The sequence below is a fragment of the Pseudoliparis swirei genome, chromosome 18 (assembly GCF_029220125.1).
Source record: "Pseudoliparis swirei isolate HS2019 ecotype Mariana Trench chromosome 18, NWPU_hadal_v1, whole genome shotgun sequence".
NCBI classification, from domain to species: domain Eukaryota; kingdom Metazoa; phylum Chordata; class Actinopteri; order Perciformes; family Liparidae; genus Pseudoliparis; species Pseudoliparis swirei.
In genome coordinates, this window is record NC_079405.1 from 26,671,572 (window position 1) to 26,777,489 (window position 105,918).

General features: G+C 43.9%; 7 protein-coding genes and 3 non-coding genes across 10 annotated transcripts; 2 read left to right on the plus strand and 8 right to left on the minus strand.

Annotated features, from left to right (window-relative positions):
• Positions 1-2,009: 2,009 nt before the first annotated feature.
• On the minus strand, positions 2,010-11,212 carry LOC130208090 (inter-alpha-trypsin inhibitor heavy chain H3-like). The gene is made up of 22 exons (XM_056437010.1): positions 11,084-11,212; positions 10,864-10,893; positions 10,582-10,605; positions 9,917-10,071; positions 9,715-9,819; positions 9,433-9,595; positions 9,185-9,295; positions 8,922-9,050; positions 8,716-8,832; positions 8,458-8,626; positions 7,616-7,741; positions 7,338-7,519; positions 6,728-6,913; positions 6,486-6,625; positions 5,712-5,872; positions 5,604-5,630; positions 5,408-5,497; positions 4,658-4,771; positions 4,358-4,559; positions 4,088-4,260; positions 2,322-2,433; positions 2,010-2,229 (listed from the first exon to the last, which is right to left on the minus strand). Exons 1-22 carry the CDS (start codon positions 11,195-11,197, stop codon positions 2,091-2,093), a joined length of 2,769 nt encoding a protein of 922 aa, XP_056292985.1. The 5' UTR covers positions 11,198-11,212; the 3' UTR covers positions 2,010-2,090.
• Positions 11,213-18,657: 7,445 nt separating this feature from the next.
• Positions 18,658-27,846, minus strand: LOC130208475 (inter-alpha-trypsin inhibitor heavy chain H3-like). The gene is made up of 22 exons (XM_056437628.1): positions 27,716-27,846; positions 27,481-27,510; positions 27,199-27,222; positions 26,536-26,690; positions 26,334-26,438; positions 26,052-26,214; positions 25,826-25,936; positions 25,563-25,691; positions 25,357-25,473; positions 25,098-25,266; positions 23,654-23,779; positions 23,376-23,557; positions 22,776-22,961; positions 22,534-22,673; positions 21,761-21,921; positions 21,649-21,675; positions 21,476-21,544; positions 20,727-20,840; positions 20,430-20,631; positions 20,160-20,332; positions 18,933-19,044; positions 18,658-18,852 (listed from the first exon to the last, which is right to left on the minus strand). Exons 1-22 carry the CDS (start codon positions 27,827-27,829, stop codon positions 18,684-18,686), a joined length of 2,778 nt encoding a protein of 925 aa, XP_056293603.1. The 5' UTR covers positions 27,830-27,846; the 3' UTR covers positions 18,658-18,683.
• Positions 27,847-31,580: 3,734 nt separating this feature from the next.
• LOC130207846 (inter-alpha-trypsin inhibitor heavy chain H3-like) lies at positions 31,581-38,616 on the minus strand. The gene is made up of 20 exons (XM_056436569.1): positions 38,601-38,616; positions 37,952-38,106; positions 37,756-37,860; positions 37,473-37,635; positions 37,179-37,289; positions 36,940-37,068; positions 36,692-36,808; positions 36,427-36,595; positions 36,178-36,303; positions 35,906-36,087; positions 35,369-35,554; positions 35,131-35,270; positions 34,829-34,989; positions 34,709-34,735; positions 34,534-34,590; positions 33,670-33,783; positions 33,373-33,574; positions 33,100-33,272; positions 32,079-32,190; positions 31,581-31,986 (listed from the first exon to the last, which is right to left on the minus strand). Coding segments are annotated over exons 2-20 (2,409 nt in total). The 5' UTR covers positions 37,954-38,106; positions 38,601-38,616; the 3' UTR covers positions 31,581-31,853.
• A 3,298-nt stretch (positions 38,617-41,914) lies between these two features.
• Positions 41,915-45,020, minus strand: mustn1b (musculoskeletal, embryonic nuclear protein 1b). The gene is made up of 3 exons (XM_056436571.1): positions 44,911-45,020; positions 44,695-44,818; positions 41,915-42,321 (listed from the first exon to the last, which is right to left on the minus strand). The coding sequence occupies exons 1-3, from the start codon at positions 44,917-44,919 to the stop codon at positions 42,206-42,208; spliced, it is 249 nt and encodes an 82-aa protein (XP_056292546.1). The 5' UTR covers positions 44,920-45,020; the 3' UTR covers positions 41,915-42,205.
• trnae-cuc (transfer RNA glutamic acid (anticodon CUC)) lies at positions 43,499-43,570 on the plus strand. Its single transcript has one exon. It is a non-coding gene; the product is annotated as a tRNA-Glu (tRNA).
• A 1,453-nt stretch (positions 45,021-46,473) lies between the features above and the next one.
• stimate (STIM activating enhance) lies at positions 46,474-59,755 on the minus strand. The gene is made up of 8 exons (XM_056436570.1): positions 58,643-59,755; positions 56,364-56,412; positions 56,168-56,263; positions 55,947-56,068; positions 53,233-53,345; positions 52,118-52,195; positions 51,845-51,988; positions 46,474-48,182 (listed from the first exon to the last, which is right to left on the minus strand). The coding sequence occupies exons 1-8, from the start codon at positions 58,842-58,844 to the stop codon at positions 48,069-48,071; spliced, it is 918 nt and encodes a 305-aa protein (XP_056292545.1). The 5' UTR covers positions 58,845-59,755; the 3' UTR covers positions 46,474-48,068.
• On the minus strand, positions 48,902-48,974 carry trnar-acg (transfer RNA arginine (anticodon ACG)). The gene has a single exon. It is a non-coding gene; the product is annotated as a tRNA-Arg (tRNA).
• Positions 59,756-59,903: 148 nt separating the features above from the next.
• Positions 59,904-77,399, minus strand: sfmbt1 (Scm like with four mbt domains 1). The gene is given in 22 exon segments (XM_056436568.1): positions 59,904-61,632; positions 61,801-61,886; positions 61,889-61,928; positions 62,312-62,533; positions 62,679-62,857; positions 63,470-63,645; positions 64,037-64,146; positions 65,049-65,188; positions 65,304-65,371; positions 65,459-65,501; positions 65,642-65,755; positions 67,025-67,151; positions 67,733-67,815; positions 68,030-68,189; positions 68,462-68,566; positions 68,699-68,796; positions 69,647-69,899; positions 70,534-70,622; positions 71,280-71,523; positions 73,380-73,474; positions 73,586-73,646; positions 77,326-77,399. Coding segments are annotated over 21 exon segments (2,598 nt in total). The 5' UTR covers positions 73,611-73,646; positions 77,326-77,399; the 3' UTR covers positions 59,904-61,491.
• A 2,171-nt stretch (positions 77,400-79,570) lies between these two features.
• LOC130208665 (protein kinase C delta type-like) lies at positions 79,571-100,943 on the minus strand. The gene is made up of 17 exons (XM_056437922.1): positions 100,818-100,943; positions 89,876-90,003; positions 89,405-89,677; positions 87,097-87,265; positions 85,511-85,542; positions 85,309-85,394; positions 84,613-84,742; positions 84,409-84,509; positions 84,202-84,286; positions 83,883-84,007; positions 82,430-82,603; positions 82,169-82,260; positions 81,988-82,050; positions 81,707-81,845; positions 80,895-81,083; positions 80,667-80,795; positions 79,571-80,538 (listed from the first exon to the last, which is right to left on the minus strand). Exons 2-17 carry the CDS (start codon positions 89,982-89,984, stop codon positions 80,380-80,382), a joined length of 2,055 nt encoding a protein of 684 aa, XP_056293897.1. The 5' UTR covers positions 89,985-90,003; positions 100,818-100,943; the 3' UTR covers positions 79,571-80,379.
• On the plus strand, positions 88,968-89,039 carry trnae-cuc (transfer RNA glutamic acid (anticodon CUC)). Its single transcript has one exon. It is a non-coding gene; the product is annotated as a tRNA-Glu (tRNA).
• Positions 100,944-105,918: the final 4,975 nt, after the last annotated feature.

Here is a 105,918-nt window from a genome sequence, read left to right on the forward strand (position 1 = left end):
GAAGATCGACGTCAGAAAAGATCTCCGCCTGATTTGAATGAACGCCTGTAAACGGGTTCTCTGACAGCCGTGTTGTCAGCTGTGCTCCTGAAAGAGGAACGTAGGACTACAGGTGAGGCGCAGGGGAAATGCAGAAAGACCTTTATTGATAACTTCACATATTACACACGGTCAAAGTACACCGACATAAAACTAAGTCATGAATAAATAAATGTTGAAATGCCTGTACCTTCGTGTAAATGTTTACGTTACGGCATTAACAGGTTACGCCTGCGCATGCGCGACAGCCAAGATTCTTGGCGACTTGCCAGGTCTTACCTCCGTGAGTTTGGCTTTTCTGCTGTTGCCCTTCAAAACAAAAGCTCAACATTGAGCTTTTTCTTGTCTGGTGGAGCAATCTGGTTTACTTGAAAGTGATTGCAATTGTATTTCTTCTATTATTTGAAAGAGCACAGATGCAGGAGTCACAAATGGGGATCTCATATTTATTATTATTATAATTATTTAAATCTTGTTGAAAAAAATCACCAAATCAAAGACCAGGAGCTGGATTACTGACAGCAGCTCACAGACGGCCTCAGACTGTCTGTCTGCTTATGAACTAACTACAAGCTCACAGACAGAGTTCAGTCACAGCCATCACACTGACGGAGTCACATGACTTGATGGCATTATGACGAAGCTACACATAGACAGCTGTCTGAAGTTCTGTGGTTTTGGGAGGGTTAATCATTATTTAAAAAATTGCCCCCCCTGAGAATTTTTTCAGGAGCCGCCACTGCATCTGACGATGAACCTGGTTCTTATCACGGACAACATGTTTATTCTTTCCCCCCTCCTTCTTCTTCTCCAGAGCAGCATGCGCATGGGCATAGTGGGGAAACGATTAAAAAAAGAGAAAATATTTGTGTTTTCTTTTTTATTATAAGAATTACAATGCCAATTTTTAATCCAAAAACAAATAAACACGCTCTCAAATATCTATTTTAAAGCCTCCAAACTTCTTTTTTTCCGTTTACAGAATTAAATTATTATTTTTTCCGGGATTTTGATCAACTCTTACAACTGAAAGTTACAGGGTTTTATAAACTGTGCCCGCTGGCCATATAGAAAATAACAGAACAGACATGTGTGTGTTTACATGTGAAAAAAAACAAAGAAAAACAGCAAATGCAAATACCTGCGTGAACGCATTTCTGCGAGAAACGACCAGAGCTCCACGCGCGTGAGCGGCAAGCCCGACGCACACGCACATCCACAGCAGCATGGCTCTCCACGGCGCGGGCACGGCTGGGAAAAACAATGTCTTCTCACGGGAAGGCTGCAAACCAGTGTGAAGGGAATTCGAGGCATGTGGGGGATCAAGTCTTCGCTCTCTTCCCGTTAGAGTTGTTACTCCACCCACGCCAGAGCCCCTAGTGGCCCCGTGCATCGTGCTGTGGTCAGAGTTTCCTGTTTATTTTATGTAGCCCAATATCACAAATTACACATTTACCTCAGACGGCTTTACAATCTGTACACATACGACCCCCCTGACCTATGACCTCACATCGGATCAGGAAAAACTGCCAAGAAATAGAACGTTTGTGTCATTGTTTTGAAAAGATATGCAGTGTAAAACTCAGAAAAACTCTTTATTGCCAAATAGTTAAACTTTTTGTTTAGTTTTCTTTACAGGATGCACTTATTGTTATTATCTTGAAAAATATATCCAGTGCAAAACATGTATTAACAGCCACAATAAGCTATTTGCCAAATATTAGTTCTTTTTTGCACACCTATATTTACATTGTTTTTGTCAGATGGAGTAATCTGGTTTAATTAAAAGTGAATGCAGTTTTCATTATTGTATGATTTGAAAAAACACAGATGGAGGAGTCACACAAAGTTGTTATTTCAATAAAAATTCAGCATGAACCATGCTGTTACAATTTTGTTCGTGCGGTGGGGCACAAACATTTTTCCTCCTCTAAAGTGGGTCGTGACAGAAAAAAGTTGAGAACCACTGGTGTAAGCACAGGCAGATTTTTAATATGTATTGAATGAATTTAGTTGATAATTGTATCCGTGGTAGACATGGAGGCTGTTTTTTAAACTATTTTAAAAAGGCCTGAAACAACGTAGTCGGCCGCGTCTCCGTCGATGAGGCCGGTTCCGTTGCTGTGAACGAACCAGCAGGGAACATTTACCCCCCTCTTCATGTCACTCATGAAGTCTCTCTGCCAGCCTCTGTGGACAGAAACGTCACATCTTTTATTAATATAGGAAACACATTGCACGCAAACTCCTCTTATTCATGTGTGTGTGTGTGTGTAGCGTACCTGGTCACATTGAGCTCATGTCCTTTCACATGCATGGTGGCGTCCGGTTTCTCGGGGTCTTCCCCTTGACGCACATCCGACACCTCGTATTCAATCCCGTGGTAGAACTGACCTGGAGGACGAGCCAGACATTTAAAGTAAATATTAATATCAAATCACATCGTTCTGGCCCTGCGATTCTTCACCAGTAATTGCCAACTGCATTACAATCATTTGAGCTTTATTATATACAGGACTGTCTCAGAAAATTAGAATATTGTGATGAAGTTCTTTATTTTCTGTAATGCAATTAAAAAAACAAAAATGTCATGCATTCTGGATTCATTACAAATCAACTGAAATATTGCAAGCCTTTTATTCTGATTTATTGCTGATTATGGCTTACAGCTTAAGAAAACTCAAATATCCTATCTCTAAATATTAGAATATCATGAAAAAGTATACTAGTAGGGTATTAAACAAATCACTTGAATTGTCTAATTAACTCGAAACACCTGCAAGGGTTTCCTGAGCCTTGACAAACACTCAGCTGTTATAAATCTTTTTTTTTACTTGGTCTGAGGAAATATTAAAATTTTATGAGATAGGATTTTAGAGTTTTCTTAAGCTGTAAGCCATAATCAGCAATATTAAAAGAATAAAAGGCTTGCAATATTTCAGTTGATTTGTAATGAATCCAGAATGTATGACATTTTTGTTTTTTTAATTGCATTACAGAAAATAAAGAACTTTATCACAATATTCTAATTTTCTGAGACAGTCCTGTATGTTATACTGTATGCTCTATATCTGTTGTGGTGTATAATTGTTTGGTGGCCGATACTAAATATTGTGCTTTTGGGAATGTACCTTGGAGGGTTCAATATATGAATGTGTCAGTAGCGGTTTTGGCATGACTGGCGCTTTAATTATTGTCTTAAGCAAGTTAGACCAGCATAACACAGTCAGTACGTGACGCAGCTATTAAAGTGCTATTAATTAATGAGACTGTCTTTGTGTGTTTACAAGTGAGAAAAGTACACAAGCGTCATATATATTCAAGTGCTATATTCTGATAGTTATTAAGTGTGTAGTAGTTAAAGAGAACACTATTAAGGATAGTGCCGTTAGCTAACATGTGCTAATCGCGCACAAGCATTTTAGTGCCATTGTAGCATCAGTAACCTGGCCTGAGAATTACATTGTTCCATGTAAGATTATATAGTTACATGTTGTGTCCCGTGACAGATATATGTATAGTTTTAGGTTGTCTACTCACAATGAATGAACTTATTGTCTTAAACATGCAGACCAGCATAACACAGACAGTCAATATGTGACGCAGCTATTAAAGTGAGACTGTCTTGGTGTGTTTACAGAGCACAATAAAACCATCTGCAATGCTGAACGGACATTGTTATCCTTCAGTGTGTAACAATAAGGAAAATAAAATGGGTCCAAGCACAGAACCTTGTGGAACTCCGTGATGAACGCCAGTGGTCATTGAGGCTTCATCGTTTACAGATACAAATTGAGATCGATCTGATAAATAGGATCTACACCAACTTAATGCGGTCCCTGAAATGCCAATCGACTGATCCAGTCTCTGCAATAGGATGTCATGGTCAATAGTGTTGAACGCAGTACTAAGGCCAGTGCAGAGATGAGTCCTTTATCTGATGCAATCAAGAGGTCATTTGTAATTTCACCAGTGCTATCTCTGTAATGTAGTGTTTCCGAAATCCAATTTTAAAACATGCAATATGTGTGTGTGTGTCGTGTTGTACCCAGCAGGCCGTGAACAGAGGGGGACATGAGGTGGCTGTCCAGGGTGTAGAAGCCCAGGTAGTCCCGGTGGAACGGGTGCCCCGACCACACTTTGTGCAGCAGGATGACGAACTTGACGGAATGCCTGAGAGTCACCGTGAGTCTGCGATCCTTAGTCAAGAGAAGGTGCATTCTGGAGGAGGAGACAGGAGAGGAAGGAGGTGACAACTCCTCTTCTTCAACTGGATTCTATGTTTTCATATGTAGAGCGGCGGCTCTCTTTGACTTACTTGGGTCCTTTGACGGAGGCCGTATCGGACCAGAGGTACGTGACCCGCTTGCCGTCCTGAGTCACTGAGATGTCGTGAGTGCTCACATCCAGCTTCAACCCCAGGGCCCGGTGTTCGATGCCGAAGCGGCAGAAGTAGGTGTTAAGTTTACCGTTGGGAGACACCTTCTTGTCTCCGAGGATTTCCCCGTTGACCAAAATACCTGAGGGGAAAACAAACAACGTGGGATTCACATGAGACGTGTCCACAATTGCAGTGAAAGGTCAAGAGAGGTCATGACGGTCGGGACTGGAGGCTGACCTTGGTCCGGGTCTCTGACCAGGTTGAAGATGGTTCCTGGTTTGTCGTCGAGGTTGAAACACAGGGCGTCCTCTCTGTTAGGGAGCTCGATCATGAAATGAGGATCTCCGTCCACTGAGTGGGAGAACGACGGAAACAAACACAGTTCAGCTCGTGGCAACAAGTCGACGAGACCGAGAGTCTTCAGGCTGCTCCGGGAGGTTTTATAGTCACAGTGGAGCGTCTAGCTAAAAAGATCCAGCATGTTCCGAAACATCAACATGCTGAAGAGGTCTAACGTCTATGACTGTACATATTAGCACCTTCTGTATTGTGTTTTCTTTTATATTTTGTATTTTTTTCTTTTTTCTTATGTGTTTTTTCTAAACTGTTGACTCGGAGAGACTGCACTCGATTTCCAATGTGTCTGGACTGTTGGTCTCGAGGCACAAATGGCAAATAAAACCTTGAAACTTGATCATCTTCCCCATTTTAGGTTAGCGTGTTAGCATGCGCTAAACATAAAATACACTTACATTTGACAGGAATATCATTAGTTTTGCAGGGGTTTGGTCATAAACTAAGGTATTGGAGCTAAATGGAAAGTCAGGGCTCACCAAAGGCATCAGGACTCATCCTCTGAGGACCATGAACTAAAATCTCTTGGCATGTTATCTAATATTTGTGGCGATGGACCAAATGAAAAACATGACAGGACATTTCCATCCCCAGGAGCCTACGCAGCGACCGTTGTTTGAAGAGCATGCTTACCTAAATATGTGGGTGTGTGTGCTAGATAACTCGTCCGAAAATAATGTGAAGGGCTTGCTGGAACATACGGCTGCCTTGCTTGGTGATATCCTAGAAAAAGGAACAACGAAATTAAAATTCAAAAGCAATGCAGCGAATGGACTTAATCCCAGAATTATATGTTAATGCTATATATATATATTTTTTAATGTTTTACCCATTTTTTCTGCCTCTTGTCTTTGGGCTGTCCAAAAAAAAATTTATATAAATATGTTGAATAAAATAGTCAGCACTGCCCAGTTAAACCCTTTCTCTCCTCCCTCACCCTCGGTCAGCTTATCAGCGATCAGAGTGCTGTCCGGTCCGTCCTCGATGTCGGGCTTGGTGACCACCATGGAGGTGAGAGGGGTGACGAAGCTGTAGCGCAGAGACATCTCCAAGGCCTTGGCGGTGGCGTTGGCTTTCTCTTCTGGGGTTCCACTCTTGCTGCAAGAAGGAAAAATGTACCAACGTTGTTATACACACGACACCGACGTTCAGAAGAAAAAGACCACCGCGAAATCTATAAATAAATAATCACGGGCCCTCAGATCAGAGGTGTCGTTAGGCCTATTTTAGGGGGGCTTCATGTAGTAGTTAACAATGGGTTGTTACATTTAGGTTTACTTAAGGCAAAGTGAAGGGAATAACAGAATAAAAGAAACTGTCTCCAGTCAGCGCGAGTGATTTATTATGGGAGAGGTACGTTTCTCGAGAAATCGTGGCTGTTTCCTGTTAGAGCTCTTATTCTGAAAAATCTAAAACCGGAAGTAGAACTCCGCGAACCGAAAGCGGTGAACAGCTGCTGTTTCTGGAGACGCGGAGGGTCAAGCATGACAACACAAGACTCATCTGGGACCAATCTATGAACTGTCAGAAACAATGGGTATCCGGGGCCCTAGGCTACTTTTTTTGTGCAAACATACCCTTACACCCCATTCCCCTTGGGACTTAGCCCCCCACTTTCTTTGAATCCTACACACACCCCTGCCTCAGATGACGCTCAAAAAGTATCATTAACAATGTCCAGTGAATCCAGGTATGAGCTTGAGTGACACACCTCTTCTCCATTAGTTGCTGGATGGTGAGGTACGCCCACAGACGCTCTGTGAAATCCCCAAAGATGTACTCCTCATTTGGATACATCACATCCAAGTCCAGAGCACTGGCCTGGCCCTGCACCAGGAAGTCCGTCTCAGACTATAACGAGAACGAATATTCATGAATAAACAGAGTAACACACTTTTTCTTTTCAATTCAGCATTGTCTCAAACAATTCTGTCATTGTTGTCCTCTCCTCACCCCTTGGCCGAACACCTCCACCATGAAGTTGTTCATGTAGCTGTCCGTCATCCGGCCGGCCACCACGATCTCTGAGCCGTTATACAGCTGGGTGAAGTGGTGGGTGGTCAGGGAGTCCACCACGTTGCCTGGGTAACGCAGATCCACCTCCGAAAGTAGAGGACTGGCCACCTCGTCATAGAAACCCTGCAACAAATGCATTACACTCATTGAATTACATGCATTTGTAAAAGAAAACTTGAATTTAGCATCGTACGACAAAAAGAAGTTGATGTGATCGTGGCTAGCGGCCCCGTTTTAGTAGGCTACAAATAAAATATCCTACGCTTTTTTTTGCCATTTACCAACCGCCCATAAAAAAAAGAATGTTCATCGAGATAAAGGAACAAGAAGTGCAAAGTGCGAACTACCTTTCAGGTTTCAGGACTCATTCCTATATACATTAGCCGGTATTATTTACATTTAACTTCAGCCCACTGCTCCTTAATAACTGAGGATAGGTCAAATGCGACTGTGGGATGAATAAAAGTGTACATTACTATATTCTTATTATTACAAAAAGTGTAAGTATTGGCTCTAAAAATATATTCCTCGCCGAAAAAGGCTCCACCTGAAGTTGAAGGGCTGCATCTGAACCCTGAAAGATTCTGCGGGCCACTCCCTTGTTCTGTTGGCTCATCACATCCAGGAAGGAGTAATCCACATCATTTCCAATTCCAAGGGAGAACAGAGACATTTTGCCTCCGATGGCAGATTTAACGTTCTCTTGGATGGCCGGGATGGAAGTCACTCCTTTAAAACGCACAGACACAACATGCAGAAAGTGAACGCTAAATAGAAAATGCATGAATCCAAAAGCTGGGTAGCGTGGACACTCTGCGTTCTTACCGCTATTTGGCATCCCATCAGTGAGTAAAATAACCATATCCACGCTTCTCTCCGGGAGCTTCTTGTCCTGCCTGTCTTTGATCAGCATTTCCACGCCTCTCAACACTCCACTGTTGATATCGGTGACTTGAAGGAAAACACACAGCGGATCATGAAACATGAGTGTATTTCTACCATTTTAGGAGTTACGGATAACATTTAACACAATATCAATGCATAGTATCATCAAAGTAGTATCGTATCTGCTCTGCCCCACATTGTAATGTTTTGCATTAGAGACGCCAAGTGGTGGAGAATGCAATTACCTTTTAGGTTCTTGGATTCATCCCTCCTCTCTGACCCGAATGTTAGTTCCTGTTTCATGATTTTACTGAAAGCTACGTTTCCCCATTACTGCTTGATAGCCTTTGAAGTGCTAAGTCTGTATAGTAGCTTATGTAGCCTATGTAGCTAACATGTAAATATCTGCTATCTGTGTAATTACTGTTATAGTATAATATTGTGCTGTAGCAATAGATGCTAACTAGCAACTAGCTAATCGCGATTAGCATTTCGTCATGTTAGGGTTAGCTTAGACTCTTAAGTAGTCAGGAGGTTCATGTTGATGGATAGGGGTAATTTCTGGCATGATGGCTTTGTGTTAATCATAGTTTAGTTAATGTATATGTGTGGAGAGTGTGTCAGGTTTTGTCATGTTATGTCTCCACAGTTTTACCATATCAACGATTCATACTTAAAACCCTGAACTCAACTCTAGATTCCTGGGTCTTCATTTTATGGATGTGCTGTTAGCCATCTGCTAAGCTAACTTAAAAAAGCAAGAGCAGAATAGCATCAATAACCTCCTTGTGGACGTATGGTCTTGATGTAGGCCATGCCTTCGGCCACGTTTTCCTTGCTCGCGTTGGAGAATGACTCCCTCCAACAGTCGATGGAATCATCAAACTGGATGAGGGCAAAGTGGTCGTCTTCGTGCAGGTCTTTGAGGATGGCCAGCATTGCCTCGTGTGTCTGCGAGGAGCCACGAGGTCAGAGGTCAAAACCTGTGCTCAATAAATCGTAAAAAAACCCATTAATTAAACGTCGGAACGGTCTCTCACCTGCTCCATCTTCAATCCCCACATCGATCCGCTCCTGTCGATCACAAACGCCACGTTCTTCGGGACTCTTTTCAGGTCGCTGGGAGCGAAGAAGTGCACAAAGTAGCCGTTCACGATCTGAAGGGATGGGAATGTTGTCGATTCATTTCAGCCCGATTCAAATGTGCATTCTTCAACAGATGCTCGAGTTTGTGTTGACGGCTGACCTGAACGTCCCCGAGGTTCTTCGTTCGCTTCACGTCGTACTTGATGATGAAATCTCCGTCGATGAGCGTTCCCTCACAATTTGGACACTTCCTCTGCTCATCCATGGTCGGCGAGAAAGAGATGCGCGCCTGACAAAGGGATGACGACGAGACTAGTTTAGCTCACTAGTGTTTCTTGGATCAATCGCTTCATTGGGATGTGGAGGAAAAGAAGTGAGGATCAGAGACGAGGTCTTTAAGGGGCCTGTTGTTGTAGCGCCTACCTTGTTTTCTGTGACAACTTTGTCCACCAGGGGGAGCAGCTCGTTGGAAAGGAAGGTTGCATGGGCATCCACAAAAGCAAGGCCCTGAGGCTCATAGATGTGTGTCACAATCTGTCACACACACACACAGAGAGAGAGAGAGAGAGAGAGAGAGAGAGAGAGAGAGAGGCAGAGATCATTTATAAATTACTCATTCAGAAAAATATCTGAAAGACAAAAGACAGATTTAAACACGAACATGGACTCACCTGAAACTCCTGCACCGGGTGTTTGGGTTTGACTCGAGTCAGGATCTCATACTGGCCCAGTTTCCTCTGAAGGAGCTCCTCGTAGGTCAGGATGAAAGTCACGTTGCTTTCGGCTGCGATGTTGACCGACACTGAAAACTTCTCCATCTTCCTTCCAGAGGCCCTGACATGAAATGACAGCCTCTCATGTTAAAATGATCTGCCCGAACTTGGTCGACATTTTTCAATAAAGTATGATTTTTTTTGACTGCATTATGTATTTTGTCATCTGGACCGACTCACTTGACCAGTCCCGCAGTCTGACCGGAGGAAACAGCCTTCTCGTACTGCTTCTTGGCTTTCTCTTTCTCCTTCACCACCCCGACATACACCTCGCCATTAATTTCCCTGTGAGGAACAAACATGGAGGAACTCATTCATTCCCACTGTATCATTGAGGAAAAACTCCCTGTCACACAGAAAAAGGTGGAAGAGGAAGACTGACATGCTGAAGTTGACGATGAAGGCCGTCTTGGGCAGGTCCACTTCGAAGAAGATCTCCTGTGGGGTCTTGGCCTTGTTCAGAGCCTTGGAGGTCGTGACGGTGTGGGCGAACCGAGACGTCACCGTGCACTCCACCTTCACGCTGTACACCTCCACCTGAGGCAGAATGACAGGGGAGAGATTGAGCCTCCACCCACCAGCGCTTCACATACAGCATGTATGAAGCCCATTAAGAGCTGCACCTGGGGCCAGTCCACAGGGCGCTGCCGCTGATTGCCGCCAAAGAAAACTATAACACATTATTTTAAAAAAATGTAAAAGACATTTTGTCACTGATTCCACGGTGACATCACACAGAGTGTTGTGTGAGAGCGGTGCGGTGACTCAACCTGGGTGCTGCGTCCTACAATTTGGAGACTAGACTCCTTTTTAGTGAATTGAGTTATTCTCAATGGCTTCATTGACACACTGAGCGACCCGTCTATCAACCTAGAGAAGGACCGGCATATGACTTAATAAAAAATAATACTTTCATTATCTTGTTCTGTTGTTGTTGCTGTGTATCACGACCCTGATATCAGGATGAATAAAGTTGCGTTGAACTGAATATTACTAACTTATCGTAAATAGATACAAATGATAAATACTGACGGATTATTTTCTTACCTCGGCCACATTTGTACTTCTTTTCTGTGACAAAGAAGGGAGAAAAAAAAGTTGGGAATTGGAAAATCAAGACTCCTCATATCACGGCAATTTTATCGGCCACTGTTGCATCATGCTACAGGCATGATGCTACATGCATCATGCTACATGCATCATGCTACATGCGTCATGCTACATGCTACATAAATACATTATATGTAATTTGCTGATAATATGAAGGATCAACATGGCCTCGTTAATTTTTTTGGAACAAAATGCCAAAGTAAATTGTTTCTCACGTACATGCAGGTGTCTGGCCTCTCCTCTTCTCTCCTGAAATACAAAAACCAGTATATGGATAACATGACCCAAATGCATTCAAAAACAACAACAACAACATTGCATTCTGTGTCGTAGAATAGATACACATAAAAAAGAGGAGACAGTAAAACCCAAATAAATAATTTTTTTGTTCTAAAACGATGTGCTTTCCAAATGAATATCAGAAGAAGTGTGACGTTACCTCCAGAGCGTCGTCGCCCCCGGAGACGACCATGGCCTCATGGGCCGAGCCGGGCAGCCAGAGGCAGGCGCAGCCCCACAGCAGCAGCAGTCCAACACCCTGCAGTCCAGACATGACCAAACTCACACTGAACAGACTCTGAATTCACTGCGTAAATATAGATGTTTGTCCAGGAGGAGGAGCGACCCCAGAAACAAATGTGTGTCTGTGTGTCCATTGGCCGAGAGTCTCGACCATCAGACCGGAGTTCAACGTGCAGAAAGCCCAGAGGTGTTCGACGTGAACTTAAACCAACATAACAGGCACCTCGAGCGTTAGTATATTAGTTATAATAGTTATATCATTCAGTTCAGATTGCATATTTTAGATAGACGCCTTATATTTTAAGATATTGGTTTAATACTCGTATCACGATGTATTTTGCTGTTTATGAACACTTTTGATGAGTCAGCGGATACGTACACGTTTACTGGACTCTCTCACTCAACTTTCCCTGCTTCACTTCATGAGTGTGTTTGTGTTTGTTTTCCACTCGCACAGAAAAGCAAATGTTTTTCTGAATTTGGCCGACAGAAGCCGTGCATAGTGCAGATGAACCCGACCACGGTGACGGGACACCGGGACGAATAACCTGGACCGCGGAACGCCTTGTGACCCCTGGTGACCTCACTGATTTCAGCTGAAAAGACGCCTTGTGGCTGACGTTGAACCTTTTGCACGGTCACTATTTAACTGCCTTTAACTATTGAACGCCTTGTGACCTCTGTTGACCTCACTGATTTCAGCTGAAAAGACGCCTTGTGGCTCAACGTTGAACCTTTTGCACGGTCACTATTTAACTGCGTGGGCGAGCTGCACTCTGCTCCTGCACGTCGTCATCGGCTTGCACCGATGTTCGAGACCAACACTGAGCAAATATGACCCACACGTGTTGTTGCCGTGGTCCTTGAACTTGATGCTCTGCAGCAGTGGATGTCATCATACAGTGTTGGAGATGCAGAGAAAGTTACAAATACAAATTGTTTGGCCAAACACAAGAAATACGATGAAGGTTTAAGCTTCCCCACATCAACCGTATAAGACTGAGCTAACTCTTCCGTTTCACTCAACTTGTGATTTTAATATTCTGCACGTGGGATGAGAAATTGTTTCACCAACTTAATGAAGAAAACCTTATTTGCACTTCTCTCATAACAGACGATGAACCTGGTTATTATCCCGGATAACATGTTTATAATTTGTTCTTCTTTGGAGCAGCATGTGCACAGTTGGGAAACCATAAAAGAACAGAAAAGTGTGTGTTTTCATTTTTTTATTATAAGTGCTGCAATGCCGATTTCAAGAGAAAATCAAATAAACACGCTCTCAATTTTCTATTTTAAAGCCTAAAAACCCCGAACAGACTTTTTTGGGGGGATTTTGATCAACTCTTACAACTGAAAGTTACACGGTTTTATAAACTGTGCCTGCTGGCCATACAGAAAATAACACAACAGACATGTGTGTGTTTACATGTGAAAAAACTAAAAGCTGCGTTTCCTGTTTGCTGCTTGCATCAAGGTCAAGTGTATCGTATGTTTTCTTCTTCTTTCATATATATGTATTCCATATAAATACGTTAGATTATAGCATCACACAGTGTCCATCCATACGATTAAGCGTTAGATAGTGATATATATCGAAGACATGTTTCATTAATATGTCACTGCTGAGGTGACATTTATTATTTGGTACCATGCAATAGACATCACATTCATCAGAGTTCTGGGTCCCGCTTTATATCTTTAATAACACTTTCACTGTCATCAATTTCATGTGCCTGTGTCATCATTCCATGATTTTTAAATAATCTATTAGATATTCTCTAAAGTGACACACATGAGCTATTGGATCTGTACTACGAGACCGTGTTGGGAACAATGAGGTGAAGTCCAGGCCGAGTCCATCTCAAAGAACCATCTCATATTTATTTTAGTACAAGTAATGACATATAAGTTAATGTGATGTACAAGTGATTCTGCTCACTCTCAGTTCTTCTCATTTAGAAACAGTGTTATTGTCATGACTTGGGACTTCTGTTTTCGCCACTGGGGTCATTGGCGACCTCTGGTGACCGAAAGACATTATTTCAGTCTTTCTGTTCCACACACCTGTTTTTCATTTGGTAATGTTCAATTAACTTTGTTTGACCAGGGTATAAATACCTGGCAGTGTGCTAGACACATCATCGCGGCGTTTGTTGATACTTAGTGATCCTCGTTACCCTCTCGTAACGTTTACTAGTCTTCTGTGCTTTGGACTGACCTCTTTGTTTGGATAACACCCTTTTTGGATTGAACTCTTTGTTTGGATTATACCCTTTTTGGATTCGAGAATTTCGTTTGGATTATACCCTTTTTGGACTTAACGAGTTTGTTTGGATCTACCTCTTGTGTTTGCATTTTTGAAACTCCGTTTTGACGGAGAGAAAATAAAACAATCTTTTGACTTTACTCTCTGCATCTGGGTCCTCAATCGCCCACCGGGTAAATCGTGGGTTACCACTCCAGCGACCCGGCTTTTCTTCCCGACTCCGGTGTCCTGACAGAACGTCGCGATCATTATGGACCTAGCAGAGCACATGTCCCAGTAATGGGAGAGAATGGAGCAGACCCTCCAGGCTATATCTCTTAGCCTACAGTCAAGCAACACCCGTCTTGACCAGCACGAACAAGCACTAGTTCACCACAAGGAAGCAGAAGATCGCCAGCAGAGGGAGGCTACTCGCCAGCAGGCAGAGCTGGGGGCGCAGCGGGAGCGTATGGTCCACCAGCAGGCGCTGCTTACTTCCCAGCGCGACAGCATGACTCTCCAGCAGGAGAACCTTGCCCGCCAACAGGTGGATATTGCTTGCCAGCAGGAAGACTTACTTTGCCACACCCAGCACCTGCAACAACTGGACTAGAGAGGCGCAGCACAGCATCTTCCTGAGGCTCCTGTCCCACACTCCTCTGTGGAACCCCGGGTCTCCCAGCCGCATCGCTATGATGGCAGCAAGGGGGGTTGTCGAGGTTTTCTTACACAGTGCGACCTGATCTTTGAGCTCCAACCCCGTGCCTTTTCCTTGGACCGCTTCCGCATAGCGTACATCATTACCCTTCTCACAGACAAGGCCTTGAAATGGGCTACTGCAGTCTGGGCGAAGCAGGGCTCAGTATGCTTTTCCAGGAAGAAATGTTACTGGTCTTTGACCAGTCCACGACCGGGCCAGACACTGCCAAGCTGCTAATGACCATTCGGCAGGACAAGCGTTCCGTTTCGGACTTTGCCATTGAGTTCCGCACTCTCGCAGAGGAAAGTGAATGGAACGACAAGGCTCTGGTAACGGCCTTCCACCACGGGCTGTCGGACGCCCTGAAGGACGGGTTGGCTTCGATCGGGTGCCCCATGGAGTTAGAACCTCTGATTGCCCACGCCGTGCGATTGGACAGCCGTATGAGGGAGCGTCGCGGGGACCAGGTGGTCTCCTGGCTACTACCAGCAGATTCTGGGAGGTCCAAGTGAAGATCCCGAGCCTATGCAGCTGGGCGGGGCCCGACTGTCTGCCAAAGAAAAGGAGCGGCGGAAGCGTCAGGGTCTTTGCCTTTACTGCGGCGAAACTGGTCACCGCATATCTTCTTGTCTCGAGCTCTCGGGAAAAGGGGTCATCCGTCCAACCAGGGAGGGGTTGTGACGGGCGCAACCCTTTCTACCCAGTCTCTGGACCAAGCGGTGTATCAACCTATTTCCATCTCCTGGGGTAAGAATGAACATTCATGCCAGGCTCTGGTAGACTCCGGGGCAGCGGGAAATTTCATAGACCGGGGTCTTGCACTAAGGCTCAAGATCCCTCTGGTCTCCCTTGAGACACCGCTTGCTGTCACTGCCCTTGATGGGCGAGCACTGGGAAATGGCAGCGTGACCCGAGTCACATCACGGGTGAGGTTGCAACTGGGAGATCATCGTGAGGAGATCTCCCTAAACCTGATCTGCTCTCCGGAGTTTCCGGTGGTCTTGGGGTTCCCGTGGCTCAACCGCCACAACCCCCATCTTGACTGGATAACGGGCCGCATCCTCGAATGGGGTCCTACCTGCCACGCCACCTGTCTCTTCATTGATTCTCCGCTTTGTTTTCCCAAGCCTCCTGAGCCTGCTGAACTGGTGCCGGCAGAGTACCTGGATCTGCAGGAGGTGTTCAGCAAGAGCCCGGCCGCTTCTCTTCCACCTCACCGGCCTTACGACTGCTCAGTCGAGCTACAACCAGGTACCAGTCCAACCAGAGGGCGGATTTTTTCCCTTTCCCGTCCAGAAAGGAGGGCCATGGACGATTACATCAGGGACGCTCTAGCGTCCGGGTTCATCCGTCCGTCCACGTCCCCTGCCGGAGCGGGGTTTTTCTTCGTGGGAAAGAAGGATGGTTCCCTGCGGCCCTGTATAGACTACCGGAGCCTTAACCAGATCACCATCCGTAATCGCCATCCCCTGCCACTGATGTCCACAGCATTTGACCTCCTCCAGGGTACAAGCATTTTTACCAAACTAGACCTGTGAAATGCGTACCACCTGGTCCGCATCCGGAAGGGGGACTAGTGGAAGACGGCCTTCAACACCCCGACGGGGCACTACGAATACCAGGTGATGCCTTTCGGCCTAACTAATGCTCCGGCCGTGTTCCAGGCCCTGATCAATGACTGTCTCCGTGACATGATTAATCACTTCGTTTATGTACCTGGACGATATTTTGATTTTCTCCAGTTCTCTGCAGGAACATCGCCGACACGTCCGACAAGTTCTCAAGAGACTCCTTAAGAACCATCTTTTTGTGAAACCCCAGAAGTGCGAATTCCACAGGCCTGAGGTTACCTTCCTGGAGTACATCCTCAGGGAGGCCCAGATTGAGATGGACCCAAAGAAGACGAAGGCAGTGAGGGACTGGGAGGCCCCTAAATCCGTTAAGGGGGTGCAGCAGTTCCTGGGCTTTGCACATTTTTAGAGGAGGTTCATCCAAGGCTTTAGTTCTATTGCAGAACCCATCTCCGCCCTTACCAAGAAGGGTCGGGGTCCCTTCGTCTGGTCCCCTAAGGCGGAGGAGACCTTTTGTGAACTGAAGAGAAGGTTCTCCTCAGCCCCCATTCTCGTCCTTCCGGACCCATCCCTGCCTTTCACGGTCGAGGTGGATGCCTCTGAGGTAGGGGTTGGGGCTATACTCTCACAGAGGACTCAGGATGACAAGAGCCACCCCTGCGCTTTCTTCTCCCACCGGCTGAGTCCTGCAGAATCCCGGTACGACGTGGGTGACCGGGAGTTGCTGGCCGTCAAGCTGGCGCTCGAGGAGTGGAGGCACTGGCTGGCGGGCGCTCAACATCCATTCCTGGTGTGGACGGACCATCGGAACCTTGAGTACCTCCAGGTCGCCGAGCACCTCAACCCCCGACAGTCTCGATGGTCCGTGTTTTTTAGTCGGTTCGACTTTACCCTTTCCTACCGCCCGGGGTCGAAGAACATCAAGCCCGACGCCTTGTCCCGGCAGTTTCCCTCGGATAGCCAAGATAAGGAAGAGAGGTCCGTGATTCCTCACTCCCGGATCGTGGCATCCATCCGCTGGGGGTTTGAGGCCAAGGTCAGAAGGGCGCAACGGGACGAACCCACCCCAGGTCCGGAGAGGCCTGGACTCCTCTTCGTTCCCCGAGGCGTACGATCACAGGTACTCCAGTGGGGCCACGCTTCTCTTATCATGCAGCACACCCTGGGGCTCGACACACGCTGGAGTTCTTGCAGAGACGGTTTTGGTGGCCTGGCATGGCCGAGGATGTTAAGTCTTTTGTCGGGGCCTGCTCTGTCTGTGTATGAAGCAAGAACTCCCACCAACGGCCTCAGGGGTTGCTACATCCCCTCTCCATTCCACACCGACCGTGGTCCCACATTTCCATGGATTTTGTGACCGGTCTCCCCGTATCGGAGGGGAACACTGTTATTCTTGTCATTGTAGACTGTCGCGTTGTAGCATTACCCAAGCTACCATACACAATTGAAACCGCGAAACTCACATTTAACTGTCTTTCGGCTGTTTGATCGTCCACTGGATATCGTGTCCGACCGTGGTCCCCAGTTTTCTTCCAGGGTGTGGCGGGCTTTCTGCAAAATCATTGGGGCGACGGTCAGCCTCTCCTCCGGCTTCCACCCTCAGTCGAACGGACAGACGGAGAGGATGAACCAGGAGCTCGAGACCACCCTGAGGGCACTGGTGGCAGACAACGCATCATCCTGGAGCTCCTGTCTTCCGTGGGCAGAATATGCACACAACACCCTCCAGTCTTCCGCTACTAATCTGTCTCCTTTTCAGTGTCAGTTTGGGTTCCAGCCTCCCTTGTTTGCAGAGCAGGAGGAAGAGGTCAGGGTGCCCTCTGTTCAACACTTCATGAGAAGGTGTAGGCGGACCTGGAAGAAGGCCCGGCAGAACCTGGTGCGCACCGCGAGGACCAACCAGTCCCAGGCCAACCGGCGCCGGCGACCTGCTCCATCCTTCCGTCCAGGGCAGAGGGTGTGGTTGTCCGCACGGGATATTCCCTTGAGAGTGGAGTCCCGCAAACTGGCGCCTCGGTTTATTGGCCCGTTCAGGGTCGTCCGGAGGACCAACCCGGTGACCTACCAGCTCCCTCGCACCCTGCGGATTAACCCCTCTTTCCATGTTTCCCTCCTGCGACCCCTTCTGTCCTCTCCTCTGGCTCATGGCTGCCAAGCCCCCTCCCAGCCCGCCTTCACAGTTCGCCGGTTGCTGGACTCCCATCGGGCGGGGCGTGGGTTACAGTACCTGGTTGACTGGGAGGGTTACAACGCAGAGGAGCGCTCATGGGTCCCAGCCCGGAACATTTTTGACGACTCCCTCATCAGTGACTTTCACCGCAAACATCCTGATCGCCCAGGGGTCGTCAGGAGACTCCCCTAAGAGGGGGGGGGGGGTACTGTCATGACTTGGGACTTCTGTTTTCGCCACTGGGGTCATAGGCGACCTCTGGTGACCGAAAGACATTATTTCAGTCTTTCTGTTCCACACACCTGTTTTTCATTTGGTAATGTTCAATTAACTTTGTTTGACCAGGGTATAAATACCTGGCAGTGTGCTAGACACATCATCGCGACGTTTGTTGATACTAAGTAATCCTCGTTACCCTCTCGTAATGTTTACTAGTCTTCTGTGCTTTGGACTGACCTCTTTGTTTGATTATACCCTTTTTGGATTTAACGATTTAGTTTGGATTATACCCTTTTTGGACTTAACGAGTTTGTTTGGATCTACCTCTTGTGTTTGCATTTTTGAAACTCCGTTTTGACGGAGAGAAAATAAAACAATCTTTTGACTTTACTCTCTGCATCTGGTTCCTCAATTGCCCACTGGGTAAATTGTGGGTTACCACTCCAGCGACCCGGGTTTTCTTCCAGACTCCGGTGTCCTGACAGTTACGGAGCATTTTGTTTAATAATTCCATCAAACATTGTGAATTTTAAGCCGGTTTGCCCTCACAGGTAAAAGATGTTCGAGCATGTAAGCACAAGCAGATGTTTTCATATTTATTGAATTAAATTAGGTGAACTTTTTTGGGCTGTTTTTTAAACTGTTTTCATTAAATAGGCCTGAAACAACGTAGTCGGCCGCGTCTCCGTCGATGAGGCCGGTTCCGTTGCTGTGAACGAACCAGCAGGGAACGTTTATCCCCCTCTCCATGTCACTCCTGAAGTCTCTCTGCCAGCCTCTGTGGACAGAAACGTCACATCTTTTATTAATATAGGAAACACATTGCACGCAAACTCCTCTTATTCGTGTGTAGCATACCTGGTCACATTGAGCTCATGTCCTTTCACATGCATGGTGGCGTCCGGTTTCTCGGGGTCTTCCCCTTGACGCACATCTGACACCTCGTATTCAATCCCGTGGTAGAACTGACCTGGAGGACGAGCCAGACATTTAAAGTAAATATTAATATCACATCGTTCTGGCCCTGCAATTCTTCACCAGTAATTGCCAACTGCATTAAAATAATTTGAGCTTTATTATATATGTTATACTGTATGCTCTATATCTGTTGTGGTGTATAATTGTTTGGTGGCCGATACTAAATATTGTGCTTTTGGGAATGCACCTTGGAGGGTTCTATATATGAATGTGTCAGTAGCGGGTTTTGGCATGACTGGCGCTTTAATTCTTGTCTTAAGCAAGTTAGACCAGCATAACACAGACAGTCAGTATGTGACGCAGCTATTAATGTGAGACTGTCTTTGTGTGTATACAAGTGAAAAAAGTACACAAGCGTCATATATATTAAAGTGCTATATTCTGATAGTTATTAAGTGTGTCGTAGTTAAAGACAACACTATTAAGGATAGCGCCGTTAGCTAACATGTGCTAATCGCGCACAAGCATTTGAGTGCCATTGTAGCGTCAGTAACCTGGCCTGAGAATTACATTGTTCCATGTAAGATTATATAGTTACATGTTGTGTCCCGTGACAGATATATGTACTGTATAGTTTTAGGTTGTCTACTCACAATGAATGAACTTATTGTCTTAAACATGCAGACCAGCATAACACAGACAGTCAATATGTGACGCAGCTATTAAAGTGAGACTGTCTTGGTGTGTTTACAGAGCACAATAAAACCATCTGCAATGCTGAACGGACATTGTTATCCTTCAGTGTGTAACAATAAGGAAAATAAAATGGGTCCAAGCACAGAACCTTGTGGAACTCTGTGATGAACGCCAGTGGTCATTGAGGCTTCATCGTTTACAGATACAAATTGAGATCGATCTGATAAATGCGATCTACACCAACTTAATGCGGTCCCTGAAATGCCAATCGACTGATCCAGTCTCTGTAATAGGATGTCATGGTCAATAGTGTTGAACGCAGTACTAAGGCCAGTGCAGAGATGAGTCCTTTATCTGATGCAATCAGGAGGTCATTTGTAATTTCACCAGTGCTATCTCTGTAATGTAGTGTTTCCGAAATCCAATTTTAAAACATGCAATATGTGTGTGTGTGTGTGTGTCGTGTTGTACCCAGCAGGCCGTGAACAGAGGGGGACATGAGGTGGCTGTCCAGGGTGTAGAAGCCCAGGTAGTCCCGGTGGAACGGGTGCCCCGACCACACTTTGTGCAGCAGGATGACGAACTTGACGGAATGCCTGAGAGTCACCGTGAGGCTGCGATCCTTAGTCAAGAGAAGGTGCATTCTGGAGGAGGAGACAGGAGAGGAAGGAGGTGACAACTCCTCTTCTTCGACGGGATTCTATGTTTTCATATGTAGAGCGGCGGCTCTCTTTGACTTACTTGGGTCCTTTGACGGAGGCCGTATCGGACCAGAGGTACGTGACCCGCTTGCCGTCCTGAGTCACTGAGATGTCGTGAGTGCTCACATCCAGCTTCAACCCCAGGGCCCGGTGTTCGATGCCGAAGCGGCAGAAGTAGGTGTTAAGTTTACCGTTGGGAGACACCTTCTTGTCTCCGAGGATTTCCCCGTTGACCAAAATACCTGAGGGGAAAACAAACAACGTGGGATTCACATGAGTGTCCACAATTGCAGTGAAAGGTCAAGAGAGGTCATGACGGTCGGGACTGGAGTCTGACCTTGATCTGGGTCTCTGACCAGGTTGAAGATGGTTCCGGGTTTGTCGTCGAGGTTGAAACACAGGGCGTCCTCTCTGTTAGGGAGCTCGATCATGAAATGAGGATCTCCGTCCACTGAGGGGGAAAACGACGGAAACAAACACAGTTCAGCTCGTGGCAACAAGTCGACGAGACCGAGAGTCTTCAGGCTGCTCCGGAAGGTTTTATAGTCACAGTGGAGCGTCGAGCTAAAAAGATCCAGCATGTTCCGAAACATCAACATGCTGAAGAGGTCTAACGTCTATGACTGTACATATTAGCACCTTCTGTATTGTGTTTTCTTTTATATTTTGTATTTTTTTCTTTTTTCTTATGTGTTTTTCTAAACTGTTGACTCGGAGAGACTGCACTCGATTTCCAATGTGTCTGGACTGTTGGTCTCGAGGCACAAATGGCAAATAAAACCTTGAAACTTGATCATCTTCCCCATTTTAGGTTAGCGTGTTAGCATGCGCTAAACATAAAATACAGTTACATTTGACAGGAATATCATTAGTTTTGCAGGGGTTTGGTCATAAACTAAGGTATTGGAGCTAAATGGAAAGTCAGGGCTCACCAAAGGCGTCAGGACTCATCCTCTGAGGACCATGAACTAAAGTCTCTTGGCATGTTATCTAATATTTGTGGCGATGGACCAAATGAAAAACATGACAGGACATTTCCATCCCCAGGAGCCTACGCAGCGACCGTTGTTTGAAGAGCATGCTTACCTAAATATGTGGGTGAGTGTGCTAGATAATTCGTCCGAAAATAATGTGAAGGGCTTGTTTGGTGATATCCTAGAAAAAGGAACAACGGAATTAAAATTCAAAAGCAATGCAGCGAATGGACTTAATCCCAGAATTATATGTTAATGCTATATATATATTTTTAAATGTCTTACCCATTTTTTCTGCCTCTTGTCTTTGGGCTGTCCAAAAAAAAAGAAGTTTATATAAATATGTTGAATAAAATAGTCAGCACTGCCCAGTTAAATCCTCTCTCTCCTCCCTCACCCTCGGTCAGCTTATCAGCGATCAGAGTGCTGTCCGGTCCGTCCTCGATGTCGGGCTTGGTGACCACCATGGAGGTGAGAGGGGTGACGAAGCTGTAGCGCAGAGACATCTCCAAGGCCTTGGCGGTGGCGTTGGCTTTCTCTTCTGGGGTTCCACTCTTGCTGCAAGAAGGAAAAATGTACCGACGTTGTTATACATACGACACCGACGTTCAGAAGAAAAAAACCACCGCGAAATCTATTAATAAATTATCACGGGCCCTCAGATCAGGGGTGTTGTTAGGCCTATTTTAGGGGGGCTTCATGTAGTAGTTAATGATGGGTTGTTACATTTAGGTTTACTTAAGGCAAAGTGAAGGGAATAACAGAATAAAAGAAACTGTCTCCAGTCAGCGCGAGTGATTTATTATGGGAGAGGTACGTTTCTCGAGAAATCGTGGCTGTTTCCTGTTAGAGCTCTTGTTCTGAAAAATCTAAAACCGGAAGTAGAACTCCGCGAACTGAAAGTGGTGAACAGCTGCTGTCTCTGGAGATGCGTAGGGTCAAGCAGGACAACACAAGACTCATCTGGGACCAATCTATGAACTGTCAGAAACAATGGGTATCCGGGGCCCTAGGCTACTTTTTTTGTGCAAACATACTCTAACACCCCATTCCCCTTGGGACTTAGCCCCCTCTTTCTTTGAATCCTACACACACCCCTGCCTCAGATGATGCTCAAAAAGTATCATTAACAATGTCCAGTGAATCCAGGTATGAGCTTGAGTGACACACCTCTTCTCCATTAGTTGCTGGATGGTGAGATACGCCCACAGACGCTCTGTGAAATCCCCAAAGATGTACTCCTCATTTGGATACATCACATCCAAGTCCAGAGCACTGGCCTGGCCCTGCACCAGGAAGTCCGTCTCAGACTATAACGAGAACGAATATTCATGAATAAACAGAGTAACACACTTTTTCTTTTCAATTCAGCATTGTCTCAAACAATTCTGTCATTGTTGTCCTCTCCTCACCCCTTGGCCGAACACCTCCACCATGAAGTTGTTCATGTAGCTGTCCGTCATCCGGCCGGCCACCACGATCTCTGAGCCGTTATACAGCTGGGTGAAGTGGTGGGTGGTCAGGGAGTCCACCACGTTGCCTGGGTAACGCAGATCCACCTCCGAAAGTAGAGGACTGGCCACCTCGTCATAGAAACCCTGCAACAAATGCATTACACTCATTGAATTACATGCATTTGTTTAAGAAAACTTGAATTTAGCATCGTACTACAAAAAGAAGTCGATGTGATCGTGGCAAGCGGCCACGTTTTAGGACAAATAAAATATCCTACGCTTTTTTTTGCCATTTACCAACCGCCCATAAAAAAAAGAATGTTCATCGAGATAAAGGAACAAGAAGTGCAAAGTACGAACTACCTTTCAGGTTTCAGGACTCATTCCTATATACATTAGCCGGTATTATTTACATTTCAGCCCACTGCTCCTTAATAACTGAGGATAGGTCAAATGCGACTGTGGGATGAATAAAAGTGTACGTTACTATATTCTTATTATTCCAAAAAGTGTAAGTATTGGCTCTAAAAATATATTCCTAGCCGAACAAGGCTCCACCTGAAGTTGAAGGGCTGCATCTGAACCCTGGAAGATTCTGCGGGCCACTCCCTTGTTCTGTTGGCTCATCACATCCAGGAAGGAGTAATCCACATCATTTCCAAATCCAAGGGAGAACAGAGACATTTGGCCTCCGATGGCAGATTTAACGTTCTCTTGGATGGCCGGGATGGAAGTCACTCCTTTAAAACGCACAGACACAACATGCAGAGAGTGAACACTAAATAGAAAATGCATGAATCCAAAAGCTGGGTAGCGTGGACACTCTGCGTTCTTACCGCTATTTGGCATCCCATCAGTCAGTAAAATAATCATATCCACGCTTCTCTCCGGGAGCTTCTTGTCCTGCCTGTCTTTGATCAGCATTTTCACGCCTCTCAACACTCCACTGTTAATATCGGTGACTTGAAGGAAAAGACACAGCGGATCATGAAACATGAGTGTATTTCTACCATTTTAGGAGTTACGGATAACATTTAACACAATATCAATGCATGGTATCATCAAAGTAGTATCGTATCTGTTCTGCCCCACATTGTAATGTTTTGCATTAGCGACGCCAAGTGGTGTAGAATGCAATTACCTTTTTACCTTCGCATTGAAAATGCCGGAAGGATATGTTTTGATCGCCGTGTATTTATTTATTTATTTATTTATTTATTTGTTATTCGCAAAACTCAAAAAGTATTGAACCGAATCGCATGAAATTTGGTGGGATGATTGTTTATTATCCGGGGACCAGTTGATTAGATTTTGGGATCGATCGGGTCAAAGGTCAAGGTCAAAGGTCATGAACAGGTCAAAATCTTTCGCAGAACTCAAAAAGTATTGAACCGAATCGCATGAAATTTGGTGGGATGATTGTTTATTATCCGGGGACCAGTTGATTAGATTTTGGGATCGATCGGGTCAAAGGTCAAGGTCAAAGGTCATGAACAGGTCAAATCTTCTTGAATCACATGGAATTTGGTGGGATGATTGGTTATTATCCGGGGACCATTTGATTCGATTTTGGGATCAATCGGGTCAAAGGTCAAGGTCAAGGTCATGGAAAGGTCAACAACATTTTTTACCATAGCACGATACATTTTTGTCCAATTGGCATGCAACTAATGCCAAAATGTTCATAATTCAATGCCCAATCTTGTGATATGCAAAGGTATGCGCTCTACCGAGTGCCCGTTCTAGTTGTTCTTGGATTCATCCCTCCTCTCTGACCCGAATGTTAGTTCCTGTTTCATGATTCTACTGAAAGCTACGTTTCCCCATTACTGCTTGATAGCCTTTGAAGTGCTACGTCTGTATAGTAGCTTATGTAGCCTATGTAGCTAACATGTAAATATCTGCTATCTGTGTAATTACTGTTATAGTATAATATTGTGCTGTAGCAATAGACGCTAACTAGCAACTAGCTAATCGCGATTAGCATTTCATCATGTTAGGGTTAGCTTAAACTCTTAAGTAGTCAGGAGGTTCATGTTGATGGATAGGGGTAATTTCTGGCATGATGGCTTTGTGTTAATCATAGTTTAGTTAATGTATATGTGTGTGGAGAGTGTGTTAGGTTATGTCATGTTATGTCTCCACAGTTTTACCATATCAACGATTCATACTTAAAACCCTGAACTCAACTCTAGATTCCTGGGTCTTCATTTTATGGATGTGCTGTTAGCCATCTGCTAAGCTAACTTAAAGAAGCAAGAGCAGAATAGTATCAATAACCTCCTTGTGGACGTATGGTCTTGATGTAGGCCATGCCTTCGGCCACGTTTTCCTTGCTCGCGTTGGAGAATGACTCCCTCCAACAGTCGATGGAATCATCAAACTGGATGAGGGCAAAGTGGTCGTCTTCGTGCAGGTCTTTGAGGATGGCCAGCATTGCCTCGTGTGTCTGCGAGGAGCCACGAGGTCAGAGGTCAAAACCTGTGCTCAATAAATCGTTAAAAAAACCCATTAATTAAACGTCGGAACGGTCTCTCACCTGCTCCATCTTCGATCCCGACATCGATCCGCTCCTGTCGATCACGAACGCCACGTTCTTCGGGACTCTTTGCAGGTCGCTGGGAGCGAAGAAGTGCACAAAGTAGCCGTTCACGATCTGAAGGGATGGGAATGTTGTCAATTCATTTCAGCTCGATTCAAATGTGCATTCTTCAGCAGATGCTAGAGTTTGTGTTGACGGCTGACCTGAACGTCCCCGAGGTTCTTCGTTCGCTTCACGTCGTACTTGATGATGAAATCTCCGTCGATGAGCGTTCCCTCACAATTTGGACACTTCCTCTGCTCATCCATGGTCGGCGAGAAAGAGATGCGTGCCTGACAAAGGGATGACGACGAGACTAGTTTAGCTTACAAGTGATTCTTGGATCAATCGCTTCATTGGGATGTGGAGGAAAAGAAGTGAGGATCAGAGACGAGGTCTTTAAGGGGCCTGTTGTTGTAGCACGTACCTTGTTTTCTGTGACAACTTTGTCCACCAGGGGGAGCAGCTCGTTGGAAAGGAAGGTTGCATGGGCATCCACAAAAGCAAGGCCCTGAGGCTCATAGATGTGTGTCACAATCTGTCACACACACACACACACAGAGAGAGAGAGAGGCAAAGATCATTTATAAATTACTCATTCAGAAAAATATCTGAAAGACAAAAGACAGATTTAAACACGAACATGGACTCACCTGAAACTCCTGCACCGGGTGATTGGGTTTGACTCGAGTCAGGATCTCATACTGGCCCAGTTTCCTCTGAAGGAGCTCCTCGTAGGTCAGGATGAAAGTCACGTTGCTTTCGGCTGCGATGTTGACCGACACTGAAAACGTCTCCATCTTCCTTCCAGAGGCCCTGACATGAAATGACAGCCTCTCATGTTAAAATGATCTGCCTGAACTTGGTCGACGTTTTTCAATAAAGTATGATTTTTTTTGACTGCAGTATGTATTTTGTCATCTGGACCGACTCACTTGACCAGTCCCGCAGTCTGACCGGAGGAAACAGCCTTCTCGTACTGCTTCTTGGCTTTCTCTTTCTCCTTCACCACCCCGACATACACCTCGCCATTAATTTCCCTGTGAGGAACAAACATGGAGGAACTCATTCATTCCCACTGTATCATTGAGGAAAAACTCCCTGTCACACAGAAAAAGGTGGAAGAGGAAGACTGACATGCTGAAGTTGACGATGAAGGCCGTCTTGGGCAGGTCCACTTCGAAGAAGATCTCCTGTGGGGTCTTGGCCTTGTTCAGAGCCTTGGAGGTCGTGACGGTGTGGGCGAACCGAGACGTCACCGTGCACTCCACCTTCACGCTGTACACCTCCACCTGAGGCAGAAGGACAGGGGAGAGATTGAGCCTCCACCCACCAGCGCTTCACATACAGCATGTATGAAGCCCGTTAAGAGCTGCACCTGGGGCCAGTCCACAGGGCGCTGCCGCTGATTGCCGCCAAAGAAAACTATAACACATTATTTACATTTTTTTGAAGACATTATGTCACTGATTCCACGGTGACATCACACAGAGTGTTGTGTGAGAGCGGTGCGGTGACTCAACCTGGGTGCTGCGTCCTACAATTTGGAGACTAGACTCCTTTTTGGTGAATTGAGTTATTCTCAATGGCTTCATTGACACACTTAGCGACCCGTCTATCAACCGAGAGAAGGACCGGCATATGGCTTAATAAAAAATAATACTTTCATTATCTTGTTCTGTTGTTGTTGCTGTGTATCACTACCCTGATATCAGGATGAATAAAGTTGCGTTGAACTGAATATTACTGACTTATCGTAAATAGATACAAATGATAAATACTGACGGATTCTTTTCTTACCTCGGCCACATTTGTACTTCTTTTCTGTAACAAAGAAGGGAGAAAAAAAAGTTGGGAGTTGGAAAATCAAGACTCCTCATATCACGGCAATTTTATCGGCCACTGTTGCATCATGCTACAGGCATGATGCTACAGGCATGATGCGACAGGCATCATGCTACATGCATCATGCTACATGCTACATAAGTACATTACATGTAATTTGCTGATAATATGAAGGATCAACATGGCCTCGTTAATTTTTTTGGAACAAAATGCCAAAGTAAATTGTTTCTCACGTACATGCAGGTGTCTGGCCTCTCCTCTTCTCTCCTGAAATACAAAAACCAGGATATGGATAACATGACCCAACATATCCAAAAAACAACGACATTGCATTCTGTGTCGTATAATACATACACATAAAAAAGAGGAGAAGTTAGAAGGCCCAAATGTGACAGTAAAACGCAAATAAATATATTTTTTGTTCTAAAACGATGTGCTTTCCAAATGAATATCAGAAGAAGTGTGACGTTACCTCCAGAGCGTCGTTGCCCCCGGAGACGACCATGGCCTCATGGGCCGAGCCGGGCAGCCAGAGGCAGGCGCAGCCCCACAGCAGCAGCAGTCCAACACCCTGCAGTCCAGACATGACCAAACTCACACTGAACAGACTCTGAATTCACTGCGTAAATATAGATGTTTGTCCAGGAGGAGGAGCGACCCCAGAAACAAATGTGTGTCTGTGTCCATTGGCCGAGAGTCTCGACCATCAGACCGGAGTTCAACGTGCAGAAAGCCCAGAGGTGTTCGACGTGAACTTAAACCAACATAACAGGCACCTCGAGCGTTAGTATATTAGTTATAATAGTTATATCATTCAGTTCAGATTGCATATTTTAGATAGACGCCTTATATTTTAAGATATTGGTTTAATACTCGTATCACGATGTCTTTTGCTGTTTATGAACACTTTTGATGAGTCACGTTTGCTGGACTCTCTCACTCAACTTTCCCTGCTTCACTTGATGAGTGTGTTTGTGTTTGTTTTCCACTCGCACAGAAAAGCTAATGTTTTTCTGAATTCGGCCGACAGAAGCCGTGCATAGTGCAGATGAACCCGACCACGGTAGTAAGTAAGTAAGTAAGTAAGTAATTTATTTTCCATAAGTACATATATAACGTGTACATACTGACAAACATTAACAGAAAAAATTTACAAATGGAGGACCGTCCAAAGACCGAGGTCTGTAGGCTCCTCTGAGATGAGGAGTTGGCCGGCCCCTCCCCTAACCCTTTAGCCCCCCCCCCCCTCCCAACTACTACAGGCACACAGACAGTACACACACATATGGATGAAAACATAAAATGTCGTACAAGCAACAACAAAAAAACCAGAACAGGAAAAAGTAAAAGAAAGCCAAAAGAAAAAGAAAAAGAAAGAGACATAGTAAAAATAATAATAAAAGACAAATGTGAACTCCTGATAACTTAGAAAAAAATAATAATATCACGAACATCTAATTATGTATATACATTTTATTTTAAATATTTTCCCTCTATTGTACTGTGCCGCCAGGCTGTATATCAATATAATAACTTTCAAGATGAAGTGAGATGGCGTTTAAGTCGAGAACCAAATGCCTTGGTGGTGGATGCCGATTTGACCTCGTCCGGAATTTGTCTCCAGAGCTTTGGACCTCTACAGATGAAGCTTTTAAATACAATGTCGACTGTATGTTTATTTATATGAATGCCACCACGCAGCCGCGTGTTGTGGTCGTAGACATTTGTGTTCCTAGTGAACATGCGTAACAGATTGTGTGGCAGATTGTTATTCATAAATTTGTACATAAAAATTCCTGTCTGACACAAATGTAGATCGTTAAATCTGAGAATGCCCAATCTCTTAAAAAGCGGCTCAGTGTGTTCGTTGTTCTTCACGTTGCAGATGATCCGCACAGCCCTTTTTTGTAAAATCTCGAGACATTTGACCTGAGTTTTAGTTGCGGATCCCCAGAGCAGATTGCAATACAAGAGGTGCGGATGGACAAGGCTGTGGTACAACAGACGCAGATTTTCTGTTGAGAGTATATTTTTTGCGGAGCGCAGGGCAAATGTGCCGCTTCGTATACGCTTCCGACAACTGTCAATTTGTTGATGCCAGCGCAAATTGTCGTCAATATAGACACCAAGGAACTTGGTGCACTGGACTTTTTCGACATTAGCCCCGTCAATCTCAAGCCGAAGATCTTGATCTGGGAGATTATTTGATTTATTTATTGGCATATAATTAGTTTTCTGTGGATTTAGAGATAACTTGTTAGCTTTGAACCAATCCGATACGATTTTTAGCTCTTCATTTGCAGTTTGATATAAGTTATCGTGGTCCTTCGATGAAATATAGATCATTGTGTCGTCAGCAAAGAGGATGCTTTTAACACGTTTTAAGACTTTTGGAAGGTCATTTGTGTACAATATAAATAGCAGGGGTCCTAATACAGAACCCTGTGGTACTCCACAAGTTATATCATATGATTTTGATTTGAACCCCTTGTATTTCACATATTGTTTTAGACCACGAAGATAACTTTTAAACCACTCGAGTGCCGTACCTCTAACACCATAATGGCTCCGTTTTTTTAAAAGTATTGAGTGATCGATCGTGTCAAAAGCTAAGAAAGGTCTAGGAATAATGCCAGAGTGTTCTCTCCATGTTCAAGTGCAGTGTAGGTGTCAAACAGAAACTCAGTGACTGCGTTCTCAGTCGAGTGCTTTGGTCGAAAACCGTATTGGCTTCCGTATAACAAGTTATGCTTTGCAACAAAGCTGTACAGTCGTTTATGAACGACCTTTTCCAAAATTTTGGAAAAGCTTGGCTACAGAGATATTGGACGATAGTTAGTAAAGTAATGCTTTTCTTTGGCTTTGTAAATGGGGATCACTTCAGCGATCTTCATATCATCAGGAACACCGGGACGAATAACCTGGACCGCGGAACGCCTTGTGACCCCTGGTGACCTCACTGATTTCAGCTGAAAAGACGCCTTGTGGCTCACATTGAAACTTTTGCACGGTCACTATTTAACTGCCTTTAACTATTGAACGCCTTGTGACCTCTGGTGACCTCACTGATTTCAGCTAAAAAGACGCCTTGTGGCTCACGTTGAACCTTTTGCACGGTCACTATTTAACTGCCTTTAACTATTGAACGCCTTGTGACCCCTGGTGACCTCACTGATTTCAGCTGAAAAGACGCCTTGTGGCTCAACGTTGAACCTTTTGCACGGTCACTATTTAACTGCGTGGGCGAGCTGCACTCTGCTCCTGCACGTCGTCATCGGCTTGCACCGATGTTCGAGACCAACACTGAGCAAATATGACCCACACGTGTTGTGCCGTGGTCCTTGAACTTGATGCTCTGCAGCAGTGGATGTCATCATACAGTGTTGGAGATGCAGAGAAAGTTACAAATACAAATTGTTTGGCCAAACACAAGAAATACGATGAAGGTTTAAGCTTCCCCACATCAACCGTATAAGACTGAGCTAACTCTTCCGTTTCACTCAACTTGTGATTTTAATATTCTGCACGTGGGATGAGAAATTGTTTCACCAACTTAATGAAGAAAACCTTATTTGCACTTCTCTCATAACAGACGATGAACCTGGTTATTATCCCGGATAACATGTTTATAATTTGTTCTTCTTTGGAGCAGCATGTGCACAGTGGGGAAACCATAAAAGAACAGAAAAAATGTGGGTTTTCTTTTTTATTATAAGTGCTGCAATGCCGATTTCAAGAGAAAATCAAATAAACACGCTCTCAATTTTCTATTTTAAAGCCTAAAAACCCCGAACAGGCTTTTTTGGGGGGATTTTGATCAACTCTTACAACTGAAAGTTACACGGTTTTATAAACTGCGCCTGCTGGCCATACAGAAAATAACACAACAGACATGTGTGTGTTTACATGTGAAAAAACTAAAAACTGCGTTTCCTGTTTGCTGCTTGCATCAAGGTCAAGTGTATCGTATGTTTTCTTCTTCTTTCATGTATATGTATTCCATATAAATACGTTGGATTATAGCATCACACAGTGTCCATCCATATGATTAAGCGTAAGAGAGTGATATATATATCGAAGACATGTTTCATTAATATGTCACTGCTGAGGTGACATTTATTATTTGGTACCATGCAATAGACGTCACATTCATCAGAGTTCTGGGTCCCGCTTTATATCTTTAATAACACTTTCACTGTCATCAATTTCATGTGCCTGCGTCATCATTTCATGATTTTTAAATAATCTATTAGATATTCTCTAAAGTGACACACATGAGCTTTTGGATCTGTACTACGAGACCGTGTTGGGAACAATGAGGTGAAGTCCAGGCCGAGTCCATCTCAAAGAACCATCTCATATTTATTTTAGTACAAGTAATGACATGTAAGTTAATGTGATGTACAAGTGATTCTGCTCACTCTCAGTTCTTCTCATTTAGAAACAGTGTTGTGGAGCATTTTGTTTAATAATTCCATCAAACATTGTGAATTTTAAGCCGGTTTGCCCTCACAGGTAAAAGATGTTCGAGCATGTAAGCACAAGCAGATGTTTTCATATTTATTGAATTAAATTAGGTGAACATTTTTGGGCTGTTTTTTAAAACTGTTTTATTTAAATAGGCCTGAAACAACGTAGTCGGCCGCGTCTCCGTCGATGAGGCCGGTTCCGTTGCTGTGAACGAACCAGCAGGGAACGTTTATCCCGCTCTTCATGTCACTCCTGAAGTCTCTCTGCCAGCCTCTGTGGACAGAAACGTCACATCTTTTATTAATATAGGAAACACATTGCACGCAAACTCCTCTTATTCATGTGTGTGTGTGTGTGTAGCGTACCTGGTCACATTGAGCTCATGTCCTTTCACATGCATGGTGGCGTCCGGTTTCTCGGGGTCTTCCCCTTGACGCACATCCGACACCTCGTATTCAATCCCGTGGTAGAACTGACCTGGAGGACGAGCCAGACATTTAAAGTAAATATTAATATCAAATCACATCGTTCTGGCCCTGTGATTGTTTGTTGGCCGATATTACTGGAAATATTGTGCTTTTGTGAATGTACCTTGAAGGGTTCAATATAGGAGTGTGTTGAGGATTTGTATACTCTATACTTGACTATAAGGACAACGTCAACAATATTTAAGTATCCCTCTGTTCATATAAAAGGTGATTTAGGCAGACAATTGTTTGATTCTGACATTGGTTAAAACAAAAAAGGAAAAAAAAATCACCAAGCTCATTTATGAATCATGATAAATTCCCTCCTGTGAGAGTATTTGTGAACTAAAGTAGATATTTGTGTACAATTCTAAAGGCTCACACGGGGGAAACTATCCAGTTTAATTAGAAGCCACAATAATAAATGTTGGGCTATTAGTTGAGCACAACATTATTATTAATTTGGAGTCTTGCTTCGTGCCACCTGAACAATGCAAGTCCAATAATTCCTCTCCTTTGAACTCTATTTCTGTTTATACAAACTGCTACTGGGAAGTAGCCGCCTCTCTTCTGAGCAGGGGGGGGGGGTCCAGTGAGAGCGGAGTTCACCAAAGAATATTAAAGCAAGCAGCGAAACGTGTCTAAACTCACGATAAAGCTCTGTAAAGCAGGAGCTGCGGATTCATATTTCAGATTCTTATTGTTTTTATCTTACGTTTGGCTGCAGGATGAGGCGCAACGTGCAACTTGTTAAAATGTTCCCGATCATGATTTGCCAAATGTACTATTTGCAAAGTGAAAGGAAGTCCACATCGGGCCAATCCCCGCCCACGGAATTGAGAAATGCAATCCAAAGCACCTGCTATTCAATTTTTTAAACATGCACTATGTGTGTGTGTGTGTGTGTGTCGTGTTGTACCCAGCAGGCCGTGAACAGAGGGGGACATGAGGTGGCTGTCCAGGGTGTAGAAGCCCAGGTAGTCCCGGTGGAACGGGTGCCCTGACCACACTTTGTGCAGCAGGATGACGAACTTGACGGAATCCCTGAGAGTCACCATGAGGCTGCAGTCCTTGGTCAGGAGAAGGTCCATTCTGGAGGAGGAGGAGACAGGAGAGGAAGGAGGTGACAACTCCTCTTCTTCAACTGGATTCTTTGTTTTCATATGTAGAGCGGCGGCTCTCTTTGACTTACTTGGGTCCTTTGACGGAGGCCGTATCGGACCAGAGGTACGTGACCCGCTTGCCGTCCTGAGTCACTGAGATGTCGTGAGTGCTCACATCCAGCTTCAACCCCAGGGCCCGGTGTTCGATGCCGAAGCGGCAGAAGTAGGTGTTAAGTTTACCGTTGGGAGACACCTTCTTGTCTCCGAGGATTTCCCCGTTGACCAAAATACCTGAGGGGAAAACAAACAACGTGGGATTCACATGAGTGTCCACAATTGCAGTGAAAGGTCAAGAGAGGTCATGACGGTCGGGACTGGAGGCTGACCTTGATCCGGGTCTCTGACCAGGTTGAAGATGGTTCCGGGTTTGTCGTCGAGGTTGAAACACAGGGCGTCCTCTCTGTTAGGGAGCTCGATCATGAAATGAGGATCTCCGTCCACTGAGGGGGAAAACGACGGAAACAAACACAGTTCAGCTCGTGGCAACAAGTCGACGAGACCGAGAGTCTTCAGGCTGCTCCGGGAGGTTTTATAGGCTAAAAAGATCCTGCATGTTCCTAAAAGTCAACATGCTTCTATGAGGATGTTGAGCAGGTCTAATGTCTATCAATCTACATATTAGCACCTTTCTTTACACACCAGCTACCACCTTCTGTATAGTGTTTTCTTTTATATTTGTATTTTTTCTTTCTTCTTATAGTGTTATTTCTAGACTGTTGACTCGAAGAGACTGCACTAGACTTCTAATGTGTCTGGACTGTTGGTCTCGAGGCACAAATGGCAAATAAAACCTTGAAACTTGATCATGTTCCCCGTTTTAGGTTAGCGTGTTCGCGTGTTAGCGTGTTAGCGTGTTAGCGCGTTAGCATGCGCTAAACAGAACATTCGGTTACATTTGATGAGAATCTCATTTATTTTGCTGGTGTTTGGTCATAATAAGCTAAGATATTGGGCCTGTCAAGTCAATGAGATATTTCACTGTGCAGGTAAAGTAAGTTTTGACCTGATGGTGGCGCTAAATGAAAAGTCAGGGATCACCAAAGGCGTCAGGACTCATCCTATGAGGGCCATGAACTACAATATCTTGGCATGTTATCCAATATTTGTGGCGATGGACCAAATGACAAACCTGACAGGACATTTCCATCCCCAGGAGCCGACGCAGACCGTTGCTTGAAGAGCATACTTACCTAAATATGTGTGTGTGTGTGCTGGAACATATTTTGGAGTGTGTACGTAGCCAATTCCTAGAAAAAGGAACAATAAAATTAAAACTGAAAGCAATGCAGCAGATGGAATTAATCCCAGGATTATATTTTGATGCTATATATTTGAAGAAATATATATTTTTTAAACCTGTCATACCTAATTTCTCTTCCTGTTGTCTTTGGGCTGTCCGAAAAAATAATAATTTAATATAAATATGTTGAAAACATGAATAAATAGACAGCACTGCCCAGTTAAACCCTCTCTCTCCTCCCTCACCCTCGGTCAGCTTATCAGCGATCAGAGTGCTGTCCGGTCCGTCCTCGGCGCCGGGCTTGATGAACACCATGGAGGTGAGAGGGGTGACGAAGTTGTAGCGCAGAGACATCTCCAAGACCCTGATGAAGGCGGTGGCTTTCTCTTCTGGGGTTCCACTCGTGCTGCAAGAAGGACAAATGTACCGACGTTGTTATATGGAAGAAAAAACAGCCAACATCTATAAATGAATTTTCACTGGCCCTCAGATGAAGCTCAAAAAGTATCATGAACAAAGATGTCCGGTATGAGCTTGAGTGACACACCTCTTCTCCATTAGTTGCTGGATGGTGAGGTACGCCCACAGACGCTCCGTGAAATGCCTAAATATGTACTCCTCATTTGGATACATCACATCCCATTCCAGAGCACTGGCCTGGCCCTGCACCAGGAAGTCCGTCTCAGACTATAACGAGAATGAATATTCATGAATAAACAGAGTAATAAGCACACTTCTTCCTTTCAACTATCTAACATATTCCGTCATTTTCTTCTTCTCCTCACCCCTTGGCCGAACACCTCCACCATGAAGATGTCCATGTAGCTGTCCGTCATCCGGCCGGCCACCACGATCTCTGAGCCGTTATACAGCCGGGTGAAGTGGTGGGTGGTCAGGGAGTCCACCACGTTGCCTGGGTAACGCAGATCCACCTCCGAAAGCAGAGGACTGGCCACCTCGACATAGAAACCCTGCAACAAATTTATATCACTAGTTTGACACAATTGTAGAAGAATGTGACATTACAGAGAGCTGCAGGGATAACGTAACTTTGTTGGCTAACCCCTGAATGGAGCATCGTACGACAAAAAGTAGTCGGTGTGATCGTGGCTAGCGTCCACATTTTAGCGCAAATAAAATATCCTTCGCTTTTTTTGAGGCATTTAACCAAAAGCCCAATAAAATAAAAAGTCATCAAGATGAGGGAACAGGAAGTGCAAAGTACGAACTACCTTTCAGGTTTCAGGACTCATTCCTATGTATTTTTAAGTGTAATAATTAGCCTCTAAACATATATTGCGAGCCGAAAAAAAAGGCTCCACCTGAAGTTGAAGGGCTGCATCTGAACCCTGGAAGATTCTGCGGGCCAATCCCTTGTTCTGTTGGCTCATCACATCCAGGAAGGAGTAATCCACATCATTTCCAAATCCAAGGCAGAACAGAGACATTTTGCCTCCGATGGCAGATCTAACTTTCTCTTGGATGGCCGGGACGGAAGTCACTCCTTTAAAACGCACAACAAGCAGAAAGTGAACGCTAAATATGAAGTGCATGAATCCAAAAGCTGGGTAGCGTGGACACTCTGCGTTCTTACCGCTCGTTGACATCCCATCAGTCAGTAAAATAACCATATCCACGCTTCTCTCCGGGAGCTTCTTGTCCTGCCTGTCTTTGATCAGCATTTTCACGCCTCTCAACACTCCACCGAGGATATCGGTGACTTGAAGGAAAACACACAGCGGATCATGAAACATGAGTGTATTTCTACCATTTTAGGAGTTACGCATGACATTTAGCACAGTATCAATTCACAGTATCGTCAAAGTAGCATCGTATCAATAACCTCCTTTTGGACGTATGGTCTTGATGTAGGCCATGCCTTCGGCCACGTTTTTCTTGGTCGCTTTGGAGAATGACTCCCTCCAGCAGTCGGTCGAAGCATTAAACTGGATGAGGGCAAAGTGGTCGTCTTCGTGCAGGTCTTTGAGGATGGCCAGCATTGCCTCGTGCGTCTGCAAGGAGCCACAAGGTCAGAGGTCAAAACCTGTGCGTGCGGGTCCTCAATAAATCGGAAGACGCATGAATTAAACGTCGGCAGGGTCTCTCACCTGCTCCATCTTCGTTCCCCGCATCGATCCGCTCCTGTCGATCACGAACGCCACGTTCTTCGGGACTCTCGGCAGGTCGTTGGGAGCGAAGAAGTGCACAAAGTACCCGTTCACGATCTGAAGGGATGGGAATCGACGAAGATTGAAAAAGGGCAAAAGAATGCAAGAATGTTCCCCCTCTAAAATGCTGGTATGTTATTCAAATGTGCATTCTTCAACAGATGCTCGAGTTTGTGTTGACGGCTGACCTGAACGTCCCCGAGGTTCTTTCTTCGCGTCATGTCGTACTTGATGATGAAATCTCCGTCGATGAGCGTTCCCTCACAATTTGGACACTTCCTCTGCTCATCCATGGTCGGCGAGAAAGAGATGCGCGCCTGACAAAGGGATGGCGACGCGACTAGTTTAGCTCACTCGTGTTTGGTGGAAAATAAGTGAGGATTCAGACTTTAAAGGTCTTTAAGGGGCCCGTTGTTGTAGCGCCTACCTTGTTTTCTGTGACTACTTTCTCCACCAGGGGCATCAGCTCGTTGGAAAGGAAGGTTGCATGGGCATCCACATTATCAAAGCCCTGAGGCTCATAGATGTTTACCACAATCTGTCTCCCCACACACACACACACACACAGAGAAACACACACAGTTATCACTGAGACAGATCAAGTTATTGTCATGTAAAGTCTCATTCATGACACAAGTTCTTCCTCACACTGTGCAATTCCTAACACTCGACAAACATTTGTCGTTTTTAATAAAACTGAATGAGGAAAGTTGTTTCCTACCTGAAAATCCTTCACCCGTTGTTTGGGTTTGACTCGAGTCAGGATCTCATACTGGCCCAGTGTCCTCTGAAGGAGCTCCTCGTAGGTCAGGATGAAAGTCACGCTGCTCTCGGCCGGGATGTTGACCGACACTGAAAACGTCTCCATCTTCCTTCCAGAAACTCTGTCATGAAACAAAATCACCGACGACGTCCTGTCATGTTAAAATGATCCGCCCTGAATCAGTGGAGGTTTCGATGCTTTTTTGACTGCATTCTGTATTTTGTCATCTGGACCGACTCACTTGACCAGTCCAACAGTGTGTCCATAGGAAGCAGCATTGTCGTACTCTTTCTTGGCTTTCCCTTTCTCCTTCACCGCCCCGACATACACCTCGCCGTTAATTTCCCTGCGAGGAACAAACATGGAGGAACTCATTCATTCCCACTGTATCATTGAGGAAAAACTCCCACAGAAAAAGGTGGAAGAGGACGACTGACATGCTGAAGTTGACGATGAAGGCCGTCTTGGGCAGGTCCGCTTCGAAGAAGATCTCCTGTGCGGTCTTGGCCTTGTTCAGAGCCTTGGAGGTCGTGACGGTGTGGGCGAACCGAGACGTCACCGTGCACTCCACCTTCACGCTGTACACCTCCACCTGAGGCAGAAGGACAGGGGAGAGATTGAGCCTCCACCCACCAGCGCTTCACATACAGCATGTATGAAGCCCGTTAAGAGCTGCACCTGGGGTCAGTCCACAGGGCGCTGCCGCTGATTGCCGCCAAAGAAAACGATCACACATTATTTTGAAAAAATTGAAGACATTATGTCACTGATTCCACGGTGACATCACACAGAGTGTTGTGTGAGAGCGGTGCGGTGACTCAACCTGGGTGCTGCGTCCTACAATTTGGAGACTAGACTCCTTTTTGGTGAATTGAGTTATTCTCAATGGCTTCATTGACACACTTAGCGACCCGTCTATCAACCGAGAGAAGGACCGGCATATGGCTTAATAAAAAATAATACTTTCATTATCTTTTTCTGTTCTGCTCCGTTACTGACAGGATGAATAAAGTTGCGGTGAACTGAATATTACTGATTTATCGTTAATAGATACAAACTATAGATACTGATGGATTATTTTCTTACCTCGGCTTCATTTCTTTTCTGGAACAAAGAAAGGAGAAAAAAAGTGAGTTGGAAAATCAAGACTGCTCATATCACGGAAAGGTTATCGGCCACTGTTCATGCATCATGCATCATGCATCATGCTACATGCATGATGCTACATGCATCATGCTACATGCATCGTGCTACATACTACATGCATCATGCTACATGCATCATGCTACATGCATCATGCATCATGCTACATGCATCATGCTACATGCATCGTGCTACATACTACATGCATCATGCTACATGCATCACGCAAAATGCACCATGTTACATGCACCATGCTAAATGCATCATTTATTGAGCTACTTGCATCATGCATCATGCTACATGCATCGTGCTACATACTACATGCATCATGCTACATACTACATGCATCATGCTACATGCATCATGCATCATGCAAAATGCACCATGTTACATGCATCATGCATCATGCTACATGCATCGTGCTACATACTACATGCATCGTGCTACATACTACATGCACCATGCATCATGCTACATAAGTACATAACATTTAATTTAGCTGATAATATGAAGCATCAACTTGGCCTCGTCGATCTGTAAATTGTTTCTCACGAGTACATGCAGGTTTTCCTCAGCTCCTCTCACCTCATGTCCTCTCTCCTTGTGTTTGTCATCTCCTCTCTCCTTGTGTTTGTCATCTCCTCTCTCCTTGTGTTTGTCATCTCCTCTCTCCTCTCGTTTGTCATCTCCTCTCTCCTGGTGTCTGTCATCTCCTCTCTCCTTGTGTTTGTCATGTCCTCTCTCCTTGTGTTTGTCATGTCCTCTCTCCTTGTGTTTGTCATCTCCTCTCTCCTCTCGTTTGTCATCTCCTCTCTCCTGGTGTCTGTCATCTCCTCTCTCCTGGTGTCTGTCATCTCCTCTCTCCTCTCGTTTGTCATCTCCTCTCTCCTGGTGTCTGTCATCTCCTCTCTCCTCTCGTTTGTCATCTCCTCTCTCCTTGTGTCTGCCGCCTCCTCTCTCCTGGTGTCTGCCGCCTCCTCTCTCCTGGTGTCTGTCATCTCCTCTCTCCTGGTGTCTGTCATCTCCTCTCTCCTGGTGTCTGTCATCTCCTCTCTCCTGGTGTCTGTCATCTCCTCTCTCCTGGTGTCTGTCATCTCCTCTCTCCTGGTGTCTGTCATCTCCTCTCTCCTGGTGTCTGTCATCTCCTCTCTCCTGGTGTCTGTCATCTCCTCTCTCCTGGTGTCTGCCGCCTCCTCTCTCCTTGTGTTTGTCATCTCCTCTCTCCTGGTGTCTGTCATCTCCTCTCTCCTGGTGTCTGCCACCTCCTCTCTCCTGGTGTCTGTCATCTCCTCTCTCCTGGTGTCTGTCATCTCCTCTCTCCTGGTGTCTGCCGCCTCCTCTCTCCTGGTGTCTGCCGCCTCCTCTCTCCTGGTGTCTGTCATCTCCTCTCTCCTGGTGTCTGCCGCCTCCTCTCTCCTTGTGTTTGTCATCTCCTCTCTCCTGGTGTCTGTCATCTCCTCTCTCCTGGTGTCTGTCGCCTCCTCTCTCCTGGTGTCTGCCGCCTCCTCTCTCCTGGTGTCTGTCATCTCCTCTCTCCTGGTGTCTGTCGCCTCCTCTCTCCTGGTGTCTGTCATCTCCTCTCTCCTCTCGTTTGTCATCTCCTCTCTCCTGGTGTCTGCCAGCTCCTCTGGGTTCGGCAACTCCTCTCTCCTGGTGTCGGTCATCTCCTCTCTCCTGGTGTCGGTCATCTCCTCTCTCCTGGTGTCTGTCATCTCCTCTTGTCTCCTGAAATACAAACACAGCAGGCTGAACCAATGGGATGCCTAGATATGGATAACATGACCCAACGTATTCAAAAACAACAACATTGCATTCTGTGTCGTAGAATAGATACACATAAAAAAGAGGAGACAGTAAAACCCAAATAAATCTTGTTTTTGTTCTAAAACGATGTGCTTTCAAATTGAATATCAGAAGAAGCCGAGCGTGTGACGTTACCTGCCGAGCGTCGTTGCCCCCGGAGATGACCATGGCCTCATGGGCCGAGCCGGGCAGCCAGAGGCAGGCGCAGCCCCACAGCAGCAGCAGTCCAACACCCTGCAGTCCAGACATGACCAAACTCACACTGAACACACTCTGAATTCACTGGCGGTGATATAGAAAAAAAATGTGTCCAAGAGGAGGAGGGACCCAAAAAAAACACAGCACTCAGTTCAGATTGCAGCGTCTGTATTTACGATATGAGGCGTCTATATTTTGACTAAAAGATACGGGTAGAATACTCGTATCACGATGTCTTTAGCTGTTTATGAACACTTTTGATGAGTCAGCAGATACGTACACGTTTGCTGGACTCTCTCACTCAACTTTCCCTGCTTCACTTCATGAGTGTGTTTGTGTTGTTTTCCACTCGCGAAGCACAGAAATGCAAATCAGGCAAAGTAAAATGTTTTCTGAACATATAGAAGTCATTTATAGTGCAGATGAACCCGACCACTGGGACAAATAAACTGGACCACAGAACGTCTTGTGACCCCCGGTGACCTCACCGATTTCACCTGAAAAGATGCCGAATGATATAAATGATCCTCTTTTTGTAGTTATACTAATAAAAAACTAGAACGGGCACTCGGTAGAGTGCATACCTTCGCATATCACAAGATTGGGCATTGGATTATGAACATGTTGGCATTAGTTGCATGCCAATTGGATAGAAATTGACCGCGCTATGGTAAAAAGAGGATTTTGACCTTTTCATGACCTTGACCTTTGACCCGATCAATCCCAAAATATAATCAAATGGTCCCCGGATAATAACCAATCATCCCACCAAATTTCATGTGATTCGGTTTAATACTTTTTGAGTTATGCGAGTAACACGCATACAAATAAATAAATAAATACACGGTGATCAAAACATAACCTTCCGCATTTTCAATGCGAAGACATTAACAAACTAGAACGGGCACTCGGTAGAGCGCATACATTCGCATATCACAAGATTGGATATTGAATTATGAAAATGTTGGCATTAGTTGCATGCCAATTGGATCGAAATTGACCGTGCTATGGTAAAAAGAAGATGTTGACCTTTTCATGACCTTGACCTTTGACCTGATTGATCCCAAAATCTAATCAAATGGTCCCCGGATAATAACCAAGTATCCCACCGAATTTCATGCGATTCGGTTTAATACTTTTTGAGTTATGCGAATAACACGCATACAAATAAATAAATAAATAAATAAATAAATACACGGCGATCAAAACATAACCTTCCGCATTTTCAATGCGAAGGTAATAAGACAACATTTCAATACAGGGGGCAATCCTTTATTTAGGAAAAATGGTCAGTAAAAAAAAGAAAGAGAAGAAGACAAATAAACATTCTTTCGCAACACTGATAACAAATCTCACATCTCATTTACAATCCAATCCATTACATCCTGTATTCACTCCAGGCACATAACAAAATAACTGCTATCAACACAACACACTGGCATACAAGTACACAATGCATCTCTCTTTAATCATCACCACACACACACAAAAAAGACACTGGAAAAACCACAAATTGCATCATCGCCATGGACTCGGAGCCGCTGAGGCTACTTGCTGAACGCGCTGGCTCCGGGAGCTTTGGCTTCGGCCGGCGCGCCGAGAGCCGTCTCCGTCCCCGACCTCACGCCGCTGAACACGGACGGAGCCACTTTGCCCATACGTTCTGCAGGGAAGGAGACACAGGAAACACCTTAAGGAAGCACGACTCCATCGCTCTGCCAGTCTCGTGTTTAGGGTGCAGCTCTTTCGACAACTTCTCGTGTCACTGCCTCTGGATTCCGTGGTGGAAATGTGTCACCGTGTCCTTCTGAATGTGACGATATCTTGACCTGGCACAGTCATGTAATTCATCTTATCATTGTTTAGGTTCTCTTGTCTCTCTGTCCCTCACTCTGTACCTTTCAGGGCCGCAGCCGGGGAACATCGCACATGCATCGAGACCTTTGGTGCCGGAGGGTGGGAGGGCAAACATTAAAAAAATGATGGTATGTGTATAAAACTATTTTTCTGGATCACACCTCCTGACCATTCAATTGAATTATTCCAAGTATCTGTTTAATACATGCTTAAAGACATGTGAAGTGTTTCATGTTATCTCTTTCAATCACTCCAAATTATCTCTCAAGAATAATTTAAAATAGCAAGTTTCAATTAGCAAGCTGCGGTCTATGAATGTTTGCTTTTTAATGTTGATTCTGAACACACACACACACACACACACACACACACACACACACACACACACACACACACACACACACACACACACACACACACACACATGGATGGGTAAAGTTTAAAGGGCAGCAGGGCTGTGAGCGTCTGTCACCTATAGCTGCAGATTTAATTGTGACTAAACCCAACAACAACAGGCATTACAGCATAAATCAAATGAAATGTAGTGACGTCATTTTAGTTGTTTAATACATTTAAGTAAGGTACATGTGCGCGTGCGCTAGAGCCAAACTGTCTGTCCAGGTCTTTCGCTTGAGCATTAGTAAATTTCACGAATGTTCACGTTACATATTTCTACATCCGGTTTCCTGTCGCAGGGTTAATAATTAGAAGCGTCAGCAACCGGAAGTGAGTTCAACGGGATGACGGATTAACTAACACTGCGGTTGGTTTCGTTAACATCAGCTCTTCTTCTTCTTCTTCTTCTTCTTCTTCTTCTTCTTCTTCTTCTTCTTCTTCTTCTTCTTCTTCTTCTTCTTCTTCTTCTTCTTCTTCTTCTTCTTCTTCTTCTTCTTCTTCTTCTTCTTCTTCTTCTTCTTCTTCTTCTTCTTCTTCTTCTTCTTCTTCTTCTTCTTCTTCTTCTTCTGCGCATCGTGAACCAGTCTTCCCTGGTGGTCTAGTGGTTAGGATTCGGCGCTCTCACCGCCGCGGCCCGGGTTCGATTCCCGGTCAGGGAACTCACTTTTTAACATGCAATAGAGTAAAATGTTATTAAACAAAAGGTTTTAACCCTTGTGTTGCCTTAGGGTCATTTTGACCCCAATCAATATTACACCCTCCCCCCGCTTTAGGATTAATTTGACCCCATTCAATGTTTAATGTCGGTGTTCTTTCGGTAGTCAACAAACAAACATAAAGTGCCTCACACTTAAACTTGGAAAACAATATTAATTCTAATAATTTTCTGGAGGTTTTAATTGCTGGCGTCAAATTGAACCCAAAGGGTAAAATATGTTAGTAAATATAAAGGTAACAGGAGGGTGAAACATTGAATCGGGTCAAAATGACCCAAAGGCGGGGGGAGGGTGTAATATTGATTCGGGTCAAAATGACCCTAAGGCAACACAAGGGTTAATCAATTTAGGGAACTAGATACTTTTAATCGATGTTTACAGTTATATTTATTCACCTCATTCTACCTCTTTTCTGTTTATGTAATCATTTCTGACATTCATTTATTAATTTGAATGATTATATCAAGACTGTGTTTCCTGGCTCCTCAATGGTGGAACGAGCTACTTGACACTTACTCATAGTATTACTTATGATATTACTTATGATATTATTTCTAGTATTACTCATGGTTTTACTTTTGATATTACTCATGGTATTACTTATAGTATTTATTACTTATGGTATTACTTCTAGTATTACTCATGGTATTACTTATGATATTACTCATGGTATATTACTTATGGTATTACTTATAGTATTACTCATGGTATAACTTATAGTTTTACTCATGGTATTACTTATGGTATAACTTATAGTATTACTCATGGTATAACTTATAGTATTACTCATGGTATATTACTTATGGTATTACTTATAGTATTACTCATGGTGTTTTTGTAATTTGGCTTTCTTGAAGAAATATAACTTTCTTGTTGCTTGTTGTTCTGACTTTGTACTCATGGTTGAATTCAACATTTCGTTTTGGATGAAGAAAACGTCAACTAAATGGCATTTAATGTAATGTATTTATTTCTTCTATTTCTACTTCTTGCTCTTTATTCCCGTCTGCCACGGTGTGACGTCCCCACGTCTCGCAGAGCAACGCTAACCAGAAGGCTCAACTCACCGCACTCTGCCATGACCTCATAGGTCTTACTCTTGACCTCGCCCTTCAGTCCCAGTTTACCGCGGGCTCCCTTCAGGTCCTCCACCTTCATCGGGGGACGCTTCTTCCTCTTCACCTCGGCCGGCTGGAGTGAACATTAAAACGACGGGGAGGTTTACGCACTGCGGTCAACTTCTGTGAATGTCAAGGTCACCTCGTGTGACCTCTAGCACTTACCTGTGACATGGTGGATGAAGAGTCGGGCGTATCGATTCCACAGACACCTCTTTTCCAGGAAGATAGCTTCACGGGTTGTTTCTCTAGTGTCTTTGTCTCCCAAGCAGGCTCGACTTTATATATAGTGCTGCTCCAGACCCCGAGGGTCAGTCCCCCCCCCCCCCTCCCTGTGTCTCCCTGTTGTCAGTGTGTATTATTAGGTGTGACGGCTGCAATGGGTCTCCCACCTTTTAACGATACGATTGCAGGCCAACAGCTGATCATTCAGAACACAACACAAGTGGCTGTTGGCCTCCCTGGCATCGATACCCTCTTTTTTTAATGTTGTTGTGGGACCAGCAGCTCCCTGGAGCTCCATAGCTACAACTTGATTCGTGCCAAAACTCTTTTTAACACGCGATATCCGACAAAATGAGCCGAGAAAACTCTCCATCTGTCTCGTGGGGGGTAAAAGAAAATGCACGAGGCAGGTTTACGGCGATGTATGTCGATTGCTGAGTGTGTTTCAGAAGAATAAGTAGCCTAAATATTAGTATTATCACATTATCATAACATAGCAGATGATAAATATGAACTTTAAGGGGTTAATTGTGGTGAAGATGTTGTTTTAAAGTTTAGGTTTCAAGGTTTTATTTGCCATTTGTGCCCCAACAGTCCAGACACATTGTAAATCTAGTGCAGGGCCAACAGTTTAAAAAAATAACACTCTAATAAGAAAGAAAACATATAAAATATAAAATAAAACACTGTACAGAAGGTACGAGAAAAAAAAGAAGGTGCGAGTACGTACAGTTTTGGATAGTTTTAAATTACAGATAGTAATATGTCACATATTGCATGTTTCGCTCTATTTATGCTATATTACGTCATTCTCTTTTCATAACTTTGACTTGTGTATGTGTTTATATGTTATGTAATGAGTCATTTTCTCCATCGTGATGGACTCTGGGCGACGCAGTGAGAGATCTGTTCAAGTCTAACATCGCGGTCCCAGGAGTCTTTCAATCTGACAGCGTTGATGTCGACACACTGACGCACATTCAAAAAAAAGACACACAATTTAAAAAAAGTGTGTGATTATTCCTCGTGAATCTTGCCCAAGTTGCCGTGACAGCATGTGCCACACAAAAAAGAACACAGTGACACACGGGGCGTTCAGTTGTGATACCAGATGCCGTGATATAATTCTGGAGTGATAACACATGGTGTGTGTGTGTGTGTGTGTGTTAACTGAAGCTGATGAGGCAGGATGTAATGTATTTTTAAGAGCTTCTGATTGGACAATGACGCCTGACGCTCAACGTGTGTCTCCATGGAGCCGTTTGTCAGAAGTTACCAGCCGGATTTATTTTTGGACATGGAGTCATTCATGTGATGTGTGTGTGTGTGTGTGTGTGTGTGAAAGCGCTGCCTCGACTGGCACACAATTAACTGCGCCCACTCTTTCCTGCATTATTAGATTTTTCTTGTGTGAACCAACAAGGGAATCATCTCTAACTACAGCACACGACCACGTCGTATGAATTATTAGTGAGAAGTACGACAGTGTTTCACATTCTTTATTGGAAAAGCATTTAGAATGATAACTTACCCCCCGCCCCCACCCACTGTCATCAGCTGAGCTAAATACTTAAAGCCCTCTTTGTTACCACGACTGCTTCACTTTCCTCCTTTTAAAACGTTCGTGTCATTTATTCCCTGCCAACACGCCAGCAACATCAACATGAAATCATCATCATCATCACCGCCACCGAGCTCGCCAGTGTGTCACCCCCCCCCCCCTCACTTTAAAGAGGAAGTCACACCGACGACGGCGCACACTTGAACACATGCATCCAGCGCACACGCCAGTACATGCAGGTATATATACACACTGGCGTGCACACACACACACACACACAAACGTACACACTTACACACACATATACACTTTCTCCCGACTGTCTGGTCCACAGTCACGTAACAGTTTTGAGGTCTTTGCGTGTCACATTCGTCACATCAGAGCCAGCTGAATGACTGAACATCTGGAGCTCCGGTTAAAAAACAGTCCAGAAAATATGTGGATCAAACCCAAAAAAATTCAGAAAAAGAAAAAGAAAACCACCTGCTGGTCATTTCATTCAGGCACATTAGAGACCAAAAAAAACACAAAAAAAATAATACAAATCCCACAAACGCCAACGGGAAGGTGAACGCTGTGTACATTGTGCAAGAGATGGTTCCCATGTCTACTCTCCTTGTTGGCGTTCAGGAATAAAGAACACTTTGGGAACAAGCGTCGTCACCTTTTTGGCCCAAAAACAAAACCCCCCAAAAAACCTGACAACTTGAAATGAGACACGAGAAAGAAACACACAATCAGGGCACATCAGGACAACGGTCACAGGCCAACGGAGACATGCGGAGGTCGACATCGGGGGGGGGGGGCGGGACGACGCGGCGTAGAACGCCGGGAGAGGACGGGAGATTAAAAAAAACGGAAAGGTCGCGACGAGCTCGGCACGAGGAACGGCACACGTGAGATACGGAGGAGACACGCGTGCGGCCGGAAAGTGTTCGGACAGGGATGCTCATCTCAGTTCGAGGTGTGTGTCTCTCACACACACACACACACACACATCGATATGGGGATACAAAAGGACAACGTCTAAAAGGGGTCCGCATGGAGGATACGATCCTGCACGTCAGACACATGTAACAAACCCCATTGAACAGTTTTGTTTGCATGATGTGCGGGTCCGTTGTGTGCCCCCACCCCCCACACACACACACACACACACACTGCCACCAGTGTCCACCAAACAGTATGCGACCAGTGTTAAGGTTTTCCTATCATGCATACATGAAGTCTCTCCCCCTTCTTTTAGAACACAACACTCATCCAAGGAGTTGCGACAGTGATCCGATGTACCTGGTTAACCGTAAAAATATCTCCCAGTGCGCGTTCGGTATATTCCCCCAGTTGGGATGCCGGAGTCCTCCAGGAGTCGACAGTAAAAGGACCGCAGCCCTCTCCTGCCGTCAGATGTCTGATTGGACCCCCCCCCCCTTCAGGCTGACGCTGATATCTGTGGAGGTGGAACAGCTGCGAGGGGAACAGCTGCCGGAGGAGATCCCGCTCGGAGCGGATCAGCGAGGCACGCGGGGGTCAAACGGGGTCAAACGGGGATCCCCATGCGGAGCTTCTTCTTCTTCAGCGTCTTCATTCCGGTGAGCCGCCGGACGTCGTCTTCGTCGGACTCGTCCATTTCGTCATCGGCCGAGAAAAGGATCTGCAGAACGTGAGAGAGAGAAACGGATCAATTAGAATGATCAGATGCTTATAATTAGCGGATTGTGTCCACTTGCACTGAGGATACAGACGTGACTTTTCTGTGATTAAGAATGGGGGATGTTTAGTATTTCAGTGCCATGAAGTCGAGGCGCTCAGAAACCGATTAGAAAAGTAATGATAAAATCAAAAAAGCAGAGTTTCCCTCTTTTGCAGCGGGAGAATCACACGTCCACAGTGTGGATATATATATATCCTGGATATTGATTATTTTGAAAATACACACACACACACACACACACACACAGGACAGTCAATGCTGCCATGTGTGCCGCTGTCTCCTTCCTCAATCTGAAATATACTTTAAAAAATTGAAAACATCTGATGCAATATCCTGCTTCAATCCATATTTCTTGGCGTTCAGCCTCTCAAAAGCAACATTTACGTCTGCCATCGCACACCCACACACACACAAAGACACACAGACACACACACACACAAAAACACACACACACACACACCCACACAGGAGAGGCTCGCCCATTACGAACACTCTATTTAGGCTTTATTCAAAAACCTCAATAAAAGCTTTGAATGTAAAAAGAAAAGAAGACATTTGGCATGCATTCAGTCGTCTCTTGATGAATGAGTCATGTTCTTATCTCCATGACAGAAGCAAATGATACGTTTCACCCAAAAAAAAAAAAAGAGCAAAAGATCCGAGCTAGCCAGGAGTCGAACCTAGAATCTTCTGATCCGTAGTCAGACGCGTTATCCATTGCGCCACTAGCCCGCTGGAGACACACCCTCTAGTGCACCCTCTAGTGGGAGGCAAAAACATCTGTTTCCTCGCGCCCATCCCCCCCTCAGCTCGCGCTCTGCTGAACGCATGCGGCCCCGGGCTCGTGAAGCAGCTCGTGAAGCTTTTGTTTGCTTTGACAATTCAGAGGTTAGAAAGCCTCGTGAAGCAGGCCTGAAAAGGTACTGACGTTCAACCCAATGACAAGAAATGCAACTAGCATTCACAACACAGAGACCCCCGTGTTGCACAACGACCCCAATTCACAATGATCAGCCGTTAAGAAAGCAACGTTGCGAAATTAAACACAATGGTGTCAAAAGTTATTCAAAAAACAGCTGCCATCCTGATTTATAGTCTGACCCCGGGTAGGAAATTTACTTATTTTTAAGGGGGCAATTTTTGCCCCAACTGACTGAAATCCAGAGGCATTTAAAAAGAAATTAGGGGCACTTTTTTTAAATTGTAAAATAACATTTAGTCTTTGTTCAAAAATAATAAATAGATATATTTAGGCTTACATTATATGAGCAATTGTTATAAAAAATGCAATAATAAGACTATTAGGCAGTAGTCTACAGATTCAAAGTGTTTGAATCCAATGTTATTCTTATTTCTTTGTGGTTATTTATTGTAATTTTAACAATTATTACTTATTTCTTTGTTTTTTTCAAATTCAAAATTCTTGATTTTTGTGTGTGTGTACCTACCTAGTACAGGCAATACAGATAGGACACACACAACAAAGAAAAAGAAAAAAAGTTCAATTAAATTATCATCATTATTAGAGGAAATTATGGGGGCATTTGTTGCCCCTCTCCTAGTGATATCAGGGGCAACATTATATTTCTTAGGGTCAGTTTTGCCCTTTGCCCTCGTGTATTTCCGACACTGGTCTGCAGCCAAACCTGCACGCCCGATTACTTCCTCTCGACGTCCGTCTGATCTTCACTTCTCATCTCTGGCTCGTCGTCCGACCACACAGAGAACAATATCACCGTGTAACAGCCGTTAAAAAGAGAAGTGAAGCGTGTTTGGGTTGTAAATCAACACAACTTTACGAGCTGCTGCCAACTCACACAAGCAGGACGTCACTGGTTCGATTTGTATTCGTTGTGTTGGTCATTACAGTAAACTACTGACTACTACGTGTGATACGAGGGTCCGACTTCAGTCAGTGCCTCATTTAAAGTGCCTCATCTTTTCAAGTTAATATTATTGATGACAGCTTCAGTCCGTGGTCGCGGTCCAGCGAAGGCCCTCACAGCTCCTTGGTGATACGCTGCTTGTGATTCTGTGCTCGAGGCAGGGTTCAATTCCCGGCCAGGGAACAAGTCTTCTTGTCTTTAAAAAGGGCTTCACAGCTACTTGTACACATGAAATCAGCAGTCTGATCTTTACTTTAGCCTTCTGGTCTCACGAGTAGACCAAAAAAATAGCTCAATTGCAACGATAAAATGAGAGGAATGTAGTGCCACAGCTTGATATGAGCAACAGTGACCGGAGCTTACAGCTATAATGAATGATTGGATGAACTCATCAGTGTAATTTGATCCGTGGGCGTGTCCTTCCACCTTCATCCGTTGTTGGTGATGACCCTTGGGTGCTGGTCTTCTTTTGAGATGTCACAAAGGGTCACAGGAACACTTAACACTTCTAAAGGCACCTCAATCGACTCAAAGGTCAAAGGTCAGAGAGTACACAATGCCCCCAGAACCCTGGTAGTCTGGTGGTCTATGTGTCAGAAACAGACTCCACTTTCACTATGTCGCCTAAACATGACACGATGTGTCATTATGATTACAATAAACAAAATAAAATGTTTATTGTCGCTCATATTTCTCAACATAAATTCCATTTATATTCGTAAAAATAATGATAAATCAGAGCAAGAGAAGCATTGTGTTTGTTTTCATGGACGGCTAAATGGTGCTACACTTTAAATGCCACTTAAAGATACTTACGGGTCATTTCACTCAGTTAGGAACCTTCATAAGTAACAAATACTTTTTTTGTGAGAACATCAAGGGGAGATGTTGAAATGGCAGACCGGAGTCATGACTTCATGCGGTGGTGGGCGGATGAACGGTCGGTAATGTGTCTCGAGGGGGGCTCTGCGTTGGGCTCATCGGCTTTACAAGCGTATAAAAAAAATAACTGGGAAACGATGAACACGTTCCTCTTCCAGGGGGAGAGAGTGCAGAATAATTAGTACCGAGCTCGTTGGTCCATAACAGAGAGCCAACCAGTACCAAGACAAGTCAAAAAACAATTGCCCTTTAAAGGTCAATTCTGTTTGATATATCTATATTTATAAATGTATGTATATATAAATAATCAGATATATACATATATTTATAAATATATGTACATATAATTATATATATGTATATATACAATTAGATATATATATTTATATATATATATTTATAAATATATATATATATAATTATATATACATACATTTATAAATATATATATGTACAAATATGTATACATTTATATATATGTATATTTATAAATATATGTATATATAATTATATACATACATATAAATATATTTATATATATATTTGTATATTTATAAATGTATGTATATATATATATTTATAAATATATATATGATTATAAATATATAAATATATTCATATATATAAATATAAATATATACATATATAACTATATACATATATTTCTTAATGTGTATATATTTATAAATATATATATATGTATACATATACATACATATATTTATAAATATGTACATATATTTATAAATATATCTATATCTATATGTATTGTATTATTAATGTAAACCGACAGTGTTTAGCGGTGATCTTCCTCCTCCCTCAGGTGAGACTCACCTCTGACTCGGAGTCGTCGTGGGACAGCGCTCGTCTGTAGCGCACCTTGCTGTTCCCCCGGGAGTCCTCCTCCCTCTCTTCCAGCTTCGCTTTCGTCTTGTGCTTCTTCATGAGGAAATTATCCACCACCCAGAACATGAGAGCCTGAAGGAAACACAGGTAAACAACTGTGGTGAATGATGACACACGTACACACACGCACAAACACACACAAACACACGCACACACACACACAGTCAGACACACACACACACAAAATAACAGCAGACTTACGTTGACGAAGAACGGCACAATGAGCATGACGATGGCCAGTTCCAGTTCAGGGTTCGCTATGGGGTTGAGGAGAGCCAGCTGCGACACACACACGCACACACACATACACACATACACACATACACGCACATACACACACAGGCATAAGCATACACAGCACTACAAGCCTCCGACTAAAGGTTCAAAGCTAAAACGTCAAATCTGCCCGAAACAACCAAACATCATCATCATAATCTGTTTTTTACCAAACAGATCTGTTGATGGAATTATGAAGGTTTTAAAAGTTTCAACCACGTGTTTTAAATGTCAAGAGTCTCATGAAGTTACATTCTGATGACTAGAGAATAACATGTCTTGTAATGAGGTCGACCTTTGACCTTTTACAAATAGAAAAAAACGAAATGCCTAGCAGGCGACCAAAACATTTCTTCCTGCATGTGAAGATGGCCGGCGCTGATTAGGATGTATTGTAGAGTTAAAAACAATCACACGTATAGTTATTGGTGTTTCTACACAACGCGAGTGGTGAATGTCACGGAGCTTCAGCGGGGTTCGATTCCCAGTCAGGGAACTCCCAATTATGTCTTTCTCAATTCTCATGTCACATCCAGAACTCGCACAGGTAGCGTCTGAGAAGCACACGCGTGTAGAGATGCACATTCCTGTTTCACACTGTAGTGAATATGGATGTAAATGATGCCCCCCAAAAAAAAGTACAATTCCTGCAGGTTTCCATATATTGACGATGTGGCGTGACTGTGAAGGTTAAGTACCACCGCACAGAACTACAGGAAAGGAACTCCTGGTCACTTTTATACACTTTTGACTCAACATCAATGAGCATACTTAAGAGTATTTAGAAAAGCACTCAACCGCTCACAATAAGGATAATCGAAAACCTACCAAATATTTAATATATATATACAGATAACAGGACAAAACATGAGAGCTGACAGAGTAACATAGTCCTGATAACAGTGGAAATGAAGGGTATTTATCCTTGACACATCCTGCTGATGGGGTGAATAATAAAATAACAATGAAAACAAAAAAAATCATCACGACATTACCGGGCGACTCGTTTATTCAAATCAATTCAAGTGTTTTTTTCTGACCTTCTTCCACTGTGGGATGAGGAGGACCAGCATGATGAGGACTTTCTCAAACACCATGATGAGGATGTAGAGGATACACTGGCCCAGCCACGCTGTGCACTGCACTGGCTCTCCTGCACACACACACACACACACACACACACCACACATTTTAGTTTTAGTTTAGTTATTGGACATAAACACACATACATGAAACACAAGGTCACACACACACAAATATCACACACACAGTCACACACTTATTTCCGTTGTGGTCCTTGGTCACACACACACACACACACACACACACACACACACACACAGCAATACAGTAATACACATAATACTACATTGACATACAAGTTTAATCATGGACTTTTCTAGAGCCATTTCCTAACGCCCCCTGAAAACTATTTGGGTTCAGGCATTGTTTAATGGCCAAAGGCACTATTCCACTCTCTTGAGCTTGTGAGCAAATGTGTGCTCCCATCATCCTGATCTACCTTGGTGGATGCAGGTTGGTTCTAGTCGTTCGTGTGTTCTTCCTGTGCACTTCCACTAGGAAAATAAATATATAGATATTTATTTGGGGGGGCCCTATTGTATTTTTGCACCGCACTGCCTAGCCTGAGCCACTTGCTCTGGCCTCAACTGGAAGCCAGTTAAGTTCCTTAAAAGTGGCTTCTCCCAACATGATCTCACAACGAGTCCCATCACAACTCTTACACCTGCTTTTTTTTTTGATGAAACTTGCACCCAAACATACACTAGCATAATCAAAATGACACTGCACCAGGCTGTTAGCCAGTAGTTTAAGACTTTCTGTCACAATTGGCTTTCTCTTTAAAAAAAACGGGCATTTACTTTTACCCCCCTGTCCTGGCATTCCTCCCCCCCACCCCCCCCCTCCAAAACTCAACCAGGTACTTCTACTTTGTTGTTTTTGTTTTATGACCTATGACCTAATGACTAAATCCACCTCCAGCCGTAAAGCCTTCTCTATCTAGCAAAACAAAATATACTCAGATGTTTCAGTTTAAAGTGAGTGATAGTCTACTAATCTTGCCAGCTACTCTCTAATCTTCTTCTCCGTATTCAACTCTTTATGCGAGATAACTCAGGTTGTTGAGATAGATGCAGTCCTAAAACACTTCCTTGCGGCACCCGATCAATTTATCTGGCATCCCGACATAGAGCCATTGACCTCTACTTTCTGGTCCCTGTGCCTCAGATATGAAATCCCACCCACCACAGATATTCATCGACAGAGAGCTCCTTCATCTTACAAATAGAATATGGTTTGGTTTACAAAGGCCTGTGATCTAATAAGACCATTCCACAGTTTTCATCATCCATCTCCTTTCTAATAAAAAATGAATAAGATTTCCTAAACCCTGATGAAACTTTTGTAAAAAAGGCTTTCTACCTACATATTCTTCATTGCTGCTACCACCTTTTTTAAAATCTTGATAAAAAAACTCAAAAAAATGGACACCTAATTACCTTGCTCGGATCCTACTCCCTTTTTTTGTACTGGAATAATCTTTGCGTGTTTGGTTGTGCTACTTGCAACAATGCAAGTGCCAAGGAGAGGTTAATTAAGGGAAACACAGGGAAAGTTCACCCAGGCACCTTAAAAAACGAGCAGGAATGTTGTCTAGGCCGTGCTTTTAGTTGCAGCAACCTGAGCAACAACTGACCATGGCAACCTTCACCTTCCTTGGACATGGCAACCAGCCTGTGCAAACCCTTAGGCTGAATAAAACCTCTCTCTCAACTCCCTCATATACTACAGAGGTATGTTAAAATAAAGTACCTTTGCTTTGTTAAAATCAATCTTGCATTGATATCCAAGCCAATATTGGGCTTGCTGTGTTGGCCTTTTCCCCACATCCCAAGTCTTTCAGACTTTCCATAGCTTCTTTTGCTCATTTTGTTATCCTTTATTTCATAGTAGTTAGTTTTTTTTTTTTTTCCTTCTCTTTCTCTTTCTGCTTTTTTTTTAGCAGCATTTACTCTTCAATCATGATTTCTCATGAGATTTTCGGGCCTCCTCCTCTTTTTTATTCCTTTTATTTAAATATTTAAATATAAGCCACGGCTTTGACTCTAACTTGTTTATATATTTATATGGAATATTCTATATCACTACTAAATAATTTTAAAAATTTAACAGATCCCATGCACTATCAACAGAATCATTTCAACACTGAAGACCAAGCAATTTTTCCTAGCTTCCTCTCTCTGTGTCCACACAGTAGTTCTTCTAGATCTTGATTTTTTGATTTTTTTTTAAAAATGAAAAAGTTATGGACCTTTCCTGGTATGAAATGTGTGATGGTCACAAATATCCTATAATATCACCACACCATGATATGATATTATATATTTCTGACAACATATAATAGATCGATGTATTGTTTTTTTTCGCTTGGCTTAGTAGGTTAGGGTTCATTACCAGCTAAAAAAAAACAAAAAAAAAAAAAAAAAAAAGAAAACAATGTTTGACAGCAGCCCCTTGTTATCACTATCACTATTGAAATCTCCCATATTTTTATTTTTTTTTTTGTTTTTTCATCAGTTAATTTTTTCATTTTTTTTCACAAAAGTACTTTGATCAGGCGGTCTGTAACATACATGTTGTTGGAGTTCATTCTGCTGAGCGCAGCTCTCTACTGCCCCCCTCTGGGCTTCGCAGGAAAATGCAGGAGCTCACACACACATGGATTCCTCACCGTATTCACCAAAACGCAAAGAGTCCCACTGCTTCCACTCTACAATCGCACTGACGGCCCTCACCCCGGCGTAGATCAGCAACATGCCCAGAGAGGCGTCCAACAGAAAGTTAATGAGGTATCTGGGAGAGACAGAGGAGGGAATCGACCGTCAGAGCTTAACGACGACTAATCTAAAATAACGTTCATTTTAACACGGTTAAAATACAGAGTCGACTCACAGAGAGCAAGGATCCTCCTCTGTGAGATCTGACAGGTAGACATTAGCAAAGTGGATGAACAGCATCCCGATGGCCTGTTTGGAGGTGTCCAGGAACCTGCAGGGAGCCAGCACAGTTCATATCGCTTCAGAGGCCCTCCGGTGGCATCCATTGGATGCCTTTGCATGGAAATGAATGCAAGTCGACTCAGACTTACCAGATCCTCCAGGGTCTGCGCTCATGTTTCGGCTCCCTGAAGCGTTTCACTGCGGAGGAAAGAGTGCGACAACAATGTTGGCGAAGTTTTAATACGAACGGAATATATTTAGTTTTTTTATTTAACCGAGTTACGGCCCTCAGGCGAGCCGTTATAGTCCAAGGAGCGTATTGTTTTATTATAGGGGGCCTATCTGTCAACCCTACGTGGAACTGAATGACATCTATTTGAGTTAGAGGGAGACAGACGGAACAATACAGGCCAGTGGCAACATGCCGTTGGTCACAGAGGAAGCAGAACTAGTGGCCCGGAGATAGAATTCAAACACACGGCTAAAAGTTATTAATAGGTTCCCTGTATTTTCAGTTCAAGGCTAAGTTTACAGGAAACAGAGACATGTTTCTTTCAAAGATGGCAACAAGTGGAGTCAAGTCATAAAAACGGGAGTAATAACAAAGGCAAAGATTGGGCTGTTTGTCCAGAGATAGCAATCAGAGATAGCAACTTTAATTAAACCCTTTGTGTAAAAGGAGAAATAAGGATTTAAAGCAAGAAGACTCATCATTGAAATAAATAATTTGGGGGCACTTTTTGAAACTTGTGTAAATTAACATTTAACCGTTGTTCAAAAACAATAAATATACGTATTTAGGCTTACAGTATATGAGCAATAATAAAATACAAATAAATATACACTTTTATTAATCCCCAAGGGGAAATTAGTTCTCTGCATTTAACCCATCCTTAGTTATTAAGGAGCAGTGGGCTGCGGTGAGGCGCCCGGGAAGCAACTGGGGGTTCAGTGCCTTGCTCAAGGACACTTCGACTTGCAGCTAATGGGGAGAGCGGGGATCGAACCCACAACCCTGCGGTTGCAGGACAGCCCTCTTACCCCACTGAGCTAAAGCCGCCCCCAAGGCAGCAGTTTACAGATTAAGAACAAAAACAAAACACTATTAAATTATCGAAATTATGGGGGCATTTTTTGCCCCTCCTCGTGATATCAGGGGCAAAATTACATTTCTTAGGGTCAGTTGTGCCCTTTGCCCTCGTGTATTTCTGACGCTGGGTCCAACACAATAGCGGCTTGTTTTTCACGACACCACCATCTCCCCTTTTATCTCCCACCAAGCAGCATAATGAGAGGCGGCCTTCCCTGCGTTATGACATCATCCATTTACTAACATCAGACGCGTCATCATTAGAGCATCAATGTTCAGAGTATTATTACCGGACCTTCTACACAAGCCCCAGGAGAACAATCTACCCTCTCAAGAATAAAAGCTGCACTCTCGCCCAACCAATTACCCGAGAATGTCCGTGTTTCCGTGCAGGCAAGCTATACACAGCGAGCTGTGACCTCATGTTCTGATATGAGCACCAGTATGACTTCAGACTAAACACCATGTGTGCAGCTGGGTGTGATGTGAATGGAGGCCGAGGCCTCCTCCAGAGTGCAATGCTGGACATTCCTCTCAGCTGTGGAGCTGCTGGGACATGAGGTCACACAAGCCGGATCTCACCCAGGCTTGAGAGTCCCGAGTCAGACTTTTTAATTCCACGCAAAAGTTTCCCCTCTCTTTTCAAAATTGTAAACGTGCGAGTTGGAAATCAAATGAGTGCAGACTCACCAGTTCTTCCGTAACTGGGACACACATGAGGTCACACAGCTGTCGAGGCTGTGCAGACACAAGCCCGATCTAAGCCAGGCTTAAGAGTCCCGAGTCCAATGTTTCCCCTCTCTATCAACATTTTAAAGTTTGAGTTGGAAACCAATGTGTGCAGTCACAAGTTCACGGTGGAGCAGCAGGTAATGTGTCTTAAGTTGTCATTTTATATTTACAATGGGACTGTTTTTGTGTCTGCAAGTGTGCACAATCTAATTGGAACTGCAGGCCCATAACACACTTTAAGAAAGCTGGTGATTTATTTATTTTTTACAAAGTAAACTGACAGCATCCTGCAAAAAAACAAACCTATTTCTGTGAGAACAACTCTCATTTAACCTGAGAGACCCTGAATGCATTCCTATTCGGTGTAGAGAGGACGCATCTCTTATTAAAACCACAGCAAACAACTTCAACAACACACACAGTCTCGAGAACTTAGCTGGAAAAGACACACGTCTGTCTGTCGTGTTATTGGTGCCCTTCTCTTGCACGAGCCCCACAGCTGATATCAATATCCACTTTGATTACCCGAGTGATGCTATTGGATAATTGCGCGGTCACGTCTGATGTCTGACCCCCCCCCCCCCCCCCATGTGGTGCCATACTCACACATCAGCGTGCTGAATGCCATCATAGCCAGAAGCCCTTGCAGAAATATCCCGAACGAGTCCATCAAGGCGCCGTTCTCGCAGCCCCGGTTATCGGTACCGGGCGTCGGAGAGGCGGACACCGATGTGTTGGTGACGGGTAACCCCGGACCTGCCAGTGCCACGTCTCCGAGCGGGGACAGCACGTTACTGACACCAGCCATGAAGACAGAGGAGCTGGGCGAAAGTCGAGAGCGGGGTATTTTTTCGGACTCGTGGGCGTGTGCGCGCTTTTCCCCGGTGGTACTTTCCGGTGTTGGGTCAGCTAATCGATACGTTGAGCCGGACAGTCTTCGGGGAAAGGTGGTGGCGTCCTCTCGCTTCCCAGCGGCGCACACTCATTCTCCTGCTTCACGCAGTCATGGTGGTTGTTTTTATTCTTTTAGTGAAACCAAAAAAATGTTACTAGAAGTTCCGATAACCGAGAGTCTGCGACGTTAAATCGCGAACTTGTAATCTCCGCGCCGCCGTGAACGCATCGTCTAAGCTAACGCTGGTACCGGAGACTCCGCAGAAACGTGTCATGTAGCTACTTTAAAAAGACGCAAACGAGGCTGTCGCTTGGTTTAAAATGTGCCGCACAGTGCAGGTGAACTAGAAGAGGAACACTGGAGAGACAGACGTTCACAGAGCCGCAGAAAGCCGCTCCATCGGCTGCCGCTCGCGCTGCTGTTCTAAGCTAGCGCCGAGCTAAAGACGCCGAGCGAGCGGACGCATTTTACTCCCGGGCGCTAACAAAATAGACTCTGTTGCGCCGGTTCATTGTTACTTTACCGCGAGGAAAAAAACAGCTGCTCTGAATATGTATGTTTTTATATTTAAAAAGGAATTATTGCAGGTCACGGCTCGCTTGCGTCCAGCTGCTTCCCTGCCCGGCAGAGCCCACTCATGTTGACAGACGTCGAGTCACGTGACCTGCGTAACCACGAACTGCATGATGGAAAATGTATGACAAACTCCACTGGACCAAAAATGTAAACGCCTTATTGGAAAATGATGTCGGAGCTTTCCCTAATACTCGCGTTTGTTTATAGTTGTGTGTATATATATATATACATTAATATGTATATAAAATAACGATCCTTTAATGTGTATTTATAATTGTGTATGTGTAATTTATATATTTAAACCTTTATAGGTATACATATGTTTATACATTTATAAATGTGTATCCTTCATGTATGTGCTGCAAATGTTTGCCAATAAAATGACGAGGAGACTGCTCTGGTTCGTTCACAGTTTTAATTGCAGTCATTTCTTTAAATAGCAGTTAAAATTTTAAAATGAATTAAAAAGCTGCTCCACAAGCAAGTTAGTAAATGAAACTACACCTTTTTTTTGTCTCACATTACAGTTAACCACACTACAAGAACTGGTAAAAAATAGGAATAAAACTGATTTGAGCAGTTTGACAATATTTTCTTGCATTTTAAAACTGCACATTTATCATTAAGGTAATTATTAAAAATGAAATGGCTCAAATCAACTTTTTGCTGAATTAGTTTTAACAATACGCCCACATGAGACATATACACATTGCTTATGCATAAAGTTAATTGCTATATTGTTTTTTTCCTCTAATCACTCTGCACTAAAAGATATTTGAATATATACACTATATACAAACATGCGCTGTCATCTTTGCATTCCACCATACAGTACATGGTTGTGCTTTGCATTAGAGTCCTCACAATGTAAACTGCTCTTACGTAACGTAGAAGCCAGAACAATAAAGCAATTTGATCTCTTGAGATGAAGGCCCCCTTTATATCTGTTGATCAGAATGTATCTTAATTCAGTTGGATAACATTAGTAAATTATTAGTTTATAGTATACATGCCTGGAGTTCACACTGAAATCTAATTCCTTATCTTGCTATCACTGTTCTCCCAAAACTGGAGAATATTGCCTTGCAAACTGTATTCTATGCAACTTTTCGTTCTTCCAGTGCGCAAAATGTATTTATTTTTTGCTTAATTAACGGGCCAAAAGATACATAGAATAGATATCAGCAAGTCTCTCTTCAAAACTTGAAAGCAGAAGACAAAAGGCTCCAAAATAAAGCTCGGATCCTTTTCAGTTCAGTTGATTCTGTGAAAAATAACATTTGTTTTCAAGTGCGTCAATAAAAACGGGCTGTCGCACACATTTTCCCCCCCATGAAATTAGATGTCGGTGTGAAAAAACCCACACGGGATCACCTCATTTCTCACTCCAGCAGACATTAGCAAGTGTTTGACGAGCAGACTCCAAATATTTGAGGCCTTAGTACGACAAGTAAAAGCTGTGATTCAGTGGTACTCCCCGTTAGCGACAGCAGGGCAGGCTGGAAATCACAAATAGCCGCAATTGACAGAAAGTTGTAGCACTGGCACTCATCCATAAAAATAAAAAAAGCAAATAAAAAGAGGAGAATCCGAGAGACTACGAAGACAAAATAAGTTAAGAAGCCTTTTTCAGGACGTACTGTAGCTTTAAAAACGTGGAACTAAGTCCTCGATGCTTTTTTGTGTTTTTTTTCTCTTCTTTTTTTGTAAAACGTGCTGGAGTCAATAAAAGCTTTTACACTTATTCACGGTATCAAAGTGTTATCCTCTGTATTTCAGTCCACCCCTGTGTCTTTCACCTGTCATAGCTCTCCTCTTTTGTTCTTTTTTTTCTCCACGATCACGAGATGCCGCTTCCTTCGCCTCGCGTCCGTGCTTTCTACGACGCGACGCGCCATATTCAGGATGAAAACACCGCGTTTTTTCACGCAATTAAAAACACGGGACGGTTATTGGAGTCACGTCCGCGTTCGTTCCCCGCCGGCTACGTCGCAAACTGCTGATAAAAAGCCAGCTTGACCCTCTCGATGTGGTGGCACAGCTTGATGGCCGGTCCCAGCTTCAGGTCCATGCACTCCTGCACCGTGGGGAGGTTGAGCAGCAGCAGCGCCTGCCCGTCGATCTCCTGTGGAAACAAGTCGTCATCAGATGCAGTTTTCCCGGCTGGTCGATGGTGTTATTTGTATTTGTTACCAGGGTTACAGCACAAGTGTGCGATGCCCTTTTTATTGCAGTAGCATGCGAGCGAGCTCTCATCTCGAGTGGCCAATCAGGTCTGCGAGTATCTCCGTACCTGATCCAAGAAAATCCGCGCGAGAGGCGCACAGTCGGTGGTCCTGATGAAGCGAACCACGTCGGTGATGCTCCACTCCAGGGGCTGGTGTCCAAACACAACTTCTGAGGGGGCTCAGTCTTTGAGGTCTGTGAACACACACACACACACACACAGAGTGAGAAAGAGACTCAAGAGATCTCGCAGCTGAAGTGGAGAGGCTCTCGGCTCATGCTGTTTTGAAGGGTATCACACCTGAACATTTCATGAAAGAAACACTGGCTGTTTGGCCTCGTTTTCCTCGTCAGCCGTTGAAAGCAAGTTCAAGTCACAGAAGAAAGGGATTGTGCAGAACATTTTTGCACTTGAGGGAATTTCTATTTCACGCCTAATGTTACACATTAGAGTATTCATTAAAAGACACTCTGTCCGGAAAGTAACCTTCGATTTAAAAATACAGAAACATCACAAATATGTCCACATATTTATTGAGGCCGAGTGAACTCCGAAAGGTCTCGCTGACTTTCGTTACCTTTGGTGAAGGAGGTCGGTTCTCATCGTCGGAGAAGGAGGGCGAGCGGGGTTTCCGTCTCCGCCGCGTGGGCCTGGGCGTTGCCGGCGGGGAGGGCGACGGCGTGGTGGGCTGAGACTTCCCGTACGACTGCTCGGAATCCTCCTGGAGGTCGTCCTGCAGCTCGGAGCCGGAATCGCTCAGGGAGTCATCTTCATCCAGGTCTTCTTCCTCGCCGCTGCCCTGCGAGCCAAAGACGAGAACGACAACAAAATCAGATTTCAAGTGAAGTGTGAGGAAGGATAAAGTGAAACCACTTCAGCTTCCTTTTCATATAATGCTTCATGGTGAGAATATGAGTGTGTGTGTGTGTGTGTGTGTGTGTTACCTGCGGAGACCCGGCGGGCGTGTTGTCCACCGAGGCCGAGGAACGTCTCTTCTTGTGGACAAAGAGCTGCTTCCTCCTCTTCCTCCTCCTCCCTCGTCGCTTCACTCCGCCCTCCAGGTTGGAGTGGCCCCCTGGTGGACGGCCGACGCGTTTACTCTTCTTCTTCCCGTAGTAATATGCTTGCGGAAAGACAATTGGCTTATTGTGAAATGAAGCATTTGACATGCGTGCGCGATTCTAATTACCAATACGTCATTGAGATGGACGGATATTGAATCGATGAAACTGTGGCGGGTGTGTGTGCTGTCGGGGGCGTCAGTGAGTGTCTGTTGCCGTCTAATTGCATCACTTTCTTTAACCCGCGTCGCTGCACTGCAGCGCCGAGTCAAAATATCAACAGATCTGTGTCTTTGTGCGTCAGGGAAAAAAAATGGTTCGGCAGAAGATCAAAGAGGCCGATTCTGACACATCTTCAGTAAACTATACATTCATCGCCCGTGAAAAAGTTATCGCAAATCTCAAAAATCCTATCCCTCTGCTTCACGTTCATTAAGGGTGCATTCATGTGATAATTTCTATTCATCAGCAACACAAATGGAAATAACCATTCGAGAAAAAAAGAGAAATTGATGAGCTTTTGTGTTGAATTTGACGATAATAATAATAATAAGGTCACGACTGAGAGACGTCAAAGCTATTACCATCACGGCAACACTAGGTCACGCTCATCGTCCGCCACCCCGGATCATGTCGTTTAGAATCAGCCGTCTCTAGGACTGTACACCACCTACTGTATTTGGTCTTGGTGAGGACCGAGCAGTTCTCCGAGCAGTGCTCCAGAACCACGCGAGGTCCAAACAGGTTTGGGCAGCACTCCAGCTTGATGCAGGTTTTCCTGCAGAAGTCCGCCACGCGGTCTACGGTGCGGACGATCTCCACCGTGGCCCGGTAACTCTTCCCCTTGTACCTGACACACCAAAAAAAAGAAGTTTGAAGAATAAATCATTTGCGATAACTCTCTTTCAGATTTCCACACAATATTAGACGTATCGGTGTCTTCCCACTCACTAAAGCTCCAGTTACGCTCATGTTTGATCGAAAAAGGTCACGACGACCATTAAGGTCGCTCTAAAAAAGTAACTGATGATGTCATGGGCTAAATCTGTGCTAAATTGAAGTGTCTTGTGCTGGGGTTCTGGTGTGCGGGTATTTATTGGCACTGGTGCATTCAAGTACATGTTTAATCCAGCAGCACATGTCCTCAAAGAGGCCGGCTGTGAACACTACTCCTGTTCCGGCAGGTTCTCTTCACACAGTGGAGTATTTGGAGCTCAGTGTTTAATGGTGCTTCCCCTCACTTGGCTTTGAGCGTTTCTCCGTAGCCTTGCCAGCGGCTCTCCTGGTCCAGCTGCAGCTCCCTCAGCACCCGGCTGGGCTTGTACGCAGAGTTTATCAGCAGAGTCAGAACCTGGATACAAGACATGTGGAGAATTACAACTCTTGTCTTACATTTTAACATCAAACCATATTCATTTTCATTTTCTTATTTATCTATTATAAATTATATTATTATATATTATTATAAATTATATTATTATAAATTATATTATTATGAAGTATATTATGATATATTATATAATTATAAATTATATTATTATAAGTTATTATAATTTATGAATTATATTATTATATATTATATAATTATATTATTATATATTATTATAAATTATATTATTATATATTCTATTATTATGAATTATATTTTATATAATTATATATTATATTATTATATGTCTTGCTTTTTGATTATCTTTTATGTTTTTAAATCTTGTTTTCTTTTGCATTATGTTTTGATGCTTTTAATGGTTTTACGCAAATCCCTTTAAATTAAGCCCTTTAAATTGCCGTGTTTTTGAAATGTGCTCTACACAAATGAACATGTGACTATTGATTGGCAGTAGATCAGCTTTACTTAGTCTTTACTGGGCTCCACATTGTGCGACGTTGTTATTTAAGTATTATGGGTCTACTATCGAAGATGCATAACCTAAGTATAATAATATAACAAAACAATCACAACTGATAACAATAATAATAGCACTGGTCTCCAACATGATTGTGTAACTTTTTCACAGCAGTGCTCTAAAAACATGCAGATGTTTAGTATCATGTTGATATTAGTTTAGCGTGTTAGCATTGTGCTAAATTATAAGACAAAGAACAGCTGATTGGCCGATGGGAACGACATTAGTTCATCAGGTCCAAAGAAATGGACAAGTTATAAATCGACTTGATGCTATATGGAAAGTTAAGGATCCGTTGAAGCGTTCAAGCGCATCCTCTGGGAACCATGAAGGGCCGTACTCTCACCTCTTTGAGCACCAGGACACAGTTTCCAGGACCGATGAACTGAGGAAGCTCCGCGATGCGTCCCTTGTTCAGGTACGGCCCGGAGAAGCAGCGGTGGTTGAAGTAGATCTTGGGGCAGCAGTACTTCCTGTTGCCTTGACCTGCGGGGTGGACACAAAATTATTTTTTTAAATTCCCCTGACTGATACAGAGTCAGGAGAAGGGACGCATCCCAGTCTGGATTCCTTCAACGGGCCCTTGAGACATAGCACTCACCTGTCTCTGGATGGTTGGCCATCTGCTGCCCGGCGGTGTCGGGTAACGATGACTTTGGTGGAATTTGGCTGTGAAGTGAAGAAAATTGAGTCGGATGTGGAAAGGCAACAGGACACGAACCATTAAATCAATAAATACGTCTGTTTTCGACTCACTGCTTCTCAGGCTGCACCACAGCAATCTTCCTCTCTTTTCCACCTTAAAAACAAGGGCAGACTAATCAAGTCAAGCTTATCACATGATGCCACTAATTTGAAGGAGGTCGGGATATCGTGTTTGTTACTCGTAAAGGCGCATGTGTGGGGATCATTAGAGTCCACTGTGACTGGGGTCTATACCTGAGGGTTTAATTGGGTAGATGAGTGGATAGCCATTTGTCTCACACCAGCTGATGGGGAAGATGTCGAGGGAGTCCACGTGAACTATCAGCTCGGGCATGGGCTGCTTCAGGCCTGTGCAAACAGCGGCAGGGAGCAGCAGTTAAGGTAATTCAGACGGCACCCTTAAACTGGCGTTATTACCAAATTCAGCTCCAGCAACTGGAACGACGATATCAAAAAGATCCCATTAGGACGGCCAGATAGCAATATGCAATAGCACGCCTGCAGACGCGCACACATCTGCACGAGCATGACCATTAAAGAGGGCTCATACACATGTTGACCAATGGATCTTTAAACCAAATTTCCATGACCAAACATGTTGTGAAATCTCAGTGTATACACGTGTATACCTTAAATGACACAAATGAATGAGAAATAAATATTTATTCTTTCAAGCTGTGTGAATGAACATATAAATATAACAAATTGACATGATTTTCCCCAGACTTTTGGAAATTAATTTTTTTAACCCTTGTGTTGCCTTAGGGTCATTTTTTGAATCAATCAATACCCTCCTCCCTGCCTTTTGGGTCATTTTGACATTCAATTTCTTTCACTCTCCTGTTACCTTTCACTAACATATTTTTTTTTTTATTTGGTTCAATTAATTCCAACAATTAAAACCTCAGAAAATTATTAGAATTAATATTGTTTTCCAGTTTTTTAAGTGTAAGTTTTTTTTTTTTGTTGACTTGTTGACTAGAAAAAGAACACCGACATTAATTATTGAATATTAGGGGAAAAAAATGGGGGGAGGGTGTATTATTGATTCGGCCAAAAATTAAAGGACTTTTCCAGGCATGAAAAAAACCATTTTAAAAACTAAGAAAGACATCTTTTCCGACTATATCTGGATTGAAACACAGATTAGCACTTAAATGGCACTTAAATGGCTCTTACTCATGGTACTACTAATGTTACTTTCTGTATTCTTGTTGTTCTTTGTCTGTACTCTTGGTTGATGCACTTATTGTAAGTCGCTTTGGATAAAAGCGTCTGCTAAATCACATGTAATGTAATAATGTAAAATTCCATGACTTTTCCAATTTTTTCCACGATCGTACGAACCCAGACTAAAGTGTTCACGTGAAGGGTCCCCCCCTATCCTCTCTACTGCATCCGTGAAGACTTTAAGGTGCTTGAAAAAGCAGAACACGATGTCGTCTGAATTGTGCAACGCGAGTCGATGCATAATCTCAGAACAGGTGATCTAGTGTGTGAACTCGTGTATAAATACTATAACTCATGGATCCAGTAATAGATCCACGTACTTTACATGTAACGCATTAACCTGTGTGTCATTACACCTGGAAATGTGTCTCTCCTCCCGCTTCTCACCTTCCAGGCTGAGCCAAACGTACTGCCCTTTGACCCGGGTGACGGTAGCCACGTGGATGTTCTCCGGTGACAGCAGGTTGATAGCCTCCAGTTTCATGGCCTCTTTGAAGCTGTGCTCGCACTGCTCCTGGCAGGTAAACAGAGAGGGGGGGGACACGGCGTGTGAGACGGTGACGCTCGGCCAGGCTGTTGTGCTGTCGGTCAAATATAACGACCTACATTGTCTTATATTCTGACTGTAATAGAACATCTATTTCCCACAAGGTTGTTTAACGGCTGCAAACTGAAGCAGACAAGCGAGCGCGCCGTCAGCGCCGCGTCGCATCGCATTGATCCACGGACAAACTGAACCGGTATTCAGTCAATATTGGATATTTAAAATACGACAGTAGTTTCTTAGAGTCGCTGCTTGGATAATAAAACCCCCGTGACGAAGAAGGAGGCTTTAGCTCCGAGAGCTTGAAGATAGCGGCAAACATTGTATTCATTCACAGCACAGATGTCCTGCTGCAGCAGTATAATAACAGTGAGCTACAATTGTTTGGCAATGACTAATCTCATATTAACCCTTTCCCTGAACAACGACTGTTAGGAGTCTGGTGGAAGGTTTGCGGCCGAGACACCAGACCCCCCCCCCCCCCCCCGATACCATGAAGTCTGACCGGTGTGAGCTCTGCTTAAAAGGGCTTTAAACAGAGATCGACTTACAGTTGGGAAGCAATGTTGAGGAGCGGCCTCAGCTTCACACTGTTTCAGGTAGTCTGCCCAGTCAAAGTCCGCACCCTGGTATCCTGCACACGATAAAAACAGAGAAAGAATGGACAGAGAGAGAGAGAGAGAGAGATAATGGAAACAAATAAAGACAGGGAGCGAGAGACACGGAGAGAGAATAAAAGCATGAGGGATCTAATCACTGCCATTCCTTACTTTCTGATATCAGTGATAACCGAATGAGTCATTGGTTAAAAAAGAAAAGAAAAAAGGACAACATTTGACAGAGCAGACCTGGTGGAGGGCTGAGAGTTAGTCCATTTTTGAGGCTCCACTGAGTAGGGAAGATCCCTGGACTGTCTCTGTGACACAGGAAGGACCTCCCGGCACCCTCGGACTCCTCAAGGCCACACAGGTCATCCATCTTCACCAGGTAGTGCTGCTCATTGAACACCTGAAGTGGAGAGGAAACTTTCAGACACTCGGTTTTTTTTTGGACAGCTCCTAAGGTTTTAATTTAGTTTCACGGAGTCGAGCTCAAGAGATCCACTCGGCTTTACGGTTAAATAGCGATATTAAAGAAGATGGAGTTTCAGCCGAGATTTAAAATATACTTTGGCTCGTCAAGAGTGATAATGAAGTCATAAACAGCCAAGAAGCAGCAGCAAAACGAGAGATCAACATTGCAGCATGGGGAGAGACATATTTGATTGGAAAGCCGGTTGCCTTGGTGACGGTGGCGGGCCTGATGGAAATGGGAGCCGCGGGGTCAACAGCCTCCAGTTTCATTCCTTCTTTGAAACAATGAGCGGCGACGGCAGGCGGCGGCTCCTGAGAAAGACACGCACGCAGAGGGCTTTTTCAAAAACTCAGCGTCCAGTCACGACTCTTTGCTTCACGCAGAACCATCCAATCAGCACCGAGCGGAGCCGCGTGCGTTTGGGCCGCTGGGCTCGGCAGTACCTTGCTGAACTCTGCGGTCAGAGCGTCGTCCTGTGGCAAGTCGCTGATCCTCTGCGTCACCTCCTCCCACTCGGCCGCGGTCCGCAGGGCCAACAGGTCTGAGCCAAACAAATGCACACACACAGATATTTAACGAGAATGGTAAAACGTACAAGCGATTGTGTAAATAACTGAATCTTTATGCCTTTTTCTTGGTTCTGGACGTCAAATTAGGTCACCGTAATTAATTAAAGAAGCAAGCGAAGAACAGTATCTTTACAAAGTATCTCTGCAGCCATAAAACACTTTTACGAGGTTCCAGGCGGCCTTATAAACAGAATGATGAGCAAAATAAACAAGGCTGGACTTCTAACGTCACCCTAAATTACAGATACAAAAATACATTACGTCTCCTCTATTCTTTGACGAAACATTCAAATTCAAGTAGTACAAAAGGCTACGATTAAGTCTCACACATTTAAGGTTAAATGCACCACCAGTGCTCACGACACTCGCGACATTATGCCAAAAGCAAAGGATCCAGACGTAATAACAAAAAAAGCCTCAGCGATCAAATATCAACAACGCCGAGCTGCAGTGGCACCAGAAGGTAGATCCGCTGTGTCGGGAGAAAGATATCGCCTCCGCTCCGGTGCCTCTCACTTCTTGCATAATTAACACACTTTATTCACTCGAAGAACATTCGCAGATCATGGAAACCTGAAAACAATTATCTATTTAATGCTGCACCGGGAAAAATCTACTTCAGGGTGTCCTGATAAATATTTGGGTTCAAAGTATTGAAAAAGTCCGAAAAAATAAGCAGTAATTACACATTCCTTCTGGGGTAGTCACAGGATTATATGGTATCCAGTGTGTGACATGTGACTTATCCATCCTTACTTTTGGTTTTTCCCTCTTTCTTTATTTGTTAAAAACAAAATACAAATCCGACTCGGCGCCACTGACCCGATGGAGGCTTGAGGGTGCAGCCGTGCTCTTTGGCCCAGCCGGGCGGGTGCAGGCGTGGGTGCAGGTAGAAGAGCCAGAGGGTGGCGGGCGTGTCCGGGAGGCCCTCGGTGCCCACCAGGCGCAGCTTCAGCCTCCCGCCGACGTTCTCCTCCACCTCCGCGGCCCAGGCGAGCCCCGGATCCACGGCGTCCTGGAGCTCCACGTAGCAGCCCGCGGACAGGAGCTCCACTGGGTCTCTACCGCGCTGGGACTGTGTGTGTGTGTGTGTGGGGGGAGGAGTGGTAAATGAGAAGCTCACTTACACACGTGAACACACGCCTAGGCGCCGAGGAGAGAATGCGCCGCGTGACTAAGTGGCAAAACTGAAGCGCGGTCACTGAACGCTCGACTTAAGGCTCAGAAGGATTTCACGGGCTGCAAACAAAAAGCTCACCGCCTGGGATCTGTGTGGACTTGGGGACTTCAGGCGGGGCATGCCAGAATTCAAAATTGCGACACGCTCATATTTAGTTCAAGTTCAACTCGATTCAAATGGACATTTTTTAAGTGTGACGTTTTTAGGCCTGCGCTTGGATTTTTAACCGAGAAACAAAACACAACCGTTCTGATCACCGGGGGGGGTATCAACGGTCCACTTGGTGCTTTTTCTGATGCCAGATGTGTTTACAAGTGACATTAAATCCATAAAGGGCAAAGTCTGAATGTATTATGACAACTTTGCCAGTTATATTTACCGCATTATGTGTGTTTTTTTAAGATGAATAAAACCAGCCCAGATGAAGAGGATTGTGGTCGCTGCATTGACAGCCTGTGTGTGTGTGTGTGTGTGTGTGTGTGTGTGAGATGTTTCTAAAAGGAACAGCTGCTGTGTTCCCCTGCCTTACCAATTCCAGCAGGTTGGCAGGAGCGCTGCACTCCTCGGCCAGGGCCTTCTCCAGCAGAGCCTCCCAGTCCTGGTGCTTCTCACGCACACCTGGGTGGACCACACACACACACACACACACACACACACACACACACACACACACACACACACAGAGTTCAGTTTATTAGCTCAAGACATTGGGCTTCGGATATCTCTCAGTCACCCTGAAAAGGAATACATTGTACATTATTACATCTAATAGGGCGTCTTACAGAGAAATCTGTCTTTCAGTTTCTCTGATATTTAATTTCCTAATATTTCTTCAACAAGTCAACTAAGTAAGTGCTAATTAAGTCGTATTACCTAACTAAAAAAAATTTAATTGCTTCAGCGCCGTGTTCATTTTTCCTAGAGAAAACTATACGTCCTGAAACTAGAACGCCAGAAGAACTCTGGCAGCCCTTTATGGGAGATAGATTTTCTATTTGAGTTCCAACTAAATAGCATTTTGTGTACACAAAAAAAAACGGCGCTCTCACAATGTCTAATCTGTCACGGAAAAACTCCCGAAAAAAGAAAAGAAAAAAATGTGTCTTGAAGTACTCAAGTTACACTAGAGATGTATAAATCTGAATATAGTCTGCAAGTCATCATTAAAACTAACTGCGAGGGAATTTCATTGAACTTGTCATTGTTTTGTGTGACCGCTCGGCTCCACGGGAGACGGACGGCGTGCGACTTCTCGCACTCGGATCGCCGCCTCACCCTCGGGTGCCCTCATCGTCTTCCCGTGCTGGCGGCTCCAGCCCAGCGGGTGCAGGTCCGCCGTCGTCAGGTCGCACCAGAAGTCGGCACGCCGGTCTTCCTGGTAGCCCTCGTAGCGTAGCAGCTGCAGCTGGCCACACGTGGTGATGATGCTGGCCACCCAGTAAGGACCGTCGGCCTCGGAGCGCACGCACACCTCCAGCTTCATGCCCGGAGTCAGGCCCGTCTGCAGGCTCAGGTCCACCTGAGGCCAGGGCAGAAGAACGGAGAAATATATATATATATATATATATATATATATATATAGGTGGAGCCGTTCACTTGATCTCAGTTAGAGCACATTTATTTGCAGGGTTCTTACACATTTTGTCCAAGACTTTTCCAAGACTTTTCCATGACTTTAAACCAAATTTCCATGACCAAACTAAAATCTCAGTATAAACATGAAAACTGTAGAAAATGTTGCGTATTGATAGTGTACGCCGGCTTATATTTTGAGCGTCTTTCTTTAAAAAAATATATTAATTATTTCAAACTCGGCGTAAATGATGTGATTTTAACACATTTCCATGACTTTTCCAAAACTTTTATGATTTAAGTTTGTTCCATGACTTTTCCAGGCCTGGAAATGGCCATTTTTAAATTCCATGACTTTTCCAGGTTTTCCATGACCGTACGAACCCTGATTTTTATTCCGTAGCCGGCAACATCAAAATTAGAACAGAAAAGAAGAAAAGGGACGCCTTTTCTTTTAAGATGCCATTGGGTTTTATTCCAAATTAAACCAACCTGCCATCACACAGCGAATTTATAGAAGCGTTGTTACTACTGGTGATGATACAGTCCCTTCGATTGCTTTATCAGGGTTCATACATGTGTTGACGAATGGATTTCCAGAACTTTAAATCAAATTTCCATAACCGAACATTTTGTGAAATCTCGGTGCATACATTAAAAAAGTGAGGAAATGTCGTATTTAAACTAACAATGACAATTCCAAAGCATACAATATCCCTTAAATAACACAAATGAATGAGAGATAATAGTTTGATTAAAAGAATAAACATTTGTCTTTTCAGTTAAGCTGCGTTCGCTTGTCCCGCGAAAAATGTGCGAGTATGAGAGCGTGTGCTGGCTTATATTTTGAGCGTCTTGCATTTAAAAGCATATTCGTTATTTAAAGGCGTAAATGTATATAATATTGTTTTATGGCTATAAATATAACACATTTTTACTTTTACAAAACTTGTTTTTTTTTCTACAGGATTTTTCCAGGCCTGGAAATAACCATTTTAAAATCCCATTACTTTTCCAGGTTTTCCATGACCGTACGGACCCTGTTCATGACTTCAACAGACGTTTCTAGGGACTTTAATACCCCACGCCGTTCATAAATTTGAGTCACACTTTCATATTTAACCCTCCTGTTACCTGAGGGTCAATTTGACCCCATTCAATGTTTAACCCTCCTGTTACCTTTATATTTACTGACATTTATTTTTCCCCGGGTCAATTTCCCCAGCAATTAAAACCTCTATTGGTTTCCAAGTTTAAGTGAGATATACTTTTATGTTTTGTTTGTGACTACCTATAGCCCTTTAATAATAAAAAAGTTGATATTTACCGCATTGAAAATGCGAAGGTGTGTTTTTTGATTATTATTTATATATTTATTTATTTATTTGTATGCGTGTTATTCAAAAAAAAAAAAAAGTAATGAAACCGATGAAATTGAATTGATGATGATGATTGGTTATTATGGGACCAACATCTTTTTTTTTTACCATACGACACATTTGTTGTGTCCAAATTGGCAACGATATGCGAAGGGTATGCGCCGAAAAGATTCCCATTCTAGTTCTATATTTTTGACAGTGAAAAAAAAACAGCTCAAATTGAAAGAACAAGAACACACATTAATTTTTGAATTGAATGGGTCAAATTGACCACAGGACAGAGGTTAATACATATCGGTTTCTCAACTCGGCACGGGCGTTTAGTCACTGATAATAAATAACCGGCAGGAGCTCGTGTGTGTGTGACGTGTGTGTGTGACGCGTGTGTGTGGCGTGCTAGACGTGGAAGTTGTCGGCCACCCACATGTTTGAAGGCGTGATGGGGTACGGACGCGGCTCCGGTCTCCTCCAGGTAGTCGTCCCAGTTGAAGTCGGATGCATCCTGAGCAGAGTCCCTGTCTGGAAGAACACACGGCAAACGTATTTCTCGTTTTCCAAAACACCACTTTTGCAACATTTGGTTTTTCTTGCGCTCGTTTCACGCAGCGGTTCACAGAGCGTAGGTCTTACCAGACTCCAGCAACTCCTGACTCATGCTGGTGCCCCCTCAAAGGCCGAGGCTACAGGAGCTCTGGGGAGGAACAGAGGAGGAGGATTATTATCCGGCGAGAGGATGATCGACCGCTGGTCCAAAAACTCTGATCCCCACATTAGAAAATACTGTTTTCAATAAGATTAACGACGGCCCCACCAGCGGATCACACGCCAAACTGTATCAGCAAAAAGTTAAAACTCACTACGGCCGGCTCCTAATTTACAACAATTCACACCTATCGGCATGCAACGTGGCAGCCGACGACTACGGAGAGTAACAATGAGTCAACAAAATGTCAATCACACCGACGTAATTCTACAGCCCTAATTTATAAACCCCCCGTTTTGCGAAGCGAATGTGAAATTAATTTTGCATTTGTTTGGAGTTTTCAGCCGTTCCAAAAAAATTAATAAATCAAGGTCTCCTAAGGCCTTTGAAAATAGAGTTGTTACTGCATCGATACTCAAGTGCCTCCTTTCTGGTTCTGGACTCATCAATACAAAAAAACAGCAAGAGTGGTGGAGGTGGTGAATTAAAAAAATATATATATACAGGACTGTCTCAGAAAATTAGAATATTGTGATGAAGTTCTTTATTTTCTGCAATGCAATTAAAAAAACAAAAATGTCATGCATTCTGGATTCATTACAAATCAACTGAAATATTGCAAGCCTTTTATTCTGATTTATTGCTGATTATGGCTTACAGCTTAAGAAAACTCAAATATCCTATCTCTAAATATTAGAATATCATGAAAAAGTATACTAGTAGGGTATTAAACAAATCACTTGAATTGTCTAATTAACTCAAACACCTGCAAGGGTTTCCTGAGCCTTGACAAACACTCAGCTGTTATAAATCTTTTTTTTTACTTGGTCTGAGGAAATATTAAAATTTTATGAGATAGGATTTTAGAGTTTTCTTAAGCTGTAAGCCATAATCAGCAATATTAAAAGAATAAAAGGCTTGCAATATTTCAGTTGATTTGTAATGAATCCAGAATGCATGACATTTTTGTTTTTTTAATTGCATTACAGAAAATAAAGAACTTCATCACAATATTCTAATTTTCTGAGACAGTCCTGTATATATGCCGCACGTTTGCCTCTCAATAAGTTGGCACAGGCTACACCACCTCAAAGTAAAGCAGATGGTCGGCTATTATATTATATATATTATTATATATTATATGCTAATGTCATCCGACTCCACCTCTTCTTGTGAAACCCATTCGGCCTCGACCGTAATCGTTTGGCTCTTGTCGTGAATGCGGACGCGCCGCATCGCGCCTCGACACGTCGAAACTGACATGAGGGGGGGTCATTGTGTGGCGAGCAGACGAAATAAGTTAATGCAACGAGAGGGATGGCGTGAATGAGACAGAAGGGAGCGCCGGGTGTGACGAAGGTGGAGCGGGCGGGTTGTATGGGATGCGGGAGGAGAGCTGCTCCGTCACCACGGACCCCCATTCAGCCGACCTGTCAGGCCCGTCTTTGTCACGTCTGACGTCTCTATTAAAAACCAAGCCCGCCATCAGAACCACCCCCCCCTCCACCCGACGACCGGACTTGCCACCGCGACCCCCGTGCTCCACCGGGATCAGCGGCCACCTTTCACCCCCCCCCCCCCGCCAGACTCCCTCTGTCTTTCACCCCCCCTCCCTCTGACACACACACACACACACACACACCAGAGGGCCTCATTGTCCCCTGGGGTCACACTCCTGACACGGGAGTGGTGAAAAAGGAGCGGTGGAGACGCAGCGGAGGAGAGGCACAGGCCTGAAGTTATAAGGCGTATACTATTTGAGCATTTATGAGTTCACGGCAGCGTTTTAAACCGATTATGTCGCTTTGCTCGGGGGAGGGGGGGGGGGGTCTACCTCCTTTCTTACACAATCGACTCTGTGGCTTTTCTGAGCACGCAGACGTTTTAATGCAATTTAAAACAAGATGAAACTAAATCCGTCATTCTTAGAATAAAATATGAAAAGTGCCTGTATTGCACTACGTGGATTACAACACTTCTGAGGAACTATTCAAATATTCACCGACAAGCACTCAGTATTTGTTGAGTTTCTGCAGCGTTTCACTTCCGCGTGCAAACAGGAAGAAAAGCAACTTCCTCTTTTTCAGACAGCGAGTGGTCTGTGTGGACAACAGCTGACGGAACCCGAGAGATGAAGGGCCAAAAGTGCACGTACACACACACACACACACACTGCAAACTGACAAAATACACATGAATATAAAAATATTTAAAAAATGAAATAAATACAAATCTATTTTTTTTTTATTAAATGAAAATACACTGTCCAAACACTGTAATAGCATCTGCTGATCACCAGTGTGACATATGAATCAGCACATTTCAGACTGTCCTTTATGCTTCATCCTCCAACAACCTATTTTCAGAATAAAGTATTTTTTATCTTCTAATTATTATTTTTGCATTAGTTTTACAGCATTTTATGAATGTACGTCACTAAAAAGCTCAAATGTTAATTTCAAGTACAAAAAACCCCACTTTATTTTCTTATCTGTATAGTACTATCAAGCCATGGAGTTGATGGGGGAGGGGGGGCGATGGGTAAATAGCAGCAAGTGAGACAATATGGGGGCTTTTTTGTGTGTAATGTAGGTGAAATTACACTTTAAAAAGGCTCGGAAATCAAAGTTGACACTGCACGTCAACCCTGATAATAGTTATAAAAAAATGGAGAACATCAAATACCCTAAACCTCATGAATATACGGACGTATGTGTTCCTCTGAAGACGACGCAATATGGAGCTGGCCTCCAAACATATCGGTCAAACTGGCCTCCAATGGTCACCTGGCCGACACGCTTCACCTGCAGAACACCCCCCGAAAAAAAAGGATGCTGAAAGGAAGAGATCCACCTTTCCTCCACCCAGCCAGCACGCGCACAAACAACCAGGCGGCTCCGACCGCGTCGCTCGCCTCAGCCGGCGGATCACGCAAGTTGCACAACAGGGAAGTTAAGAGGAAAGAAGAAGAAGAGGAAGAAGAAGAAGAACAACAACGTGGGGTGCAATAAGTCAACGTGAAATGTGACAACAACAACATTTCCAGAGCCAACAACAATGACTTTATTTATTTCGCCGTTTTGGGTGACAGCCACACGGCTCGGCCGAGGTCGTGCAAACAGTCATTACGTAATTGGCTTAGACGTCAATAAATACATACTGACACGCACACGCGCGCGGATCACTGGGAATACCCGCACAAAATAAACTGAAACTAGCTTTGGATTGCACCGCTTTATACAGACCGACCGCCGCAGCGGTTGGGGAGCATTGATGGGCCGAGAGAGAGAGAGAGAGAGACTACGGCGCCGACGGGTCTAACTTTCACAATGAGGAGAACGCGGCATACCGATTCAGAGGTGTATTAAATCGCGGTCTGGTACATGAATAAACACGCGGTGGTAAATGCTCAACGGCCGTGCGGCACTCGTTGGACACATGGCACGGAAACCGCCTGCGTCCGAGTCAAGTTACTGAACGTCACGGCTCGAGCAATAAGAGGCAGTCTGACGAGCAATACGGGCGCTTACACTCGACCGAACCCGACTCATCTTTTTGAGAGACGGGAAAAAAGACGAATGCGCCACCGCGTCGCAAAACACCGCGAGGAATTCGTCGCCGACAACACAGAGCACGTGAATATTTAGTCGCAAAATTCTCCCCTTACCGCTAAGTAGTTTTTCCAAGTCGTTTTTTTTTTTTTAGATGCCGTTCCTCTCCGCCTGCTCGCTCGCAGTAAACGTCCAGCTAAGCGTGGAAGAAAAAACCGAGAGCCCCGGTCGGGCGTTTCAAAATAAAAAATGACTCCGAGAGCGGAAGTGGCGAGCCGTTGCCAGAGCGACCGCGGGTCTTTTTGTGCTGCGGGTTAAATCGCGGCGCTTCCGGTCTCGCGCGCGCAGCGAGCCGCCAGCTTGACGGCGTTTCTCGTTCACGACCTCATTCCAATATGGCACAAATGGCCACTGCGCATGTTCTGCCGCCTATATGCATCGGAGCCCGGCTGCATCACGCTGACTTCCATCTTCACGCACACAATAAAATACCACAGTCAAGACTCGAGACCGCAAATGTGGAAAGCGTCACAAAAGAAGAAAAAAAAACACACCTTCCTGTTTGCTTTATTTCTGACAAAGACACACGACGGTAAGCGTGTGCGCTCGTTTTAAAATGGGTGTTTTTGTGTTATCCCCCAGCGGAATCAACACTTAGTTAATGCTTGAGCTGGAATTAATTGCACATATAATCGACCCACTTTCGATAAGTGGGAGTGTTTGTTTTTTTTGTGCCACGAAAATAAATAAAGTAAGCTTAAAGAGTGTGTTATTGAAGGTGACCTCGAGTTCGCTTAATATTTTATTCATTCACCTTATTATTATTTTTTTGAAGTACATAAATAGCTCCACAATTCACAATAAAAGGCTGAATGGGCAATTGCTTTGACAATCCGTCACAGTAACGCCCTGTCATTTTGTGACTGAATTTGGTTCTATGTGTCATTGCTGTTACGGCACTTCTGCTGCACGAGGCTGTCAAGTCGGGGTTTTTTTGGGGAGGAGAGGGCGGGAGAAAACTGCTGAAAATATCCCCATTGTGAGTGCGATGCTCAAAGTCCATCCACGTCGTGTTATAAATGGGGATTACTCAATTAAATAAGCCGATTTATCGTTTAGGAAAGCGTTTCTATGAGCCAGAAAAAGCCTGAAACAGGTGTTGCCGTTCACTTGGAGCATGAATAAATAAATACATATTGTAATATTAATAGACCACAAAGACCAACCCTCCGGATGCTTTATAACAAAAGAAAATGTGCACGCGTTGAGGTGAAAACAGTCGCCGTATATACATTAAGCTATCGGATCGTGAACAACCGAAAGAATTTGGAGAACCATGAAGACATAATAAAAAAAGGGGGGGGGGATTTACTCTTAAATCCATCTTTGTTTAACTGCAGCGATGCTCTCAATACAAGCTTTCAAACAAAAGCCTCAAGGCAACTATTATAAAGGAAATTATAGGTTAAGTAATTAAACAGAGATAAAAAAAATACGTATTTGTTGCTTTTATTATTTCGAGTTTTTAAATGTGTGAGGAGGTCATTTTCAGTTTTTAAAGCGTCACAACTTCAATGCTGCATTGGTCTACGATGCCGTTTGCATGAACGTCTCAACAACTTGGTTTATTGTACAGCGCAGGTCGCTATTATTCGACTCGTGTTAGTTATTTGTTGACTTGTCCACACCCTGCAGTGGGCAGCGGGTTCCTGCTGGTGGACAGAGGACGAGGACAGGTCATAAAGCCGTGCGCACTGCAGGAATGTCTCCCCGCCTTTCGTCCACACGAAGGGGGTGCAGTTACGGCACCTGACCGCTAGATGTCAGTAAAGAGCCAGACTCGGCTCTTTCTCTTTTTAGGTATAGTGACCAAAATCCCACGTGGTACCCTTCCAAAGAAATGCAACATAAGTGAATAGCACTGGCATTTCTTTAAAAAATAATTACCTTCGCATTGAAAATGCGGAAGGTTATGTTTTGATCGCCGTGTATTTATTTATTTGTATGCGTGTTACTCGCATAACACAAAAAGTATTAAACCGAATCGCATTAAATTTGGTGGGATGATTGGTTATTATCCGGGGACCATTTGATTAGATTTTGGGATCAATCGGGTCAAAGGTCAAGGTCATGAAAAGGTCAAAATCTTCTATTTACCATAGCACGGTCAATTTCTATCCAATTGGCATGCAACTAATGCCAAAATGTTCATAATTCAATGCCCAATCTTGTGATATGCGAAGGTATGTATGCGCTCTACCGAGTGCCCGTTCTAGTTTCTGTTATGAAGCAGTACGATATGTATATTCACACATGTAAATTAAATACAAAATGTAATCAAGTGACACTGGCTCACAGGGATTTAAGAGTTTACAACGTATTTATTCATAATCAGATGTAAAAGATAAGTAAAAAAGGACACCCATAACTCACAGGCAGCTCATTGGAATGTACACATAAATTTTCCATATACAGCATTATTATTTTCATGTTAAAAATCCCTACATTTAAAGTAACATAACACATTTTAAAAAAGACCCAATGCCCATACCTCCCACACAAAATCACACATCCTTCAGCACAGATACAGGTTAAGTACCATAACACTGCTGTCCAATAAGTGACGGCAGCCCAGAAAAATCAATATTGAGTGCAGAGCGATTGTTTGCACGCCGCTTCAGTTGGACTTTCAGCGAGAGCTTTTAAAACACGAGACAAAAACTGAAACCAGATTAATGCTTTTCAGGTTAATGCGAGACTCTGGGATGTGCTTAGAGCACCGCCCACATTCCTCGAGACAGAAGGCGATGGAGGAACTTCAATTCAGAGGGATTTAGATCCTGCGAATTATAATTACAGTACGGTCGATGATCTGCTGATATCCGAGGTGTCATCACGAGGCGAAATGACAGAAGAGTAAGGAAAGACAGAATGCATCATTGACTCCCCCCCCAGCATTCATCATAAGAACCTCCCTTAATTTCCTGGAGCGTTATATTCTTTTATACACCTATACAGTTGATCTCTCTCGTCCTCTGATGGAGGAACGATAGAAGTCACAGTCAAGTCCCAAAATCTTTTCCATGTTCCCGTTATCCATCCGGGTTCAACTCGAACCCAAATCCAGGGGCGAAGACCGCGTTCCCAAACGGAGCACATGTGTTTCCTCTTCATTTGCTGATCATGCTCTCCATTTTGGGGTTGATGAAGGAAAAGCCGGCGAACGCCGCCGGGTCCATGGAATCGATGAGGTTCTTGTCCGCGTGGGAGAGCCGCGGCTTCTCGCTCAGGAACTCCCGGTCAAAGTTGCTGCAGTCGCTGGCGGATTTCTGTGGGTCAGGGATTTCAGTTTAGGTGAATGCTTACTGAGGCAAATCAGCATTCTGGATTCATCCAATCACATTTCAGGTCCCTCTATAGTTTAATAAGGAAAATAAAAACGCTCGTAGACTCGTACCACTTTGGGCTTAAAGGGAGGCTCCATTTCTCTCTTCTCCAGCACTGGCCAGTTGATGGTTTTGAAGAAGGGATGGGCACGGACGTCGCCCACCACTCCCAGCCGGCGACTGGGATCTCGCTCGAACAACTGGAAAGACGAAGGAGAGAGAGGAGACGGGCGTCGATGAGGAAATCAATCAAGGTGAGTAATGTAAACGCTGTATCACACGTGTGTCCTGTTGGGTACCTGTTCAATGAGGCTCTTGGCCTCCTTGGTGATCCAGCGAGGGTAGTGGGGGGTGTCCGACCTGATGGACTCAAACAGCTCGTCCTCGTCGTCGCCTTGGAAGGGCGACTGGCCGATGAGCATCTCGTACACCAGCACGCCGAAGGACCACCAGTCCACAGAGAAGGTGTACTTCTGTCCGAGGAGGATCTGAGAGGAGAGACAGTTTCACAAAGATTTAGACGCTAGTGACGAGAATGAGGACACACGGGTCGAGACGGGAGCACTCGGATGTTTTCCACCAATATCGCGTGGCCAATGAACACAAGAGCAGGTGTAAAAACCTGCCATCTTGACGTCTTGGAGGGCTATAGACTGAGTGAAGGAATGCATTGCAAGGTGATGGTCAAAAAAATTGGTAAAACAATTAATTAGAATAATCAATAGATAAATGTATATACATACACACATAAATATATATATATATAAATATCAAATATATACACAAACATAAATAAATATATATTCTATATATACATACATACATAAATATATATATATATACACATCAAATATATAAACACATAAATAATTATATATATATTCTATATATACATACATATATATATATACATATCAAATATATAAACACACATAAATAATTATATATATCTATATTTATATATACATACATACGCATATATACATACACATATATACATACATATATATATGCATGTATATATATGCACATAAATATATATATATACACACACATATATACATACATATACACACACACACACACACACACACACGTGACCTCCTCTAACCTCCGGTGCGATGTAGTCCGGCGTTCCACAGAACGTGGTGGCTTTGACGTCTCCGAACACGCTCTCTCTGCACATGCCAAAGTCGGTTATCTTGATGTGTCCGTCTTTGTCCAGCATCACATTGTCCAGCTTCAGATCTCTGAGGAGAGACAACAGGAAGAGATGCATTTACAACGTACAGCCGTCTTGCAGCGCAGTGTCCTCTGATTGGAGCACTGTGGTCAGAAAGGATCAGAAAAAGAGAGATTTAGTGAACATAGAGACGGCGGCGGGGTCTTTACCTGTAGATGATTCCTTTAGAGTGGAGGAACTGCAGTCCCACTATTATCTCGGCACAGTAGAATCTAAAAAGGTTCAAACGCGCAAAACAACCATTAGTCACGGCGCCGCCGTGTCCAGGAGCCGGTTCCAGTTCCAGGTCCTCGCGGCTTCTTTATTAAACGGCGTCCCACGTGCTCTTACGTGGTTCTGTTGAGATCGAAGCGCCCTTTGTCTTGGATGTGGAACATCAAGTCGCCTCCATTCAGGTACTCCATTACGAAGAAGAGGTGCTCCTGTGCAAACAAACACAATATGGTCAGTGTGTGTGTGTGTGTGTGTGTGTGTGTGGGAGAGAGAGAGAGAGAGAATGGATTCAGACAAGGGGGAGTTCTGATGCCGCCGCCCGTATTGATTCCCGATTGAGAGAGCGTGGGTTTCACCAGCGGATGGAGGGGTGCTTACTTTAGACTGGAAGGTGCAGTAGAGGTGCGTGAGGAAGGGGTTCTCCCAGGCGAGGGCCAGGACCCTCTTCTCCACCATGGTGCACTCCACGTCGTCGTCCATGAGAACGACGTCCTTCTTCAGGACCTTCACGGCAAAGTACTGGTCCTTCCCCTTCAGCTCCGCCAGCAGCACCTGGGGGGGGGGGGGGTCAAAGCCACTCGGAGTGAGCACTTCATGAGCGCGTTTCATGGAGGACAAACATCCAAAAAACGAAGAGGGTTATTTCTACTGGATGTTTGAGCTCACTGCCAGGGACTCAGATGCACCTTCCATCACCTGCTCCTGTGTTCTCTCCAATAGGTCAACCTTCATGTTGGGTGTACGTCTTTGTCAAATGATGCCTTGCATCTGTAGTGATTGATACATAACGCTCTGTTCTCATCTGAAACCTTTCACGTGGGTGTGAGGGAAGCGGTGAAACAGGGAGCAGGTAGACCTCGTCCATAAGAAAAATGTAAAAAAACTACACTACAGTCGAGCTGGTCATTAATTAATTAACTCTAAAATGAGAGCAGAAAAAGAAAATGATATCAAATATGGTAGAAGGAAGATGTATGATTGCTAAGATACCATGATTAGAATCTCGTCTTGAAATGTGTGCCCGTCTTCATTTCACACATCTTAATGGGGACATGAATATATCGATTATGACCGCCAATTTCATGGCCATATTTGGAAGATAGGAGACTTCTACAAACATTCACATGGAGACAATTTCAGGATGAATGCGTCTTGTACTATATTTAGTTATAATGATAATTAATTTAATTTATATCGTGCTTTTTAAGTTGCTCATAGACATTTTACATCAGGGGTGTCAAACTAATTTTCACCGTGGGCCACATCAGCATCATGGCCGCCTCTTAAAGGGCCGGTGTAACTGTATAAACTACTCAAACATATTGTTAAATAACTCTCTTTGCATTTCATTATTGTTTATTTGAGTGTACAATTATTGTAACATAAGAACATGTCTCTCATATTATAACATACATCCATTTAATTTGAAACCTTCAAAATAAAAGCACAGGATATTTTTCAATTTCTTTAAGAAAAGGGGACCGTGTGTCTTTTAAGCCGTCAGGGGCCACAGAAAACGATGTGACGGGCCGTGTGTTTGACAGCTGTGCTTTACATGTTACATCGATACACCGTAGACACAGGGAGCAATTCAGGGTTAAATGTCTTGCTCAAGGACACATTGACCAGAGCGGGGATTGAACCGCCAACCCCCCGATTGAAAGACATACTCGCTAAGAACTGACCTACAGTCGCCCCTATGCGTAGACACCATTGGCGTAACGTGTCTGTACAATGTTTAAAGTGTCTTCCAGTTTCATGTTCACACGATCATTTTCATGTTAAATTAATTCCGGAGAGCATTTGTAGACGGGCACCCCGGGGGGCCTACCTTGCCGAAGCTGCCTTTTCCCAGCACCTTGTGGAACACCAGGTGGTTCACGTTGAGGCGTACCCGGGGAACTGTAGGTGTGTCCGGGCCGCCCGGGCTCAAGCCCTCGCGCGCCTTGCCGTCTCCTATAAATGCACATTTGCACACAGAGTCAATACGTATGCAAACCTGAATGCAAAGACGCATGCAAACTCAGACAAGAGGATATGTTTTTTTAAAAAAGACAACCCCCGACATTCCTATTCCCGTTTGATCTTTGACGACCAAACTTGATTTAAACAAAACAACCCGTGCGTGCGCTACACTGAAGCCCTCTTACCACCAGAGTCCACTGTTGCACTGTTGCAGTCCTGATAGATCCCGATGTCTTCTGTACTGGAATCATCAGACTTCCTGATAGATTTCTAGAAATGAAAAAAAAAAAAAAAAGATTGCTAGAATATTCTTGGTAATTTATACTTTAAAAAAAATATTATTTTGGCATAAAATGAACAGAAAAGTCCACGTAAACTTAAAATACACAAACCTGGCTGATTTGAGACAGAACCTCTGCCAGTAGCTTCTGGTTGATGCCGCACAGGTTGGCCACTTTCTTCTGACAGTTAGCGTGTACGTTCATGCCACATTCTGCTCGGAGGTGTGAATGAAAAGTGGATCGGTCAGGCGGAGATGCAATGAGAGGAAGCAGGGGGGACGGGACAGATGTATCATTTTTAAAAAGACACTTTACCTTCACATTTGAGGCCCTGCTTGTAGAGGCCCCAGAGCAGACTGCCACAGTGGTCACAGAAAGTGGGGCTCTTGTAGTTATGTTGCTTGAAGCGATGCGGCATGTCGATCTTGAAGCGCTCCTTCTGGAACTACAAGCACGCAGAGATCCATTGAAACACGCAGGAAGCTGGTCATACGGTAACACGGTATAGACGCATGCGGGAATATGTTTAGCATGTTTTTTTGTTGCTTTTGAGATGAATGAAATTCGTATTGAATCTACACACCGATGTTGTTTGTAAACTTTGTTTGAATCCGTGTTTAGTTGGCACTTTTGCTTTAATATTTGCGGATATTATTGAAGAGACCGAGATGGAGGCGTGCCAGTGAAATGTTTGTGGCTGCAGGAGTTCATACTTTACAAGATGTTTTTAAGAATTCGTATGTATCAATGTATCTGCCGGGCTGATGACTCATCTTAGTTTAATCAAACATAAAGTTTAGTTCAACGCGCTACCAGCTGTGGAGATATTGGCACAGCTGTCTATTCATAAAGCATTCATAGTTCTATGTATTTTACTTGTGATTTTGTACGTATTTTATTCTATTTATTGTTTTGTACTACCTGGACCTTGAGTCTGAAATCAAAGTCTGATTGATTGATAGATCGAGGAGAGGCTTTGCGTTGATGTTGGAGAACATTGACTCTGCTCACCAAGGTGTCCCGACTGTTGGCTGCCGTGCCGGTGCACCTGCCGATGATTTTATCGATGCATCTCTTGTGGATTGCCGCGTTGCATTCTGGGGGAAAAATAAAATAAAATGATGAATACATATGTTGTTAAGTGTGAAGAATACCTCAAAAAAAGGATGAAATGTGATTAAAAATGCACAGGGCATTCAGTGAAAACACTCACGTCTGCACTTGTAGCCTTGCTTGTTGAGCCCCCTGTATGGGGAGGAAAAAGGAATATAATTGAATCTTTGTAGATGAAGCAAGAAAAAAGATTTTCCTCGACCATTACTAAGAGAAATATGGCCGCTGACATCAAAAGCAATCCACCAAGATTTATTTAATAGTATGCTTGTGGTTATGACAGTGATGTACTGTACTGTAGCTAGCGTGCAGATAATTGGCAAACTACCAAGCTACCAAACTACATCTGCAGTCTCTATAGAAACTCTCCCCCAAAGCATTATGCAAGTGCACAAAGAAAAAAGCATGAGACACTCATTACGAGGAGTTGGCGCACTCAACCACTCAAACAAATGAATTTGTCAACAGCATAACAGGAAGATATCTTTCACATGTCCGATCATGAGATTGAAACTTATGTTTATATCAGAATGCTCAGATGATAACACACACACACACACACATGCAGAAAACTGAAGTAAAACATCAGATTTCTTCCTGCCGGATATCGTGGGACATCGTAGTCGTCGTAGCAGGAGCTTGGTTCCCGCTGCAGACATGCTCGGAAGATAACGTGACAGCTTTGTGGGATTTCCCAAGACGCCGACTCATTCCCTCAACAGCAGTCCTGGTGCTGTTTCCACCATTACTAAAAACCCCACACTGCTCCATGGAGGGAAACTAGAACCGCCACTAATTGGTCTTTTGAGAAGCATCGGTGCGAGGCTTCAGGCTTCTCTTATTGGACATCTGATGCTTTTGTCTCGTTTTGGCACGTAGAGAACATACAGTAGGGGACGGCTTCAGCGGCCTGGAATTATCAAAGCTGTGCCACTGGCATCTCGGTAATATTAATGCGGGGAAAAAACACAGAGGCGGGAAAGACGTCTGCATTTGGATAGCAGCGTTGGAAGTTACTACCATAGTCTCTTCCTGGAATCGGCGTCGGAAATACACGAGGGCAAAGGGCGAAACTGCCCCGAAGAAATATAATTTTGCCCCTGATATCACGAGCAGTGGGGCAAAAAAATACCCCCATAATTAACTTTAATAATTATGCTAATTTAATTTGTGTGTGTTCTATCTGTATTGCCTGTACCAAGTAGGAACACAAAAAATCAATCTAATTTTGAATTATAAAAAAAGAAAGAAATAAGCTATAATTGTAATTTTAAAAAATGTAATAACAATAAATAACCACAAAGAAATAAGAATACAATTGAATATGATTGTTTGATTTATGTTTTCTGTAAAAAAAATAAAATCTAAGAAAACACTAGACTACTGCCTAATAGCCTTATTATTGCCTAATAGTCTTAGTATTGCTATTGTTATGACAATTGCACATATACTGTAAGCCTTAATAAGTAAATGTATTATTTTTGAACAAAGGTTAAATGTTATTTCACAAGTTTCAAATAGTGCCCTCAAATTTATTTTTAAATGCTCCTGGATTTCAGCCAGTGGGGGGAAAAACTGGCCCCTAAAATATGTGAATATCCTCCCCTGCCTGGAATGCAGCAGATATACAACAACAAAAGCAAAAGAAGTATAGTGAGATCACAATAATGACGTCGGGCAACTCACCAGACGAACTCTCTGCACACGGAGCAGAAGGTGGGTTGGCCGAAGAAGGTGGCGGTGAACTCGTGGTTCTTGATGATGTGTATTTTGGGCTGCTTGAAGGCTCCTCTCCTCCTGTTGAGGGTCGTGAGTCCCTCCTCACAAGACACCTTCATGGATGGCTGACACATCACTGAGAAGGGGGGGATATAAAACATCAAAACTACTGCATTTTGCATTTCTATGTTTCTCAAACGCCTTTTAAAGTGCAGATAAAGAGTCTGAAGATAAACGGCGCAGCGAGTTGGGAGTCGTGTCAATTATTTAACCACCCAAATCTTTTACAATCTAGCCGATGAGCTTTATTGACATTGCCTTGAATGGCGTCACAGTGTGTATCGTCATAAATTAGTTATCAGCTCTGACAGCCGAGGGTTTATTTAGTGAAACATGCCCCCTGGCTGTAGAAGGGGGCCTCCGGTACCGCTGCTAAATGCAAGGTAAACACAGGAAGAAAAAAAAGGCATCTTGTATAGAGCGGCTTCGACTGGCTCGAGTCAACGGGGTCAAAGGTCACCCAGACACCACAGCAAAGGAGGCATCAGAGAGGTAAACAAAGACGGCCGAGAACTCAGAAAGAGTTTCGGGGGGGGGGAATAAAGGGATGGAGGGAGGGAAGAGATAGAGGGACAATAAAAATAAAAAATAAAGGAGTAGCCTTAAAAGAGATAATAGATAGACGAGGAGAAGTGGGAAGAGTGACGAGGAGAGCAAGATAAACTGCTTTTCCTCTCTCTGCCACTCCAATGACAGATGTTCAGGTTTGGACAGCGCATCAGGGAGCTGAGCCGAGGCGGTTTGGGAGGGGGGGGGGGAGAGAGGGGGGGGGAAGCCGTTCACACATGCCTAAAAATACTCCAGGCTTGCTTTTCAGGAAACCTGCGGAGTGTGTAGGAGGGGAGCTGGTGGAGTGTGGAGCTCTTTCACACACACACACACACACAGCGCCTCCCACGCAGAAACTCCCCCTGAACGGAGCCGGTTTGTAAATCTTTACTCCCATTCCCATGTTGGCAGATGGCAGAGACTGTGGTGGAGATGAGGGGGGGGGGGGTCCCGTCTGGGGGTGGTGAGCTAACGCGACGCTGCCGCTCCGCCCAACTTCTGCTTCTTACAGCTGAAGTGAAACTGGAAGAGTTGTTGTTTTTTCAGAAAGGACACAATGTGAAGCGAAGCTGCCAATGAGGGATCATTTGAAGTGCTATTAAATATCATGAAGGGGCCAAAAATAGATATCATTTAATGCCCCACCTCCCCTCTCCCCATTCCTGAAAGGATAGCCCACCGATATCTAAACTAGCAATCGGCCTGATATACGACACGCCGTCCTTGTCGAGACATTTCAACTGACAAACGGGTAGTTACCCTTCTTGTTCCACACGCATACGCTGTGTTCAGTTTGCTTGCAACATATTAAAAGCCCTGACAGTCCCGAGGCTAATTGCCCATCTGACCTTGGAGGCCTGCGATATGGCCACACCTGTAGTCAGCTGACGAGCTCCACTTGACACACGTCAGGTTCACCCCGTGGCATTCTGAGGGATGCAGTTGGCTCCAGAGCATGAAGACTCCGCCCCTTTCCAGAGAGGTCCACGATGACTAAAACATGCTGTGGAACTGTGGTTGTGTGTGGGAAGGAATATAAACACTACGTAGGGCATCATCTGCGCCAGCAGAGGGCACGTATAGACACTGGAGGAGAGTGTTTTTTCTGTGGATCGACATGATGATGGTGGTGGGAGGGGGGAGGCGGAGCAAAACAAAAAAGAGCGACGGCAGCAGATCTTTTCTGACAGCCGTGGGCAGTCTACTATATTCAGCTGTAGAGCCGACAGTCCCTGGTGGTCTAGTGGTTAGGATTCGGCGCTCTCACTGCCGCGGCCCGGGTTCGATTCCCGGTCAGGGAACTCACTTTTGATGCTTTTGGTTATTTAGAAACTTCATCATGAGTCACAGAGGTCCCTGAACACCACACGATTGTTTTTGGCCCTGTTTCAACAAAAAGTTGATTCTCTGATGCAACATATTTACAAACAGGATTTAGCGACATTTGAATCTAAATGTGATGACGGTTGTGGAGTTGCTCGTGTAAATTGGAGAGCCGCTGTTGATTTAATCCGAACTACGCCCGCATGATCCCGATGAAGCAGATTGGATGTTAAACTCTGAATTAAATATCCCGGAATATTTTTTGAACAGAGAGTTAAAGAGTTTTAACAGACGTCATACTAATGTTTGAATTCTACTAAATATTTAACGCAGTGGTTTTTACCTGCATCACTGTCCTCCAAGAAGAACTGCACCGCCATCTGGACCTTCCCTGAAGGAAGCAGGTCCAACCAGAACTCGGCCTTGCCGCTGGTCTTGGAATTCTTACAGCGCTCCGCCAGCACCGACACGCCGACCGTGGCCTTGGCCAGCGGCTCCTCGGCGCTCTGCATCAGGACCACTTCGATGACTCGGCCCTCGTAGATGTGAGCATCAAACGTGGCTTTCCAGGCCGGGTACATAGTGGGCTTCCTCTGGACCAAGGTCTTTCCTCGCTCTGTGAAAAACGATCATCGTTAGGAACAAAATGTCCCAGCTCAGAGTGTCTGGAGCCGGTCGAGAGGTTGCTTGTGGATTTGCGAGCCCGGGAGATGGCGGCCGGTGAAGCAATTGAACTTGGGACGTCGGGTCCTCTATCTCGGTAAAAACATAACCGTGTGTGTTTGTGTGTGTGTGTGTGTGTGTGTTTACATACCTGTGTTGACGGACTCCTTCATCTTGATGGCGCAGATGGGAGGTTCAGCCAGAGGAGGCAGGACGCCCACGTCATAATCGTTGAAGGTGATACGCAGGAAGGGTGCCATCGTGACTTCTCACCGAAGCCTTCAAGAAAAAGAAAAAATAATAACCCATAGTTAGAACACACACACGCACACACAATTTAGCTAGAGAATAGAGGGTGGCATATGCACATTTTGTAAAGCCCCTTGAGGCCGATTTGCGATATTGGGCAATATCTTGCCACGCGTATTCATTTTCATTACCGGCATCGCTTGGGTTCTGCACTTAAAACAAGAAGGAAGAACCCCTGTGGCCAGCAGTGTCCTCAGATGTGAAACCACAGAGGAAGTTTCAACTTGAGACATAACTTTGGAAACTACCTGCCATTAAATGAGGGAAGCATAAACAAACTCATTCATGTGCCCTGCTCCCATGAGCACAGTTTTTATTTTATATTTATTTAACCAGGAAATGCCTCATTGAGATTAAAAATCTCCTTTACAAGAGTGTCCTGGCCAAGGCAGTAGCACGTCACACAAAGTTCCATACAATACAACATAAAACAGTGACAGACAATATATAAAACGAAAAACAAAATCACAGTTTGGGGTTTCCAGCTCAAGAAAAGACAAACAAAAGGGTCAAAAGATAAGCAGTAAAGTGTCTTTGCTACTTGGCAGTTTTCACATTGATTGTGGGATTGTGTCGATTTAGCTCTGAATCAATCTAGACGAGCATCGGGCCAGAAATGCTGGATTAGATCTATAATGCTCAAAGAAAAACAACCTAATTCAACTCCCTTTTAAAAAGGTATTCACCTCAGACGAGGTCTTCTCATGCATGAGCTGTACTAAAATGTATTCATTCCCCTAGAGCACAGGTGTCAAACACAAGGCCCGCCGCATCGTTTTACGTGGCCCCTGGCGGCTTTAAAAACACGTGATCACCTTTTCTGAAAGAAATTGAAGAACAATATCCCGTGCTTTTATTTTGAAGGTTTAAGATTAAATGGATGTATGTTGTAATATTAGAGACATTTTCTTATGTACAATATGTCTACACTCAAATAAACAATAATCAAGTGCAAAGAGGGTTATTTTACAACAAATTCGAGGAGTTTATAAAGTGTTTCCGGCCCTTTAACCCTTGTGTTGCCTTAGGGTCATTTTGACCCGAATCAATATTACACCCTCCTGTTACCTTTATATTTACTAACATATTTTACCCTTTGGGTTCAATTTGACGCCAGCAATTAAAACCTCCAGAAAATTATTAGAATTAATATTGTTTTCCAAGTTTAAGTGTGAGGCACTTTATGTTTGTTTGTTGACTACCGAAAGAACACCGACATTAAACATTGAATGGGGTCAAATTAATCCTAAGGCGGGGGGAGGGTGTAATATTGATTCGGGTCAAAATGACCCTAAGGCAACACAAGGGTTAAGAGGGCGGCCATGATGCCGATTTGGCCCACGGTGAACATGAGTTTGACACGCCTGCCGTAAAGTTTCAAACCTCATTTAAAAAGCACAAAACTAAAACAAAAAACCACAGCTTGCAAAAGTGTCCACCCGGTTCCTTCATTGCTCCACTGACAGATTTGCTCACTGGTTTCCATGCGTTTTGAACACTTCCTCTTAGTGGGTCCTTGTGTGTTTTGAAAGTCCTACCGTAACCATTCCTAACCTGCCGGCAAAGGAGAAGCACGACAAAAACACTGCTGGTGGTTGGAGAACAGAGAAAATACGAGTGCAAAGTAACGTGCGATGTGAAGTCAAATGAAATGCGAGGCTTCGTTATGATGCCTCGCATCTCATTTTAACGTACGTTCTCAAAGTGTGGGTCGTCGTCGTGGCGACGGCGTACCCGTCATCAAGATCGTTTCACATCACGCGATTCCTTCACACTGCACCTTTTGTGGGCTTTTTAGAAATTCCTCCACTCGGTCTCCTGCGACGTCGGTCTCTTGCGCCATCGACATAATCTCGCTTTAATAACAACACGGCGACACGGCGCGCCTGTGATTTCGGGAAAACAGCCTGGCGCTTTTAACCGCACAGTGGTGTTTAGCTTCTCTGTGAAAAGGGCATTTCTGTGCAGTAGTTTAAAAAAAAAGAAAAGCTAAATGCACAGAAGCGTGTCCTTCTCTCTCATGAACTCCTGGAAAAGGAATGTACTGCAGCCCCCCCCCCCCCCCTCCCTCCTCATCCTATGTTTTCTTTTAGCAAATAAGGATGAGCTTAGTTTGTGTTCATGTTCACACACGATGACAGACTCAATGCTATTTTGAGCAGAGGGACAGAGTAACAAAAAAAAAAAAGAGATAGAGAAAAGAAAGCTTCTGAAGGATGGTCTTTCTGAGCAGAGAGATTTTTTTTGAAAAAGTGGAAACTTCGTCTCTAATTTCTCAATTTTTCTCTCGAGACGGCACAGAACAGATCTCAGGTGAGCCTGTAGGTTCATCGTCTGCAGCTGAGCATACAAGATCAAATGCCTTCAGGGTATGTGGTGTGTGTGTGTGTGTGTGTGTGTGTGTGTGTGCGGGAGACATTTGGGCACCAACAGACGTGTGATCGCTGCTGGCTTGATTTTCCAGACGAGCGAGAAAAATCTGAATGGAGAAGTGAATGACTAACACTGGACGTGTCGATATCCATCACCCCTTGCTTTGGAGTTAAGCCTCTTAGCGCCCTCTAACTGCTCCAAACGCCAGAGGTTACTCAGGAGCCAGGAAACTTATAGAACTTATATGTTTGTTAGTGACCGATTGTAACTTTTTTCCAGTAACTGCTGCTTACAGCGAAGAGAAATTACGTGATTTTCTTTCAAATGGAGGGAACCGACAGAGTCCCATTACTGCAGCAGCTCATTCAAACCAAGGAGCTTTGTGTTGCCACAGAGCCACCGTGTATTCCACTCTGTACTGGTCCAAAACCACAAATCCCTTCCCAGGTTTTAAGTGGGGTCAAGATAGACGATTAAAAAGGAAAAAACAAGCAGGATCTCTGCAGCTGTCAAACTGCACCGACGAATAAAACATCTGTACGTCTCCTCGCTAGAATTACATTTTTCAGGGATATTGTGGATTTTCAGGAGGATGACACGTATCGTAGTTGGTGTGTAGTCTTTGAGTGACCTTTACTAAACAAGCGACTGTTTCTGAGTGGGGTCGGGAGGGGTCGAGAGACTACTGGAGCTCTCATAATACGGCCCACGCATGCTCCCAGACAGACGGACGGACACTCGAGACATCAATAATATTAATCTTAGTTATGGAGCTTTATTATACATTTTTAGAGTCCACTTCCTCTATACTTTACACACACACACACAGACACACAGTCTCTTATGTAGGCCCACACATACACAGCCATTGCTACAAAGAAAAGAGAGCCGTGTTTCTCCAGAGAGAGAGTGGAAAAAATGAGCACATGCAATCGCAGGAGGAAGGGGTGGGTTGAGCAAAAGAGAAAAAGAGAGGAAAAAAAAAAACTGAGGCCAGTGGCCATGAGGAGAAATCAGACCAGATTGGGCTTCAGGAAATACAGCCACAGAGCAGTCGACTACCAATGAGATGCATATTGCTCACAAGGAGCTTTCGCTACCCTCAGGCTTTCATCCTCGACTGGAAGGCCTGTGAAGTATTTTAAGTTTATGTGTCAACTCTCAAAATAATGCATGAATTACACACTGACTGGAAGAAGTATGCAGAAAACAGAACAAAAATGGAAGTAACTCCAACATGCCGACCCGTTTTATCAGCTCTGAGGACGCTATGTGAACTATAACCATATGCAATATATGTCAGGAATCGGCATTTAATAACGACAACTTCAAGCAGGGTTCTTACACATTTTGACCAATGCATTTCCAGGACTTTAAACCAAATTTCCATGACCAAACTGAAATCTCGGTACAAACATGAAAAATGTAGAACATTTTACGTATTGAGAGCGTACGCCGGCTTATATTTTGAGCGTCTTTCTTTAAAAAATATATTAATTATTTCAAACTCGGCGTAAATGAACATGTGAGTATTACAAATTTTCATGACTTTTCCAAAACTTGTATGATTTAAGTTTTTTCCATGACTTTTCCAGGCCTGGAAATGACCATTTCAAAATTCCATGACTTTTCCAGGTTTTCCATGACCGTACGAACCCTGGTCAAGAAACGGATTCCTCGAACAGTAAATCGCGCGATGAACTGGACGGCGGAGATTTGAGAAAGTCGCTCATAAAAAAAAGTGATAGCGTTATTCCATGACATCGCGAGATGCGTGAGTGTCTGCAATCATCGAAGTCTTGTTCGCGGAAGTTCAACAAACAAGTCAGTGGTTCGGTATGTGCAGAGTTACTTGGAATGTCATTCAGTGTAAGTGGTTGTCCAGCAGGTCTAACAGGTCGGGAAATATTTATTGAACGTCAACATTTCATTTGAAGGATTGACTACAGACGGGCAACAACAACAGTTCCCTCCTTCCTTCGTCACCTTGAATTCTTCTCCCAGCGGAGTTGATTAGAAAATCCTCAAAATCAAAGAAAGATGTGATTAGATTACTGATATACAGTATTAATCCCAACACTGAAATTGCATTTTTTGAGCTGAAAGGGATTCTGTCTAAAAAAAAAAAAGAGCGTGAATGTTTAAACCCCTTTGCGACACAATTATAAGGGAGGTTTGTTTACATATATTTGAGGAAGAGTGTAGAACCTGGAGCCCATTCTTGACTATACAGACCCTCGATCGTAAGACGTGTATAAAAAGTTGACCGTCTCTTTAGGCGCAGACAGTGGGGCGGACGCTCTTCACGGTGAAGTTAGACGCCGGACCTCGATTCCCTTGCCGGCAAAACGTAAATATTAAACCCGATGATTTAAATGGAGTTCATGATAACTTGTTTGATTACAGTATATCTCTGGATATTGAAAGGGCTCTAGTTCCTATACACTGTTCACGTGATGTGAAGGTATAAAACACGCTCAGTACTTTTAGACTGTATATCTATATATATATATATAGAAGTACCAAAAGGCAGCAGTGATATGCTTTTCTTCTAGAAGACATTCAGGACAAAAAGGCACCACAACCTAAACATGGAGACATATCTTTTCCACATCAGACATTTCCACTTGACATCGGAGGAAACGCACAGGTGTGATAATAACAACACCTAGCACAACAACGGGACTCGGAAACCGTCTCACCTAAAGAGAACGAGGCCATTATCGATGACGCCTTTTTCTATTGTCTCGTTAAAAAAAAAAAGTAGATTTAACCTTTTAATACTTCGGTTGAAATTCTGCGGACTCGATACCGATCGGCCTTTTTCGTGGAAGACGTCGCTGAAGATGGCATAGGGAAAAAGCATAGGTCTTAATGAAAAAAATGGCTTGGGTATCATTCGGCCGCTTCGGTTTCAGGGTTCTGGTATCGTGTAGAGATGACTAAACTCAATTGGATGAGAAGTGTTGAGAAACCGTCGGCATATTATAAACAGGCTCCTTTGAGTCAGCTCATCGACATATAATTGACTTAATAATAATAATAATTAGGGCTGTCAATCGATTTAAAAAAATTAACTAATTAATCGCACATTTTGAAATTCATTAATTGCGATTAAAAGTTTTTTTTCTTTCTTCTTTTTAAAGACAACACTTCACACAGAGCTGTGTTTTCAAAGAGGCTCCTACATATAAAGTGCCAGCGAGGTATTTAATATCATGGATGATAAATTGTTTCTTCAGTGAAACATCCAGATTAGTAAAAAAAAAAGAAGTATATTTGAGACCCCATTGGTCCTGTCATCTTTAACACTGAACAGCAGAACCAGTGGCCTTGGTAACTGACTGACATTCACATATGTCACGTTAACCCTCTGGAGGCTGGGCTCATTTTATACATTTTACAAAAAAATGTAAATTCACCTTTTAAAGGCGTTTGCATATGACACATACCCACGTGTTATACATCAAACATTCCAGAACAATCTCAGCTCTATTCAAGGAGGCTCAGTTGTCCTCGTGCCGTGTTCTCTGGTTCTCTGACTGACAGAGCCTCACCTGTGAGGTGGGAGGTCCTTTGTGATTTACTGAGTGTTCATTGGTTGTTTTTTTCGCAAAATGTTGACAGACAAACGGATTGACAAATCACGGTGAAGGTTTCGTGTGACGAGTTCTTTCGGCGCCGCGTCACCCGACACGTCGCCCCTCCGTTCCTCTGTGTATCAGAGGGGGAGACGGGAGGAAGGAGGAGCAGGAGGAAACCCGACTGATTCATCCACGAGTTTAAACTGATTTCTGCTCCTTATTTTCGCAGAGAAATAATTGTTTTAAAAACGGAAACAGTGTTAAACCGTACTGCCGCGGTTTGACACTCAGGAGTGAAAAAACTTCAACGAACACCGGAAGTAAACAAAGTTGCGTTAATTGCGTTAAAATATTTTAGTGCGTTAACGCGGCCAAATTAATCGCATAGATTAACGCGTTAACGCTGACAGCCCTAATAATATTATTATTATAATTCGGACTTCTATAGCGCTTTTCTAAATACCCAAAGACTTGACTGCCTCATTATCGTCACATGTTTTCAATTACAGATACGTTAGCCTGTGTTATGTTACGTTAGCCGGTGTTACGTTAGCCGGTGTTTGTCTACTCAGAAAGGGGGCAACGGAGCCGTGAGAGAGAGTTGTAAAAAGACATGAGCGGTGAAAAAAGCTGGCCTGACTGACAGGATGCCACAAAAAAAATATAATATGTAAGAAAAGTAGGACAACCAGGAAGTGTTTGACACATTCCCGGAGTGTATACTGGAACATACGCGGTGATCAAGATCAGGAAATATGAAAGAAAGAAGACGCACCCTTCAAAACATTTGCACATTTCGGTTTCCTTATCCTCCGCGATGTTACGACGAGAGAAAGAAAGGGTGAGAGAAAGAAAGAGAGCCAGAACAGCCCGGCGAATTAGAGTCGAACAAACATGCTCCACGTGGTATTTAATGTACCTGAACAAGCCAGAATCAGCCGGGCCACCCACACCCACACACACATGTACAGAGATACACACACACAAACACACACAACACACACACATAGATACACAAACACACACTTACACAAATGTACAGAGATACACACACACACACACATACACAAATGTACAGAGATACACACATGGAGATACACAAACACACACATTCACGAATGTACACAGATACACACACATACACAAATGTACAGAGATACACACACATACACAAATGTACAGAGATACACACACACACGGAGATACACAAACACACACACAAATGTAGAGATACACACACACACAAATGTACAGACACACACACACAAATGTACAGAGATACACACACATGGAGATACACAAACACACACACAAATGTACAGAGATACACACACACACACATGGAGATACACAAACCGACACAAATGTACAGAGATACACACACACACATGGAGATACACAAACACACACATACACAAATGTACAGAGATACACACACACACACATGGAGATACACAAACACACACATACACAAATGTAGAGATACACACACACACACGGAGATACACAAACACACACAAATGTACAGAGATACACACACACACACAAATGTACAGAGATACACACACACACACACACGGAGATACACAAACACACACACATACACAAATGTACAGAGATACACAAACACACACACACACAAATGTACAGAGATACACACACACACACATAGAGATACACAAACACACACAAATGTACATAGATACACACACACCTGACACCTAATAACCCGGTGTGTGACTAAGACTTAGAGTAGTGTGACTGAACATATCCTGCGTTATGGAAGTGCTCTTTATGATGATTGTGGACGTGGAATACTAGAAAACATCCCGCCATGTACTGGTTGAGCGAGTGTTCTCGCTTGGAGGTCGTAACACGAGATGAAGTTTCTCGTGTGAGAGACTTCTCGTGCACCTGGATGTGTTTTTTTATTAATTCATTCTCATTTCCGAGGAATTCAAACAAAGCAACGTAATTCTCACAAAACTTGCTTTAATCCGCCAGTGTTTTTTCGCTGAGCCGCGGTGGCATGTATTATTATTATTACGGCATTAACGGCGCCTCAAACGGCACACGGGCGTGTGCGCGCACGCTCACTAATAACCTCGAACAAAGCAGCCTTTAATGAATTTCAGCGGAGGCCGGCTTAAAAGAATCAAAGCCGTTCTTTCTTTCACCGACCGAGGTTAATGTCTAACAACCCACCTGCCACACACACACACACACACACACACACACACACACACACACACACACACACACACACACACACACACACACACACACACACACACACACACACACACACACACACACACACACACACACACACACACACACACACACACACACACACACACACACCAGATGTTTTCTGTGGAGACCCCAAAACCTGCAGGCTAAACAAGCCTCTCTTGCCCACTGCCTACACTTAAAAGCAGATTGAGACCACAGCTGACATTGCTGGTTCAAGGTTAGAGTCAGATTAATAGCTGTTGTGATACCAGAATATAATTTGACTTGGCACACACACACACACACGTCGTTCGTAATAACCGGTTCAGACTGACGGTGCATAAGAACGCAAACTTCTGGGTCACCTTTTCTGTTGTTCCCTTTCCCATCACTGAGCTCCTTGGCACATAAACCTGCTCTACCAGCATGGAATGAATCCAGCTGCTACTCTGTGTGCGTGTGTGTATGTGCGTGCGTGTGCTAGTGTGTGTGTGTGTGTGTGTGTGTGTGTGCCCATATGCATTAAGAGCGGTGTCCATTTCTGCCTCGCTCACAGTTCCCAAAGCCTTGAGACAGACAAAATAGCATCTGAGCAAGGAGAGCCGAGCAGCCTGGCATAATGCAGAGTGTGTGTGTGTGTGTGTGTGTGTGTGTGAGACAGAGGTACAGTGACAAGAGGCCAAGGACAAGTAATGAGCCAAAATATCATCTCCCAGTGCTGATTTACCAAATGCATGCCACACTGCTGTGCAGTTACGAGCGTCTGCCCGTGTAGCGATGCACAGGTGCTCTTTTAAAAAGAATCACGCATTGTTTATTGTAACTAGAGCGCTGCAGCACAGCTATTGCCCCTATTAGATTTAATATGGCACATAAAACTAAACCGTTTACAGTCCCGCTATTGCCCAAATGAGACTGGAGTTTGAAATAAACACCACTTTGTTGAGTATTCACATGCAAACTTGAAAACAATACGTACATTATTTAATTGTGTAAACACCCCAGCTCTATAGGTGACGAGTGGAGGGTGTCTTTATTTGCCGTACCTATCGGAGCTTCCTCGACTCTGCCTTCCTGTCATAAAATAAATGATCGAATATTCCCACACAAAACTAAACATAGTCTCCATTTTCCCGGCATGTTTTTTTTATTTTATTTTTTAAATACGCGCCTCGTACTATCGAGTGATCGGCGCTGCAAGCGCAGCTCCTTTTGCCCGAGCAGATGTCCTCCAAGCGGCTCACGAAGCCTCGAGCAAATATTGACACATCGGTAACTGCAGGCAGATAGTGTTACGCACGCATCACACGGCTCCATCGCCTCCAGAAGATGCAGAAACAGGACACACACACACACACACACACACACAGTCTTGCCACAGAGGCGGACTTGTGTTGGAGTTTGTGACAAGTTTTTTGTTGTCGTTTTTTTCGCAAGCGACGGAAGAGATATTTCCAAATGGGATAATGGGTTTAGAGTGTCTGGAGAGCTGCTGTGGATTCAGAAGGATGAGTCGATTACACCCCCTACACAAGAATGCAGGGTGGCGTTCAAACAGAGACTTGTTTAGTCGTCCCGCTCACTCGCGGGGACTTCTTTCCGTTGTCACAAATAGTCGCCCTCTTTGGGTTTTACATCTGGGCCCCGGTCGACGTTCTGATGAAAGATGGCGAGGCTGTTACGTGATGGAGGTTTCTATAGTTGCTGCACCTGAGTCCAAAGATGTCGGACTTCTTACACAACAAGGCAAACCAGCTCCAGTTTAATTAAGAACACACCGAGCCGAGTGAAACCACAATGCGTTTCCAATGAATCTTGAGCTGTGGACTCGATGTCAGTAGTTTCTCAGAGAGAAAACACACACACACACACACACACACGTCATTGTGTCCCAAGAGACACAACTGCACTCTCTTTCAATGTAGTTATTTATGTCATATTATTATCCATATGAATTGTATTTGTTGTGTTGCTGTGTCTTGATGCTTTGGCAATATTGTTGTTGCAACATTCATGTCAATTTAATTGAATTTAGAGAGAGAGAGAGAGATTGTCCCCTGTTATATATAATACAAGGGGGATAACGACTTTTTTACATTTTTATGTATTATTATTTATGTATATTATTTGCTATGTGTTCATTGCTTTGGTGGTGAACATCTTGAACCGTTTTCAACTCAATTTTTTTATTTTTTTTCCTACAAGAAGTTAGCTCGCGCTTCATCCCAGAAGAGGACTTCCTGACGCAACACCTCGCGAGACGAATTGGACGCGAACAAGCCGCCGCCGCCGCATTCCCCGGCGTTAAGTGTCCCACTGACCTGACCCGACCCGCGAGCACGGAAACACGGCGGGAGAGAGAGGGACATTCTTCCGACTCCAACTCCTCTCATTCCCGACTGACAGCCGCGTTTCTACTTCCACTCGTGACGCCCAAAACCGAAACTTCCGCACGAAAGCGCGCCCGCGTCAACGACTCCTGACGCGCAAACAAACTAAAGTGCCCGTCGTCCCGACTCTGGTTTTTTTGTTCCACCACCCTCAACCACAAAGTAGTTAAACTTCTCCTCGAGCAAACTGTGCGTGACTTACCTCTTCCGCTGAGCCCGCGAAGTGTCTGCTTAGTTGTTGTTTTTTGTGGAGAACCACGGTCGGTTCTCCCGGTGGACCGACTTCAACAAATCTTCAATGGTGGTTAAGGAAGTGTTCAAGTCTCTGCTTGAGCTGTTACTTAAAGCTCTCTCTCTCTCCCCTCCCTCTCTCTCTCTCCCTCTCGCTCTCTCTCTCTGTGAGTGACTCCCTACTGCGGCTCTCTCTCCAGACAGCGCGCGCTCGAGAGCAGTTCACTTGTTGTGACGTCAGCCAGGTGAATTCGCAAACACGCGGATGCGCACGGCCACAACACACACAGGTGAACACCGTATGTGCGCGCCTGTTATTTTTACGCAAGTTGGTGGGATTTCACGAGTTATGCATTCATACAAATGGAACGAAATATTGGTGTTAAAATGCTCTGAACTTTTAAATACACATTTTTATCTTTCCAAGATTCCGTTTCCCTTTAGGACCCTTGAACTTGGCATTGAGGCAACACAACCACATGAAGTGGATGTGACGCGCTGCAGTTGCACATTGAGTGTTTATGTTCCTTCAACACATTTCCCCCTCAAGTAAAACCCTCTCAAACTTTTTTTTTAGAAGAACCAGCAAACCAGGAAATCAATGCAATATGTCTGCTCATAACTGGTCTCCCTCTCTCTCTCTCTCTCTCTCTCTCTCTCTCAATTCAATAGGCTTCATTGGCATGAATGTTGCAACAACAATATTGCCAAAGCATCAAGACACAGCAACACAACAAATACATTTCATATGGATAATAACAATAATATGACAGAATTAACTACATTGAAAGAAAGTACAGTTGTTTTTCTTGGGACACAAGTGTGTGTGTGTGTGTGTGTGTGTGTGTGTGTGTGTGTGTGTGTGTGTGTGTGTGTGTGTGTGTGTGTGTGTGTGTGTGTGTGTGTGTGTGTGTGTGTGTGTGTGTGTGTGTGTGTGTGTGTGTGTGTGTGTGTGTGTGTGTTCTCTCTCTTTCTCAGCCGTGGGTTCCATATTGGCCCCGCCCACATCACCTCCACACGGGGCGGAGCGCAGAGGTCCTCGTGGGGCTGAGTCACCCGCCTCCACCCACCCAAAACTGTGTGGCTATAAGAGAGAATGGGCTGACACATTTAGACAGTCATCACAACTCCTAAATAACTATTTATAGCTCCATAAAGGTAAAAACACCGAGGGACAGAAATAGGTGGCCGAGATTATAAAAGTAGTTACTCATCACGTCGTCACCACCACCAGCATTGAGCAACAGCTCAAATGAAGGAGAATAGATTTTACGACAATAATAGCCTCCCATCACTCCGAGAGCTTTGCCTTCTGAGCCAACATTTTCAATGAAGCATATATATTAAGATTTAGTCATTTAAAGATCACTAAAAACTACAATGTGTGGTTGTGAGAAAGAGAATAGTCTATTACATCACCACTAATTCAAGAGGATTTCCAATGTCAGCCGGGTTTCCAGTATCTAACAAGTCCAAGCGTGACTTTTTTTTCCATTCCTTGTACGTCACCGTCATTATCTTGACCGGTGACCTTATGCTGCAGCAGTATAGTTGTAAATAAATAAAAAATTCCACCCAATAAACCTGTGGCAGACACTTGACCTGTGACCCCTGTCCGCCACGCCCATCATATAAACCTCTGGCTTTACACTTGTAGTTTTTTGCGTTCTGGTTCAACAGGAACTTCATTAAATAAGAGAAGTGAGACGTTATCCTCAATGTAAGTAAATAAAAAAAACATCACTTTTATAAATGTAGGATGCATAATGTGACATGTGACAGAAATGAAGTGTGAGGAACCAAATATGGTCACTTCGTTGATGTTGATTTTCTTTTTCTTTTTTTTATACTTGGTATTTTATTTAGGTATTTTTACAGAAATACAACCTTCAAAAATAAGAATGCATAATAATAATAAAACCTAAAAATAAAGTAAAAATGAACCAATAAGGGCCATAAGGAAACACAAAAATAAAAATGTTAAAAAAGGAAAATAATTATAAACAAGGAAGCAAAAACAAATCAAACCCTGCAACACTTCACCAACGTTGTCAGTCAATCATAAATTCGGTCCAACAAACAGATCTCTAGTAAAAAATTTATTCAAAGAGTTCTATTCACAGGGTATCTTTAGCTTAGTTTTAAACTTATATATATGGGTTGCATCTTGGTGAAACATATGCTTTTCAGTTTAAGAGATGTTCTACCTAAAAACAATATATATTTTTTTATGTCACAGTAAGACAGTATTGTTATGTCCTCCAATAGCACTGTAATGTAAAGTATTTCGATGAGTGCCCTATAAAGGGTTAAAGTTTAAACCGTGGCCTCGTTGTCTGCTCTAAGAATTCCAGCTTGAGTTAGTTCCCTTTGAAAAAAGGAAGAAAAACAAAAGCCTGATTCCCTTTTTGCTGTAGAGTCTATGTGGGTTATGTAATGTCGATGTAAGAACCAGATCCAACAGAACCGTGTGAGACTACATGGTCCATGTTTTAAAAAATGAATAAAAGGAGAGAAGTAGTCCTTTCGTCAAGAGACACATGCACCACAGACCAACAGGGCCTTTCTCCATATGTCCTCATTCACGTCTCCTTCTCTCTCAACATCAGCTGTTTTCAGTTCCTCGCCTTCCCCAGTCCCCTCCTCTTTCCAATGATCCGTTTGTTTGTGTGTTTTTTTAAGGCTGATGCCTGTTTATCGGCTCTCTTGTAACATCTTTGTCTGGCTTGGCTCTCCAAACGCAGTGTAACCTCATACTCTCTTCTTCTTTTTTTATAGATGCTTTCAAAGTGACTTTCCTTCTTGAGTGGTGATAAAAAAGAGGATCTCCAAGTGTTTGTGTGTAGTCTCTGATTTGAAATGTTCAAATGTGTCTGCGGCGTCCATTAGTGCGCTCAGCTTCTCATTGTTGTCGTTCACACACTTGTTCTCATGTTGTCTCACTGTGTGTTCGGCATCCGTTCTCTGGTGAGTGAGAGCGTTATATCAGAACAGAGATCAAACGGCAAAAGGAAAATACCTCACCTCAAAGTTTTGCTCATGTGTAAAGTATTCCATTGGAAAAAAAACATGTGAGATTACAGCATATGGAAAGTTGCGCAACATGCCTTTTGTTGTTGTCATGTGGGCGGCTGGACCGTCACACAGTGTCGCTGTCGTATCGGGAGTTCAATCTCACACCCTCTTTGCTTTTCCTATATTTTGTATAATCATCTTTTTGTTGTGACATGCACATTAAAGTAGTTCATGAAAAGCAACATCTTGTGTGTCCATGGAGAAAATTGTCCCCTTTTATATTTTGAAGAGGTGCTTTTTTGTTTCACATTCTGCCGAGATTACTGGAATAGAAAGCCATCGATTCATACGAGCGGGATAATCGCTCTGGGCATCTCTGGTTACCATGGCTACCATGTGGGGAAGCTTTTTTTCGTGATTGCCTGAGTGAGGGACCGTGTGACTCACGCTCAAGGGGAGAAGTGGAGCAAGGTGTTTGAAGGAAATGAACAACTTTCTACGCTTTTCTCACTTCTTTTTGGTACTCCGTGTGAGTTTTGGGTCACCGACACTCGTGGGATCGTTTATCTGGAGCAGGGGTGTCAAACTCGTGTTCACCGGGGGCCACATCACTGAAACATATAAATGTATAAACTATACTCTAACGTATTGTGAAATAACTCTCTTTGCATTTGATTATTGTTTATTTGAGTGTAGAAATATTGGACATAAGAAAATCTCTCTAATATTCTAACATAAATCAATTACATTTGAAACCTTCAAAATAAAAGCACGGGATATTTTTCTCACATTTCTTGAAGTAAAGGTGATCGTGCGTCTTTTAAGCCGTCAGGGGCCACACACACAATGATGTGGCGGGCCAGATTCGGCCCGCGGGCCTTGTGTTTGATGCCTGTGATCTTAAAGAGCAACCCCAATCTTCCTTTTTTCTGTCCTGCCTACTTTCTGTATGCAGTCACTCCATCTTCACTCATCCAATTGGAAATGATCTTTATCGGTTTTGACCTCAGTATCCGGTAATCTCATGCAAACACTCACATGCTGCATATCCGTCCTTCCTTATCAAAATATTAATGAGCAAATCAAATAGCAGCTTTAACTTGTTCACAATACGGCCCAATGAATTAAAGCCACATCCTCTTCCTTTGGTGAGCTCTCCCATCGGGCCTGCACGGTTGTTAATATTGCAGATGTCGAAAAAAAAAGAAACAGGCTCAAATGTTTTGAGCCGTTTCTTTCATCTTAAATATTAATGCGAGCGCTGCTTTCTTGGTCGCAGCTTGCCATGTGACGAAGTCACTTATCTGGGATTGCTCAATATCAATCTGACTATAGAGCTGGGAAATGAAAGCCTGGAGAGAAGAATGGCTCATTTTTGGTGTTTCGTGGAAGTGGATGAAATGTGTGTTTTATATTTGGCCGAATTAAATCGGCAGCATGGCAACCGTTACCCGTGATGATGTGTTATCCCTCTGGGCAACACCAATATGTCACCTTGATATGACCTAAAATCAGAGTACAATCAGTAGTAGTGTAAATAAATGGGATACAATCTCGTTGAATTCTGTTCCAGTGTGACGTAGAAATGGATTGACGAATACACCACGTATTGTCTTAAATCGGGGCATCAATGACCTCTGAAATATAGTTGCTGACCTCTGAACCTCAGAACATCGCTGACAACTACCTCCAAAAGAAAATCCCACACGTTTTCCTGCAAAACCTCTGTTTTATTTCCGCATGCAATTGTTTTCATGAACATAAATGTAAAATTTCAACTGCATCTGTCTAAGAGAGACGTAGAGATGTTTGAGGTGGATAAAAACAGGTAGACTTTAACCCTAAGAAAGTTCATAGGGGCATCTTAATATATAAAGATCTTCTATAATATTTTATATTTTATATATAAATATATATGTGTGATTTATATTATACGATATTTATATTTTATTATAATATATTTATGATATGTATATTGTATATTTACATTAGATTTGATTTATATGTCATATTATATATCATATTAATATATTCTATATATTAATATATTATATTAT

Excerpts from the sequence above, each read along its gene's own strand:
- LOC130208090 (XM_056437010.1), bottom strand. The coding sequence starts at position 11,197 with ATGTCTGGACTGCAGGGTGTTGGACTGCTGCTGCTGTGGGGCTGCGCC. Across the intron at positions 7,742-8,457 it reads GACCATACGTCCACAAGGAG|TCACCGATATCAACAGTGGA; the intron begins GTTATTGATGCT and ends TTTTCCTTCAAG. Across the intron at positions 5,498-5,603 it reads ACAAGAGGCAGAAAAAATGG|GATATCACCAAGCAAGGCAG; the intron begins GTAAAACATTAA and ends TCCTTTTTCTAG.
- LOC130208475 (XM_056437628.1), bottom strand. The coding sequence starts at position 27,829 with ATGTCTGGACTGCAGGGTGTTGGACTGCTGCTGCTGTGGGGCTGCGCC. Across the intron at positions 23,780-25,097 it reads GACCATACGTCCACAAGGAG|TCACCGATATTAACAGTGGA; the intron begins GTTATTGATACT and ends TTTTCCTTCAAG. Across the intron at positions 18,853-18,932 it reads CATGAGCTCAATGTGACCAG|AGGCTGGCAGAGAGACTTCA; the intron begins GTATGCTACACA and ends TTCTGTCCACAG.
- LOC130207846 (XM_056436569.1), bottom strand. Across the intron at positions 37,069-37,178 it reads AAGTAGTCACAGAAAACAAG|GCGCGCATCTCTTTCTCGCC; the intron begins GTAGGCGCTACA and ends TCCCTTTGTCAG. Across the intron at positions 34,736-34,828 it reads CGCTGATAAGCTGACCGAGG|CCCAAAGACAACAGGAAGAG; the intron begins GTGAGGGAGGAG and ends TTTTTCGGACAG.
- mustn1b (XM_056436571.1), bottom strand. Across the intron at positions 42,322-44,694 it reads TGAGGTCATGGCAGAGTGCG|AACGTATGGGCAAAGTGGCT; the intron begins GTGAGTTGAGCC and ends CCTTCCCTGCAG.
- stimate (XM_056436570.1), bottom strand. The coding sequence starts at position 58,844 with ATGGCTGGTGTCAGTAACGTGCTGTCCCCGCTCGGAGACGTGGCACTG. Across the intron at positions 56,413-58,642 it reads GGCATTCAGCACGCTGATGT|TGAAACGCTTCAGGGAGCCG; the intron begins GTGAGTATGGCA and ends TTTCCTCCGCAG. Across the intron at positions 52,196-53,232 it reads TCATCCCACAGTGGAAGAAG|CTGGCTCTCCTCAACCCCAT; the intron begins GTCAGAAAAAAA and ends TGTGTGTCGCAG.
- LOC130208665 (XM_056437922.1), bottom strand. The coding sequence starts at position 89,984 with ATGGCACCCTTCCTGCGTATCACCTTCAACGATTATGACGTGGGCGTC. Across the intron at positions 87,266-89,404 it reads CTTGGAGGACAGTGATGCAG|TGATGTGTCAGCCATCCATG; the intron begins GTAAAAACCACT and ends CCCCCTTCTCAG. Across the intron at positions 84,510-84,612 it reads GCAGGGCCTCAAATGTGAAG|AATGTGGCATGAACGTACAC; the intron begins GTAAAGTGTCTT and ends ACCTCCGAGCAG.